The sequence below is a fragment of the Canis aureus genome, chromosome 34, assembly GCF_053574225.1.
Source record: "Canis aureus isolate CA01 chromosome 34, VMU_Caureus_v.1.0, whole genome shotgun sequence".
Classification (NCBI taxonomy): domain Eukaryota; kingdom Metazoa; phylum Chordata; class Mammalia; order Carnivora; family Canidae; genus Canis; species Canis aureus.
Window position 1 is genome coordinate 27,491,840 of NC_135644.1, and position 144,179 is coordinate 27,636,018.

A 144,179-nucleotide genomic window follows, 5' to 3' on the forward strand; every position below is an offset into this window, starting at 1 on the left:
AAAGCCTAGGAAGAAAATAGAAAAAAACTCAAATTCTGCACTTAGATTCCTTCACGAGGGTCTTTTCATTCTCCTCTCACTTTATTTTATTTTATTTATTTATTTTTTTCTCCTCTCACTTTAAAGAAACTGGAGCTGGATATTGTGGGTAATGCTATATACGAGAATGATACTGTTGGAATTCCAATTAGCGAGTCCATCCTCAAAGGTGGGGACCTGGTTTTAGGTCAAAATGTTGGTGAATGAATCTACACCTATCTATTTTAGGTGGAATCTTCAAGTTTTTATGATTACCTGCTTTAACAAACTTTGTAGATGGATCAAATGGATGTCAAATTATCTTAGGTTAAATCTGATATTTTGCACCCTTATTTCACCCCCAGCTTTCCTGACATTGCTGTTTTGTGGATGCTGTTCCCATAGTCTATGAGTCCCCCTCTTTTCATTTCTAATTTTCTCAAATTCAGTGAATTGTTTATAAATTAGTTCAGATGCTACCCTGCCCATCACCCTGTAGATGTGCAAATACACACAGGCGCACACACACTCATTCACACACCCACAGTTTTCCCTTTGGTTTCTCCTTGATTTGAACTCTCCATCCTTTACCCTTCTTTGGTCTTTACACTTTGCGTAGGACCTTTCATCAGCGAACAACAGGTGTCCTGCTATGCAAAGTTGGACACTATTGCAGATGAGTCAAGAAACCAGGAAAGAAACCCTGATCCCTCTCTTTAGCTTCTAAAATTAGCAATTTCAGACCTCTGATGCATGGAGATTGTCCTTAATGAGATACACTCACAGAAAAAGTATGCAAAGGAGATTTCATAAGGGAAGAAGTAGTCTCAGCAGATGATTTTTGCTCCATACCAGAACCCTGCTAGACATGCAAAGAAGGTTGCTCTGGTGTGAAAATTAGACCGTAAGTGCTCCCAATTCGGCCATCCCATCACGAAAGGGATCTTGAAGACAAAAGACTAAAAGGCAGTGACAAAATAGAACTGATTTTTTTTAATAGCACTAATTGTATTCCTCTTTGTTTTTCTGTATGTAACAGTGTACAATATATGGTCATTTCATGTTCTTAAGCCTCTAAAAAATGATACCTTCTTTAAAGGTAGATTTGTTTACTTATTCATTTTCATGTCCCCACAGTACCTAGTATTGTCTGTGCACCCGGGGAGTATTGAGACTGACTTGATTTCTTGTGCCTCAAAACTCTTTTCTCAAATAATGCTGACTGGCAGGCTCACCTGGGCCTCAGATGGGTGCTCAAACCTATTGTTAATCAGAAGGTTTTGAATGGATTGTATCTGAATACTCAGGAGACTTAGAATCTGCCTCAGAATTTGCCCGCCAGTTATGACAAACGAGTGTCTCCCCTTTCTCTGTCATTGACGGTAACAGATGAAGCAGCCCCTGGTAAAAAGACACACTGAAGTTAGAAATGGTATTGCCAGACCAATGCTGAGTTGACGTTCATTGCTTTTAGCAAAATCTTTGGATTTTAGTGTGTGATCGATCATGCTTACAGTATCCATGTTGGTTGGTTTTTACACTTTGAGGGATCATAAAAAAATCCATATGCTTTGGGCAGCCCCGGTGGCGCAGCGGTTTAGCGCCGCCTGCAGCCCAGGGCGTGATCCTGGGGACCGGGGGTCCAGTCCCACGTGGGGCTCCCTGCGTGGAGCCTGCTTCTCCCTCTGCCTGTGTCTCTGCCTCTCTCTCTCTGTGTCTCTATGAATAAATAAAATAGAAAAATAAAATCTTTAAAAAAAATCCATATGCTTTACCTTTGTGTAATTGGAGAGGTTTAATTGTTGCTATTTTAGGGGGAAAATCTAATATACAAAATGATCCAAAAGACATTATTGACATTTTTTTCTTATAAACCAAAAAAATTTAAATGTTGTGTATGTATCACTAAGCACGGGACACACAAAAATTAGCAGTTGTTTTAGAATGCGTTTTATGCCCTTTGGACTTATTTTGGAAACAAGAAAGAATTTAAAATTGTCAGGTTTATAAGAGCAAAATCTCCTGTGAGGTGCCAGAAAAAGGAACATACTTAATGGGAGTCAAGCATGGATTACCAGACTATCCTCAAATGAGAATGTCCGTGAGCATAGCTGCTTGGCAGTGACAAAATAATTTTTATGCTTTTATTAAATCAAATGAAAGATGTTTCCAGTTAACTCCTACTAACATCCTCAGAGATATTGTTAACATTTTAGTGAGCTTTCTTACAGACCTTTGGGCATTTATAAATTAAACTGTACTTAAAAATACTTATAATTTATATGTTAAATTGTAGTTTTTAATATCTAAAACCCATAAACATTTAATGTATTAACATAAACTGAATTTTACCAAATTAATGTTCCACAACTTTATTTTTAAACTTAATCAGATGCGTATTTTCTGAATCTTTGATATATCAACGCATCTCTGCTTTGCTTTCTCAAAAGAATGCTGTATTAGTGGGATATGCTTTAGGATGACAGCCCTTTCTCAAGATGGTAATATTGTTGCTCTTTTGTCTTCTCATTCTGCATGTAAACAATCCAAAGCCAGTTTTTTTTCCTCTTACAAAGTATATTTTTCAATACTTATTCTTGAAATTCTTGGATACTTATTCTTGGAAAACATTCTTGGGAAAATTTTGCCTATAAATCGGACTAAGAAGTAACTGGTGTGTGTGTGTGTGTGTGTGTGTGTGTACTAAACTTGTTTACATTGATCTTTCGATCTGAAAAATTCATCTTTTTTTAAAAGGATTTCATTTATTTATTCATGAGAGACACAGAACAAGGCAGATACATAGGCAGAGGGGAAAGCAGGCTCTCTGCAGGGAGCTTGATGCAGGACTTGAACCCAGAACCTGGAAATCACGACCTGAGCCAAAGGCAGACATCAACCACTGAGCCACCCAGGCACCCCTCATCTTCTTTTTAATCTCACTAATAGTTTACTTTTATTTTTGTTCTTTGATTATTGGCTCTAGCTGTTCTCTATTTCCTCTTGTTCTTGAATTCCCATCACTGGTAGTTTAAAAATCTGAGTATTCTGTTCGCCAAGTCTTTTCTCTTTTTTCCTCCAGATGCCATTGTTTTTCTTCATTTCTGCTTTATTTATGATGGTGTTCCTTCATAAGTGAAGGTCTACCTTCCCTTTTTGTACCTCTACTTATTTTTGTAAAACTCAGAATCAAGTTCTTAATACCAGAACCCTTTAAAATTGAATTAATCGCCTTGAAATGACTAATTACCTTCCTAAAAATTCTCTTCTAATTAGTATATTAACTTGATCTTAGAGTCCCTGGTTCACTGTGCTCACACCTGCACATGCTAATGATTTTCTTATTCCTTGTCTCTGTTATTCAGATATTCAATCACACCCTCCCTCCCCATTCTCTGCATTCCAGCTGAGGTTTAATATTATCCCAAATTTCCTGTCATTGGCCATGAACTCTTACCTGAATCATCTTCCTTTTCCTTATGGTAGCCCCGGGGACTATCAAAATAATGCTGGTCTAATGACAGAATCAAAGAATATTTCTTCTTTTTCTCTTCTCCTGGGAGTTTTTGGAAGATTGGCATGACCTGTTCCTTGAAAGCTTGGTAGTACTCAGCTATAAAGTCATCTAGGTCTGCTATTTACTTCTAGGAAAGACCTTTAAATGTTTATATGACTTTCTTCACTAATTACAGGATTATTCAAGAATCCTGTTTCTTCTTGTGGTGTCTGGATGGCTCAGTCAGTAGAGCAGGTGACCCTGACCTTGGTGTTGTGGGCTCGAGCCCCACATTGGGGGTAGAGATTATTTGAAAATATAAAACCTTAAAAAAAAGAATTTTGTTTCTTCTTGAGGGATTTTTAATAATTTACATACTTCTAGGACTCTGCTTATGTCATGTAAGTTTCCAAACTTTTAGTATAATAGTCTTCATAATATGACTTTATTTTCTTTTTAATCTGTCAAATATTTAGTTATGTTATCTTTAAAAGTCTGAATATTTGTTTGTCTCTTCTCGTTTTCCCCTTTCAATCTTGGATGAAGCTTACCTATTTCAGCAGTCTTTAAAGTATACATTTTGTCTTTGTTGTACTTATACATTTTGTCTTTTATTTTATTAATTTTTGCTTTTTTAAAAATTTTCTCCTTTCTACTACTTTCTTCAAATTTCATCTACTGTAATATTTCTAATTTGTTAGGATAGTTTCAGGTTTTTTATTTTTATTTATTTATTTATTTATTTATTTATTTATTTATTTATTTTAATAATAAATTTATTTTTATTGGTGTTCAATTTGCCAACATACAGAATAACACCCAGTGCTCATCCCGTCAAGTGCCCCCCTCAGTGCCCGTCACCCATTCACCCCCACCCCCCGCCCTCCTTCCCTTCCACCACCCCTAGTTCATTTCCCAGAGTTAGGAGTCTTTAATTTTCAGATTTTTTAAAGTGATTATTTAAAGCTATAGATCTCTTTCTAATCCCTAGTTTGGATGCATCCCACGGGTTTTGACATATATTGGATATATATTATTCTTATTGCTTAGTTCTAAATATCTTTAATTTGCATTATGATTAACTTATTTTGCAAATGAGCTATACAAAATTATGTTTTATATTTCCAAATGCATGGGATGCTTTATTTAAGTTTTGTGTTATTGAATCTTTTAATTCATTACAATGCAGATAATATAGTTTGCATGATACTTAATGTATATGCATAGCTGGCATTTGTTTTTAGCTTGTTACTTGGTTGACTTTTTTGTTGTTGTTCAATGTGCATTTGAGCAGATGTGTATTCTCTAACTTCTGGATGCAGAATTAGGTATAATTCAATTTTTTATATTTGACCATTAAATGGAGACAAATATTTAGAAGTTTTTGACTTTGGGTTAGATTTTTCTATTTCTTGTGTTTTAAAATGTTTTTGCTTTATTTATTTTAAAGTTATTTTATAGATGAATAAGTGTCTAGAATTATTGTATTTTTCTGATTACTGGAAACTTCCATCACTATGTAGAGATGTCATCTCAAATTCTTTTTTGAAATAAAATCAATATTTTTAACATCAAATAACTATTACAGAATTTTTTGTAGCAGTTTTTTATTTGATGTTTGCTTTTCCACAATTTCAACATATTTAGATCTTTATATTTCAGATGTGTCTCTTGTAAACAGAATATAGCTGGATTTTTAAAAGTCCATCTGCAAAAATTCTATCTTTTATTTGGATAATTTATTTGGATTATTTGGTTTATTTTATTTGTTTTGGCTATTCATTTTATGTGTCCTACTAACTTATATTGTACTGTTGACTTGCTTTTTCTCTGCCTTTAAAAATTCTCCTTTTCAAAAAATAAATACAGAAGCACCTGAGTGGCTCAGCCAGCTGAGGGTCTCCCTTTGGCTTGGGTCATGATTCCAGGGTCCAGAATTCAGCCAGAGTGGGGGTCCCTGCTCATCAAGGAGTCTGCTTCTTCCTCTGCCCCACCCCCTGCTCCTGCTCTCTCTCTTCAATCAATCAATCAATCAAATCAATCAATATTTTAAAAATTAATATATAAATAAAAACAAGTAAATAAAATTCTCCTTTTTAAATGAGTGGGTTTTATTTTTGTTTTTTCACTCTACTAGGCTGGATTTGAGGGTATACATTTCTTGTTTGTTCTTTTAGTGGACACACTCGAACTTGTAGCATGTGCACTAAATAGCCTAGTAAGGTCCAAAATTAACAAACACAGTTAACCTTCTCATTTGAAGAAAGGATATTACCCACTAACTGTGATCACTCTTCTCTTGACTTGTATGCTATTGCTTCCAAGCATTTCAATTAGGTCTTCTACAACATACAAATTAAATATAATAACAATGATTCTTTTGTAAACATTTCTTACTTTCATTGTTATTAATTTCTTCCCATTTCTTCTTGTATTTCAGACAGTCCTTCTGAGATTATTTTCTTTCTTTCTAATATTGATTTTTTTAGTGAAAGTCTAATGACAAACTCATTTTTTAATATAAAAAAACCTTATTTCACATTTTTTGAAATGTGCCTCGGTGTTCATTTCTTCTGTTCATCCTGAATGGCATTCATTTCACTTTTCATACCTAAGCCTTCTTCTTTTTCTTCTTTTTAAAGATTTTATATATTCATGAAAGGCACAGAGAGAGAGGCAGAGACACAGGCAGAGTAAGAAGCAGGCTCCCTGTGGGGAGCCCGATGTGGGACTTAATCCTGGGACCCAGGGGTCAGGCCTGGAGCCAAAGGCTGAAGCTCAACCACTGAGCCACCCAGGTATCTCTAAGGCTTCTTATCTATCATCTGATCAGGGATTTTTCAGCCATATCTCTTGAATATCACTTTTCTTTCATTTCCTCTATTCTCCCCACCCCCCCAATATTGAATTAGATGTGTGCTAGAGAATCCCATTCTGTGCTTCTGTGTTTCACGTCTCTTTTGCATATTCCATTTCCTAGTTTCACTTTGTTTTCATCTTGCTTTATTCATCTTCAAAGCTACCTAATTCTTGATAATGTCTTCAGATAGCCCTTTCAGCTGTGCTTATCTCCTACTTAATCCGTCCACTAAATATTTATGTTCAGTGCCTCTATTCTCTAAACGTCCTACTGGATTCTTTTTCAAATTTTCATCACTACTCTTTGTTCCTTTCACATTAAAAGAGAAGTCAATGTTTTATTTTTAAAAAATACCTAGTATACGGCTATTTTATCTTCTGTATCTGATAACTTCAATATCTGAAGGCATTACTGATACAATCTTGTTTCTTGTGACTCTTACTAAGGCTTACTTGTCTTTACAGTGTGGTCTTGATCACTGTAGCTCCTTATTAGGTCCCGTTTCAGAATCCATAATCCCTTTGATTTTGTAAAAGCATTGAACATGATAGCTTAATTGTCTTCTATTTCTTAGTGTACTATTTTATTTGCTTGTCCTTGTTCTTTTGTTCATTTTTAAAGTTTTTTTTTTTTTTTTTTGCAGGATCTGGTTGAGGGTTTCATGTTGGAATCTTTATGTTTATTATTCTTCTTGAATGAAGAATTTGCTGTTAGTGGCACTTAGATTAAAAACTGCATGGAAGGGATGCCTGTGTGACTCAGCGGTTGAGCTTCTGCCTTCGGCTCAGGGCATGATCCTGGCATGGATGGAGTCCCACATCGGGCTCCCCACAGGGAGCCTGTTTCTCCCTCTGCCTGTGTCTCTGCCTCTCTCTCTGTGTGTGTGTGTGTGTGTGTCTCATGAATAAATAAATAAATCTTTAAAAAAAGAAAAAAAAGAGCTGTGTGGAAAAGCACCCATGGCTTGAGCAGGGGCCATGGACAGTTTCAGATCAGAAGTTGTTGCCTTGTTAGTTCTCATCAACTCAACATAGTTTCCTGACCTTGCAGCATGTTTCCTTTCATGGTGAGCAGGTGAACTGGTCCAAGGTCATCTTGGGTTTCAGCAGAGCCTCTTGGCTTACTGTGGTTTTAGAAGTGATCATTCTGGATTTATTTCTGCTCAGTTGCGTTCATTTTTAACTACCAATCTGGTCTTTGTTCTCTTTTTATTCTTTTCTTCCTCATGTTACCCCTAGATGGTTTTTTGAGGTCAAATATCCCAGCCTTAATGTCCGTTTTTCCTATGCTATTTGCACAGTATTGACTTGGACTTTCTTAGGGCTAGTTCCTAAGTCTTTTGTGGACCACCATGCCCTTATTTTTTTCTTCTTTTATATACAATGTTATTGGAAAAGTCTTTAGCAATCCTCTGGCTTACTCTAAGATGTATGAAGTTTATAGTTTACTCCTTTGTTTTAGCCCACATTTTACAGAAATTGGTAGGTTTTGTTGGGAGCACGCTCCCATTACTTTTTTTTCTGTTTGTTTGTTTTATAGCTCTTTTCTGAACTTGTAATGTTCTTCCCTATTTAAAAAGTTTTTGGTACTTTTAATAGATTCCAAGGGAAAATACAGAATAAATATGTTTTTAATCTGCACTATTTTCTTGAAATTCCAAATCAAACAGTTTCAGAAGGATAAGGCTAAATACAAGGCCTGTTTCTTTTTCAATGTAAACCTGTAGGATAGTAGTTTCATGTGGGGTACTCTGAGATGCCATCTAAGGGGGCCAACCTGAACAGCAAAGCAAGAGACAGACTGTACACACTTCTTCCCAGAAAAAAACATTTTTAGGAGAATCTCTTTCCTCCATGTGGGCTTGATCATAAAGAAGTGGCATCTTGTGTACCTGTTTCTACACAAGTCTTACAAATATTGTGGATCACAGAAACAGTATGGGAGCTTTCACTTAGAGGGTCCTCTCTGCATAGAAATTGGACACTAGTTTATGTGGAGAGTGTGGTAGGAGGCACAGGACATAGCATTTCTATTCAAAGAATGTTGTTGAATAGAATTAAAACTTTAGTTGGTATTTATTTTAATGCTTACTTCTAGCATTCCTCAGGCTCTTACCTGTACATTATGTCACATCTGCTTATCTTACTCTGAGAACCAGTTATATTATTCTTATTTTTCGGGAGAAGATTGTGGCTCCTTGAGGTTATATATCTTGCCCAAGGTGCACACACCTAGTAAAATGTGACTTTTTAATTTTTTAAAAGATTATTTATTTGTTTATTTATTCATGAGAGACACACACAGAGATAGAGGCAGAGACACAGGCAGAGGGAGGAGCAGGCTCCATGCAGGGAGCCCGACATGGGACTCGATCTCAGGACTCCAGGATCATGCCCTGGGCTGAAGGCCATGCTAAACTGCTGAGCCACCTGGGCTGCCCCAAAATGTGACTTTAATTGAATTTTACAATGATTAAGAGTTTGGGTTTATAGTCAGATAGCTCTGGAATCAAATCCTGCCACTACTTTTTGCTAGGTTTGAAATGTTGGGCAAGACAACCACGTATCTTTTGTGGGTCTGTTTCCTCAGCTATACCGTGGAGACGATAGCAGCATCTATCTGGAGAGATCTGTGAAAATTAAATGAGATAAATTATATAGTGAGCTTAGCACCATGTCCGGTCCATACTAAGCTTTCAATAACTGCTAGCTACAGAAACAATCAGTACCTCCCATCTATCTCCACGGAAAGAAAAGGCCCATCCCACGGCTGAATTCCTGCAAGCAACCTCACAATCGGTGCTGGGCGAGAGGCTCACCTAGTGCTACTTACAAGAGGAAAAGAAAATCATTTTGCTTATGAATTCACTAAAAATAGGAAGCCCAATATGGAGACTTTCACAGGCTCTTAAGGGAAATGACAGCAACAAATTGTCAGATTCCGTCCCATGTCATCTGGCTCCTTTTGAAGAATTCAATCCCATAAAGTTCAATCCCTCCTGGCCCGGTACCAGGAGGCCGTGCAAGTAGCGATGTTGGGGCAGAGGCTCGCGGCGCCTACCAGTGTTGCCAAATAGTGCAGTGAAGGAGGTGAAAGCTAGGCCTTTGGAATCAGGTGCTGGGATCCTCTAAAAATGGTTTGATCTCGGCTTAGTTTGTTGACTTTAAAATGGATGTCAGACTATTATGTGCCTCCCACATCGTTTGGTGATTACATGAGACTGTTAATAGAAGCTCTCAGTGCAGTGCCTGACCACAAAAAAGATTCAGTAAATGTTAATTATCTTGAAAAACTGCCATACTTTGGTATCTACCTGCCCAAGTGTTTTAAAAAAGTGAAAGTTGGTAATGTTTTTTCATTGGCCTTAGAATTTCTCTTTATTTATGGATGATCCTACTTGAGTTTCTGTAACTTAGATCATTACTTTCCAACTAATAAAATTCACCTTAAATAATTCCACATCTGGTGCTCTTCTCTAGAAGCTCTGATCTCCTTTCTAAAAATACCATCAAGAGAGAAGAAATTGCCTATCTTGTTAGCCTCTTATCTTAACATACTCCCTTTATCCCTAAGCCTGTAAAAAAAAAAAAAAAAAAAAAGAAAAGAAAAAGGCAAGTTTCCCATTAACTTTTATCCTGAGAGTCTAAGGTAACAGGAAGAAGTGTACTTGTGTAAATAAGTGGTTAATTCGTTGCCACTAATAAAATCCCTCAGTATACAGAGCGGGATGCAGTATTTTAAAGAAAAATGAAAATATGGAATTCTTTTAGCTTGCTTATTTTTTGAGTAAATGCAGATTTCCTTTAAATGCAAATTGATGTACTTTTGGTACCTACACTACTGAAAACATTGTGAATTAGATGTCAGTGTGTTTTAGGTATTATATACCATGGGTCAGCGCTTTTAATGTGATGGCTCAGTTACATCTATGAGATTAATTTTTGAATCTTAATTTTTACAATTAAGGACATTAAGGCTCAGAAAGGTGAAGTAAATGGCCCTAGATCATCTGGCTGGTAAATGTTAGGGCATGGATGCAAACATAGCTTACTTTTTTTTATAATTTTATTTATGTATTTATTTATGTATGTATGTATTTATTTATTTATTTATTTATTTATTTATTTATTTATATTGTATATTTTTTTATTGGACCTCAATTTTGCCAACATATAGCATAACACCCAGTGCTCATCCCCTCAAGTGCCCCCCTCAGTGCCCATCACCTAGTCACCCCGTCCCCCCACCCACCTCCCCTTCCACCACCACTTGTTCGTTTCCCAGAGTTAGGAGTCTCTCATGTTCTGTCTCCCTCTCTGATATTTCCCACTCATTTTTTCTCCTTTCCCTTTATTCACTTTCACTACTTTTTATATTCCCCAAATGAATGAGACCATATACTGGTTGTCCTCTGATTAACTTATTTCACTCAGCATAATACCTTCCAGGTCCATCCATGTCGAAGCAAATGGTGCGTATTTGTCATTTCTAATGGCTGAGGAATATCCCACTGTATACATAGACCACAGCTTCTTTATCCATTCAACTTTCGATGGACACCGAGGCTCCTTCCACAGTTTGGCTATTGTGGACATTGCTGCTAGAAACATCGGGGTGCAGGTGTCCCGGCGTTTCATTGCATCTGTATCTTTGGGGTAAATCCCCAGCAGTGCAATTGCTGGGTCGTAGGGCAGGTCTATTTTTAACTCTTTGAGGAACCTCCACACAGTTTTCCAGAGTGGCTGCACCAGGTCACATTCCCACCAAGAGTGCAAGAGGGTTCCCTTTTCTCCGCATCCTCGCCAACATTTGTTGTTTCCTGCCTTGTTAATGTTCCCCATTCTCACTGGTGTGAGGTGGGATCTCATTGTGGTTTTGATTTGTATTTCCCTGATGGCCAGTGATGCGGAGCATGTTCTCATGTGCGTGTTGGCCATGTCTGTGTCTTCCTCTGGGAGATTTCTGTTCATGTCCTTTGCCCATTTCATGATTGGATTGTTTGTTTCTTTGGTGTTGAGTTTAATAAGTTCTTTATAGATCTTGGATACTAGCCCTTTATCTGATAGGTCATTTTCAAATACCTTCTCCCATTCTGTAGGTTGTCTTTTAGTTTTGTTGACTGTTTCCTTTGCTGTGCGAAAGCTTTTTATCTTGATGAAGTCCCAATAATTCATTTTTGCTTTTGTTTCCCTTGCCTTCATAGATGTATCTTGCAAGAAGTTGACGTGGCCAAGTTCAAAAAGGGTGTGGCCTGTGTTCTCCTCTAGGATTTTGATGGATTTTTGTCTCACATTTAGATCTTTCATCCATTTTGAGTTTATCATTGTGTCGAGTGTAAGAGAATGATCTAGTTTCATTCTTTTGCATGCAGCTGTCCAATTTTCCCAGCACCATTTATTGAAGAGACTGTCCTTTTTCCAGTGGGTAGTCTTTCCTGCTTTGCCGGATATTAGTTGACCATAAAGTTCAAGGTCCACTTCTGGGTTCTCTATTCTGTTCCATTGATCTCTGTGTCTGTTTTTGTGCCAGAACCATACTGTCTTGATGATCACAGCTTTGTAGTACAACCTGAAATCCGGGATTGTGATGCCCCCAGCTCTGGTTTTCTTTTTCAATATTCCCTTGGCTATTTGGGTTTTTTTCTGATTCCACACAAATCTTAAGATGATTTGTTCCAACTCTCTGAAGAAAGTCCATGGTATTTTGATAGGGATTGCATTAAATGTGTAAACTGCCCTTGGTAGCAATGACATTTTCACAATATTAATTCTGCCAATCCATGAGCATGGAATATTTTTCCATCTCTTTGTGTCTTCCTCAATTTCTTTCAGAAGTGTTCTGTAGTTTTTAGGGTATAGATCCTTTACCTCTTTGGTTAGGTTTATTCCTAGGTATCTTATGCTTTTGGGTGCAGTTGTAAAGGGGCTTGACTCCTTAATTTCTATTTCTTCAGTCTCATTGTTAGTGTATAGAAATGCCACTGATTTCTGAGCATTGATTTTGTATCCTGCCACGCTACCAAATTGCTGTATGAGTTCTAGCAGTCTTTTGGATTTTCTAGGTACAGTATCATGTCATCTGCGAAGAGGGAGAGTTTGAACTCTTCTTTGCCTTTTATTTCTTTTTGTCGCCTGATTGCTGAGGCTAGGACTTCCAGTACTATGTTGAATAACAGTGATGAGACTGGACATCCCTGTCATGTTCCTGATCGTAGGGGAAAGGCTCCCAGTGTTTCCCCAGTGAGAATGATATTTGCTGTGGGCTTTTCGTAGATGGCTTTTAAGATGCTGAGGAATGTTCCCTCTATCCCTACACTCTGAAGAGTTTTGATCAGGAATGGATGCTGTATTTTGTCAAATGCTTTCTCTGCATCTATTGAGAGGATCATATGGTTCTTATTTTTTCTCTTGCTGATATGATCAATTACATTGATTGCTTTACCAGTGTTGAACCAGCCTTGCATCCCGGGGATAAATCCCACTTGGTCATAGTGAATAATCTTCTTAATGTACTGTTGGATCCTATTGGCTAGTATCTTGTTGAGAATTTTTGCATCTGTGTTCATCAGAGATATTGGTCTATAATTCTCCTTTTTGATGGGGTCCTTGTTTGGTTTCGGAATTAAGGTGATGCTGGCCTCATAGAACGAGTTTGGAAGTACTCCATCCCTTTCTATCTTTCAGAACAGCTTTAGTAGAATCAGTATTGTTTCTTCTTTAAACGTTTGATAGAATTCCCCTGGGAAGCCATCTAGCCCTGGACTTTTGTGTCTCGGGAGGTTTTTGATGACTGCTTCAATTTCCTCCCTGGTTATTGGCCTGTTCAGGCTTTCTATTTCTTCCTGTTCCAGTTTTGGTAGTTTGTGGTTTTCCAGAAATGTGTCCATTTCTTTTAGATTGCCTAATTTATTGGCATATAGCTGCTCTTAATACGTTTTTAAAAATCGTTTGTATTTCCTTGGTATCAGTTGTGATCTCTCCTTTTTCATTCGTGATTTTATTAATTTGAGTCTTTTGTCTTTTGTATTTAATAAGGCTGGTAGGGGTTTATCTATCTTATTCATTCTTTCAAAGAACCAAATCCTGGTTTTGTTGATCTGTTCTACAGTTCTTCTGGTCTCTATTTCATTGAGTTCTGCTCGAATCTTTATTAACTCTCTTCTGCTTGGTGTAGGTTTTATTTGCTGTTTTTTCTCCAGTTCCTTTAGATGTGAGGTTAGCTTGTGTATGTGAGTTTTTCCCAATTTTTTGAGAGATGCTTGTATTGCGATGTATTTCCCTCTTAGGACTGCTTTTACTGTATCCCAAAGATTTTGAATGGTTGTATCTTCATTTTCATTAGTTTCCATGAATCTTTTTAATTCTTTTTTAATTTCCTGGTTGCCTCTTTCATCTTTTAGCAGGATGCTCTTTAACCTCCACGTGTTTGAATTTCTTCCGAATTTCTTCTTGTGACCGAGTTCAAGTTTCAAAGCATTATGGTCTGAAAATATGCAGGGGACAATCCCAATCTTTTGGTATCAGTTGAGATCTGATTTGTGACCCAGTATATGGTCTATTCTGGAGAAAGTTCCATGTGCACTTGAGAAGAATGTGTATTCAGTTGTGTTTGGATGTAAAGTTCTGTAAATATCTGTGAAATCCATCTGGTCCAGTGTATCATTTAAAGCTCTTGTTTCTTTGGTGATGTTGTGCTTAGAAAATTTATCATTTGCAGAAAGCGCCGTGTTGAAGTCTTCCAGTATTAGTGTATGTCTTTGGTTATTAATTGATTGATATGCTTGGCAGCTCCCACATTAAGGGCATAAATATTCATGATTGTTGGGTCCTCTTGTTGGATAGATCCTTTAAGTATGATATAGTGTCCCTCTTCATCTCCTACTACAGTCTTTGGGATAAACTTTAACTTATCTGATATGAGGATGGCTACCCCTGCTTTCTTTTGAGGACCATTTGAATGGTAAATGGTTCTCCAACCTTTCATTTTCAGGCTGGAGGTTTCCTTACGTCTAAAATGAGTCTCTTGTAGACAGCAAATAGATAGGTCTTGCTTTTTTTATCCAGTCTGAAACCCTGCGTCTTTTGATGGGATCATTAAGTCCATTCATGTTCATGGTTACTATTGAAAGATATGAATTTAGTGTCATCATAATACCTATTCAGCCCCCCCCTTTTAAGATTTTATTTATTTATTCATGAGAGACACACACACACACAGAGGCAGAGACACAGGCAGAGGGAAAAGCAGGCTCCATGCAGGGAGCCCAATGTGGGACTCGATCCCAGGTCTCCAGGATTAGGCCCTGGGCTGAAGGTGGCACTAACAGCTGAGCCATCCGGGCTGCCCTTCAGTCCCCTTTTTTTGTGGATTATTTCTTTAGGCTTCCTCTTTCTTTTACAAGGTCCCCCTTAATATTTCTTGCAGAGCTGGTTTGGTGGTCACATATTCTTTCAGTTTCTGCCTATCTTGGAAGCTCTTTATCTTTCCTTCTATTCTGAATGAGAGTCTTGCTGGATAGAGTATTCTTGGCTGCATGTTCTTCTCATTTAGGACCCTGAATATATCCTGCCAGCCCTTTCTGGCCTGCCTGGTCTCTGTGGAGACGTCTTCTGTTAACCTAATACTTCTCCTCGTTTAAGTTAGGGATCTCTTGTCTCTAGCTGCTTTAAGGATTTTCTCTTTATCTTTGGAATTTGCAAGTTTCACTATTAAATGTTGAGGTGCTAAAAAAAATTAATGTTGAGGTGTTGAACGGTTTTTATTGATTTTAGGGGGGGAATCTCTCTATCTCCTGGATCTGAATGCCTGATTTCCTCCCCAAATTAGGGTAGTTCCGAGCTATGGTGTATTCAAATATGCTTTCTGGCCCTCTGGCCCTCTCGGCGCCCTCAGAAACCCCAATTAAATGTAGAGTTTTCCTTCTGAGGCTGTCATTTCCCTTAACTTATCATCATGGTCTTTTAATTGTTTTTCTCTTTTTTCCTCAGCTTCCTTCCTTGCCATCAACTTATCTTCTATGTCATTCACTTTTTCTTCTACCTCATTAACACTCGTCATTAGGACCTCCAGTTTGGATTGCATCTCATTTAATTGATTTTTAATTTTGGCCTTTTTAGATCTAAATTCTGCAGTCAGGAGGTCTCTTGATTCCTTTATGCTCTTTTCCAGAGCCACCAGTAACTTTATAATTGTGCTTCTGAATTGGCTTTCTGACATAGAATTGTAATCCAAATTCTGTAACTGTGCCAGAGAGTACTGTTTCTGATTCTTTCTTTTGTGGTGAGTTCTTTCTAGTCATTTTGCTCAGTGCAGAGGTGGCTGTATTAGCAGGCTGCGTCAAGAATATCAACCACGACCTAAATAAATTTCACCCTGGAGGATTCTGCTAAAGTCAGAGACCAGAAATTGAAGACAAAGATCACGACAAAATAAAAGGACCACTAAAGTGAAAAACAAATTTTAAAACAAAGTAGTAAAAAATAAATGTCCAGGAATCCTAAAGAAGAAGAGAAAAAATAAAGAAAAAGAAAAAAGAAAAAAAAAAAGGAGAAGAAAAAAAGGGGGGTACTGGGAGATGGTGGTGGTAATGAAGTTGTAGTGGAGGAGAATGTTGCCTACCTGAGGGGTGCTAGAGGGTAATCCTCTTGGTTCTGAGTATATTAAAGTTCTGTATGTTAGAAGATGCTCAGTCCCAAATTTATATAAACCAGCAATACTTGTAGAGGCCTCAAAATTGACCCCCAAACATAAAGGAGATAAAAGAGGGGGGCAGAATGGGAATGAGGAATCTCACAGAATGAACCAGCCTGGTGTACCACTTGGTCTGGGTGCTGCTGGTCATGGTTAGAAGGTATTAACTTCCACCATTGTAGAACAAAACGAGGCAGAGAAAACAAAAAACACAAAAGAAAAAAAAACATATCTCTGTATCTTCCAAAATTGAAGGGAATCTAGAAGTGGAAAATATATCTAAGGCCCGTAATTGTAGAAATGTGAAAGTCAAAAAGGAAGAATCTTAAAAATGAAGAGGTGGTAAGATATTGTAGTTAAGGAGGGAAAAGAGAAAAAAATTGGAAATTCACAGTCTGATATAAAAACGAGTTGTACTGGAAAATGGAAGAAAACAAACCAAGGAGGGGTCCCCTCTGGTTCTCTGTACTGTAAATCCCTGGACTTCCCCTGGAGCTTCCCAGTGCTGCTCGCCCCGGACCCGCTCTTCCGCGTCCTTCCCCTGGTCTCGGGGGAGGGGCTGCTGTGCTGACTCCCAGGTGTGTGCACCTGGGGAGATGCCCCCCGGGGTGCCGGGCTCAGTGGGAGCCGCTGACCGGGAGGCCCCTGTTCCCCGGCAGCTGCTCCGTCCCAGGCACAGGTGACACCAGGAGGAGCAGCCCAAGGGGTGGCGGCCCCTCTCCAGCCCAGGGGTCAGCTCCCCAGTGGCCACCGCAGCTCCCAGTCCGCACTGGTCCGGGTGACCCGGGGGCGGGGGCCTTCACCTGCACAGCTCGGGGCGCCGGGCGGGGAGCGTCCTCCCCGTCCTGTGCCCTCCCCCTGCCCCCAGGCAGGAGGGTCCCCCGTCCTGTGTCCCCCCACGTACCCCCGGGAGCCGCAGGAGGGGGGCTGTGCCCGCCGCGCCCTGGGGTCCGGGGCCTGCGCTGCTGGAATCGCTCCCGCCGCGGCCCGAAGGCAGAGGACGCAGCCCCCCGCCCGGAGCCCCCCACCGGCTTCTCCCCGAGGCCCCGGGCGCCCCCCTTTACCGAGCTCCCCGGTGCGGGTGCGCTCCCCCCGGGTGACCCCCCGACAGTGACCCGGGGACTGGAGCCCCCCGCCCCTCCTCCCCCTGGGTCTCCGCGGAGCCCTTTCCCCCGGGAGAATCCGGGGGGAGGTAAGGTCCCTGCGGCTGGGGGCTCCCCTGTCCCCGGGCCCCCCGCCCCCCAGCCGGGCCCCCCCGGGATCTTCCGTACCCCGCCTAGGTCCTGCCTGGTCAGGGGTGCAAGCCCGTGTCCCCCGCCTTCCAGCTGTTCGTTCTTTATTTTATTTTTTTTTTTTTTTAAGATTTTATTTGAGAGAGAGAGAGAGAGGCAGAGACACAGGCAGAGGGAGAAGCAGGCTCCATGCACCGGGAGCCCGACGTGGGATTCGATCCCGGGTCTCCAGGATCGCGCCCTGGGCCAAAGGCAGGCGCCAAACCGCTGCGCCACCCAGGGATCCCCTGTTCTCTCTTTAAATCTCAGGCCGAATTGCTAGGTTTTCAGGATGATTCGAAGGTGATCAGGTCAGGTGGTGGGGACAGGTGACTTGGGGACCCTGCCCCCCCCCCGCCACCTGGCCCCCCCCCACCAGACGCGGCTTTCTTACTAGATACTCTGTGCTTCGTTTGTGCGGAACCATAGGGCTTTCCTGGGAAGGAGCCCAGCTATGGGCATTCCGCTGTAATCTCGTTTAAGCATCTTGCATTTGACAGTTTTTTCCAGACTTTTCTTTTACCACCCCTACATACTAGTTTTTTTTCCTCCCTCAGTGGAAAATATTGCTTCTAGAAGAGCACACCGGTACTAGAAAAAAGAAAAACGTGTTCTCCACGTTTCTGTTAAAAAAAAAAAAAATGTGTCCCTTCCTCCAGGCCCATTATCCAATTTACCTTGGCCACTTTACCATAATAGTTCTAAATAAATACTTATTTAATGAAGTAATACCTCCAATTTTAATTCAACGGCCACTTTGTTTTATTTATTCATGTTGACAAAATATCTTCTGTAACTGCTAAAAAAAAATGAGTTAACAGTGTTCAGAGCCTTGAATCTTCAGATTCCTTCTGCTCTTTATTCGATGGCTAAAAGCAGCTGCAGCTGATCTGTCTCCCAGATGGGATGAACTTATGAAAGTTAGATGTTTACAATTACCTTGAGACTTACCTAAGTAAAGCTTTATAAAATTTTCTACGACCCAAGTCTACTTTCGTGACATTCTTATTGAAATCCCCTCACATCATTTATAAGGCTGAGAAACTAGGTTTGCCAAAATACCAAGACGGAGAAGTTCAAGGAAGAAGCTTTCTATGGGAAGCCTGTGCAATCGTATTTGTACTTCAAGGACTCATCCTGTGATCCGAATTATTCTTCTATCGAGAACAGCAGGTCCTGGTCATTATCCCTGTCACCGCAATACGGATTGCACACTTCTCCTCTTGATCGTTACCGTTTACCTCCACGAATACAAAGCTTTGACAGACGCAATGTCATTATTTCCAACTCTGGTCACAAAGAGTTCAGACCTTTGCGTTGCCTGGCAGCCTGACTCATGTTCCTAGATTAGACAACAAGGAAAGTAAAAACAAAAAACAAAAAACAACAACAACAACAAAAAAAAAAAAAAAAAAAGAGGAGGAGGGTCTAAAATGCAGTGGTTTGCAGCCCTCATTCTCTGTTGCATTTTCCTTTCAGCCTTTCATGAAAGTTGGTTCCTTAGACTCCACTTTCACTAAGAACACTAACATCCTAAAGGATCAGGTTTAGACTTTTTTTCCCCCCACTGAGAAATTCATTAGAGGACTCCTAGATATGCCTGTCTTGAGTAGATTCAGTTTAAAATTTTTCCATTAACAAAGACACTTTAGCTGTCGTGGCCACCTTTTGAACTTGCTTAGTTTAAAACTTCCTCAGTTCAAAAGTACACAGGAGCTGATGATCAGAAATGAATTTTCTTTGTATTCCCCAGGCATGATTCAGGCTTCTCCCCTCTATTTCTTTCATCCTCCTTGCCTTTACATATTTTTTAAACTTTTATTTTGTTTTCTCTTTTCATCATCTACATCTAGGTCGACCAAATTTTATTGAAATTAGGTAATGGGGCTGTGTGCTTAATGCAACATAGTGCAAAAGGTATAGTCTTGTGTAAAATGGAAAGAAAAAATAGAATCATCTGTTACGATATAGGGAAAAAAGTAGAAAATTTAGGCTCTCTAGTCTTCCTACAGTGATCACAGAACCAGCCTATACAATGCAAAGACCAGTATAAAATAAACTGAGGGATAAGGTTCCGAAATTGCTGCCTCCACTCCTCATTTTCCTTCACATGTCACATCAAAAATCCATCGGCTTTGTCTCTATGTCTCCTTAACATGTCCTGAATCTGACCACTTCTCACCATCACCATTTCTCCCCACCCTCCCGTAACAGTGCTCCAAACCATTAGCTTGGTTTTTGATCTGTGCCACTAAATTTTTCAAAAGCTGAAATGATTTCACCAATTCCATTCCTATCTCCCAAATAATCAGACTAACCTCCTAAAAATGTAAATTAGATCTCATTGCTTCATTGCCAACACTCTAATTGCTTCCCATTCAATTTAGATTCGGTATGAACTCCTCATCATAGGGCGTACGCCCATGCCCAATCTGGCTGTTGTCTGCACGCTGACCACATCTCCAACTGCATTCTGATTTCTGTGCTTCAGCAATGCTGGCCTGTCTTCCCCAAATGTGCCATGCCACTGGAATTCCCTGTGCTTTGACTATTTTGTCCCCCAGTGTTCAGGTGGCAGGCTTGTCATCATTCAGCTCCTCACCTCTTTGGGCCCACCATAATCACCCTGTCTAGATAAGTTCCTCATCCTCATCTCTCTTGCTCTTCCTTATTCTGTTACCCACTTTCTTTTCTTTCTAACAGTTAATTCCATGTGGAATTATCTATTGATTTATTTCTTTGTTTACAATCTGCCTTCCTAAAACAGAATCGTGAGTGTATGAGAGCAGATCACTCATTTGTCTTGTTGACTGACTGTAGGACACTCATCCTCAGCCCTGGAAGAAATGCCATAGTCCAGTGTAAATGTTCAATAAATGTTTGTTAAATGAAGAATGTCTAAAGATGATTGTGTATTAAGGAAAAAAAATGCACGGCATCTCCTACTCTGATGTAAATTCTTTATGAGTTAGCCACAATGGGAGATTGGTCTCAGACAAATCTATTGTCATGGACGTAAAGATGTTTAAATAACCCATTCACTTGTCTTTTTAGTAACCAAAAATTAACTGCAGCTTCCCAGCTACTCAGTGAAATGATTCCCAGAGGCTAAATGTGCAGCATATTAAAATAAACATTTCAAAAAAGCCTTAGATGTGTGTATGACAAAAACCACACAGGAAATCTATTTTTAGTAATATCTCATGTGATTCTTAATTATTATCTCTGCTTATGTCAGAGAACAAGAAATGTGTCATGGCAGTCTCTAGGGTATTTCCTCTAGGATTTATTGTCTCAGTTGTAACTCAATTTGGTTTGCAGAGATTAATACGAACTATCAAATAATTGGTGGTTCTACACTTATTAACCATTGAAGGAAATCAGATGGTAAACCGTGACGAAGAGAAAGGTTAAGAATCAAGGCAGAACATGGCCGGCAGTAAGGTCATCACCTTGAAGGATGCCTGATTTTTTGTTGTTGTTGTTCCTTTGAACATTTGAAATGCCCGATTTTCTTCTGAATACCAAATGCTCAATTTTCTCCAGTTGTTTGAAAGAATTTATTTTGCTAACTGGATACTGAAGGAAATAGAATTCCATGATGTGAATCATTTGTGGATTATTGCTTAAGGCATTACAGAAATTTTTGCAACTTAGACAGAATTATCACGCTCATGTTATAAAATTGATTCCCATACCCTGAAAGTTAGGTCATAGTTTCTATTTTTCAAATGAGGGAACCAAATCTCAGAGACATTGAGATCTGCTTAAGTTCAGCAAGAGCCAGGGTGGAACATGTAAAATAGATACTTGTGTCCGTGTGCACTCACATCTTATTCTCATTTCTCTTTTGTCTCACTTGTTAATAAACGGTCTGGGTTAGAAGCTTTTATTAGAAGAAGTAACATTATGTTCAGTTATGTTTTGTATTAAATATGGTACCAGTAATCCATTATTTCTTTAAGACTCAAGATTTAGTTTATCAATATGAAGAAAAAATAACGGGTTAGAGTTATGTCCTAATACAATAGAACATTGGTGTTAGAAGGGACCATACAAGAGATATTATTTAATCTCATACAGAGCAGAAGTACCTTCTAGAGTATTCCTATGGGATGGTGGTATTAGATGGGTCATTCAAGTGTCTGCCATTTATTTACTCTCCTAATAATGTCTCTCATATAGGTTGCAGTGCTTGCTGCCATGTGATCACATCACCCAGCTCATGCTGAGTGGATCATGGCTCTGCGGCGGTCTCAAAGGCAACTGACTGGAGCGCACCATCTGTCAGACAGCGGTAAGAGAAACCTAACAGTGCTGCGCTCTACTGGATGCCAACAGGCCAATCCAATGAGATTGGATTATCTTCTAGGGGGGTTTAAGGCGAGTCAGAGAGAAAATCATCGGAGACACAGATGTCAGAAGACAAATAACAGGGAAACTAGTGAGCAGAAGCCACCAGGCCGCTCCTCCGGCCTCGCAGTGTGGGAAGCCGTGAGAGGGAAAGGCATTAGCTTTTGTGGGTTGTGGGGCAGGTCAGTGCAGTTAGAGTGGCAAAGAGGGAAGCACTGTCCCAAACGTAGTTAAAGACTGAAGTCGTGATGGGGTCAACAGAACAGTTCTTTGAGAAACAAAGGTGCTATTCAATTCTGGAAATCAGTTAATAAACTTTTATTTCTTTTTTAAATGTGACTATGGCATTTCTGGGACTTCCTTTTCCACTACTACTGAATTTTCAGTGTACCCCTATTAAGTGAGGCAACGGGAAAAATACCTCTATTCCTTGGTGACTTCTAAGAGACTATCTAATAAGCCTAATCTTCCATCAGTCCATTTTCCTCTGAGACAGCTTATTGAATCATTATATTATGTGACACTTAAACTTAATCCCATATAACTATAAATTGTTACTCCTAGTTCAGGACTCTAAGAAAGCACCGAGTAAGTCTATACCATTATCCTCATCACAATCTTAGCTATGGGAAGAATGTCACTACCATATCTTAGCAACATCACACCTCCAGTCAAATATTTACATCAATTAACATATTTTCAGATTCCCCAGTAAAGTCATATGATATAGTTTCCAGAATGTTCAACTTCACCATCAATGTCTGTTTTTCCTTTAATTTGTCAACATTCTATTTCAAAATTTCATTTAGGGTCAGATGTATGCCTCAACCTCCCTTAATATAGACAGCATACTCCTATTAATGCAGCCTAAGATTTCATTAACTTTAGCTTTGTCATCATTTTTGGACTTGTGGTAGCTCTTTTCCTGGGCATTTAAAAATACATCCTTGGTCTGAGGCACCTGGGCGGCTCAGTTGGTTAAGCCTCTGCCTTCAGCTCAGGTCATGATCTCAGGATCCTGGGATTCAGCCCCTTATAGGGCTCCTCAGTGGGGAGTCTGCTTCTCTGCCTTTCCCCCTGCTGTCTCTCTCTCAAATAAGTAAATAAAATCCTAAGGAAAAAATACACGGTTGACCTGAATTTTATTCTTATGTAAGTGGACTTAAAATATCTAATATCTGATTTAAATTTATCTGTAGTAAATTTAGTCTTATTGGTTTACCTCTATTGTAGCCTTTGGCTGCCTTTTCCCAAATGCTTCCCGTGGAATGTTCATGTGGTCACAAAGGTAGTAAGAACATAGACACACATACACACATACATTTCCCATCATGTTATAGGTTTGAGAAGATCTGAATTAAAGAGATATTAAAAGGGTTAAAAAGACTGATCTCTGCATGACTTCTCAGGACCTAATCTCTAGAAGACAGAAAAGTATGAGCTGTTTTTCAAGAAAATTATTTGCCATGGAACTCATTTTGTAGAACACTTATGAACATCTGCAGGAACACAAGTATCTGTGATTTCAGGCATGTTATGAATCTTCCAGAATCATGGCCTCCTAATCCAAGAAGTAGAAATAAAATTATTCGTCTCCTAGGTTTAGCTTGATTATTAAAGGTGATATTTTTGACCCCATAGAGAGAGCTCAAGGTTTCCTCTTGTTCTGCTCTCTTTTATTAAAATTTTTAGCTTGCTCTTTACGAATTTTCTTCACGTCATTATACTTAGTCACCTAAATCCACAAGAATGTTGACATTTGTCTTCAATTTTCCAATGGAATTACCAGACTCCTCCATGATCCTTTCTCCATTCTTCACAGTATTCACCTTTACCTAGAGTTATTTTAGTCTTATATTCAAATATTGAGTTGAAATTCTACTTTGTTAGCTAGTTTTGATCAAGTTCAACTCAACAGCCATTTCTTGAGAGTGCTTGCCAAGCATATTGACCTGGCCTTCTTTATCTTGCATCATGAGGCCTGGAGCTGCCCTCCTTTTCTCACTTCCTAGAGTGTAATCACATTAAGTCTCGGGTTTTCAGACTTTCTTTGATTGTCTCAACCCAATCTCTGGATCAGATACACAGCTCTTACTTATTGAGATGAATAGTTTATTGCAATAAAGTAATTATTTCTTGTTTTTCTTGTAAGATTTTATTTATTTATTCATGAGAGAGAGAGAGAGAGAGGCAGAGACACAGGCAGAGGGAGAAGCAGGCTCCATGCCGGGAGCCCGACGTGGGCCTCCATCCCAGGTCTCCAGGATCACACCCTGGGCCGAAGGCAGGCGCTAAACCACTGAGCCACCCAGGGATCCCCTAAAGTAATTATTTCAGTTGAAGACAATCTCAAAGTGATCTTGGCCAACATTTGCAAAGCCTTTTCAGGTTTTATTTTGTTTTGTTTTGTTTTGTTTTGTTTGCCTCTTTCTGCTTTTCCTGTGGTAGAAATTGAAAGAAGGGCTAAAGAAATACATGAAAATGAGGCAGGGATAAGGACCATATTTACAACTTCTCTATTTCGGCGATCCTCTCTTCATATAGAAGTAGCAGTGCTTCCCTGTGTCTCCCCACCCAGGTGTCTGGGGCAGTCCCAGAGAACGTCCCAGCTGCTCGTTCGGCTGTAGTGTGCAGTGACCCAGAGAAGAGTGAGGTGGTCAGGGGGAAGGAAGCCAGGGTGAGGAGAAGCTGTGGCTGCGCCAGCAGGTTTGCTTTAAAATACAACTCACAGTCATTCGAACATTCGAATCCACTTTACTTTCTCATTCCTCCTTCTGGTAATAATTAATCCACAGAAAATGTTATGTTAGGACCTTGTGTACTGGGAGAACTCTTGAAATTACTGAGTCCACCTTTCCTCTCCTTTGGGAATCTGTAGTCCCCAGGCTGAGCACCATTGCTCTGGAGAATTTTATTCGTGCCCATTTCTTGTCAGCCCTTCACTTGCCCAGGGAGTGGATGCAGGTGATCTGGACCCTCTCAAGCGCAGGCAGGAAATCAGTATCCCCACCTTTTCACGCCTCACAGTTTCCTTTGCTGTTTCAGGGCAGACTTGCTTCCTCAATTCTACAGACAGAAGCTATGATAGACACATACCTTCATTCCCATAAATATACATAACTTTAATAAATAACTTGTGTATGTGTGAAGTATGTGGGCAAAATTTAGAGAAGACAGCATTAATCTTTAACACCCTCTTCTACTCCTAATTTCCTTCTTAAAGTGAAGGCTCCTCCTAATTTGTCCTCCCTTTCATTGCAAGACCCCAACCCCACCCCCTCTTGTATCTAATTATAGGACTCTTTCTTCTTGTGTGGTCACACGGAAGTTAATGGGTTAATCAATATGTTTCCTTTTATATCACTTGAAAGTCTTGTAGTCATGTTATCACCCTTCCACTTTCTTTCTGGATGATTCTGGCAAGTCTCTTAATAATTCTGGGCCTCAGTTTTTTCATCTGTAAGATGAGGGCATCTGACTAGAATGACTCTTAGGTGCTGTCCAGTTCTGGGCTAAACTTTCGTTAGTAACCAAGGAGATGGAATTTTCCTAACTTCACAAGTGTGCCATTTATTTCTTGGTAAAAAGAGCATGGGTCTCGGAGTCAGATAGCCTAAGTTTTCAATCTCACTTCTTATTAAATTATGTCACCATATCAGTCAGGGTTTAACCAGGACAATAAAAACCACTGTGGAGGATATAGCAGGTTCCCTGTGACTTAGGACACACTGCTTTCTCCTCAGAGAGAAGTGAAAGTCTGTTCTTACTGGGAACTGAAGAGTGGTGGCGATAAGCTGTTCCAATAAATGATAATAGTGGGCTTTCAGAAAACTGTGGTCCAAACACTTCTAGAACTTCATAGAAACATTCTTGGTATAAGAGATCCTGTTGGGGTGTCTTCTAACAATTGGTTTATTAGAAGAATTCAGGGAAGGGTGGCACAAATGTAGAAGGAGGGCATGTCTCAGAGAGTAAATAGAGTTTTGACCTAAGGATACGGTGAAGGAAAGAAAACACTATTTAGGAACATGAAGAAATATATGTAAGTATAAAATCCATATTCTCCAGGCTGCCTCTGCAATAAACAGGTGCTGACATGCATTCCTGGTCAGAAAATTTGGGAGTCACAGACTTACATATGGAAGTTTTTAGAAGGCAGCCAATTGTTCCAAGTTTTGTTTTTCTCTGGCTGAAATCTTGTCTTCTTTGAGAAAGCCGATAGACTATTTCCCAAGGTTTGGTATACATTTGTGGGAGGAGTGTTGTTCGCAGGCTGCTCATGCTTATTCCATTTCCCAGGGCTGTTGGTCTGTTAGAAATGCTATTAATGGGCTCTGGAGGTAAGACTTTCTTGAACTTGAACAAAAAGAAAGAGTCAAAAGCTATCCCTGGTAGACACACACACACACACACACACACACACACACACACACACAGAGGAAGTAAGTAGAAAAATAGAAAACCAGAACTTGAACAGAAGACGCCTGGGAATCTGAATGATGGACCGTAAGCATTAGCAGGAAGTGGAAGTCCATTTATTTTCTGTTTTCTGCAGAAAGGGGTCAGAGCCTCGTAGCCATCTTTGATTCTAACCACATTTATACGAACTAATAGTGATAGCAGCTTAACAAAGGAGATGTTTCACCCTCAAAAGTGGCCAGAGAGGATACTAAATATCTTTCGAGAGTTGAATTTCTGATTGGACAGATAGGAAGAATAGTTGCTTCTTAGGGCAAATGATAAGCTAATATTGGATGCAAGTCAATTGAAATACTCCTTTTAATATTCTAAGACATTCTTAAGATTGACATTATGAATAACACTATTATGGAGCGGGCTGGTATAATAGAAAGAGAATGGATTTTGTATTCAGACAGACCTGGATTTTAACCTTGCTCTGCCCTTCACAAGTTGCATAACCTTGAGTAACTTACCTAACTTTCCAAGCTCAGGTTTCTTCCTTCATATAAAGCAGCCAGCAAGCCTACCTCCCTGGATTGTGGGGAGGATGACGGCAGAAATTGTTTATGGGCAAAATGGAACTTGGTCTTTCACAAAGTAGTTAAACCAGATTCCTACTTGAGGGCAGATGGAAGACTGGTGGAAAGCTTGTTATCAGCGAGCAGTCAGCCAGCCCAGTGTGCAGAGGATTCAGAAATCTAGGCTCCAATGAACAACCTAGCATGCCAGACAAATGTCAGAATTTTGGATTCTAGCCAATTATGTTATTTTGGCAGTCATCCATGTCACTTTTTTATTAAGGGCCTTGAGACCAAGAGTCAGAAATAAAGGAAAAACAGTACTAGTTGAGAGGATTATATAGGCTTAAAGAAGAAGCTAATCAAATGGAATTGGTGCGAAGCCTGCTAACCTGGCTTCAAGGGCAGAGGATTTTAAATCTACCCCTGGCTGGCCTTTCTCTGCAGCTTTTGGATTTCCTTTTAGATATTCTAATGACAAATAATGCTTCTCATGAATATTTAAATATCTTCTATGATAAGGTTCTGGAAACATTCTGCATTTCTTTTTGGCTTAGGACTTTAAGCAACTTTCTTTGTGATTAGAATATAGAGGAGTTATTTTCCTTTTCCTATTGGTTCTATAGGATTCAGGTATTTCAGACCTTAAAAATGTCAGGAGCCCACAGAGAATATGGGTGTGGATGAGATCCCTGAAGAGTAACATTACAGGTCTCCCCTTATGACTGTTGATAAAGGCTCTCTTTATAAGATATGTGTTGTCATGGGGATGGGGAGCTGGGACTGAATTGGGAAGGAATTAGAGAAGACAGTATAGCATGGTAAAAAGGCTTAGCATACATAAACTATGGAGAAAAGTACACTTCCTTGATCTAGTCTTAGACATCCCACAGACTGCTTGCAGGGTACTGGTGCACATTATAGAATCAACTTACAGCTGAAGATTCTGTGATGGTCCCAACTGGCTTCTTTCGTCTCTAATTTATCTGAGCTGTAACTTCAAACTTGAGAGTGGAAGTTAGGTGTGGAAATGGTCCGGGTAGTTAACATCTGGAGGTACTCTGAGGAGAGCCGAGGGGCACTGATATCTTAAACATAAACTTTCCATAGATGCCTAAATGTCAATTCAAACATTTGCATATTTACTTGGCAACAATTGTGCACTCAGCACTCTGGTGGTTACTGGAGGACCTGCAAAGGAGGCAGGATATTACCCCTAACGTAAGGGAGGGAAAAAAAAATGAGATATCAAATGCAAGTTGTAGTTTTATCATTTATTGATGAGTCCTTTTAAAATTCTGGGTAAGGAGCTTTGAGAATCAGTCTAAGGAACATGTACCAAGCATCAAAGAACTATTTTTTCTTATAATAAGAAATAACTTCATAAGAATAAAACTTCACTGATAATACTAGTATAATACATTAAAAATTTGTACATTGAGTAATAGACTATTTCCTCAGTCTTTTATACACTAATGACTTTTGCCAAAGCTCAATCCATCTGTACTAGTTTTTACTTGTTATTTAAAATGAATCAATTAAAATGTTTAGTTTATTTGAAAAAGAAATGGAAAATTAAAAACAAATATTGCTTGCCATAAATAGAAGATGATGTTAAAAATCAATATAATTAAAACAAAAAATACTGTAATTAAATTGTAGATAAATGCTGTTGCCAGTTGAAGGGGGGAGGCCTGTGACCTAGTCTCTCTCTGTTTAAAAGGGAGATTAACAAGTGCTAGAAATCTGTGAAACCGTGCTAACGCCAAACGGAAATTTTCTTCTTTATATAATTAGAAAGATTAAAGAGAATTGAAATAACTTTCTTACTATGTGACTTAATCGTGCTATTTAGTTCATGTTCAACAGCCAACTAAAACATCACGTCTCACACTTTGGAATTCACTGTCTTGAGGCTCTAAGGTTAAGCTCATGCACACTATTTTATTTACCCATACAAGAACCTTAGGAGATTAGCACTAACAGCATTTTCATTCATTCATTCATTTATCCATTCATTCATTCATTTTTATTTTTAAAAAATATTTTATTTATTTCTTCATGAGAGACAGAGAAGCAGAGGCAGAGGGAGAAGCAGGCTCCCTGCGGAGTAGGGAGCCCAACGCGAGACTCCATCCCAGGACCCCAGGATCATGACCTGAGCCAAAAGCAGACACTTAACTGACTGAACCACCCAGGCGCCCCTAGCATATGCATTTATTAACCCAATTTTAGTGCTGTGGGAGCAAAGGCACAAAGAGGTTAAAAGACCCCTTCTATGTTTAGTCGGTGTTAGACAACATACAAACCCAGATTTTTGAAAAGCAAAGCCCTTTCCATTATAAGATCATTATATTATATCATTATGTTATACATTACACAACTATTATTTCCGGCTCTTTCTAATCTCCTCCCCCCCAAGCTTTATTGAGATATAACTGACTTATAACATTATGTAAGTTTAAGATGTACAGTCCTTTGATTTGATACACTTATATATTGAAAAAATGATTACCACCATTAGCATCAGCTAACATCTGCATCATGTCACATCATTACTTTTGTGTTGTGTGTGGTGGGAATATTTAAGATTTAGTCTCTTAGCAACTTTCAAGGATATGACATAATATTATTAACCATCATCACCATGCTGGACATTAGCTCCCCAGAACTTAATCATCTTATAACTGGAAGTTTGAACTTTTGACCAATATCCCCCTATTTCTCCCATCCCACAGCCCTGGTAACCGTCATTTTGCTCTCTGTTTCTATGAGTTCAGCTTTTAGAAGATTCCATGTATAAGGGATATAATACAGTATTTGCTTTTTTCTCTGACTTATTTCACTGAGTTTTTTGAAGTAAGTGGATAACAATAGAAATTAGCAAATATATTTTTTTTTCTTCAAGAATCAGGAAACTGAGTTTCTTTATTTCAATACCTCAATAATAAGCATTTGATTAACCAGAGAGGTGTTCAGCCTCTGCTAGTGATTTATTTCAGTAGGGATCTAGAGTGGAAATACAAATATGCATTTGTAGAGAGAGAAAAAGATGTAGGGAGAAAGAAGAGCTTTGATGTACACTAGAAAGTGTACTAGACTCTCAGATGACCTCCATTTTGGAACAATGGAAATATGGGAGATTAAACATTAAAAAAATATATAAGGTGACGACAGAGGGGAAAGCAAAGACTCGAAGATCAGATTTGGAAAGAGTCGGGTCCAAGATGTGTTGCAACTTATGATGAAACAAAACAATGATGAAAAGATCTTAGTTGCATTTAGGGCAAGAACAAGATCATCGTAAGAACGGGCTCAGGAATAGAGCAGTGTGTCATAAGTCTGGTACAAAGCCGATGGCTGACATAGCAGAGTAGTACTCTAATTAATATTTTGCTTTGTCTTTTCTGTGAGAGAGACTGACCTCGACACTACACGGGATAGAGCGAGTATTGAAGAATAAAGATAAGGGTGGGATGAAATAGTGTTAAGATAATCCTCCTGCTAAAAATGAGTTCAAATTTTGTGCTATGTGAAAAGCAAGCCCCAGAGAACAATATCCTAGGGTGCAAATGAGGACAGGGCTATATGAAGAGATTTTAAGGACAAAGGGGAAGTGGAAGGTAGGGAAATGCAAATGTAGATTCACATTTTAAAAAGAGAGACAAAAAAAGAATGTATTCAGCCGTTCCAGATTAGTGAACCTTAAATTAATGTTGGGCAAGGCTCCAGGATGAATTATTAAAGAGATGATTCATAAAACCCTAGAAGAGGATTAGCAGAAGTTCACTATGATCGATTCATGACAGAGCTCATCATTTCGTTTTTTAGCGAAAGAAAGAAAGAAAGTGAGAAAACATCGCCTGCCTTCCGAGCATATCTGATATTCCACAGGCGCACTGCAATGTTTCCTAAGTGTCTGGGGAGAGGATGGAGAAGTAGGTATTGGAAGCGGTGGTGGACCCCCCCATGGCACCACGGCCCACATGTGCCGGAACCAGGGATGCTTAACAGACAAGAGTCACCCAAAGACCAGGGTCTCAGTGTTGCTTTCCAGGGTTCACCCATGTTTCGCATTCCTTGCAGGACAGGTCTGCTGCTGATGAATTCACTCAGTGTTTGTCTGACAAAGTCTTTATTTCTCTTTCACTTTTAAAGGATAACGTCACAGGAACGTCGTTCTAGGTGGGTGGCTTTTTGTTTCTTTCAGCAATCTGTTTCATTCTATACTTTTTGCTTGCATGGGCTGTGATGAGGAGCTTGCTGTCACGTTTATTCTTGTTCCTCTCTAGACAAGGTGCCCCCACCCCCCCGCCAGCTTTCTGCATGTTTTCCCCTTCTTCTGTTTGGTTTTCTGCAGTTTGAATATGAGATGATGAGGTGTTTGCTTTGTTTATTTTATCTATCCTGCTTGGTAGTCTCAGATCTGCCTGTATCTGTGGTTTGATGTCTGTCATTAATTTGGAAAATTCTTGGTAGTTTTCCCTTCAAGTATTTCTTCTGCTCCATTCTCTTTCTCCTGATATTTTAATTGCACATATGTTATGACTTTTGAAATTGTTCTGTAGTTCTTAGATGTTGTACCATCTTTTTCGATATTTTTCTCTTTACATTTCAGTTCAGGAAGTCACCATTGACGCATCTTTGAATTTGTTGATTTTTTCCTTAGCTGTCATGGGTCTAATGATGAGCCCATCAAAGGCATTCTTCATTTCTATTACAGGGTTCTTTGCTTTATTTCAAGTATTTCCTTTTGATTCTTGTTTCAAATTTCTATTTTTCTTCTTGCATAGCTCATCTTGCATAGCTTCTTGTGTAGCTCATCATCTTCTTGCATAGCTCAACCTTGCATGTTGTATTAAATTTTCCATTAAAGCGCCTAACATATTAGCCATTGAAATTGTATTATAAAATCCCTTTCTGATTTTCAGTATCATTTCAGTTTCTGTGGCATCTTTGAGTTTGGTTCTGAGGACTGCTTTGTCTCTTCAGACTGTGTTTATTTGTTTCCTTTTTGGTAAGCTTCGTAAACTTTTTTTTGAAAATCAGACAGGTAAATAAGTAATAGGCCTTTCATGTAAGGATTTATGTTAATCTGGCTAGCAGTTAGGCTATGTTTATTTTTTTAATTTTTTTAAAGATTTTATTTATTTATTCATAAGAGATACAGAGAGAAAGAGAGGCAGAGACACAGGCAGAGGGAGAAGCAGGCTCCATGCAGGGAGCCCAATGTGGGACTCAATTCTGGGACTCCAGGATCACGCCCTGGGCTGAAGGCAGGTGCTAAACTGCTGAGCCTCCCAGCCATCCCTGGGCTATCTTTAATGCTCACTAGAGCTTTAGGTACCAGAGGCTTCGGATTCTTTCTTAAATGTGTCTCCTCCTGACTTGGGTTTCCCTATGCACTTTTTTCTTCAGAGACACTTTGTGTCTTGCAACCCCTTCATCTGTAATCCAATATTATTATACCAGAGCCCCATTGCTGTGGTGGGAAGGTGTGTGTGTGGGGGAAACATTTAATAATTTTATGATTAAATCTCAGTCTTTGAGACTGTGCTGTGTCTCTGGGCTGTCACATCCACAACTGATTTTTCAGTGGCCTACCTTTTTAATTTCTCCCCTGGGTGGTACAGAAAGGCTAGATGGGGATGGACTTAGGAGAATGCCTCTCTTAGCTGGAACAAGGCTCAGGAGAAAGTCTTTCCCCCACAAAGGTAGGACTTTGTTATGGAGAAGACCATTGAGTATTTCACAATGATGATTCTTCCCCATTTTCTGGCACAGACAATAAGGAATATTTCTCAGATCTTCAACATGAAGCCTGGCTGGATTTCTGGAGGTAAAGCTTATAAATGTGTGGGGGCACCCCTAAGACTGTGACCCCTAGGAATTTTTCCTCTAATCCTCACTCAGCTTCTAGAAAATTGTCAAAATTACTCTGTAAATGTTCCTACTGGTTATGGTTCAAGTACCTTCTGCTCTAAGTAAACATATCAACTGTGTGTCTCCAGATTACAGGGTAATGTTTTGTCCTGAAACCTCAGTTCTCTGATGGGTACAAGAAAATCATTGAGTTTTAGTTTATTGAGATATTTTAATCATAAGGATGGAAGTGATGACTTCCAACTTCATTACATGTTGAAGCTGATATGGAAGTCCTCAATTCTTCTGTTTAACATTTTAAATTCTTGATCTGAAGATGTAGTGAATATGGTTAGACAGTCCGAGGATAAGTTATACCAAGAGGAAAAATGACTACACGAATGACAGAGTTGTGATATTGACAAGGTGAAACAATGACATGACTCGACCAATGATAATATAGAAGGGATAAAATTAAGTTCCTGTCCTTGGGTTCAAAACGCATTTTTCAAGGATGGGACAAGCGAGCTGTTCCTTAAAAATGACACGAAAAATATGAGGGGCTCTGAGTCATCATTTAGATTACCATAACTCAACAATGAGGATCAGCTTCCAAAATAATTAAAGTGTTGGTTCACTAAAAGTGTTTTGGGTATTAAACAAGAAGAGTCAAACCTCAAATACAGTAGGTAAACCATTTTCTTTATTGAAGGCTGTCAAGAATCTTTAATGTGCTAAGTTCATCATGATTTTGTAAGAGGATAAAGAACTAGTAGCATTTCCCAAATTTATTTGATCTGTTTTTTAACTCTGACATTTAATAGTTGTGAAATATGTAACCTTTGACGATCTTAGTTTTCTTATTTATAGAACAGGAATAATGCTGACTACTTACAGTCATTCTATAACAGCTAAATGAGAATAAAGTTTGAAAACACTTGCCATTGTGTGAGGCACGGAAGAATTTCTGGATTTTAAAACTTTAAAAAAATTTTGTTATTTCTAGACTTTACCTTTAAAAAGATACTTTGGAATGTTTAGCATACAATTTAGTCATTTACCAATCAATAAGACAGTAGTCTAGGAAAAACCCTTGGTTATTAGCCACAAAGACGTCAGGAGGGTCCCAGTGGATAGGGAAGGGTGGTGGTGAGCACTCAGGGAGAGACTTAGAATCATGGCTATTTTTTTTTTTTAATCAATCACAGTGAAACTATTTGAATATTTTAATACACTGTGTCTGTAGCATTGTATATCTTCCCACTATCAGTCCCGTACATGGGCAAATAGGAATATGTTCAGAGAAGAATGTTGAACAGTGTAAAGAAAATCAATATGATGTTACATGAGGAATAGCTAAAGGAACCATAGATGATTATTCCAGAAAAGGGAAGACTTGGGGGACAGGGATGGGCATAAAGATTGTCTTTAAATATCTGAAAGACTGTCATATGGAAGACAGACTGGATCTGTTATGTGTGGCTAGAAAGGGTTTAATCAAGAACAATAACTGTGTGAAAGCTTTAAGACATGAAAGTTCAGCTCCACACAAGGCTGTTTTCAGAACTCAGAGTTGTTCAAAGCATGCTGCCCCCTGTGAAGTGCTGAATTTTTCGTGATTTAGGGATGTTCGAAAAGAAAATAGTTAAATGCTGGAGCAAATGATTTGCCCACTTGTCAACCTGACAAGTCTAAATAGTTAAATGCTAAGATGTTGTAGAGGATATTAAACTATTGAACACTACATGTTATAGATTCAGCTCAAAGTCTCCATCATCCCTGAGCAGCTGGGCAGGAGCCCCAAAAGGCAGAAATAAAATGAAAGCCAGAGAACTACAAAAATTAACTACATAAGCTGCTGGTAAGTTAGTCTACAAATTGAGAACTTCTTCATCCCTGAGCACTACTAACCCAAAGAGAGCCAGATAAAAGCAGTTTTCTATCATAGAGATGTACAGAAAAATTCAAGACCGAGGTCAGCTTATTTTCTTTTTAAGAGATGTGTTTCGATGTTTTAATCTTCCTTAATTTAGTATGTAAACAACATATGTTACTGTATGTAAACAGTAACATAGTTACTGACTAATGCCAGGTAGTTTAATGAACAAGGAAGCAAGAAAGATTCAGAGACATACAGAGAAAAAGATGAGAGAGATCTGGAAAAAAAAGAGAGAAAAGCATATTCTCTTTTATTTGCCTGACTCTGTTGCCTCTCTCATGCCTTAATTTCTGCTTCATGAAATGTCCACTTCTATGAGGTTTGCATTTTTCATTTATAAAAGAAGGAATTTAGGCAAGATGCCTTGTTTATTCATTCAACAAACATTTATGAAGTGCATATTTGGTTGGCAGGCACTGTGTTGGTTCTCTGCGGGTAGTGCAAAACTCCTTGCTCACCCTCAGGTTCTCGCAGCCCATGTCCATTCTGTGACAAAATGTCTGGGGTCGCCAGGCATTGTCTTTGAAGAACCCCTAACTGGAGACTCAGTCTGAAAGGATTCAATCATATCAAATGAATGCCTGGTTGTGAAAGACTGTGACCCTGGAATATTTATATTATATAATATTATATATATAATATATATATAATAATGAAGGGCCCAGGAGATATGGGGCAAACTAGTTTGGTGACCAGTGAGTAGCATAAGTGTACCCTGACTTTCGATCAATCACAGTGGCAGGCCCTTTCTAGAGCATGTGTCCGACACCAGCCCCTGGGCTCTCTGGCTAGGCACGTATGCAGTCTTCACAAAAGGCGTCCGAGGGCAGCTCCTATCATAATCTTAATTTTTCACATCAGCAATTGTGGCTTTCAAGGATTAAACGAGGGATCCCTGGGTGGCGCAGCAGTTCGGCGCCTGCCTTTGGCCCAGGGTGCGATCCTGGAGACCGGGGATCGAGTCCCACATCGGGCTCCCAGTGCATGGAGCCTGCTTCTCCCCCTGCCTATTTCTCTGCCTCTCTCTCTCTCTCTCTCTCTGTGTGTGTGACTATCATAAATAAATAAAAATTAAAAAAAAAAAGAAATCCAGTAAAAAAGGATTAAACGATTTGCCCACGATCTGCTGGTGAGCAGCATACTGAAGGATGGCATTGGGTCTGGCTGGCCAGGATCTGGTCCTAAACATATCAAGCAAGTTGCATCCTGTTGCAGCACATGGTGGTCCTCTGCTGAGGCTCTCTGCTCTGGTAAATCTGACCCAAATATTCACCTCCAAATTAGGGCTGACTCACAGGGTATGTAATACCCTCTTCGAATACGTGAAGATATAGTTGGCCGATGTATATTTTACAGAGAGGATCTGTCCAGTGAGCAGCCGGGAGGTGGATGAGAACAGCCTTCTTTTTGTGTGGCCTTAAGCTCTGTGTTCATTTCATTTTCTGACTTGAATTCTGCTTACAACCAGTGGATGGTGTCTTCTAAATCCTACACTGTAGAAAACCCAACAAATGTTTAGATTCTGAATCCTTGATTTTTAATAAAAACAGATTTAGAAAAGGAGGATGGAAAGTTGGGTCAAGGCTATGTTCAAATGAATTTTACTGTCACGTTCTAATGCTAGAAACCTCTAGGCCAATTAAAGTGTATTTATGTAACATAGACCATGAACCAGGGCAACGCTTGCTCCTGCAGAAATACAGAAATGAATCACAAAAAACTTGCAAGGACCTGATAATATATTAATAAATATCATAGCTATCATAACTCAGCTCTCACTGTATGTCAGGCACTGTAGCAGGTTATCTACCTATATTTTGTCACATAATTTAATCTTTTCAAAAATTCCATGAAGTAGGCATTCTTTGGATGCCCTGAGGTTCTTTCATTAGCTTTTCCATGACAGAAATGAGATTTAAATTAAGGTCTTTCAATTACAACATGAGAATTTTTGGTAGTGAGGTAAAACAATTGTACAAATAATAATGTAAGGAAAGATAATGAGGTATCAATAAAACATAAAGATAAATCATGAAAGAGGCTCAAAGAAAAGCCCAAGCACAAGCCATGGTACAAATGTCATGAAATGCTTTGTAGAGAATATAATGTTTGTGAGGGGCCTTACAACGCGGCTCTGATTTTTGTACCGAGTGAAGAGGATGCGGAGTGATGTGAGGAGGCAGGTGTTCCATATACGGGAAAGAATAAGCCAAGACATGGAAATGGCAACTGGTAATTCAGAATAGCTGTCTGTGCCAAGGGTAGAAAAAAGGGCTGGGCAAATTTTAGTGATCCACCTGAAAAGTAGCTGCAGCCATTATGAGCTTGTGCTTAATATGACAAGTAACGGAGCAATGGGCAAAAGCTGAGTTTACGTGTGTGTGCATGTTTGTGCATGTATGTGTGTATGTGTGTGTGCGTAGGAGATCATGTAAAATAAAGACTTTTTAAAATTCATTTTTTATTGAACATCTACTATCAACCAGGCAACGTACTATGGGACTATTCACACTATCTCGATTTGGAGGTGAGGGCCAAAGGATTGTAGACTGGAGATGGGGAACAGTGATCCACGTGAACAAATCCGAGGGCCCAAATTCACATTACTGTGCTGACCCCACTGAGTGAGTGTGTTGCTCTCCCCAGGCTTGTCTTGAGTTGTTCATCTTCTGAAGTGCATTTTCTGTTTGTCTTCAAATGTTTGGAGGTGAGTAAGTGAATCAATAGAGCTCTAAAAACATTGCTTCCCCTCATCTGAAGGTCAGGAGAACCTACACAGCTGTCCAGTGTTCCTTTCATGGCCTCAACACAAAGACTTTGAAAGAGACGCTAATATATCTGCAGATTTATTTCACTCATTGAGAGTGTGTGAATTTTTCCTGTGTACCCTGAAACAAAGTTTACTGAGCCAAATTATCTAAGAGGCATCTTAGGAGAAATTAAATTTGTTCATGGTCATATCACTTTCACCTTCTTACAAAAAGCAGAGATGACTTTTTTTTTTCTTTAAGAAAAAAATGTGTTTAATTATTTTGTTGCTTTCTCCTCTGAAAAACAACATGTTGCCATCAACTCCTAGTGACATTCAAAATAGTTCAGGAGAGATGCTGCTGATAGTGATATTACTTTCATACAGCTCTGCTTCCCCAGGAGGATCATAAAATGCTTTTGAACTACCAAGCAGTCTATATGCACATACAGGTAAAAATTCTTTTTTTGTGTGTGGTTTTATAGACCCCTGTACACATTCCATTTCTATCCACTGAACACTTATGGACTCGTCGTGAATAGAGAAGCAATTCTTTCCATTAAAATGCATCAACAAAAGTCCCATTGTAAGTAAAACAGGTTATAGCTGCCTGGCTAAAAGCTCTAGAGAACCCAGTCCATTGGGGACACTCCCTTAGGCAGGTAGGATAGTACACTCTTACATTTACTTTGTGGGGCCTCCCTTTCCCTTATCTGTGCGATTGCTTCCCAATACTCTCAAGCATAATTCATCCCTACTGCATGGATTTGTGCAAGAGATAGAGTTATGGGTTGGGATTTACAGAGCCACCCTATTATTTCATAGTTTTTAAGGATCAGTTTCTACCAAGTCAATACACTGAGGTATTTGTAGTGGCCACAGGCTGGGACTCACACACTAATCCCACCCCCAGATCAGAAGGATGAGGTCATGGTGCTCATCCCAGTGTGTGTTATTAGATGGAATGCCACCATTGTTTGCAGTGATCCCCTACAACAGTCCATTTTAAAGGTGCCAATAACTGAAATTTTCCTGGGGACTATGGGAAGCGACAGGCCTGAAAAAGCCACGTTAGACCTAAACTCCATGTATGTGCACAAGTCTCAGAAGCAGGCATGTCTTAGCCTCTACATTTTTTTCTACTGATAAAAAAGAGCCTTTCAGTGATTACTCTACCCAAACGACTACAAGTTTCAGGCAAACCTGTACTGTCAAATGAGAGAGAAGAAAATACAACTTTATTATGAGAAGTTTTTTTTGTTCTGTTACAAGCAGTCCAAGATAGTTGAGATTCAAAACTATGTATCCTACAAATGGCTGGAAAGCTAAACTTTCTTCCAATAGCCAGTCAATGAAAATGAGGCAAAGAAGCAAGAAATTCAGGCTATTAGTTTCCTATTATGGCTGTAACAAACTATCACAAATATAGTGGCTTAAAATGGTACAAATTTATTATTTTTCCATTCTAGAGGCTGAAGTCTAAAATCAAGGTGTCGATAAGGCTGAATTTCATTTAGAGGTGTCGTGAGAGAACTGTTTCCTTGCCTTTCCAGCTTTTCTGGGGGTGTTCCTTAGCTTATGATTCTTTCTAAGTATCACTCCAACCTCTTGCTGTCTTGCCACATCTTCTCCTACTCCCTTTGACCTTCTTGCCTCTCTTTTATCAAGACTCTTGTGATTATTACAGTGGATTTGATCTGATAATCCAGGACGACCTCTCTATCTCAAGTTCCTTATTTTAATGTCTGCCAAGTTCCTTTGTACTAGGTAAGGTACCAATCCACACGTTATGGGAATTAGGACTTAGACATCTTTAGGGTGGTCATCATTCAGCCTACTATACTCAGCTGAGATATGGGACCCAGAAAAAGAGTGAGCCCTGAGGTTCCCTTAAGTACCTCCTCACCTCCTAATACTCACCTTAATTGTGATAGAGAAAGGTAACCTGTGACTTGTTTAAATGCTTGGATCCAAAGAAGTAGGAAACCAACTCTGGACTTTCTAGTTAAATGACCTGTTAGGTTCACAGAGTTTAAGATTCTTTAAATTGAGTTCCTATCATCTGCAACCCAAACAGGCCTGATTCCTACACTTACTTGCCCAAGGTTACAAAGCAGCAAAGCTAGGGTTCCACGTTGCGTCTTCTGATTGTTTGAGTCCAACTCTTGACCACTATCGAGGTCACTGATGATAATGCCCATTTGTCCTTTATTTGAGGGTTCTTCTTAATTTTTGGTTGGTGCTCTCCTCTCCATCCCCAACCCTTCCCTGTGTGGCCATAAGGGATTTACGTTGTGGTTCCTTTCTTTTAGGGTTACACTCTTCTCTAATCCTCAACAAACATCCAACCTGTTTCTCCCAGCATTTTGTCTTAAAAGGTGTACAGTGACTCACTGGGACTCCAGGCCCCAGAATCGAGGACCACAAAGAGATGCACCTTTACCAGGGTATAAGAAAGGCTTCATCTTTACAGAGATGAGGGACAACCCCAACCCCAACCCTGACTTACCTTCAAGATTGGAATGCATGCTTCTTGTGAGATATAGTTGAATTTCAAATTCTATTATGCCAAATTCTTCAAACTCACATGCCACCCACAGACTTCACTACTGGCTTTCTGGAAAAACAACAACAACAACAACAACAACAACAACAACAACAACAACAACAAAATCTCCTTTATACTTTAAAACTTTGAATTGCCAAAATGGCAGCTATTGTTTTATATCAAGAGTAAACACAAGGTACTAAGATGGTATCAGATAATCAACTTTATCTAACTTCTACTAGGTGGCAGGCAATTATTTTTTGAAGTGAAATACAGAGATACCAATAGAACTTATGATGTTATATTTTATATTTCTGTTCACTTTAGCTGGGTTATCCCTTTAATTTGGGATGCTAATCCCTTAAGTGAAGCAATTCAGATTATCCTATGAACTTCAGGATTGCACATTCTCTTGAGGCATCACCTATTCCTTATAGAAGTTTCTATGGCTTATTGGTAGGATTTTGAGCTAAAAATTTGCATGTGGTACCACCCTGGCTCAGAGAGATGCTGAAAGTCCATGATGCTGTTGTTATTTGTCAACCTGACAAGTTTAAACAACATTTTCCAAAATCTCCTTTCTTGTTTCTAGGAAAAGAAATTGGGCTAAAAAAGACATTCTTTTGTGAGATTTGTGTGACATAAGTGAAGCAGCAACTATATTGTAACAACACACTCTTATTAACCTATTGGTTTACCTATTGCATAGTAGCACTGAGCCTGCAAGTGCCCCACCTTCCCCTGGATCTTCTTTCAGCTTCTTGGATTCCTAGGCCATGGCAAGGGGACCACCTTTTCCTACGGGAAACTGAGGTCAGAGGCAGTGAGAACTGACCTGGATTTCAGTTTGTCCTGTGTGTTCTAACTTGTTTTTGTTTTTTACATCCATCTTCCTTTCCCAAATTCTTGCCCTTTAGGCTTCAAGCTCAAGCACTAGACTCAACCACAAACCTACAGAGACCCCTTAAGCAGCACTCACAATTGTGTAAAGTCAAAACCCTTCAGATAAGTATATAGGTCACAATAGATCAATCTACTGACCTCTTAGTACCTCTACTTCTTTGTTTAAACCCTGATTGTTAGAATACCCCTTTTCCAGCCATACAAATCTGTTTGTATAAGAATTGGCTCCAAGCTGTCAGGATCAAAAGCTGATCTTTCAAATTCACATCTTGTTTTCATTCAGTGATCATTGGCTATCTCTTAGGTAGAGCATTGACTTATGGCTTGGCTCTTACATATTATTAAAGGTCAAGATTTTATGACTTTTCCCAAATCTTATTTCTGGAACTTAGCCTTAACATTTATCATTTGATATTTGACAAATGGAATGTGGATATTTATGTACTTTTATTTTGATACTTTACATTCCCAGGTGATGATCCTTTCATTATTATCATATTTTCATATTTTGTTATAGATGTGATAACGGTTACATTTATACGAGGTCTTTTATCATAAGCATAATAACTAGGAAAAAGACAACAAACAATCCGCTAAATCATCTAAAAATGTCATATTTCATGCAGTGGTGATTATGCAATAGTACTTAAATTAAGGATCATCAGTGCACATTCTAGCATACTGTACAAGTTATAGATTGTTACTGAGGGGGAAAAATGTTGCTGCCACCCCAATATATGCTTTTGGAATAGTGACTATTTTAAGCTGGTTATTTTTAAGGAACTGCAGAAAAAAAGAGAAGCTTTGAGAAACAAGTAGAAATTACCATGTTGTAAGAGATATTCAGGGACCCCTGGGTGGCTCAGCTGGTGTGTCTTTCTCGGAAGGGCCTTACTATGGCCTCAGGCCCTCTGCTGCCCTCTCCTGGCTACAGCTACTTCTGCTGCCAAGGAGGTTAATTCATCAGGCGGGATGGAGTCCACTGGGACCTCTAGCCCAAGGCAACGACAACAGCTAGGCCAGGGATGACACTAGGTTTCATCTATACTGCACATTCTCATCAGTAGGTTTACTAGCTGTGCGACCTTGAACAAGTTCCTTAATCTCTCTGTGCTTCATTTTTCTATTGTGTAAAATGGGATGATAATAGCACCGACCTTGATCAAATGTTTTATTATTCATGAAGCAATTTAAACTGCCTGGTAAGGTGCCTGGGTGGCTCAGTAGGCTAAGTGTCTGCCTTTGGCTCAGGTCATGATCCCAGGGCCCTGGGGTTGAGTCCCGCATCAGGCTACCTGCTCAGCAGGGCGTCTGCTTCTCTCTCTCCCTCTGCCTCTCCACCCTGCTTAGGTGCTCTCTCACTCTCAGATAAAATAAATGAACAGTGCCCAGCATATAGTAAGTGCTATACAAATATTAAAGAAGTTTAAAAAAAATAAATGAAGGGTAGCAGATTTTGTTACCTCAAAATATGCCTCTTTGGCATAAGGATTATTTTGAGCTGATTAGTTTTGAAAAATAGCAGACACTGAAGAAGCTCTGAAAACAGAGTAGAAGTTTCTCTTATACAGGGGAAACTGATGTTTAGGAAGAAAATTTTAACTTGTGTGTGTCTTTCTCTCTGTACCAGAAGAAAAATGACTCTGAATCACAGAAGAATCTTACCAACGGAAAAGACATGCACTTAAATCTGCCTAACAACTTTACCCTTGTTTACTATGTTTTTCCTGGTAACTCTTTGTCACTGCTTCCCTCTACCCCCAACACATACCTTTTCTTCTTTTGTCTTTAGCTGAAGATGATATTTAAATTGGTAGTTTGGGCCATTTCAAGAGTTTACTGAGTTACCCTGGGTATCTCCCTTGTAAACATGAAGTACATGTGTTAATAAACTTCTGTTCCTTTTTCTCTTGTTAATCTATCTTTTATTGCAGGGTTCTCCACCAAGGACTCAGAAGAGTAGAAGCACAATTATTTTTCCTCTCCTACACAAACAGTGTGTTGCGTAGGGAAGAGCTGGTGATGACAAGAGAGAACATTTTAGGGTCTTTTAAAGATGTCTTCCAAGGACATGGGAAAAGGGAATGAGGGCAGAGTGCCAGGCAGTTTCACACCTACTAAAGATCCTGAGGAGCTCAGCCTTACATGCAGTTTTATTTTATTTATTTTTAAAGATTTTATTTATTTATTCATGAGAGACACACAGAGAGAGGCAGAGACACAGGCAGAGGGAGAAATAGGCTCCATGCAGGGAGCCTGATGCGGGACTCAATCCCAGGACTCCGGGATCACGCCCTGAGCCAAAGGCAGACGTTCAACCACTGAGCCACCCAGGCGTCCCCTTACATGCAATTTTAAAGGTCAAATTTATAATTATTTGCCAACATCTATTCTTCTCCCCTTTACAAATGACCTGTAGCATGTTCTTTTGGGAGTAATATTTATTCATTTATTCTATAATATAAATTTAATAAAAATAATATGTATATTTACTGAGCACCTACCTCATTCAAAGCAAATGGTTCAAGCTGGAGACACATTTAGACAGGCTAAGCAGGTCTCTGCCTAGATAAATCTTAGATTTTGGTTGGTGAAAGAGACATTATATGGATAATTGTGCACTCAGTTTTTTAATCACAATTAAAAAAGAGTACTCTGAAGGACAAACATAATGTGAAACAGGATTCCCATCCTAATCTGGTGGGTCAGGGAAAGTGCCATTGAAGACATGATATTTCATCTGAAGAGCTGATAATTTAATGGAGCTGGATAGGAAGGGGTTTTTGCCTTGAGGAGAAGAAAAACATTCCACACAGAGGCAGCAGCATGGGCAAAAGGTTCTGGAATCATTTTGCACTATATGAGATCCAAAAAAGAAAAATAATTAATGTCTTCCTTTAAAAAATAAAAGATTGGTGAGTCTTCAGAATTAAGATGGTGGCATAGTAGGGGGACCCTGGGCTTGCCTCATCCCTCAAACCCACAGCTAGATCAACATCAAATCATTCGAAACAACTAGGAAATGGATCTGAAGAGTAAGATAACAAGTGGCACAATTGGAGGGAAAAAACATGGCAGATATGAAGTTTGGACACATGAATTGGGGAAGACAAAAGCTGCAGTGCCCCGGAAGGGAGAGACCCCTTTTTGGGGAAAGAAGTCAGGGAGGTAGGGAGGGAGTGGGAGAGAAAGCACTGAGTAGATATTGTGGCGTGAGGATCCCCTGGGTCACACTGGGAGAGATCACTCCTCTTCTTGGAATACATTTGGAAGAGCACATATTGCCTCTCCAAGGAAAAAAGGCCAGCTGGGAGCCACTGAGCAGCCGTTCAGCAGCAGGGGACACAGGTACACACAGAGGGCAGAAAATCTGGTGCTTTTTGCTGAATCATAGATTCCAGGCACCTACACAGCCCTGCGACTGCATTTCTGGGACAGGATGGTGCCAGTGCAGTGTTGTAAGGCTCTCTTCTGGAGAGGAGAGTGGGTCCTTGCCTTGCGGGTCCTATAAGATTTGGAGTTTTGAATACCAGCTACCTGCCAGAGATAAAATACAGAACTGCCCACAGCTGGGCAGACAGGTAGAGGGCAAGGATCTGACCAAACCCCGGGAAATTGTTCAATTATCTGTGAGGGCCTCCTGAACAGTAGTGGCCATGGGTTCCCCATTCCCCTCCCTGGGGACAAGATGGCAGGACGATGCCATCTTCCACCACCACCACCCCTCCCTCCTCAACACCCAGTCAACCAGCACTGTAGAACTCCAGAGAGAAACAAGCACATCCACTGGAGGATAGAGTCACTTACACAAAACCCCATTCCCATGCACTGGGCAGGGGTTTCTTTACTAGGACAGGTCTGACTGTAAACCAACCCAGCCAGCCTAGCTCTCAGAAGACCAACTCCTGACATGTACCAACACTACTGATCATAGAGTGCTCCACAGTGTGTTAACTTTACTTCTGGTAGAAATAGGACCATGCTTTCTTTTTGAAAAATTTTTCAACTTTTATTTTTATTTTATTTATTTTTTCCTTGGAATCAGATTTATAGTTTTTTGTTCATTTTTTGGTTTTTTTCCTTTTCTCCTTTTTTGGATCAAGCTTCTTTTTTTCTTTCTTTCTTTTTCTTTCTCCTTTTTCTCCCTTCTTTCTCTCTATTCTTTGGAATCAGGCCTATAGTTGTTTGTTTGTTTGCTTGCTTGCTTGCTTTTTTATTCCTTTTCCTTTTCTCTTCTCTTGGATCAGGTCTTTTTTTCTTTTTCTTTTTTTTTTTTAAACCACGCTTATCTTAACAAACAATTCAAAGCACATCTAGTTCAGGTCCAAACACTCCCCATGGTAAGCAAAGAGGACTCTGCAGAGAACTGACCTGTGGGAAAGAATAGTTAAAACACAGCAGAGTGCACACAGCACCGGAGAGGAGTTACCTTAAACTGTCACCTATAAAAAAAGGGGCCATAAACAAGCAGACTGCTGCTAAGCAGGTGCTGCTGGGAAAGCTGGCCCTTGACAATAATAAGATCTTAAAATGGCATCTGCCTTTATTTTATAGTACAATTGGAAAGATGGTTAAAAGTAATAAACCCAGCTGATATGTTTTATGAGTTGGTAGTTAGCAGTGTTTACTGTGGAGGAAGATTTTGGAGAAGATACTGTCTGCCGGCCGCCCCCACCCCCACCCCGCACCCCAAATACCCGCCTCCCTCCTCAGCAACGAGATTCCCAAGCAGCTGGAAGGTGGAGGGTCCTCTGTACAGAAGCAGGCAGCAGCCCACCCATCATTCCTCACTCTCCTCCCTGCACTGGCATTTCAAAGAAACCAGAGTGATTTGGAGAAACACTCTGAAACACCAGAACCAGTGTCTCAGAAACACCAGAAACACTTCCTGAAGCACCAGGCTCTGGAAAGTGTAGGACCCCTTATTTATACAGTATAACTCTCAGGGGAAAGAAACATAACATGCTTTCATAACACACAAAAGATAGAAACCTAGATATAATGAAAAGATGAAGGAATTCTCTCCAAAAGAAAGATCAAGAAGAAATCACAGCCAGGTATTTGCTCAACCCAGATATAAGCAATATATCTGAATAAGAATTTAAAACAATAGTCATAAGAATACTAACTGGGCTTGAAAGAAGCATAGAAGCCACCAGAGAAACCCTGGCTGCAGAGATAAAAGACCTAAAAAATAATAAGGCCAAAATAAAAAATGCTATAACTGCGATGCAAAGCTGACTGGATATAATCATGACAAAGACGGAAGAAGCAGAGGATTGAATAGGTGATACAGAAGATAAAATTATGAAAAACAATGAAGCTGAAAAGAAGAGGGAAAGGAAGCTATTAAAGTATTAAATCATGAATATATATATATATATATATATATATGTATATATATATATATTCAGTGATTCCACAAAGTGGAATATATATATATTCAGTGATTCCACAAAGTGGAATAATATTTATATCATAGGAGTCTCAGAAGAAGAAAAGTGGGAAAAAGGGGCAGAAAGTTTATTTGAATAAATTATAGCTTAGAATTTTCCTAATCTGGGGAAGGAAACAGGCATTGAAGTCCAAGGGGCACAGAGGACTCCCCTCAGAGTCAACAAAAACAGGTCAACACCAAGATATATTATAGTGAAACTTGCAAAATACAAAGAAAAAGGAGGAATTCTGAAAGAAGCTAGGGACAAAAAGTTCTTAACCTACAAGGGTAGACTCATAAGGTTAGCAGCAGACCTAACCACAGAAACTTATCAGGCCAGAAGATATTGGCACAATATATTCAACGTGCTAAATGGCAAAAATGTGCAGCCAAGAATACTTTATTTAGCAAGGAAGACATTCAGAATAGAAGGAGAGAGAAAGAATTTCAAAAGCAAGAAAAGCTAAAGGCTTTAGTTTAAAAACTTTAGCTTATGGGCACTAATCCATTTTTGCAAGAAACAATAAAAGGGATTATGAGTGGGAAAAAGAGACCAAAAACAATAAAGACTAGGAAGGAACAGACACAGTCTATAGAAACAGTGACTTTACAGGTAATAAACTGGCATTAAATTCATATCTATCAATAATTACTCTGAGTATAAATGTACTAAGTGCTCCAATAGAAAGACATAGGATATCAGAATGGATTAGGAAAAAAAAAAAAAAAACATCAATATGCTGGTTTAAAGAGACATATTTTAGACACAAAGACACCTCCAGATTGAAAGTGAGGGGGTGGAGAACCATCTATCATACTAATGGACATCAAAGAAAGCTGGAATAGACATCCCTATATCAGACAAATTGGATTCTAAGCCAAAGTCTGTAATAAGAAATGAAGATAGGCACTATATGATAATAAAGTGGTCTGCCCAAAAAGAATATGCAACAATTGTAAATATTTATGACCCCAAATTGGGAGCATCCAAATATATAAATCTATTAATAACACGCTTTAAGAAACTGCTTGATAATAATATAATAATAGTAGGGTCTTTAACACCCCATTCATAGCAATGGATAGATCATCTTAGCAGAAGATAATAAATAAGGAAACAATCGTTTTTAATGACATCCTGGACCAGAAAGACTTAACAGATATATTCTGAGCATTTCATCCTAAAGCAGCAGAATACACATTCTTTTCGAGTGCACATGGAACATCCTCCAGAATAGATCACATCCTGGCTCACAAATCAGACTTCAACCAGTACAAAAAGATGGAGGTCCTACCATGCATATTTCCAGACCACAATGCTTGAAGTCAACCACAAGAAAAAAATTGGAAAGACCACAAATATATGGAAGTTAAAGAACATCCTACTAAAGAATGAATGGGTTAACCCAGAAATTACAGAAGAAATTAAAAAAAAAATACAAGGGAGCAAATGAAAATGAAAAAACAATAGTCTAAAACCTTTAGACACAGCAAAGGTAGTGTAAAGAGGGAAGTATATAGTAACAGAAGCCTTCCTCAAAAAGCAAAAAGTGTCCAACGACACAAACTAGCCTTACATTTAAAGGAGTTGGAAAAAGAACAGCAAATAAAGCCTAAAACCAGCAGAAGAAGGGAAATAATTAAAATCGGAAAAGAAATAAATGAAACAGAAATGTAAAAAACAACAACACTAGAACAGATCAACAAAAATAGGAGCTGGTTCTCTGAAAGAATTAGCAAAACTGATGACCCCCTGGCCAGACTTATCAAAAAGAAAAGAGAAAGGACCCAAATAAATAAAGTCTCAAATGAAAGAGGAGAGATTACAATCAACACCACAGAAATAGAAACAATTACAAGAGACTATTATGAGCAATTGTATGCCAACAAATTGGGCAATCTGGAAGAAATGGATGCATTCCTAGAAACATATAAACTACCAAAACTGAAACAGGAAGAAATAGAAAATTTGAACAGACCCATCACCAGCAAAGAAATGGAATCAGTATTCAAAAATCTTCCAACAGACAAACAAGAGTCCGAGGGCTGGATGGCTTCCCAGGGGGAATTCTACTAAACATCTAAAGAAGATTTAATACCTATTCTTATGAAGCTGTTCCAAGAAATAGAAATGGAAGGAAAATTTCCAAATTCATTCTGTGATGCCAGTATTACCTTGAGCCCCAAACCAGAGAAACACTCTACTAAAAAGGAGAACTACAGACCAATATCCCTGATGAACATGGATGCAAACAAATTCTCAACAAAATACTGGCTGATCAAATCCAACAGTACATTAAAAGGATTATTCACCATGATCAAGTGGGATTTATTTCTCGGCTCCCGGGGTGGTTTGATATCTGCAAATCAATCAGGGTGATACAGCACATCAATAAAAGAAAGGTTAAGACCCATATGATCCTCTCAATAGATGTAGAAAAAGCATTCACAAAATTGAATATCCTTTCTTGGTAAAAACCCTCAAGAAAATAGGGAAGAAGAATCACACTTCAACATCATAAAGGCTGTAAATGAAAGACCCACAAATAATGTCATCCTCAATGGGGAAAAATTGAAACTTTTCCCCTAAGAAAGAGGACAGAGATGTCCACTCTCTTCACTGTTGTTCAGCATAGTATTGGCAATCCTAGTCTCAGCAATCAGGCAAGAAGAAATGAAAAACATCCAAATCAGCAAGGAGAGGTCAAACTTTCACTGTTTGCAGACAGCATGATACTCTATATAGAAAACTGGAAAGGCCTCCCCCACCCCCAAAAAGAATTGCTAGAATTGATACATGAATTCAGTAAAGTCACAACATATAAAATCAAAGCACAGAAATCTGGTGCATTTCTATACACCATTAATGAAGCAACAGAAAGAGAAATCAAGGAATCAGTTCCACTTACAATTGCACCAAAACCATAAGATACCTAGGAATAAACCTAACCAAAGAGGTAAAAGGTCTGTACGTTGATAACTATAGAATAGTGATGAAAGAAATTGAAGATGACACAAAGAAATGGAAAAATGTTCCATGCTCATGGATTGGAAGAACAAATATTGTTGAAATGTCTATACTACCTAGAGCAATCTATACATTCAATGCAGTCCAGATTAAAAAAAACAAAACAGCATTTTTCACAGAACAAGAACAAATAATCCTAAAATTTGTATGGAACCAGAAAAGACCCTGAATAGCCTAATACTGAAAAACAAAAACAAAGCTGGAGGCATCACAACCCCAGACTTCAAACTGTATTACAAAGCTGTAATCATCACGACAGTGTGGTCCTGGCACAAAAACAGACACAAAGATCAATGGAACAGAATAGAAAACCCAGAAATGGACCCACAACTATATGGTCAACTGATCTGTAACAAAGCAGGAAAGAATATCCAATGGAAAAAAGATAGTTTCTTCAACAAATGGGAAAACTGGACAGCCGCATGCAGAAGAATGAAACTGGACAGCTTTCCTCCACAACATATAAAAATAAATTCAAAATGGATGAAAGACCGAAATGTAAGACAGGAAACTATCAAAGTCCAAGAGGAGAAAACAGGCAACAACTTCTTTGACCTCATCTGCAGCAATTTCTAGATACTTCTCCAGAGGCAAGGGAAACAAAAGCAAAAATGAACTATTGGGGCTTCATCAAGATAAAAAGCTTCTGCACAGTGAAGAAAACAATCAACAAAACTAAAAGGCAATAGATGAAATGGGAGAAAATATTTGCAAACGACATATCTGTTAAAGGGCTAGTACCCAAAATCTATAAAGAACATATCAAACTCAACTCCCCCAAAATAATCCAGTTAAGAAATGCACAGAAGACATGAATAGATATTTTTTCCAAAGAAGACATTCAAATGGCTAATAAACATATAAGAAAATAGTCAACCTCAGTCATCATCAGGGAAATGCAAATCAAAACCACAATGAGATATCACTTCACACCTGTCAGAATGGCTAAAATTAACAACTAAGGAAACAAAAAAGGCTGATGAGGATGCAGAGAAAGGGGAACCCATTTGCACTGTTGGTGGGAACACAAACTGGTGCAGCAACCCTGGAGAACAGTATGGAGGAGGTTCCTCAAAAAGTTACAAATAGAACTACCCTACAACCCAGTAATTGCACTACTAGGTATTTATCCAAAGGAAACAAAAACGTTGATTCAAAGGGGCACTTGCACCCTGATGCTTATAGTAGCACTATCAATAGTAGCCAAATTATGGAAAGAGCACATGTGTCCATAGATCATGTATTGTGTCATATATAAAAATCATGTATTGTATTATATTTATATATAATGGAATATTAATAGTCAGTGACCAAAAATAATGACATCTTGCCATTTGTAACAACATGGGTATGTTGTTTTATGCATATTTTCTCTTAGTTTTATGCTAAGCAAAATAAGTCAGTCAGAGAAAGATAATACTATATGATTTCACTCATATGTGGAATTTAAGAAATAGAATATAGTAGAAGAGATGGAAAAATAAAATAAGATAAACACAGAGAGGCAAACCATAAGAGCTTTAACTATATAAGACAAATTGAGGGTTACTGGAGGGGAGGAGTGTGGGGGGAAGAGCTAAATGGGTGATGGGCATTAAGAAGGGCACCTGAGATGAGCATTGGGTGTTACATGTAGGTGATGAATCACTAAATTCTACTCCTGAAACTAATATTACACTATATGTTTAGTACCTTGAATTTAAGTAAGAAAAAAACTGACCTCTTAATTCAGTGGTCACTATGATATTCTGAGAAATTAATACAGCAATTATTATTATTTTTAAAAGCACTTGGCTACATTAAACTAACCCCTTTCTGTTTCCGTTTGTCAGAGCATTTCATATGGTTTTAATCTAGATTTATCTAGATTGGATCTAGATGACTAATCCCTAGAAAATGCTAATCTACATTACAAAGAATCATACATCTTTTAATTATAGTCTGTTCTCAAACTGACACTTATTTTTTCAGTTGTATTCGATGCTATTGCCCTACCTGGCTCCTTTAGGTCTTGAAGGATTTTTTTTTCCAATTTTTAAATTACTGGAGTACAATGAGTCAAATTGTCATATGGAAAAGAATGTAATTTTTTTTTTTAAAGAATCTAAACTTTAAGGAAGCTTGTTTTCATGTTGTTTCTAACAGAAAGCCAGTTAGTGAATCATTCACTGCCATGAAAAATTTTTTGTATATCATGTTTGTGAATGTGCATGCATTTGAATTCACATTTTCAATGTCACAAGGAAAATATCATGTGACTTTTAAATGTATTTCATCGAAACTTAATGAGTTTTCATTGTGTCATAAAACAAATTCTTAAATTAAAAAAACAAAAATAAAAAAATAAAAGGGAAAAAAAATAAAAGGGAAAGGTTGGTAAGTTGCACATGTTTTCCATGATTACCTGTTTTTTCCCAAGGGCAGACTGTGTTGGTGCTATATAACTTTATAGGCATCATGCAACATCAATAGGGAATATTGAAAATAAATCTGATTGGACAAAGGGGAAAGTTCATGGAGGAAGTGATATTAGGGCTTCAAAGGATGATTTGGACTTCAATAAACATAAATAAATTAGAGAATAAGAAGCTACAGACCAGATGAGTTATTCTAAAATGAAAAGTTTTGGTATTAGCAAGATGGAAGCATTTTTGTTGTTGTTGTTGAATTTTTCCTTAGGTCTTTTCTCTGGGCTTCTGAAAATACACCGTGGAATCTGCTGCCAGAACCACTTACAATAAAGTTGTCCTATTTACAGGTTTTTTGATACGCTGTTTATTCTTTAATGAATAAGAAACGATGCCATTATCCCTTACAAAATAGCTGGGGTTTTACTTGAACAAAATCCGTTTGGAAGCGTTAAGCTGGTTACACAGAACTAATATGCCTCAAGGTGGTCATTCTCTCTGGATTAAAGCTGTGGAACAATTGTGTCTCCTGTTACAAGGAAAATGACAAAGGGCCATTATGAAAATGGACAAAAATCTCTGTTCCCAGAGGGGGACTGACAAGCTGAAAGTCCCCCTCGCCTTGCCAACACAAAAGCCTGATTGCCTCAGATTGTTTGTTTATGTAAATCAAAAGGCTGCCATTAATTCAACCAATGGAGCTGCCCAGTGACAAAGAAGGTGGTGATTGGCTGGGTGCTTTGCTCCTGGCAAATCTGACAAATCCTATTGCTTTTGTTGTAAGCTCTATCTGGACACCTTTGGGAAAAGCAGCTTGTTATTATGTACTGAAGTAGATACTTTGTATTCTTAGAGTAGGAGTTGGAACAGTAGAACCTGAAGGGGTAAGAACATACTTATCAAGGATCTTTTTGCTCAGTTTCCCCAAAGCTGTCTCCGCGTCTTCGGACTCAACTGTACAGCATGACAGATGTTCCAGGGACACTCAGCCAGGCGGAGTGCAATGGGGATACACCACCTGAGAATGGTCAACAACCCATCACTAAAACAAATGAGGGAGCCAGTGATGTGGCTGGTACCCGACCATACTACAGGGTAGAGCCCCATCTTGAAGACCTACCCACAGAGGGAAATCAGGAGAAAAGTGAGAAATTACAAGGGAACACGCTAGTCAACTGGTCCACCGATGAGAAGATTCTAAAAGGTAAAATATTTTCCTTCTCTTTGATTTGCTTAATTTAATTTGTAAACTCATGTGTGATTCTTTTGATAAACTGTTATGACAGGAATGTGCTGTCCATCCTCTCACCTCTGTCTGTCCCTGGCCAAATGTGGCCTCTTATTCTAAGGGGCTGGATAGCTAAGGACCAAACCTCTGCCTCAGGTCAAATCCAGGCTTATTTATTTGATAGATTTATGACCCTGGACAACTTCCCGAGTTTCCTAAAGCCTTAGCTTTCTCAGTTAGCAGGAGATGGAAATATTGGTGCTGACATTTGTAGGGTTGTCATGAGGATTACTAAGTGTTTCTTAAATGTTAACTACTATTGATGATGATGATGATGATGATGATGATGAACAGCCCCATTATTATTTAAGCAAAGGGAATTCAGCATTTCAGGTTTTCCTTCTGAAATATATCTAAATGTATCTGAATTCATGGTTCTATATCTTATATAGATGGAAAAAGAGATATTATACTTATGTTTATAAATGGGAACCAATGAAGAAATGAGTTGGGAGCATGAAATAGTTGATTTTAGTGATCACAATTGCAAATCAAATAGATCTACCTAGCTGGAATCTAAATTGATAATTTATTTAAACTCAAACTGCTTAAATATTACAGTGTCAATCTTGTGGGTTTTCCCCCCCAGAAAAACCAGAAGAGAATCTCTTTATTGTTCATAAGGCTATCACCGATCTTTCTCTCCAAGAAACAAGTATTGATGAAATGACATTCAGAGAAGGTAAGAGGAACTTCCATTTTGTACACAGACACTGTCTGACTGAATACGGATGGCAGTTTTTACATGGGATGTTGTGTGAGCGTGATGTTGAAAAAGCAATCCAGGCAATGCCTTCAAAAGCTTAAAGCTGCTATAGGCAGATAAGGGAGTCGTCCTGATTATCTGTAGGTTTCACCTTAAAATGTATTCCAGAAGCATCAAGCCTGAGACTGCATGGATTGGTATAACTGATTGGCAAGCCTTGACATGACAATATGATATCAGCCTCTTAATGAGTTAGGCCACTAAATCAATCCATTTGTAAAATTTGTTTAGCATCTTTAAATCTGTGTCAGGCATTTGTGAAATGTGAATGTTTCAAAAATGGGTTTATCCTAAAAGCTGACCATTTACGTACATTTTAAAATAATATTAAACATTTATTTGACCTATAGAAAAATTCTAGGCCTCTGATGTAAGCAGAAAATGGTTACCTAATTCTTGTTAAAGAAATCTCCCAGATCATGAAGCTAATTTTAATTCTGTTCTTTTAGAAAATGAGGGAATAAAAGGAACATTGATTTTTAAGTGACTTATATTTTAAATAAACTCAAGAGATTAAGAAACACAAGATCTTTTAGATTTCACTTCTAAGAAGTTATCTATGTTGAAGCAATTTCCAAATCAAGTGCAGGATAAACACGTATTAATTAATCACTCATTTCCTCTTTTGCAACCATAAACATCTTATCTCAAAATTGAAGTCGGTTCATTAGACCTGAGCAATTTAGCTTAGTTAGGACCTTAATAGGCAAAATATGGAAGGGATTATTTTTTAAAAAAGTATTAGAACATCACATAAAATAGTAGATGCCAAGGGAGACAGAGATGTGAATGGCAGTTTCTTGGGTTTGTCCACTGTGCCTGGACACCTCTAAGACTACCTGCTGTCCCTACGTAGTGATAGAACAGCCATTATTGTAGTAATGTCATAAGGAACAACCATTATTAAGCTTTTACATTATCACAGGTAATTTATAAAACTTAAGCCTTAAGTCCCATGAAATGAACTGAATAACTGCTTTGCCCTAGTCTTTCTGTTTCCAATGTAGCAAGTTCTCAGAGACAGAGATCTCCAAGTCCATCTAGAGACTCTTTCAAATTCTTTTTTTAGGATTTATTTATTTGAGAGAGAGACAGAGAGAGAGAGAGAGAGCAGGAGGAAGGGCAGGTAGAGGGAGAGGGAGTCTCAAGCAAACTCTGGGCTGGATGCAGAGCCTGCCTGGGGCTCCACCTCATGACCCGGAGATCACAACCTGAGCTGAAACCAAAAGTCAGACACTTCACCAACTGAGTCACCTAGGCACCCTGAGACCCTTTCAAATTTCCAATCAGCAAGTCCACTGGAGACACCAGTTTGCTAGGATCTTTCATTTTTATCAGAGAATGAAAGCAGTCTGGATTTTCTAAGTAGATGGTGTCAGGGTGAATTTTTCCCTGAATGAATCCTTTTGTGTTTGGTGGAACATATGTTTTTCCTGTAAGACACATGTTGGTGTCTTCTGTTTTCACAATGACAAACAGCTATAAAGTCTCCAAAGAGAATACTCCTGGGTTGAAAAATAGCAAGATGCTAAAAATATTGAGGGAAAGCTATAATTTAAATTCAAGATGTAATTTTATGCATGACAACTCCATGCCTGAGTCATGATGTGAGCAAAAAGATCAGCTTCTTTGGTTCTTGTGGAAAAATAAGAATAAAAGAAAGCTTATAATTATGGAAAATATTCTAACATACATTTATTTATAATGTAAAGAACATTAACCGGGTACCAACAAGCAGATAGGAACTGGTACAACTAGCTAGGAATAATAGTCCATCCTTGCCTCTATCTCTTTTTCTAAGTTTACAATCTGATTCCTGTAGCTGGGAAAACAAAAAAAAAAAATGAAAAGAGAATGAAAAATCTTGACTGGAAATGGACTTGTGGATACTTTCAGTGAAAGTAGAAAACTGGTGGGGAAAGACAAAGAGGAACATGGCCTCTCATTTTATTTAAAGACTCTTACGGTGTTGAAAAGGAATAGTGACAAAGGATACAATCTAGACAATATTTTGGAGTCACGCATAGACTAAAGCTTCCCACAGAAGTCTCTTTAGAGGCGAAAGCCCAGAGAACAACCTCACTCTGATTAATTCTTTTTAGCATGCTCAATAAATATTGTTAAGGATATGCTGATGTGATCTATTTGAAAAGTAAAATTTGAAATGAATTAAGCCTTGTAAAAGTCACCACATGGTGTCAAACAACTTGAGTTAATTAGTTGTTATTAGGGGTATGTCTAATGTGACAGCTAATCTAGCCCTATATAGCAGTGACCTCAGCATGATTTTTAAAGGTTGGCTCAATGACAAGTCTTAGACTACATTGTCGGTGCTTTGGCGGGCTTGGTGTCACAGTTAGCCCAGCGTATGACACCTGGCTTCCACCCATGGCTTCCAGCTCCTCTTTCTGTAACTGGTACTTTAGCACAACTCTGAGAAGCTTGGTGGCAAAACCTTGGTGGCAAAAACTGACTGTGTTACTCTGAGCATGCCCAGATGTGGGAAGTCATTGTTTTAACTACTAGAAGAAAGCCTTTTTTCTCCTGTGAGATATTTTAAAATTTTTTCTTGGGGAATGTGTGTGTGTGTGTGTGTGTGTAAGAGATAGGTCCAAATATATTTTATTTTCTATGTTCACATTTCCAGTCACCACAGGTTAGACAGGATTTTTAAAAGTCTGCCTAAGGAATACCAGTTTCACTAAGATACAATAGTCTACAACAATGACAAAAAAATTGCATGGTCAAATGAGGTTGAGGCGTCAACTTCTTTGAGGTTTACAATATTCATTGGCATTTTATTTTATTTTATTTTTTAAAAGATTTTATTTATTTATTCATGAGAGACACAGAGAGAGAGAGAGGCAGAGACCTAGGCAGAGGGAGAAGCAGGCTCCATGCAGGGAGCCTGACGTGGGACTCGATCCCGGATCTCCAGGATCATGCCCTGGGCTGAAGGCGGCACTAAACTGCTGAGCAACTGGGGCTGCCCTCATTGGCATTTTAAAGAGTTGGGTAAATTCTGAAGCTTACTTAACTGTGTTTAGTGCAGTATTTTACAAACTAATTTGATAGTACAAATCCATTTTATTGTGTAGACGGAACATATTATTAACCCACAGAGTAATAGCCTATAAATCATGTGTGGGAAAATGATTGTCCAGAAAAATAATTAAAAAATAAGAGTTGGGTATCTCAATTACCAATTTGATTTTGCTACAGGCCACCAATGGGAGAAGATTCCTCTGAGTATCAGTAACCAGGAAATAAGTAGAAAAAAAGAAAGGATTGCTGAACAACCTCTAGAAGAGAAAGAAGAAGAGGATGGGAAGAACAAAGCTGACCAGGCAACTGAAATTGAATGGTTGGGATTTCGGAAACCTAGCCAGGTTGAGGTGTTCCATTCCAAACATAAGGAGGAGCAAGAGGTTTGGGATGAAGAAATTAATGATGATGATGACGATTGCAATGATGATGAAGATGAAGTTCGAGTGATAGAATTTAAGAAAAAAAATGAAGAGGGTTCTCAATTAAAAGAGGAAGGTGATGCAAATGAGGACTCCCCACTGAGCAGCCCCAATTCCCAGCCTGTGACACCTGAGGAGCAGCCAACCTTTGGGAAGAAGGGTGATATCTCTAGAAATGCTTATTCAAGATACAATACAATATCCTATCGAAAAATCAGGAAGGGGAACACGAAGCAAAGAATTGATGAATTCGAGTCTATGATGCACTTATAAACTAAATGGAACTGAGAAATTCTCCTGCCCACTAAAGCAAAAGCTAATTCTATTTTCCCGAAATGCGTCTTTGCAGGTCTTATTTGAGTTGTCCCCTTTAAAGACGTGAAAGCTTAATCTCTGTTTCACTGCAGAATAATATGGAAATAATCCTAGACAAAATTCAGTCTGGTAATCAAAAAGCTCTAGATTCATTCGTGGGCATTTGCTTTTTAAAATTTCACTAATACAGCCTTGTGTGATAAGCACTAAACAGCAAACAGCAAGCACCCCTGGAGAATCTGGCATGATTTAGCTTTAAAAGTCGCAACACTGGGAAATACAGTCATTAAATGAAAGAGGACTATTAGAAGTGACCTGTATTTCTTCTGGTGTCTTTCTTCTTGTACACTGAGGGTGCTAAAAGTCTGGTATTAAACCTCTCTTTCTTTTAAACATGTTTTTATAGACCTTGGCAATAAGCTGTCCAAAATGCTTTGCCTTTCCTATTATCTTCAGAAAAAGATTTTAAGTGGTTTTCCTTGGCATGTACAGAGTGAAAAGTCTGTATAGGCCTCCTTCCTAGGTGTTACCATTCACTGAATTTTCTCACTAGAGGGGCTGAGCAATTGTCAGGAAAATTCTGTTGACTAATTGTTGGCTTTATGTGCTCAAGATGAATAAAATCCATTGTGAGGTTGATACAGGGAGGGGCTAGAAGATTGGTGGGCAATAGACTAAAGAGTCAGATAGTTTATTTCTGTGACTGAAAATATAAACCTCGTCTAGCACAGTTAAAGTCATTAAAAGCAAAAATGACAGCTTTAGCACAATTTTAAGAAAATATCCCTATTACCACCCTTTCTCTTATTAACAGTATCTCAGAATAATTTTGTTTCCTTAGAAGCCCAAGACGACTCTAGTCATAACTATACTAGTTACTATGAAAATGGAAATAATTATCTTAGGATATTTTCAAAGTAGAGAGTGAGCATGTATTTTTAGTAAGAAAGCTCTGATAGTGGTTGAGAATATATAATTTACTGGACCTCAGCCCAAATCAAGATGCTTAAAATTGTGCCTGTGGAGCTTCACTCAAGCCAGTATGTCAAATAATCTATTGAATATTTATGAAAGGGAGAGTCTATATTTATATTCTTAGATAGTTTCATAATTTTTCATTTCAGGCTTCCATATATATCACCCTGAACTTTCTGTCACCACCAATAAGGATATTTTTGGCTCTGCAAATAAAAAGACAATTCCTTATTGTCTGAATGTAATACAGTCTTCATTGTACTATTCAACCCTTTGTTTATTTCTTTTTTCATTTTGTGAAAAAAACCCGGGTTAGGCCTTCTTAGATTATTGCTTATTTATGTGTAACAAATCCCACACATTCTAATAGAAAGTTCTTCAGTTCCTCCTGGTCATATAATATATTTCCATGGTATCATATACTATTATTTACTGTTTACAAGACTCAATTTTGAATTCAAGATTAAAGCACTCCTTTTATTCTTTCAAACAGATATTTTGCAACTTGATCCTATAAAAGGTCTGTCACTCTTCATCTGCGGAACCTATAGATTTCATTCTTGATCATGCAAGTTTTCAGAATAAAGCTAGGGAAATCAGGTGTCTACTGATAAATTTAGGTAAAAGATTGGTGCATTATGACAATTTCCTATTTATTTAAATCCTCTAAATCATTTCACCTGGACAGCCTATTTTCTTTTCTGGATTACTGATGACCCCTACGATTTTCTACCTAACTTCAAAACACGGTGTTGTGTTACCTGTCATGGAACAGTTGGCCTGCCATCAGCAGTGCCTGCATTTTTAATTGTTCCAGCAGAAGCACTGAATTCCTGTGGAGGTTGAGTGACTGGGTGGTCTGTGGCCACAGTCTGCCATGTCATATGGCCAAGCAACTGGCTCTAATGGGGATCCAACACATAGTAACCCCGGCCTTGTCAGTTTTGTGGCTCTTACCATATAGTTAACCAACCATGAAAGATTTTGTCAACCATGACTTTTTTGGGGTATGTTCAATGAGTCAATGCCTAGTGCTTAGGGGATGAGGCAGTGTAGCTACAGAAGAGCACTGAAACTACTCTTTGACATTAATTCCCATTGCCCTGGGCTGCCATCTTACACTAAGGCCACAGAGTTAAGTGATCATAAGTAACACGATGAGGTTAGGTGACTGATTTTTTGTAACCTAGGAAAGGCAAGGGAATGGTTCTAATTTCATGAGGGATATTTAACATATTAGACCCTCCTATAGGACAAGTTAGAACACAAATTGGTAACCATACTGGAAGATTTGCTGCTTTTACGATTCCAGGGTCGGGGTAGAAGAAAGGCTCTGGTACCTGGTAGGAGGGAGAATTGATTTATTGTGAGAATGTTGATATTTCTTACATGACTTTTAATTTTTCTTGGTTTTGGGGTGAACAGGAATTAATAAAAGCTCTATTTCTTTGTCAATATAAAATTTACCTTTCATATAATGCTACATTTGAAGACATGGAATATGTCAGAATCTATCTATCATCTGTCTACAATTTAAATAAAGAACTGCTATGTCTGACTTGCTCTCAATAAAGGTTTGTGTCCTTGTTTTTGGTGTCTAGAATTTATTCTCTTTCACTGCACTTTAAAATTTAGGAAGAACCCTTGCCTATCAGCAGCTATTAAAGACCATTAGTAAATGTGGCTTCAGAAATCAAGAGAACACCTTATTTAAATTCAAAAAGGCATTATTTATTTCAAAAAGGTCTTTTTTTTTTTTTTTTTTTTTTTTAAAAATTTTTTTTATTTATTTATGATAGTCACAGAGAGAGAGAGAGAGGCAGAGACACAGGCAGAGGGAGAAGCAGGCTCCATGCACCGGGAGCCCGACGTGGGATTCGATCCCGGGTCTCCAGGATCGCGCCCTGGGCCAAAGGCCCGCGCCAAACCGCTGCGCCACCCAGGGATCCCCTCAAAAAGGTCTTAAAATGATTATGTACACCATTGCAAAAAAAAGATTTCTGGCAGGTAGATATGTAATGTTCATGAAAAATTTGTAATATTTTTATAGGAACTGAGCTCTTGTTTTAGATACATCTTAACTCCAACAACTTGATAAAAATATATATGTCTTTATAGCCATTTAAACCATGGTGACACTTTTATAATAATTGTTTCTGCATATTTACATGGGGTAGTACTTCTGGCGCATTTTCAAATGAAGAACGGACATTTAAGTTTTTCAGAGTGATAGGAAAAACATTTAAAATAAGTAATAATAGAGAATTATGGAAAAAGATGAAGCACCAGAGTATCATAAAGAAGAAATATGTTTGACCACATGTAAAAGGCAACTACTTTTAAAGGCTTAACTTTCATTGCTCTATAAAAACAAGAAGGCTATAAAAAGTAATGTCAAAAGTTATAGCAAACATTTGCCAATATTAAAATATCAGACAGTAACATAGTAAATATGAATACCAAAATGTGTATACAGCTCATGAGGAACACGAGTGACTAAGCCATACAATCCACATAAACACAGCGACACGGGTAGTGATCAACAGCAGAAATGACCCAACAGATACATGGCAAACTACAAAACCAAAGGACAATACCTAGTAATTAACTGCCAGTGTGGGAGAATTTTGGAGATGAATTTGGAAAGTAATCTGAATTTTTAGTTAGCAACTTAAAATTACATATTTGAGTCCTTCTTTACAATAACTTAAGTTGGGAGAGGCAGAAAAATTGGGTACTTCAAAATGTTCAAATTAACTCCAAATCCCTTTAAATTCCATAGTTCCAATCTTGTTCTCCCATCAACAGAAGTTTTTAGGTAATTAATAAGAAAACTCACTAATTTGACCTTTGCCTTCTCTTCTTTTTCTGTCCGTTTCTTACAGCTAATTTGTATAAAACTAGCAACATTTGAGCAGTTGTTTGAAGGAAGAGAATTAAGGCATGTGCATAATCCTAAGTGAATAACAAATATCTTGATAATTTAGAGCTTGCATACTCCCTTCAAGTATGGAAAACAACACCCAGAGTGAAAGTCCATTGGAGATACTTTTGTCCAGAAGGTCAGATGTAGACAAAGCTGTGCACTTAAAAGAATTAAAAATATCCAAAAGCATTTCATAGTTTTCTTTATACTTGTATGTAGAAACTCTTGGTCTTATTCTCTCCTGCTTCAAAGCATAAAATATAGACTCACATATATAATTATATATACAGACATAATATATGAATATATACACACATTTATCTATATGAATATATATGTATATATACATATATATTTACGAAGATCAATTTGCTTTTGGTCAAGTAAAGATAGTTTAGGCTTTCAAAAAATTAGGTTTGTATCTATATAAACAATTTATTTTATATAGGTATTTTTGACTAATATCCTTGAACTAGCAAATACTAATCAATCAGCAATAAAATAGCCTGTTTTAAAAGAAATTATTTGTTACTTATTGTTGGCAACTATCATCATTAGAACCTCGCTGTATTAGAAGTTGTATTTGCTGAAAAATGAGAACTTTCCTGTATGTTTTTGCAAAGCAATGGTTCACATAAGCTTGCAAAGAAACCCTAATTGGAATGGTAACTACTAGTTGACCCATTAGGTTGAAAACAGAGGCACTGAATCTGCTTATTGTGATGGGATTTTTTTCCTTCCTTTTAGGTACAGGCATCACCAACACCTGAAATACCATCCATTAAACCTCATCAGGAGTATTTAACACTTTACATTGCTTACTCAAACTTGTCCGTGGAATGGCTGTTTATGAAAAATAAATATTTTGTACATTAACTTTGGTTGGTTTCCTTTTCTCACTTCGTCATGTGGCTCATAGCAATTTTTGAATAACCTACACAAAAGTTGTTGGGAAAGCACCATGGTGACAATCTACAAAATTAAGTAAAAGGAGTTTTAGTTTGTATTTTAAATTAAAGGAGTCTTCAATGTTTTACTTCCCAACTCTGTTCAAGTTGGGCAATCTGTTGGCTTTGATTAACGGTTGGGGGCAGAAAGAGTTGGCAGTATCATTTATAGAGAAGCAATTTCTCTATGTCTGCTTCTCCTTCTCATATTTGTTATAGGAAATGGAAAAGAATATGTCCTGCAAGAAGTCAAGGAGATAGACCATTGCAAAACCTGTGGGGATAGCTAACCTTAAGCCTACATTTCAGTTGGTTAGCAGAAAGGGTGTAGCTTCTATAGCCTATCTATCTATAAAGCAGCCAAGGAAGACCAAAGACATTTGACTTCATAATGAAGGGATTTCAACTGAGCCCACCTGAGTTGATGGCCCTACTTAAAGGGAAAAAAAAAAAACCCCGACAATTCATAGCAGCATGTTGTCTTTAAAGAGACTCGTTTTTTTCTTTTTTTTTTTCCCAGCTAGATAGAATGGAAACTAGATTTTAATCTCTTGCTGGTGGAATGCTCTTAGACAGTTCCTCTCAGCCATCCTCCTTGTCTGCATAATGGAAAGAGTAAGAACCTAACTCACTGAGTTGGGCACAATGGTGAGATGGGGCACTGTCAGCACCTAGCACACGGTGAGTACTCTAAGAGAATCAATTCTCATCTGTTTCCCTTTATTCACTATAAATTCTTGTTTTTATCCCAGATATTGGGATCCTTATCTGAGGCATCATTTATTTTCTGTGTTTGAACATAGAAGTTATAGAGTTGTTAAATAAAGATGGTAACTCTCTGGCCAGCCTCAACCCCACTCTTTTGCGTGAGAGCCCCTTGAAAATCATCCTAAGATGTTCATAAATTCAAGGTTGACTGGAGAAATTGAATTCTTATGCACTCTAACTGGTATCTTTGCCCCTCCACAATCTGTAAGGTAATACTATAAGGAAGGTTTTTTTGTTTTTGTTTTTGTTTTTGTTTTTTGTCTAAGAGAATATTTCCAAATTAGCTGTGGAGAAACAATCCATTGTGATTATGGCAAATGGTGGTTTTTGGCCCTGTGAATGACAGCTGATTGAATGTCAGCAAGCAGAACTGAGCAAATTTGATGCTGGTGATAAAACATGGTTGTACCAACAACAGCTGTGTCATCCTTCAGGGAGAAGCTCTGGGTAACAGTTGAAAAAGGGAAAGGAACTGTGCAAACCAGAAGGTTCAGAAGGTCTCAGATGCTCTGGTAAGTTAGTTTTTGATTGCATGGATCCTGCATAATATTATCAAAACTATGCTTGTGTTTAAGGTAACAAGATATACAGACACTTGTCTAAGAAAAAGCAATGACTCAAGGCAATCCAGGCAAAACTCTGAGGTCTCCCATAACACAGCCTCCTACTGAAGAATTTAGGGCTGAATAGGACCCTGAATGTGTCACACTCAGGGATTTCTCACTAGAAGTACCAGAGAGATAGAGTAGCATTTACACCTTTATTACAGCTTCTGAAAACAAAATTTAGAGGATAATGCTTAAAAAATGTTGGTAGAAGATTTCACAATTAGCCAATACTCTTAAGTTTAGGCCTGTAAGATTTCTAATTAGTGATTTGTTCCTCACATCTTAGGGTAATGGAGCAAATACATGGTAAAAGCTGTTTTTAAAATTCTTCCCAAGAACAAACATACCATGTATGAAAACAATCCTTTGCTACATTGACAAGATAGATTCCAAGAGAGCTTCATATTATATCAAGGTGAAGTCAGGAAGACCATAAACAGACTGTAGAAGGTCTTGGTGAAAAACATTCAAATTTCTTTCATTGGTATGCCCAAAGGTACGTGTAGCCAAACCATAACTCATCTTTTTCTGAACAGACTTGATGTGTTTTGTGGAAACTGTTTTTGAATAAAAAGAGTCTTCAGACTGGGGGCAAAAAAACCTTTCAACATTTTTGCAGTTACACAAAGAATTGCATGAGGCACTCAGCACATTCAGTTTGGTCAGCAATTCAGTTAATCCTTTGGCAACTGACTTGTGTTTTATCCCCCATATGGCTCTGTTTTGAAAAGAATTATCTCATTTTCTAGTCATTCTCTTATCTCATCTGCAATGTCAATTATCTGAATAAAACATCTTAAGTATGATGCAAATAGGCAGAGCTGTTTCCCCTTCTGAGTCATAGTTATAGCTCTGCTTTTGTGTAATTAATTGGGAGATAAAATTAAATTTTAAATAGGAAGTCAAAACTAAAGATGCCCACTTTTACCATCAGCTCAACTGAACAAAGCTTTGTTTTTTTATATTAACAAGCGTATAGCATGGCTCCAGAGACCCAATCCCAGCAAGGTTTATGTAACTCCTTTTTAAGAATGCTGTGGAGCGGATTTGTTTAGGCTGGAGTCCTGGGGCAGTGTAATGAGCCCTGTCTCTGGAGATCCAAATTCTAATCTTCATCTCTCACTATCTGGAGTGGGACTCTTAGGCAGGTAATGTGTTTTCTGGGCATGAATTTTCTTATCAAAAATCAATACAAAGGATATTTGGATTTCTAGAATCTCTTGTGATATGCCTAAGTATTGTCATACCTAAGATTAGGAACTCAATTTGGATGGAAGAAATATTGGACTCTTTCTCATGGACTCTTCCTCAAATTCATCAGTGTTACCATTAGGTCCACATCTATGGCCTTATCCCCCACCTCCACCCCATAGAGGTACGAGATTCCTTTTCTTTTCTGGTCAAGCCTAGGTCAATTTTTTCTTAACTGTCTTCCAGAGGGTTGTTTACCTCATTTTCTTCCCCTTTCATCATATTTACTTCATTTTATTTCTGCTTTGGAATCTTTTAGAGCTATTTTTAGTATGCTTCATCCCTGTGAATGCTGTTACATCTAAAGTAGTATTTTATATAAATCTTTAATTTTTTTCAGTGGTTCATTTCTGCTTTGTTTTACATTGCAGCGTGTTCAACAATTAAGTGTATTTTTGGTGACTACAGCGCACTGTGACCCAGCCCCTTTTTCTTTGTCTTTTTTTCTTTCTTTTTAAATATCTACCTAAGTCTAGGAAGTTACTAGTATGATTGTTTCTTTAAAGTGTAGTTTTAAAGGCACAGAATGAATTGAAACAATGTCCATATCTAGAACTGAATAAGCATTTGACTTCCTCACTTAAAAGTTTTTCCACTGACTCAGATTGCGAAAAACCAAAAACAAAAAACCATTATGTAGTCATCCAGATCAAAGTTCTATCATTGAGGAATATGATACTCTTTCATACTGTTAGGTGAACATGTGTGTAGCTGGGAGGGACTTCACCAAGATGACAGCTGTGTGTTTCTGAGGTCTTTTCATCATAGGAACTCAAGTAACTTTTTTAATTTAAAAAAAAAAGCAAATAAAAGAATAGGTTCCCATTGATTATACCTACTTGTGGGCCAAAAGAGCTGGTTATTATCAAACTCAATCATGAATATCACTGTACTTTCTCAAATGCTTTTAGCTTCATTTCCCGTTACCTGTTTGATTGCATGGGGGAAGCTTGCAGGCTGAGGTCCTTCCAGCACAGGCAGGAAGCAGGCAATTCATAAGGCCACAAAGAACTGAAGAAGGACTCTAATTCAACGTTAGGTTGTTTCCCTGAGCTCACTTTTGGTTTCTCAAATATTGTGGGTTTTTAAATCTCCTGTTCAAAGCTATTAATTTTGAAAATGTAAACTACCACGGAGAAATACAGTCCCCACATCCACTGTCATTTTCACAGTGTCTAATGGGTTTAGTAGATTAAAATATTAGTTATTCTTTAGTCTTCATAATATTTCTCAAATTTCCACTTTTGGTGTTGCTTCATTGGATCACAAGCAGCAACTTTCAAGGTCTTCTGAGAAACATTTCCTTCTAAGCATAGCAACTGATGATAATTTCCAAAAACAATGTGATTCACCTGGAAAGAAAGGGGATCTGGGAATGAGCCACAGAATGAATCTGACAACCAAAGTATAAAGAAATAAAAACTAATTTTAAAAAGATAATTATATTTTTGATTCCTTAGAAATTCTTCTGAACTAGATTAACAAACATGAACTTTGGACTAATAAATTTGTCTCCATCTCAATCTAACTTCTTACTTATTCAAGCTACAAGGCTTTTTAAGACTTTTACGACTTCCTCAGGAAGGAAACAAAAAATTTATTTTCTGATGATAGGTCTGATAACTGTATTATTTAAAGGAAATAATTCCATATGGCATTTACTATATTTGATGGATGATGGCTTTCTAATTGATGGTGATCATGAAAAAATAACCATCACAAAAAGTGAGTTAGTTCGTTTTTTATATTTCAAAGTGCTAGAAATGATGTATTTATTTATAAGCTACCCACCACAATCTCCAAAAGTACATAATGCCTGATGTCCAGAAAATCCAGATGTAATTATAAAAAAGTCAAAGGTATTTCAGAGGAGTTCTGTTACTGGTTAATATTTACTGAATATCTTAGAACTAATAGATAACCAACTTAGAACTTATTTATGGCTTTACAATTTTTTTCACCTATTAATTCTTTCAATTTTCCATGATTATGACAAAGATAATCTTAATTATATGTATATTGTTTTGGAATATTTTTAAAAAAATATACCAAACAGTGGTGACTTTGTTATAGTTTATTTTAAAGATGTTCCTATAAAAACATGGTCATCCTTGTAGGACTTTGGAAATATGATGCTTGAGTATGCTAAAGATTTTGTAAAGGAGTTGGCCTTGAACAAAATCATCCTAGATTATCTACAGTGTTCTGTGAGTGGATTGTAAAGAGGTGACTGGATAACTTGTTCCCAAACTAGACGCTTGATGAGGGGAACAGTGGTAGAGGGTCATTCCAGTACCTAGAAACGATTTTCTTTTAGGTGTCTATAATCCACAGCATTTGGGGTGGGCTGGCCTGGAGCATATTCTAAATGCAGGTTAGAAATGTATAATTTTAACAATTCATTGGTATTCAGGGTCAAACTCACTATTACCCTATTTCCTTCTATGAAGCTCTCAACTCCTAATGCTAAAGGGAGAGACATGTTCCTGCTATTTAGTCTTATTCTCCATTTTATTTTTAAATACTTAACATGCTTTGGAGGACTCCGGAGGCTTAGTAAGAAAATTACCAAAATACTGAAAAAAAGAAGACTATTGTCATGATACTCATCTCCATGGAAAGAGATGTATGGATAAAGGAACTTAAGGGAGAAGGCGGGATCCCTGGGTGGTGCAGCGGTTTAGCGCCTGCCTTTGGCCCAGGGCGCGATCCTGGAGACCCGGGATCGAATCCCACATCGGGCTCCTGGTGCATGGAGCCTGCTTCTCCCTCTGCCTATGTCTCTGCCTCTCTCTCTCTCTGTGTGACTATCATAAAAAAAAAAAAAAAAAAGGCAGAAGGCAGCGATGTGACATGCTACGAAGTCACAGGCATAGACAGCGTTGGAAAACATCTAATTTTTGCCATCTTAATTCAATTACCTTATTTACAAATTGGCTTACCATTTAGAGGGACTGAAATTAAACCTATATAAAAATCAGCTAACGAAGGCTTAAGTTCTCAGTGGGGCCAACCCAGTTTGTAAATAAGACCTGTGTGATTTAAGGGCTGCGCGTTCCTAAGTATCTTCTCACTAGTGATAATTTTTTTCCTGGTAACAGATTCACTTCTGGAGATGAAAAATGTGTTCTCATTCCCATCCTTTCTCACCCCTGGTCCCACCTCCAGCTTTTTTAGGCATAGGATTAAGGAAGCAGAAGGTAGTATTTGATAGATGTTTATGGATTTTTCCAACACTATGCAACATAAAATTAGTAACTTGTACACTAGTAATTCCTATTTTTTTCTAAATAACTCTATAATAGTTTTTATCACTAAAGAGAAAAAAATGTCCAGAAGGAACTAAAATATAACAGAGATGATTGAAAGGGAGGAAGATTGGGAAATGTATTGCTCAGGCCCTGATTTTGACCCGAGTAGGAAGAAAAATGTTGTGAAGGGAGCATGGTTGTCACTTACTGCAACATCAAAAGAAATGGAGGCACTCCAGGGGGAAAAAAGTGCTTACTTTCGGGACAACCCTGAGGAAAATGATAGTCTTCATTTACCCAGTGCATTTTGTGGATTTGGTGACTACTTGCTAGTGAGATAATAGAAAATTTAAGATCAGTCTGAAAAAATTGTTGCCCCTCCAAGATCTCACACCAAAGCTTATGACTTTGTATCTTGTAAAAATAAAATTGTGGGAGCCTATCAGGATTTTGATATTTATCATTTTGGGAGTGAATAGGATATAGCAGGGTGGTCTGGTAAATATTAACAGCTAAACTCCTGGATTAGTAGCATGAGTTTCTGTAAATATTCCCATCATGGCTGGTTTCAAGCTACCAGTGTGATGTCACCAAATGTGATGTTGGTAAGTTCCAGCAGCAACCATCAGCTCCTATAAGCTGGTAGGAACTGCCTTCAATACCTGTTGAGAGGCCAGGTCTCTGGGAATCAGGGGCTGGGGGTGCAATGATGAGAAAAAGTCTCCCTTTATGGAAAGGAGACAGAATGCTGAAAAGCAGATTCGTACTAAAGTGCAAAGCTCGTAGGAAACAAACTGCTTCTTGCTTTCCCCATATACTCTCCCTACAGGCTTCTCTGGTAATCAGTGAGAACCAGTTCTAGCCTGTAAGCATTATTTTTGGCATTGTTAGTTGACTGAAGCAAATGACTTACAGAAACAAAGATGCTGATAGAAATATAACCAAAAAACCTGGTGACTTAGGTTTAAAATCACAGATCTGAAATAAATTTTTTAAAAGGAAAAAAGGACTTGACAATTTACAAAAACACCCGTTTATCTCTCTGTATGAACTTTTTTTTTCTGTATGAACTTTTACACTGCCTCTATTGTCCCAAACACATTTAAAGCTTCTGATTGAGGGCGCAGACAATGAGAATTTCATGTCCCATTTAATCAGAAGTTAGATTTGCGATAAAGGAGAGTTACAAATATTTTGCTTACCAGTTCTGGGTGAAAGACTGACGCTGATTTATGTAGCCATTTTAGCCCTTTGTTTCTGTTATCGCAAGGGTGCAGCCTCAGGGCCCCAGTATCAGGGATGGGAGCTAAGCACCACTCTTCATGTTTAATAAGTCTTAGCCAGGTGTAATTAAATTGTTGAAGCTGTCAGGAAATGAACAAGGAAAAGGTCACTTCACACAGCATGTACAGGTAGGGGTTTTGCCAAACATTTGGGTTAGCAATGGTGACGGATATAGGCACTTTGATCAAATGTTTTGTACCCAAATCCTAGTATTAGCACTTTTAGTTCTGACACATGGGCATATGACTACCATATCTCATTTCATTTTTATCATTTTTAAGTTGGATAGCAATACGGTGTATCTCAGAGAGTTGAGGGAATGACTGGTAAGTGTTCCACACACAGCAAGCCCTCAATAAATGTGAGTTGCAATAATAAGAATTATTTAGGGGACACCTGAGTGGCTCAGTGGTTAAGCATTTCCCTTTGGCTCAGGGCATGATCCTGGAATCGTGGGATTGAGTCCCACATCGGGCTTTCTGCATGGAGCCTGCTTCTCCCTCTGCCCATGTCTCTGCCTCTCTCTCTCTCTCTCTCTGTGTCTCATGAATAAATAAATAAAATCTTAAAAAAATGAAATAAAAATAAAAACTATTTAGTACAGTTAGTATATATCTGGAAGTGGAGGTCATTTCAGGCGTTCGGAACCCCAGACAAGCCTGGTGCTTAAGTAGGGGAACATTCAAATCATTTCATAGCCTTTAGGGCTATGAGATCCAGGTCACAGTCCTAAATTACTTTGGTGGAAATTATTATGCTTCTTTGTTTAAGCCTATCTAGATAACTGGACTCCTAGAGGCTTTGCAGGAAAGGTTAAAAATCTTTCTTAAGGCTAAAAAACGTTTCCATTATAAGAAAGGTTAAAAATCTTTCTTCTGATAGCAGAAAGAATCATCAGGTTCTGCTCTCTTAGCGTCCATAAGCATTCAATAAGAACCACTCTTGGAGAAGTTCCGTTTTGGGGAGTTGCCAATATCTAAAATAAATTCCGATTCAGGTAATGGAACCATGTTTTCAATTTTTCTAAGTACTTTTTCCAGTTATTTACAACCTAGTACTATCTTCCTGGTCAATTTATTCTAAGTCTGTGGGTCTGCAGGAAGTTTTTTGTTTTGCACCAATGCGAACATTAAAAATACAAACACACACACACACACACACACACAAGACTGCTGGTAAAATCTATCTAAATGCTTTTACCTAGGGAATCCTTTGTAATGTAACTGAGATGTAATTTAGGTTATCAAGTCAGTCCTTGGGTGAGACCTCTCCGCTCAAAGGGTAGTCCCTGGACCAACACCAGCATCACCTGGGGGCTAGTTGGAACTGCTGAACCTCAGCTCCACCATGAACCTATTGAATCAGAAATCTGTATTGTAACAAACTTTCCAGGTGATTTGTGTGCCCATTAAAATTTGAGAAGATGGGTCTTACGTCATAATACAGAGAAGTTATGTGGCTACTAAGAGAAGCTAGACATTACCTTTAAAATAGACATCTCAACTGGTTGAAAAATTAATAGCTTGGGGGACTTTTTAGGTAAGGTGAAGGATAAGGCTTGGTGGTTCAATCATAGGACTTTATTCCTTTCGAGCCTTTTTTGGATGAAAGTTATAAAATGGCTTGGTGTTAAGCTTCATTAATCTGCCAAAATAAGTTAACTTCCTCCAAGTTCCTTTACTTTTTACTATTCAAACGAACTGCAAGCTTAAAAGGAGCAACAGGATAAGAAGGGAGATGGAAAGTAGGGGCTGCATATTCATACCTCCACCTCCCAGCATCCCCTTGAGAGCCTCACTGGTTATCCAGACCACAACTGGGGTCTTCGGATAAAACAGTGGTTAATCAGCACAGAAAATCACTAGAAGAATGAGTCTTGAAGGATGGAATGAAATAATATTTTACTTTCATGTAATTTGCATTACTTGTGGTTTTATTTTATAACTTATGACTATTTCCTCACATATTTATTAATATGTGAGTTGTATCTTTCAAATGATTATTGACACTTTTCTCTTCCCTCTCTGCCTTTCTTTCCTAATTAAGAAAGAGCTCCCTCAGCCTCAAGTTTACAATCCATAGCTGAATTATAGCAACAGAAGAACAAAAATGTCTTTTCAGCTTTGAATTAGAGGTAGAGAGGGGATGTGCTCAGAAATATAGGCAATATCTCCCAGTCAAAGCAAACAGGTAAGTCTGGGGAGCCTAGAATCTTATAACAAAATAATTTCTCTACCAAAGATTGATCTACAATTTTAGGAAGTTGAGGTCTACTCATGGATTGATGTTTCTGTGAGTTTTATTTAGCATCCAAAACGGTAATATCCACACAGAATGAGAATGGGTGGGGAACATATGCTGAAGAGAGTGGTACCATCACTCTGAGCTCACCTCCAGCACTGCTGAGTCTCCCCTGTTCTCTCTGGCCTTCCTTACACCCCTAACCCTTGTGTTCTGAGTCTGTCAGAGATTTGCTGAAGGGTTTTCCACCATGGATCACGGATTATGTAATTTGCATTACTCCCTCAACATGTAGGAGAGAGGGGAGGAGGGGGCTGAATCAGAATAAAATTGCTCCCTTAGATTATTTAAAAATATGCTCTGCCTGTATTTCCTTTATTTTATCTTTAGATGTAATTTTTTATTTTTCACTTTTTTTTTGTCTTTCTTATTGTAACAGTGAACATTTGTGGAGCACTAAGTGTTAAATATTGTTCTACATGCTTCATCTGTATTACATAATTTGATCCTAAAACCTGATTTTGGGGTAGGTACTGTTATAACTGGTATTTACCTAAAGGTTAAAGGATTGGCAAAGTTAACACACTTTTGAAAGTGATGAAGCCAGAACTGGGTCCCTGGTGGGTTGACTTCAGTACTCACATTTTTTCTCCCTTGGTCACCATCTTTACATTCAGTGGCAGCAGGCCCTCTTATCACCAACCTTATGATCATGCAGAAATTTATAAGTTGATTATTGTTTGTACAGCAAAAATAAATTTCTCAAGTGAGCGGTAAATGTGCCATACTCTGCACTTCTCAGGTACACCTGCATCATCTATCAACTGCGCCCATGATGAGAGAGAAAACCCAGCCCGGCGTACCTCGCTGCTCCCATCGCAGTCTTCCAAAGTGGCTGTGGTGTTTTCAATGGAAATGCATTTGCCCAAGGCCACGTTAATAAGCTAGGAAACAAAATATAAAATATGCATTAAGGGAAAACATACTTTAAAGTAGAACAAGACATTCAGAAAACACAGACTATAAAACTCTAATAAGGTTAAAAGATAGTTAAGTTGATAGCTTAGCATTACTTAGCACTGTACGATTTTATTGGTTGCTATCTCTAACAGAGACATAATGTAATCTTGCTAAAGTACAGCTTCAATCTGTCAATTTAGGCCTATGATTCAGCCACAGAGCCAACAAACAGAAGCTTTTAATTAACCCTTGCCTGGAATGCTGAATAGGGAATGAGCGAAAGGTAGCATGAAAAGTAGTTATTTTCTTGTCTCACGTTTTCCTGATGCATACTTTAAAAGTCAATGCACAGACTTGCAATTTAATCAAACCAACAGTTATGGGCTCTGTTCCCTGGCTGACCCCTTCAAGCGATTTCAGTGCCTAGGCACTGAATCATAGATAAATTGAGTCCTTCAAAGAACAGCAGATTCCGGCTGATTCCCTGTCAGAATCTTCCTAATGACTCAGGCAAGCTACAATTCATTATAGGAAAGTCATGAAAGCTAATACAGAGCCAACCTTAAAGGCACTATCTGGCAGGTCCCCAGGTTTTTAATGGATTTGCAGGGTCAAATATGGAGGCAGCTTTCTATAAGTCACCATTTAATGCAGAAAAATGTTGATTCCCTTGCCCCCTTTGACATCTTGGGCAAGGCTAACGAGATGGTGAGTTAATAGTGCAATTTAGACTTCTTAGATTTCTAGAAGAGCTGCGTAGAGTCAAGTCTACCCTCAGGAAAGCCTTCCAAGCTGGGATGTGGTAAAGTCTTTGTTGGCAGGGACACTATTTGTGCTCCTTCCTGTTCCATGGTGCCTAACACAGAGCTCTAACTCTGGGATGGTATATGATGCAGCTGCGTGGCTCAGAGCTGTAAGCCTTCATAACAGGGTGCTCAGTGGGTTGGTCCTCACTTTTACATGCGTAGCTTAGCTTGCAAGAAAGTAAGGGGCATCTTCAGGGACCAGAAAAATGCAGGAAACGAAACAAAATCAGACAATACAAAGCCCTTTAGCAAGTGGAAAAATTGCAACTACTTGTAGGCAAGGGACCAACATTGATTGTAAGGACAAGAGAAAAAATGTGGGTATGGATAAGCCAGAGAGTTGGAACGGCAGGCAGTCTTCTGTATAAAGATGGACAACTAAAGAATTAGACCCTCAATAGAATGGTGTCCTGGGAAAAACAACTTACCCAGTAGCACAGGGAGACAACAAGGAAGCTAGAGTCTCCCTTGGGAATCTGACCTTTACATGGACCTTCATTTGGGTTTGAGATGCAAGGTTACAGTACCTGCATTGGATAGGAACTGAGACCGACATAAAAATAGCACCAGGTTGTTGGTGCCTGGGTGGCTCAGGTGGTTAAACCTCTGCCTTTGGCTCAGGACATGTCTCAGGGTCCTGGGATCCGGCCCCCTGTGGGGCTCCTTGCTCAGTGGAAAGTCCTTCTCCCTCTCCCTCTGCCCTTCCCCTGCCCCCCAGCTCATGCTCTCTCTCCCTCTCTCTCCTTCAAATAAATAAATAAAATCTTAAAAAAACAAAACAAAACAAAACCAAAACTAGTACCAGGGTGATTACTTCTGGGGTGGCTGGCATGTAAAACTACTCTAGAAGGACAGAATTTCCATCAGAAATCTTTAGGCAGCCCCGGTGGCCCAGCGGTTTGGTGCCACCTTCAGCCCAGGGCATGATCCTGGGGTCCAGGGATCAAGGCCCACGTCGGGCTCCCTGTATGGAGCCTGCTTCTCCCTCTGCCTGTGTCTCTGCCTCGCTCTCTCTCTCTGCGCCTCTCATGAATAAATAAAATAAAATCTTTAAAAAAAAAAAAAGAAATCTTCAAAGAAAGCTCTGTTCACAATGTAAAGTGACAAATATGGGAAGAGACGACCACCGCTAGTAAATGGAGCAGTCAGGACGCACAGAACAAATCAACTTCAGAGATTTAATAGACATGCATGAAAGCAGGATAATCCTGGAGATTAAAGAAAGGAAATGTGCTCCAATTGTTCTCTGGATTTTAACAGAGATAAATATAAATTTCTGTGTTTGTGGACTACTCAGAAAATATTCTATCTTCCCACGGGCTTGGAAAACTCTGGCCTCAATACAGCTGAACAGGTTGTACTGCTCCAGAACCTCACAGAACCTCCAGGACGTTAATGTTTAGCTCTCCTCTACACGAGGGAATGCAGTGGGAGTGTTTGCCAAATACATTTGGCCCTGGGATCCTATTTCTGGCAGCACAGTGTATGGGAACCCCTGGTTTAACTGTTTGCTTTGTGTTTATTTTGTACAGTCCCTTCTGCCAAGCATAGAAAAGCATGAGATGGAAGGAGAACATTTTTCTTTCCCTTGCTTCCCACTCCCCTGCTTTCTCTAAGATTTGTTTCCCTTCCTTCCAGTCAGAAATTTCTGGGGGCTTCTGGGTGGCTCAGTTGACCTGGCTTAGGCCCAGGTCATGATCTCAGGGTCCTGGGATCCAGCCCCGCATTAGGATCCCTGCTCAGCGGGGCGCCTGCTTCTCCCTCTGCCTGCTGCTCCCCCTGCCTGTGCTCTCTCTCTCAAATAAAATCTTTAAAATAAAATTTCTGGAAAAACTGCTTTTCTTCACACAGAACTGATTTATGAAGTCCTAAACAGTTGTTATTCTTTATCTCATTATGAACGGTTTTAAAAATTGATTTGTAAGGAATTGTATTTATGCCTTTATTGTAAATGATTTCAATCTTTAAAAAAAATCAGGCAGTATATAAGTTTTAAATTATCCATTTTGAATTATTTCACTTTCCAATTTAGGAGGTGGAGTTCCACCAGTTTATCACAGAACTGCAGAACATTGAGCTATAGGCTGTTTGCTAAGCATAAAATGCAATATAAAGACTAATTATTAGTGCAGTTGTTTCATTCTTTAAATATTTTTGGTTCAATATGATACGATATGTTCTTATAAAAAGAAAAGAAAACAAAAACCTTACACTGGATTTAAATTCCTAAATAGGTTGAAAGAAAGGAAAATGAGGAGCAACTAACAAAATGTTGTAGTTTATTTTCTCGGGACTTTTCAAAATTGTCTGTCTAAAATAATGGTCTAGTTAATCTTAGTCTGAAGTGTCTGAAAACGATCTTTTTTTTTTTTTTTTAAATGGTAATAATGCTCCCTACTGGTTATTTCAGAAGAGAGCAAACAGCATCTTTGGTTATAATTTATCTAAGGAAGGCAACAAATAGAATTTTAAAAAATAATTTAAAAATCTTTTTTTGCATTTTAATATATTCTAGTTCAGTCATCAGCAGAAGGCTGTTACAGGACAGCGCTACAAAAATTTCATGGGAACTCATACAAATTAGCCTCACAGAGGATACAAAAGGTAGGTTTTTAGTTCCCTCTGGTGGTTAGAGTTCAGTAATGCTCTTGCTGACATTTGTTAGGGCAGGAAAAAAAATTACTATGGTGAGAATTTCTTTTCTTACTCAGGGGTTAGAATTAAAAAAAAAAAGTGAGTTCGTTCTATAGACACATTATCTGAACAGTGCATAAATCCAGGGTGTTCTTCCTAATGAGTTACCTAGAACAAGATACCAGGTTGAAACACCAGAAATAGCTGCTACTTATTTCGACCTATAAAAAACAACAATTTTATACAACATTATGTTATATACAAACAGGTCACTTATACTAATTTTTCAGTTGAATTTTTGTGTTTCATCTCTTTTACACTCTTCCAGAATCTCCCCTATACTATTAGGGAGAAAGGCTCTACTAAGTCCTTGTCATCAGGAAATTTCCTAGGCAGACAGTGATTGGTTCATACAATTCATTTTCTAGGGAGAACTGAACAAACATGGCCTCAAATGGCAGGCTTACTGAGGTCAAGTCTGAGAATCTCTTTCATGAAGAAAAAGGAAACTGAAAGAAAATGAAATAATGCCAGGAATATTTATAAATAAAAAATAAATGAGAAAACAATAAAAGATATTAAAAATATTCATGACTAGGGAAGCACTCTAGGTCAAGGCTTGACTAATCCCTTCTAAACCCATTCTAAGGTAAATATCTTCATGACTTGCCATCCTCTTCAAATGAAGCCTGTCTCCTAGAATGGGTTTGAAATGACTTTTAACCAAGTTCTCTGCTTTCTTGCTTTAGTTCTTAGCTTTCTACTCTGTCCAACCTGTTGAGCTTGGTTTCATCCCTTTTGGTACATTATATTGTGCCTCGAATTTCCTCTGTCATTGTCTGATGCTTTCTTTTATTTTTAACCCATGTTTGAGATCTGTAAAAATCTAATTAAATCATGTTATCTCATTGCTTAATGTTACTCAATAACTTCCTGTTACATCAGTAGAGGGAAGGGAGGGAAGAAAGAAAAAAAGAAAGAAGAAAGAAAGAAGAAAGAAAGAAAGAAAGAAAGAAAGAAAGAAAGAAAGAAGAGAAAGAAAGAAAGAAAGAAAGAAAGAAAGAAAGAAAGGAAGGAAGGAAGGAAAGAGGGGAGGGAGGAAGGGAGGAAGGGAGGAAGGGAGGAAGGGAGGAAGGGAGGAAGGAAGGAAGGACGGACGATCGATCCTGACTCTGCCCACAAGGACCTATGTGACATGACTCTTCCTCCCTCCTCCTCCTCATCTGGTGTCATTCTTCTCTCCTTCACACCCTAACAATATTCATCTTCTTGAGTGCCTGGACGGTCCTCTATCTCAGAGTTTTTGCACAAAGGGAGTCCTCTGCCTAAGACTCTCTCCTTTAGAGCTTGGGTGACACTTGTCTTTCAGATCTAGGCTTCAGTATCGTCTCAGAGTTGAATACTCTAGCTTAGAAGGATTCATCACCTGTGACCGCTTCCCAAGTGAGAGCTATCCTATTTTTTTACTTAAATGTTACATAGTTGTATATTGTTTTCTCCACTCAACTTTAAGCTCCATAAATAGGAATCAAGTCTGCTTTATACAGCACCCTATAATCCAGTTCTGAAATGCTGTCTGGTTTATTGATACCAGTAGGTATTTGATGAAGTCATCAATGAACATGGCTGCCTAAAAGGCTCCCTCAAGTCCACCTGTATCTAACTCTTAACCATGCTCGGTGCCATCTGCACTCATACTTGGTATTTACATATAATGTAATCTTTCATTCTTTTCCACATATTTTCAAGAGTTTTACAAATTTATTTATATGGAGTCAGGATTTAAAGTGCTGCTTGAACTTACCACACCATTAGCCCTCACAATGGGGGCCTTCAAATCAGGAAAAACATTCTCCAAGTACCATTTGAAACTTTTGCACTTTAGTTTCTTTCGAAGTTCCCGTTGTTCAGTGAGGTTTCCGACATCCAACCCTTGGTCTATGAGGTGGTCCCCATGGCCATAGAATAGCTCCTTGTACTCATCAAGCCAGACCTCAGCAACCCGCACCAGGTTCCGCTCTACTGTCTTCATCCGGTCTTTGGGGAAGGAGTATGGATTGTCATTTCTGAATATGTGGCCCACTCGGGAGCAGGGAATGATCTCAATTTCACCACCACACATCCACACCTGGAACAGTTTGATAAAAAACAGTAATTATCAAATGATGTACACAAATCACGGGCAGTTAACACTGACAAGGAACCACCTGGTGACCACTGCCTCCTCCCCCCAGTTTGAAGTAGTACTCTCAACTTCTCAAATCTTTATCAATAGTTTCAAATTGAACTCAACAGGTTTATTTAGTTTTTTACATGGCTGTGGACCATGTTAGGATTTGTAAAATATATTTTTTTCTTCCTTACTCTGCAGTGTACATGTTTTTATTTTATAAAGAAATTCTCACTGACTCCCAAAGTATAAAATATGAACTCCTGTTTCAGTTGGATCAGGGAAAGGAGTATATATTTCCATTTTTTCAACTTTCCCTTCTCACATCTTGGGATGATCCGTATGATTTATGGAATACAAACTGAAAATGAGCTCAAAGTAATACTCCTGTTACTATATACTACCCCACTCCTCAAGAAAGCAGTTGTCTTTTGGATTCTCTTCACTCTGACTGCTGCCAGGGTTTTCTTAGCTGTTGATCAATAACTATAAATACCCAGAACTGTCTGAGATGACCAAAGTTGCTGCACCATTGCCTGTTGATGGCCTGCTCTAAAGGTACTATTCTTACTTCTGTTACTTGTGCTGTCTACGGTGACCCATTACTGAATGATTTCATTACTTCTGATATACTAGAAAAACGTTCCTGGAGATATTTTGTATGAAGTATGAATCCCACAGCACTTATACAGGATAGTGGACAATTATTTCCCCTATAGCCACATGTAGAAACAGTGTCATAAAATTTTAGGGAATTCTAATAAATTTTATGAGAGCTATTGATTCTTCCAAATTTAATCTGGGATATTAAAACATTAATCCAGAGGCCCTAAAATTTCTGTGAAATTTGCTCCCGGAGGCAGTCCCATATCTGATTATATTAGTAAAATGAAACCAAATGATAAACTCTTAACTGTAGAGAGAATTTGAGGACCACTTGGTAATACCTTGAATGAGAGCTCCATATTTTCTCCACCCCAGACATCAAGTCCAGGGTCATATGTTCCAAGTTCAAAAAAGTAATTTTTATCAATAGAAAATAATCCACCTGCCATGACGGGGCACCTACAAAAAGAAATGTTTATTTTTTTAAACTTTCATGTCATGGGAATTCAACTTTCAGAGTGGGTCCCCTGTGCAGTTGTGATGGAGTTAAGAGACATTTCAAAATAGCTATCATGTGTGGGGAGGTCTTGGAAAGGGGTCATAAATAGCACTGAAGTCATCAGTCCCCTGGTTCATGGTGGCAGAGCTTGATTAGGGTCAGTAAAGGAGGGGCCTGGAAGTAGGATTCTTATTTGCCCTTTACTCTCTGACACAAACTCTCCAGATATATTATTTTTAAACTCGTATTTAATAGTGCTACGGGAGTACCAGGCACTGTGTAAATATTATAAACAGCTCAGACTTTACAAAAATCCTGTGGGTATGTACCATTAAGAAACTGAAACACAGAAATGGTTAGAAACTTTCCCAAAGTCACAGATTAGTATGATATCCATCAGGGGTTCAGTTGAGGTGGTCCAATTTCACTCGAGGATCTCTCACTCCCCTAGAGGCCTCAACTATAGACAGACTTTAGGACAGCTTATTATGTGGTAAACATTTTGTAAAGCATGATATGTAATCAGATTTAATTATTAGATAACAGAAGTAGCTCCTTCTATTAGTCTTAATGGGAAAATGAGGAAACAGATCCAAAGAGGTTAAGTAACTTTCTAAAGCTCACATCATTAGGAAGTAATGGAGTTGAGATTTATTTATATATTTATATTTATTAAAAGACTATTTATTTATTCATGAGAGACACAGAAAGAGAGGCAGAGACACAGGCAGAGAGAGAAGCAAGCTCCCTACAGGGAGTCCTCAGAATCTCAGGATTCTGAAATCAGGACTTGAACCTAAGGCAGACATTCAACCACTAAGCCACCAGCCAACCATAGAGTTGAGATCTAAATCCAAAGAGTCTGACCCCAGAGCCTCCATGACTGTTATAGAGTATGGGGGATAGGAACTACACTTGCATCAGCAGCTAGCCAAGACAATCAGCAGCTATACTTGAGTCACTTTCCATGGTGGTTACCATTGAGCCAGGCGAAAGAGGTTTGTGTGGAGAGCCTGTCTTGTGTTTAGGGTATAAAGCAATCTCAAGGGTAGCTAACTCCTGCCCCACACCTACTTCCCTTCTCCCACCATTTAAACACATATGCCGTCTGAATGCCAAATGTCTTTTCTAGTCCATCCAGATGCAGTCTGGAATGTCATGCGGAATATAATCTAAACTCAATCATTGCACTGACCCTCCAAATGGGAGTCTGAAAAGAAGACAAAGAGGTTCTCCAGGTGTGGGATCAGAGCAAGCGTGTTAAATTCAGGCAGATACCGGTTTGAATTCCAATTTGTTATTTTACAAGCTGTATATCCCTGGGTAGATTAACTCTTTTAGGCTCAATTTCCTCATCTCTACTATCGGAATATTATACCACCTCTCTCCTAGGGTTACAGAGAGGGTTAAATGCATAGTGCTAAATAAATGATAGCATTCCTACCTGACTTGCTAGGAATATCAATTCTGGAGCCACCACACCTAGCAAGCGATAAGGCGTGCTTTATTGAGGGTTAAGTTCTGAGAAAATGCTACAGTGCATAGTCTGGGCTGGGGCTTTCTCTTAGCACTTGTCTGCTCAAGTTCTCTCTCCCACTGGGAAGGCTTTGGGACTCCTGTTGCTCTGCCTGAGGCTGGCTGTGTGCTTGTCCTGCAGGTCTAGACTGGGAGAAGTGTTCAGAAGCCCCCACCTTGGCTTTAGGTCTAAGCTGTGTTCTTCAATTCAGCTTCTCCAGCAATATATCCCCACTTTTAATTCGTATCCGCCTTCTGTGTCTATTTCTCAGTTCATTCATAGAATTTGGCACCCCTCCCATGGAAGGGGTAGGATTAGAATTGAAAAGAAAATCCTAACAGTAGCTATTATTACAATATTTTTATTACTATTATTTACTCTTCTAATTTTTACTCATGTTGGCTTTAACGTTATGTGTGTTTATATAACATTTATGCAGCATATTCAATTAGTTTCTATTTCTTAGGTTGTAAATCCCAGAGAGCAGGAATAGTATTAGTGAATTTCTCTGGGTTTGGGGCTGAATAAAGTGCAATTAACCATTTAAAAATGAGTTTTGGTAGTGGAAAAGTAATATCTTAGGAAAACTTTGCTTGCTTTTGATCATCTATTGGTTAAAGCTATAATTCTTGATGGTCTACAGAATGACAGGAAATATCTGATTTGTGGAATTGCTTCCTACAGCTTTATCAAAAGATCCACGATTGCTCTCTAATCTTGAATTTCATACACTTACCTTATTATATCTGTTTCTTTAATTCTGTTTTTTGCAACAACGTCTGGAGGAATTGTTCTCCAACCAAAGTTCATGGGCCACACAAAGATGCCTCTTTGAAAGTTGTCCACTGTCATGTAACTAATCCAGGACAAAAACAAAAGTGCTACCTGAGATGATCATTCACAGATACTTAATCAACCCGATATCATGTCTTGTTCAAATAAATGACATAAAGTGTTTATACAAATGTTTGTAGATTATCACAAACTTTTTTTTTATCACAAACTTTTTAATGACATTTCAAGCAACTTTATGAGTACAACTTGCATTAGTGACTAATTGGCTGGATTGCTAGTTTTTAACTTATACTTTTCTTTTAATAATGTTCTGACAGTTTTTGAGGGAAAAAAAAAACAATTTAGGACCATATGTATATTTCCCATAAAAAGATGAGCTAATCTTAAGGAAGATAAATATTTTCTGGGTTTAGGCACAGCTGAATAGAAAGAGGAAAGAACTGGATAATGAGTGTTATGATTTATTGGTATTAAGAGTTAAGAATTTTGATGATCAAATAAACTATTTGATTGACCTCTGATCCCAAGATATCTATTATATGTTTTCATTTATTTAAATGGATAAACTGTGGATTTCTTAGATTTGCAAAAATCTGCATATAGGAATATGACCAGTATTTTCTAATGCTGTTAAAGACTCACTTATAAGTATCTTGTAGAATATGACAGTATTACCTCATATCCTTATCATTGATGACTTCAATTACTGGACAGGCTACTTTCTTTCTACTTAAATAAACTCTTTCCAGAAGAGGTTCCAACCAACCAACGTTACATTCCACGTGAGAATCTAAGAATGTCAACACATCACCTAGAGAGCCAGAAAAAAAAAAATTATTTGAAAATGCTATATATATACTGAGTGTGTGTGCTTCATGGTCAAAGGTCTTGGGAATTGTTCCAGAAGGATGATTATAAGGGCAGTAGTCTTCTCATTGAGTTCCTGGTCCCTATAATTTCATTTTATAATGAAATAAAATCAATTTTGTTTCTAGAAGTCCTGTGGGGCAAGCATCATCTTTGTTTGTGGAAAGACTGATAAGCGATATAGGATGAATGGATAGCCAAGACGTTAAAGGGAATCTGTAGTAGTAAAGGTGGCTGCCCTGTCTCCTCAAGGAGAGTGCATCTCATTGACCTGGGGTGGGGCTGTGTGGGCCAGGCAGTTTGATATTCCAAGACAGTCTTGGGAATGATGAAGATGAGAAATCATTCTGTATAACGGGGGGTGGGAGGGGACAAATAAAAGAGGAAGAATCAGCAAGCCTAAAAGGTAGTGTAAAAAAGATTCCTGGGATGGATGAGGGAGAATAGGGAATAGTTTAATGAATAAAGATCTTTAGTTTTGCAAGATGAGAAGCATTCTGGAGATTGGTTGAACAACTGTGTGAACATACTTCAGAGTACTGGACTGTGTACTGAAGAAATAATTAAGATGGTAAATTTTATGTTGTGTATTTTACCACAATAAAAATAAAAGATCTGCAAGAGAAAAAGAAACTTGGAGGCCAAAAAATATTTATTAAAAATTATTTTTTCTGTTAGTTTCTGGAAGTAACACTTTCTTCCCAATAAAAATCTCAGTAGGTTCTACATTGTTCCAAATGATTTTATACAAATGGAGTGTGTGTGTGTGTGTGTGTGTGTGTGTGCTTGTAAGATTAATAATAACCCAAGGAATCTGGGTTATGGCCAAAATCCTATTGGGCCCAACCATAGGCAAATTGCAAAGGCTTTCCCTGACAGGTCGTCATGGCGGAAGGCTGCCCTTTCACACCAGACATGGTCGGCAGCCAGTGTACCACAGCCTCTGAAGGGAGTTGCAGGCAAGAGCTCAGCCCCCCTCCCCCCGCCGCCAGTGGACATGCTCTCAGCATAGCTTCATTCCTAGCTCAGGTTCCTCCATTCGGAGGCCTCCTCCAGGCCAAGACCTCGGTCTCACCTTATGGGAAGTGGGTAGGTCTCCAAGACATTTTCCTCACCATAGCTCTCACCTGTAAACCAGGAGGAGCCTTTTGTTCTGGGCTCCTTAGGCAGTGAGATGATCCTCACATCTGCCCAATCCACTAGCCCATTTCTCAACAAGGAAAAATGGAACAATCAGGGAGTCAGCACTTTCTTCTATTTCAATTCTTACTTATTTTTCTTACTCATATTATTAGAGGAAATGATTAAAGACTTGAACGTTACTTTCATTTTGGCTTATTGTCTGAATCGACCACTCTGACAATGGGTTTCTCCCCTCAGCTCTTGACAAACCTGTAACATCAATTACCTTCTATTGAGTGCTTACTCTGTGCCAGACACTGTTCTAAGCATTCTGTGTGGTTGTCTTGTTCAACCCACACAACAAACCTGAAGTATAAGTCTGAGTTTTATTCCCATATAAGAGAAACAAAGAACTTAAGCAACTTTTTCAAGTTGGTCCAGCTAAGTGGCAGCCTGATAGTAGAAAACGCAGTTTATTCCATTGCCTTAAAAAAAAAAAAAAGAATAAAAAGAAAAGAAAAAAAAAAAAGGAAAGAAGAAATGGTTAGAAAGAGGCAAGGCTTTGAGAATGGGAAGGCTTAGAGTAAAAGCAGAAGACAGCAGGAGTCAAAGGACAAGGTAAAGTTATGTACCTGGGTGACAGATCATTATCCACTAGAAACTGAACTTCCTCTTAATTAATGGTTCAGTATATTATTGATTCAACAATCGACAATGGAACTTTTGCATGAGAGTGAAGAAACTGACCTTAGCCAACGTCTTGGTGAGGAATGTTCTTGTGAAGTCTCTAGGCAGAACCAGGCTGTGCTAGACTGAAGCCCCATCACTCACTTATTCCCAACTCTTGGAAAACAGTGGTTACAATTCCTGATCATGCTAGTGAAGTCCTATTTTCAGAGATTATGGCTTGTTTGATAATGAAAGGTCATTACCTCCAAAAGGTGTCCTTTTGCCCAGCCTGCTCCCTGTGTGGTAAGATTCACAGGGATTATGTGGGTGTGTAGGATACATAAGCATGGCCTGCTAAGGTCCCACTTGGCTAGTGAATAGCATGTGCAGAAGACAACCTCCTTTTTCTCACTACTTCCACTGCTGGTCCATTCAACCAAAGAGCAATCTCTACTGGACCACCTCTCCATATCCCTAGAGTAAGCTTATAGGGTCAAAGGGGCCTCAGTTGACTTTCTCAATCCCTGGTGGCATCAGGATGGATGCCCTGATCCTATATTCACTTCCTACCTGGACCAGATCCCCATACAGATTTTCATTCACTTGTTGCCAGGACCCAAAGGAAGCAGCTTCTGCCCAAAACATAGACCGGAATTTTATACTGTTTTATTTTGGGTGAGAAGAGAATCCTCCCATGCATGAATGTCATTGCTCTACTTTCAGATACTTTAATTTAAAATAAGATCTCAGGAACTAGACCAGGATGCTGTTTATGTAGCTGACTCCTGTTAGGACTTCTACTTGTAATGGGTATAGTCTGTGGACATTTCAAAAACTGTTCCTAACCCCAAGAGTCATGGTGAAATGAACATAGGATCGAAGCCACACAGCTTTGCTTTCCTGAGCCACACTGGATAAATGACTTAACCTCTCTAGGATTTACCTTACAAGGATATTTCTAAGATCTACCTAATACCTAAATTCCTTATAAATGGCTGGTGTTGTTACTGTTTTTCAATGAGTGTTTAAGCTAGATCTCAGAATAATCCTATCTCGATGGCTACCTGACAGGCTTTCCTAAGAGTAGGTCCCAGCAATGCTGGATAGTTTGTAGATGGGTTTGATTGTAATTTATTTATTTATTGACTTTTTGACCAGCCCAAAGATGCTCCATGTGCCAAAAAGCTTTGGCTCCTTGTTGAGTACAGACCTGATTTATATTTAGCCAACCAGCTTGGGATATTGGTGCCAGCACCAATTAGTGTTGGTGTGTTGTGTTTAGGGTTCCTTAAGGGATGTGGACTGGCTGGCCATTGAATTTTACATAGTAATTTATAAGTGATGTTCAGGAAACCACCTGTTTTACCTGCAACAGAAACAAGTTGTAGACATTTACAGAAGGACTATCGTTTTTCAGGAAACTTCAGAGTTGTCCAGGAGTTAGATGTCATTTTAGTCCACGTACTTGAAGTTAGCCAACTGATTCTTTGGAATACTCACAGCAATGCCACATATTTTGCTAAATGTCCTTTCTATAAAGGAAATAAGAATCTGATCTCTACTCTGACTCTCTAGAGTGTACCATTGAACCTGCCCGACTGCAGACTCCTCTTGGGAGGGAAATAACTTGCTCTTTTGTTCAATACTAGCATGACATCCGGGTGGTCGGTTTGTTCACTTTGTACCTCAATTACTGCATCTCCTTTTACTTCTGTTGGCTTCATATAGGACACTTTCCCTAGAGATCCATTGATTGTGGCCTTCCCTTGGAATTTTTAAATCCCACTTGACCTATCTCTTCATTCTCAGGAAACAACTGATTGGCCTCGATCTTTTTGCCTGAATCATATCCAGATGAAAAACCTATTATACCCTGGAAACTGAATATGTAGTGAACTTTGTTAGTAGTCAAGGAGTCACTGTTTTGCCCTTATTATTTTGTATTACATACTTTCAGAGAGTCTAATAATATCCTGGAACCAAAATGAAGCCACTTCACCAATTTCTGCAGGTCCTTGGATCTTTGATCTCATCCTTGCCTGTGGCTTCCCGTCCCTTTTCCCTGAATCCTAAAGGGTAAATCTTTAGGAAACCATAGGTGTCAAGGCCTGTCAGATTCTGAATTCAGATTCTTGTCTTTCGTCTCTTTGTTTGGCAGAGGCAATCTAAAGAAAATGTCTGCTCTGCTATCTTTGCTGATCTCTGAAAACAGAGACTTCTCAGGCCCAGAATGTCTCCTGCCTTGCTCTACTTGTGATGCAGGAGACCTGGAGAACTAACAGGCTGGCCAGCCGCCCCCTTAGGACCGTAGCTGAATGGTCCTTGAATGATTTCCTCAGCAAAAGCTGGTACAGGCTTCTGAATCCCTTTGAGCTTCCCACAAGAGTCAGGTGCACTTCAGGGCCTCTGGATGTACCCTTAGATAAGGCTGTTACTAACCCCAACAGAACACACTTTTCAGCTTCTTTCCAAATTCAGGCAACTGGCTTTCCACTAATGCTGCTCAAAGTGTGGGTCCTAGACCCAGCCATCAGATATAGGAACAGAAATTGAAAATGAGGGACGCCTAGGTGACTCAGTGGTTGAGCATCTGCTTTTGGCTCAGGTTGTGATCCCAGGGTCCTGGGATTGAGTCCTGCATCAGGCTCCCTGCATGGAGCCTGCTTCTCCCTCTGCCCATGTCTCTGACTCTCTCTCTGTGACTTTCATGAGTAAATAAATAAAATCTTTAAAAAAGAGAACTTGAAAATGAATGCTTTAAAACTCTAGCAGTTTGCTGGAGTAATTTATTAATTTGTTCTCTATTTTATATATGTGTATGCATATGACATATATGTAATTTTTTTTTTTTTAAGATTTTATTGATGTGGGACATGATCCCAGGACCCCGGGATCACACCCTGAGCCAAAGGCAGATGATCAACCACTGAGCCACTCAGGTGTCCTATATATCATTATTTATGTTATCTGTATCTTATCTATGTTATATATATGTGTGTATATATATATATAAACACATACATATATATACATACACACATATACATGTATATTACACATAATAAAATTATGCACATTGTATGTATATACCTACAATATAGATGTATGCATATATAATTGTGTATATATCTATATTTTTTCCCATTTCTTTCTTAGGTAGTTTATCTTTATTATAATTTACAAAAAGGGTAGGTCCACAAAATTTGGAAAATGGGAAAAAGAAAGTTCTTCTATGATAGTTTGAGAAGCAACTCAAGCAATTAAGATGCACCTAACTGGCCTTTCCAGACTAAAGTTGTGACCCTTAGCAAGTCATTACAACAATGTAGTGGGATTGGCCAGGATCTAAAAAAACAAATAAAAATAAAGCATTAGAATCTACTGCATATATTATTTCATTAGATGTCCACTGTAGTTATGTGTGTATCATATGTATACACTGGGTTATGATGTAAAATTTATTTCTTAAATGGGTCATGGTCAAAATAGTTTGAGAGTTACCAAACTAAAACTGAGCTAATGTGCTCAAGGTGTTAATGACTGACTGAGAGCCAAATTTACATTTTTACATTTGGATTTTCTAAATTCAAAGAGTTTATTTTATGGCTGTGTAACCGCAAGTACTTGAGCAGGCCAATTAGGCAACTTTTTGAGCAAGTTCATTGCACTTAGTCTCAAGAGGCCTCCCGTGTTGTCTAACAGTTTAGACTATTCTGGAGATCATCACCAGCATGCTTTGTGCTCCATGCAAGCAGAGAGAAGTTTTTTTATAAGCAGTACATTTTTGGTTCTGCACTTGTCAGCTTTCTCTGCATGGATGTCTCATTTTCATCTTAAATTTACATGGACAAAATCGGAACTCAACTGTAATCCCAAATCTGTTCTTCTGGTTATGGCCCCACCGCCCACCAAGTTGCTCAGATGCCAATTCTAGGGGTTTTTTTGTTTTGGTTTTTGAGGTGGTTTTTTTTTTTTTTTGGACTCCTCTCATAATTACTCTCTTCATATCCTATCTGATGACAAGTACTGTGCTCTCCATGTCCACAATATATTCTTACTCTGACCCCTTCCTCCATCTGCCCTAGTACTTCCCTGGTACTTGGACAACTCTAATAGCCTCCTTTTTTTTTTTTTTAAAGAGATTTATTTATTTATTTGAGAGAGAGAGAGTGTGTATGAGTAGGGGGAGTACAGAGGAAGAGAGAATCTTCAAACAGACTCCCTGCTGAGTACAGAGCCAGCCTCGGGGCTCAATCCCATGAACCTGAGATCATGACCTAAACCAAAACCAGGAGTTGGATGCTATTAACTGAGCCCCGCAGGTGGCCCTTTGATAAACTCCTAATTGGCCTGCCCATTTCCTCTCATCTCTCTAATACCCATTCTCTACAAGGCAGCCAGAATGAGCTTTGAATTAAGTTAGACAATTTTATTCTCCTCTTTCACGTACTTCATTGGTTTCATATTATACCAAAAATAATGCCTGCACTCCTTGAATGACTCATAAGACTTTACAAAAGCCTTCCTTTGCCTTGGCCCCCAGAAGAATCTCATACCACTGTCTCCATGGTCAGACCCATCAGCCAACTTCTTTCCTTAACTTTAATATACAGAACATATTTCTGCATCAGGACCTTGCACTTATTGTTCCACTTGCCTGGGAATGTTCTTCATCTAGATCTTAATCCTAAACTTGCCTACTTGGACTGTTTCCAAAGTAGTACTTTGGTATCATTTGTGTGTAATTACTTCCCAAAAGAAATCAAACATGGATTTTTACTTAATGTTCCAAATGCAGGGATCCCTGGGTGGCGCAGCGGTTTAGCGCCTGCCTTTGGCCCAGGGCGCGATCCTGGAGACCCAGGATCAAATCCCACGTCAGGCTCCCGGTGCATGGAGCCTGCTTCTCCCTCTGCCTGTGTCTCTGCCTCTCTCTCTCTCACTGTGTGCCTATCATAAATAAATAAAAATTAAAAAAAAATGCTAAAAAAAAAAAAAAGTTCCAAATGCAGTCTATTATTAAGAATCTTAGCTATCACCACAATGTCAATTTTGGTGTAATGTGTGAAAATTTTAAATTTGTATTACAGGCTAAAGAAATTTGGTATCAAACCAATGGGATAAGAAAAGTTTGGAATTTTGGGTCTGGTTATAAGGATATGAACTTACGTGAGCAGATAATTTACCATAAGACAATACTTAAATTCAAGCTGGTAGAGATCTGCAATGCCATGGCTCATAGGGAAGAATGGTGGCTAAATGTCTAGGGGCAGTAAAGTGTAGCAGATAAGAGTGAAGATTCAGAACCAAGGTTTCTGGGTTCCAATCCTTCTGTGTAGCACTTATTTGCTGAGAGAACTCGGGCAAGCCATAACCTCACAGTGCCTCCATATTTTCATCTGGAAAATGAGGAGAATTATTGTACCTAACTCCTAGAGTTATTGTGAGGATTAAATCAATTACTGTAGACAGTATTTAGAATGGAACCTGGTACATAAGTAAGTTCAGCAATTATGGGGTACAGGTCCTTCCACAGAAAGGTGTAAAAATAAACCAATATGTTTGACGTTATTCTTAGAGTTCTCATGGACAGAAAAGATTTGTATCCCCCCATTCACTCACCAAAACCCACACACTAAAAAGAGGTGAAGAAAAGAAAGTATATTGCTTTTTGGGAAGAGAGAAGAGCAGACATACCCATAGGTCAAGGAAGAGACAAGTAAACCATTCTAAGTCCTCAAATACTGATGGGATTCAGGTCAAAAAAAGGCATAGGTTTGAAAGGGCTCCAAGTAGTCAAATTTAGAAATATTTGAGTGAAAAAAGAAAGAAAGAAAGAAAGAGATGAAGGAGAGATGGAAGGAAGGAAGTTAATAATAGACACATTGAATTTTTTAGGGCATAAATCCGTAGTGATGGGGGCATAAGAAGGGAAGAGGAAGGAGGGAGAAGAAGGGAGGAAGAAAAAGAAGAGGGAGGGAAGGACAGAGAGATAGTTCTCAATGGAATAACTGATTCAAGCAAAGATCATTAATGGTGCAAAACCAGTGGGTAAAATGTAAGGAAAATAGAGTATTTATATGGATCAAAGTATCACATCACAAATTAATTCTTACTCCCAAAAGAAAAATCTGGGTGTCAACATTCTAACCAAATGCTCAAAATTACTATCACCCACAGTGGGACAACTGGACATCATGTGTCACTTGATTTGAAGCCATAAACATTATGTAATTCCTACCACCTATGTAGGAGAATACTATACACTACTCACGCCGGAAACATTTATTCTGTGTGTAACATGAGGAAACAATGAGAAAATTTCAGAATGTGGTCACATGTACAAAATAAATAACCCATACTCTAAAAAACCAAACCAGTCAATGGTAATAGTGTGTTGTCTACTTTAGATTGAGGAACTAAGGAGACTAAACAACCAAATGCAGTGCATGGAACTTAATTAGATCTCAAATTTCAACAGAGAGAAGCGGCTATTAGAAACATTTTAAGAGCAATGAGGAAGTCTGAAAAGAGCATAAACCGGATGATATTTAAATATGAAAGTGTGCTAATCTAAGAGAATGTCTGTATTTTGTAGAGATGTCTACTAAGGTACACAGAGTTGTTGTGTCATCATGTCTGTAAGTTCAAAAGTTGAGGACAAAAGTGTGTACATTTAAACATCTGTGTATGTGTGTGATGATATTTTGCAAAAAGTTAAAAATTGGTGGAATGATGATGGCTCTGTGGGTGTTCACTTCAGTATTATTTCAAATTTATTATATGTATTTGAAAACGAATGAAAACAAAAATATAACTAAAACAAAAACTGAGCAGCTTCTTACCTGTTGCATTCTGTGCTCCCGCCAGCCTGGCTCTTATTAAGCCATGTCTCTCTTTGAGGCGAAGAATCCGAACTTTTGGAAACTGAGACATGTATTTATCCAAATCATCTTTTAGGTAGTCTATATCAGAATAAGAATAGATGAGGAAACACTTTAAGTAACTAGATCTGGGTAATACTAACAGTGACTCCTCAACATCAAATTCCAAAAACTATGATATTTACTGTAGTCACTAAATTTTATTCCTTGGGCCATGATTTTATTTTCTGGTATATTTTCTTGGATGGATTTTTGTCTGTATTCAATACTCCAAAGTATCTGTTTCTCAAGTTCCAAATCCTTCTTTTCAGTGTTGCCAAGTGACACAGAGGAGGGATCAGCTTTTCTGAGTATTTATCAGGACAGGGGCAAATATACCTCAAAATAAATATTTTATGGGTTATATTTACATGACTTGCAGTCATTTCTATGTGTAATTAAGATATTGTCAGGTATATCAGATAGGAATGGCTCCCAGAAGTACTTCTGCTGCTCACTTTCCTACTGATTTGGGTTTTTTTTTTTTTTTTTTTTTTTCTTAAAAAGGGCTCTGAAGACGATATAAGCTTCAGGTCCCTCCAAAGGGTCTTTCAAGTCCCTAGATCTCCCATGCATAAAAAGATTATTAGGGCAGCCTGGGTGGCTCAGCGGTTTAGTGCTGCCTTCAGCCCAGGGTGTGATTCTGGAGACCCCGGATCAAGTTCCTCGTCGGGCTCCCTGCCTGGAGCCTGCTTCTCCCTTGGCTTGTATCTCTGCCCCCCCCACCTTTCTCTCCCTGCCTGTATGTGTGTCTTTCATGTATAAATAATCAAATCTTTAAAAAAATTAAAATAAAAAGATTATTATTTGCTAGGTGCCTGGATACTATTTCTATTTATGCTTTCAAGGCCACTTCTTGGAGCACATGGTCTAAGAGAAGTGAAGAATCTTCCACCTTTGCACTCTGTGGAATCCTCATCTCTCTAGTTCTATTGGCAATTTGTCTTCTCAACACTTAACACATAATGTGCTTTGCTCTTAAAGAAGAAACCGTTGGCCTTCTATTTCTGCTTATTGGATTTTATAAAATGGTTGAACATCTTCTGGTCTCTGGAACTTCAGAGTGCTCCATTGCTCCAAGAAGCTATGGTTAGAAAATCATTTCTGCATGGCAGAGAGAGGACAGCTGAAGGGAAGTCTGAGACAGCTGACTGAAGATACAGCTCACTTTCTACATCCTGTAGATACTTGCTTTTATGCCTCTAAAGGGCCACGTGAAACAATGATTTGACATTTTTGCCATCCACCCAACCTGCTATTGACTCACATCAAACTTTAATTTTCCAGGCGTGGTTTCCTTACCTTTGGTACTGAAGTCATCCACCAGCAGAATCTCCTTGATGAGGTGCGGAGGAGAGCGATTAAGGACACTGTGAACAGACCTCAGGAGAGTAGACCACACTTCATCCACAAAGCACATGATGACACTGGTGGTTGGGAGGTTATTGTGAACGAGCTGCTCTGCACACCTGGGCCGGGACACAAGCAGGACATAGTGATGTGCTAAAAAGAGCCACGAGATGGTTTTAAAAATCACTGAGTGCAATTGTATGTATATACACATATCCTCACATGCTCTATCTGTCCATGTGTCATCTGTTTATCCACCCACCCATCCATCCATCATCTACTACATATATCAGCGCTGATTTTATCATGTATTTTTCTTGAGGAAAGGGTATAAGCAACATAAACAAGCAGAGAAAAAAATGGCCAGTAAGAGTAGCTGCTATAAAAGGACTAGCGATGCAAGGCATGAGAAGTTCCTGTAGCAGACAGGGCATAAGCTTTGCAGATGGTTAGACACTATTTTGAATCTCACCACAATATTTTTCAGATCTTTATCCATTGATACCATACTTAATCTCTCTGTGTCTCCAGTTCTTCATCTTTAAAAGTAGGTAAAGGTTCTTATTTAACAAAGCTTTACAGCCTAGTGAGAATGCACATAAAATGTCTAGCACAGCTCCTGGCATAGGAATTCACCAAATGGTAGTTATTGCTATCTTAATTAGACCATTTGCCACAAGAGAACTCTCTGACTTATTTAACGTTACCAGGTAGTTTATGATTGCCCTTGCAACTAGCCTCCTGCCAAGTGCCAAAGGAAATATTCTTTCTCCCACTCTACATGTGAGTGTATTTATGGATATATGTGGAGATGTATAATTAAACTCTTCATCTTCCCTATCTATTTAGGGGTTACTTGCTGGGACTCTCTGTGCTACAGAGTAACCACAGTTGAAATAATTTTTCAGGCATAGAGAGGAGGATAAGGCTACAGTGGGAGTTGGTATTCAGGTGGGTTGGAATTGGTCTTGGTTTTTTTCCATGCCCTGCAATATGTACTGCCTCACTGCTGGCATCCTTCCATCCCCTGTCTGTGTTACTTTTCATAGGAGGAGGCCCAGTGTAACTTCACAAAGACTATTTGCCATCCTTCCTACATAGCTACTGTTAGTAATGTCATAATTAAATTACAGTGATCATAAATAAATATTATAGGCACTCTGTATTATTTCAGTTTAAGCCAACAACATCTCTTCCCCTTTGAAGGATGAATAATTCAAATCATGGCAAGGCTAGTTCAGGATTACACTGTTGGTAAATGGCAGAGTTGGTTGGGACTCAAACTCTGGTCCAGTCTGGCTCCAGAAATAGCCATGCAGGAAGCCTTAAGTTCTCAAGAATAAAAGAATCTGGCAGCATATGTAGCATTTTGTGGGAGCAGGCACTTGTGCTAGACAATATAGCTACACTTCACTTAGTCTGTAAAAAAAGAAATAGATAAGAGCCAAACCCATAGCAAAACCACACTTCCATACGTTCACCATTTACCAACAGCACTTAATAAATTACTACTGTGTAGTAACAACTGCTGGGGATCCACATTATTACCCTCTTCTCTATCATAATAGAGCACACTGAAAACTGGAGAAGTTAGACGACTTATTCAACATGATTCACCCAGAAAGGGTATGTCTGGAAATATGAACAAACAGTTGGCATTCCATTGCACTAGGCTGATTTTTCTGCACTGAAAGCATGGGTTTTGGAATCAGATATATATGTGGTCAAATACCAGATTCCCTAACTACTGGCTTAGGTAAGGTGTGTAACTTCTTTGAACCTCAGTTTGCCAGAGATTAAGAGCCTCCTAGCAGAGATTAAGAATCAGTTTATTGTAAGATTAGATGCAAATATTTTCTAAAACTCACCTACTATATATCTGAGACACAAGCAGATACTTAAGAAAAGGTAGGCAAACCCAGCTGTAATTTCAATGGTTCCCTGAAGTGGGTGGTTATGATAGCAACCTGCAAAGCCTTATGAAAATATACATATCCAATTACCGGCCCCAGAAAATCAATTCAGCAATTCTGAATAGACCCTGAGAATCTGTGTCTTAAAAAACGAACAACAGAAATAAAACTCTACAAACAAAAAGACAACCCACAAGTTGTTATTAGGCCAGTTTGGGAACTTGAGCTCTAAGACAAAATGGATTTAATTATTTTTACCGTTGGTGGATAATCCTAAAAAAATAAATAGATAAATTGGGGGCTGACAGGAACATGTCCTGATGTAAAATCAAAATGACACATTTTCCTGTTAACGTTAACTAGCAGGCAGCCTAAACTAATCTGATTCTACAGTAGAGATTCATGTTTAGAAACATAAATCGGCATTTGTAAATAATATGAGATATCCCTGACTTCACTAGGGTCTGTATTAGTTTCCTGTGGCTACTATAACAAATTACAAAAACCAAACAAATAAAACCCAGAAAAACTGCTTATCAGTTTCTTCTTCAATTTATTTATTTTTTCTCACATTTTACTATGAACAGAAAGGAAATACCAGGCCACACCTTTACCAGTCGGCTTGAAATTCTCTTCAGCTACCTAAGTTGATGGCTTGCAAGTTCTGCTTTCCATACAGCTGTCAGACATAATTTCGTCAAGGTTTCTGCCACTATCTTGGAGGATCATTTTCCCTCCAATTCCCACTAATGTGTTCTGCATTTCCTTCTGAGCCCTCACAATGCTCCTATTTTTACCAACATTCTGTTCAAGACGACATATATCTGCTTAAAGAGGACAGAAGCTTTCTTTTCTGTACTTCTCACTTTCTTCTAAGCCCTTACCTGTAGCATCTTTAACATGCATGTTTCTACCAACAGTTTCTTCAGGGCAACTTAGGCTTTGCCAATCATGCTTCTCAAAATTCTCCCAGATTTTATCTATTATTCAGTTCTTTGAATATTACTTGGATAATACCGGCACATTGTTAGGTATTTGTTACAGCAGCAACCCACTCCTTGAAACCAAAATTATATTAGTTTTCTGCAGCTACCATAACAAATTTTATGGCTTAAAACAACAGAAACATTCTTTCTCAGTTCTGGAGGCCATAGCATTAATTTATTGATTTTATTTCTTTTCTGCTGCATCCAGAATCTCCTGCTTCGTACAATGTGCCACAAGCTTCTAGCACAGTTGCACATAACTAATATTTGATAAATATGTATTAAATGGGTAGATAAAAAATGGAAATGGAATGAAGCTTAATCAAAAGATTAATGGTGGAAGAAGAGATATTTTTCTTTCAGATAGAAAGAAAAAAGGTGATAATATATACAGATGAGTTTGTGCACAGAGAAGTTGAAATAATTTGTAGCTCATATTGGAGGAAAGTTTGTTTGTTAATGTGATAGGCTGGGGCTTTGAGAAGAATAGATAATATCCGGAACGGACACATGGGTAATGGGAGAGGGAACTGGCCAACTACACATAAAAGGATTTCTGAGGGGCGCTAAGTACTTCACTGAATTTGGAGATCTCAAAATTTTAGTCAAAGTACCAGTGTGATTTGCTCTACCAGGATCTGCCAGCTTGGGCAAAGGGGGAGATAAAAGCAGATTGGTAAATTAATCCAAGTCTAGGGGTTGTTAGTACAAACAAAAGGGAAAGAAAAATGGTAGAGGATTTTAAAGATACTGGTATAAAATGGGTAAAGGTTCCATCGTGGGCTGTATGTGGGAGAGAGAAAGTAAAACTAAGAGGAGTTTAATAGCCTGATGAAGACATCAGTGACTTCCTATGACTTCCTCATCTCTAACTTTATAACATAAGTGGATGGAAAATGCACACTTTATGCTCAAATATTCCTTACACTATTTGGTGCTGAGAAAAATAAACCAATTCTAAAAAGGAAGGGTCAGCCCCTCAAATTCTGCCTGAGTCACCTGAACCAACAAGCCTTGCTGTGAAGTCCTGGGAATTACTTTATTGTTAAAATTTGGTCGACTTTCGAAAATCTAGTTACAAACAAGAATGCACTGGAGAGTCAACCAAGCGGGCTAATGCAGATGAATCTTCTTATATAATAATAAATGAGTAGGTTTTTGGTCTCTTTTAGAGGTAAGTTCCAAGCTCCGCCAAATAGCTGAGCATCCACCCTCCCCATCCTGTCGTGCCTTAGTTGTACCTACCTTATGGGTAGGGTCACAAAGGATTCCACTAGATGCCAGTGTCCCAAGAAATAAGCAGCACCTGTGCCACTTATTGGCAGACATGGATTTCAGATGCATTTAAATAATCCATTGAAGACAACTCTGTGGCAGGTTATATCATACGGGTCACACTGGAAAAAGGGGCAGCATTGAAGGATGGGGAAGAGGGGCACAGAAGGAGGTGAGAGAGGCTTGAAATATGAAGTTGCAGAGCGTGCCTTGCTCTGGGTGGCTGAGATGTCAGGCCACTGTGACATTTATATGTATCTAGTTTCCTGAACAGCTAAGCAGGTTAGACATGTTTCCAGGTGTCTAGAAGAACTAGCAAGCTTGCTTTGTTGGAAGGCGACATGCATCAGACCAGAAAGGCTTTCCACGTTCACTTTTGCACCCTTCTTACGTACTGACAGTCATCTAATTACTACAGGTTGTAAAAATTTTTTCAAGTTATCCTCCACTGACCCAACTAAAAGCAAATTTCCTTTTTTCCAATTTGCCTATGGGAAACCCTGCTTTCTGCTGGATGGAGGGGAGGAGTTGCAGCTCAAATAAAGTCTCATTTAAATGCAAGCTATTTCAGGGTTTGTAATCTTTTTTGAGGTTAAGAAATCATATTTTTATTCTATATGCTCATCCATTCCATAAGTTAGGTGGTTAGAGTCCACAGACTCCACGCTATACCTAAAAATGAAACCCGTTCTGTTTTGTTTGGGGGAAAGCCTGGACTGACATGACAGCCAATCCAAGTACTAAACACAAACGGGGACTGTCTTGAGGTCCACTGTCCGGCACACGGTTGATGCCACTGCCATGGAACAGCTTTCTGGACTTCCTCTAGACTTGAGAAAGATGACAAGGGACTGAGTTTTGATTCCTGTCTGACACTTAGTGTCTGAGTGACCATGAGTAACCGTGCACACCTTGCAGTTTTACTTTTAGGGTCAAGATTACAATGCCTTCATCGCAGAATGTCTGTGAAGATTTGACATGATAACGGGCATAAAAATACCGCATAAGTTCCATAGTAAAAACCCATGTGAGGACCTGCGGTCATCCACAATGCAAGCACAGACGTTTAGACTGGGCGGACTGACCTTTCCTCAGGCAACCCTTTAATTCAGATCTATCGAGGGCTCATCATTTACCAAGAGACTTAGGGAGTGATGCATTTCGCCTTTTTGGCTCGTGTGTGCTGAATGCTCAGCCACCCACCTGATTTGAATGTCGTCTAATCCAGTAAAGAAGGGTTCAAATCATAAGATATGGGGAATGATAACATTCTCTCATTTTTATGAATTTTTCATTTTATTCCAAAACCATCAAAATGTACTATGTGGATCAAGTCTCAGTTTTCTCAGGTGTGAACAGAAGGTCGAGGAGACTATTTCTCAACCTCGATTTGCAATTCAACGAGTGCTTGGAGGTGAGCCTTCAGGGGCCTACCCTCCCCAAGCTCTGCTATCTTCGGGAGGATCAGAAGGGGAATCAAGAATCCAGTGCCGGAGCTCCGTCCAGAATTGTATTCTTTTCTCCAAGACTTTCAATATATTGGGGCTTCTTTGCCTTTCCCTGATTAACAGGGCACAGTTGTACAAAAAGTTTACTTTTATGTTTTGCTCTTTCTAGGGTAGACAACCCTGAGTCACACTCACCCCCTCTATCCCAAGGGCTCAGCCAGCGGAGGCTGGGGGTCCTGAGGTCACCCTATAGCCATCAAAGCTCCCGGGCCCAGGATCAACATTCCCCACTTGACCAGCTGCCTATTTTGAGTAGGCAGGTGTCAGAGCGAAGTCAGGATGAAAGGGAAAAGAGCAGGGGTGGTGTAATGTGGCCGAAGTGGTTCTGGGCTGGTGATAGGGCACCTGGGGGGTAGCTCTGACCTGGAGCAAGTCACTTCCCTTCTCGGATTTCTCTGTAGTGTAAGGACTGGATTAGATGGACATGGACGCCTCATCTAGTACTAACGTTCGTGTTGTCTACGCAGCTTGAGCCTGGTTCACCCATGAGTGCTTCCCTCCGGATCATGAGACCTTTGAGAAAAGGTGAATTATTTTTTTTTTCCCTATGGCTTTACACCTTTCCACATTCCCTCACTGGTCCTCAGAAGAGGCACGACCAGGTCCTGAGGGGTCCGGGTTCTGCTGACTCTCCCGGGCCTGGTCCCCCCCACCCCATGTCGGATTTCCTTCAGTTTCTTAGTGGATCAATTTTGTTTTTACCCTTTCTCCCTACTTCTCTGACTCCCTACCCATCAGGTCCAGGCCTTCTCTCAGAGCAGGGCTGGGGTCCCCCTTCCCTGCCCCGGGGGTACCCTGTGCTCCCACAGGACACCCTGCTGATCTGGCCCTGCAGCCAGGGCCCTGGCCCTGGCACCACACCCGGCTGGGGGCTCGGCCTGGCTCCCCCGGAGCTGCGGGGTCGGCATTTCAGGCTCCCCTCTGCTCAGCGCCGCATAGGAAACCACGGCCCAGGCACCCCGTCGAGTGCAAAACTAATGCCTTCCGCAGACCGCTGGCCCCTGGGCAAGGAAGAGAGAGAGGTTTTAATTTCTGGCGAAGTTGAATGCCTGTGAGGGAGCAGAGGGGAAGGAAGGAGGAGCCGCAGCCTGGGCAGAGGGGCCTGGAATGAGGAGTCGGGAACCTTCCTTGGAATCCGCAGCTCGGCTTCGGCCTGCGGGGACAGCGGACGGGTCACTTGCTCTTCCGAGCCTGGCTGCAAACCAGAGAGCGACAGCGGGTCCCTCATGCTGCTGCCGCGAGGACGGGTTCGAGCAGGAGCTCGTGCAGGAGCTCGTGCACACCCGACACTACACACGCACGCACTTGGGGTTCCTGGGGTGCACACGGGCCCGCCGGCCAGGCCTCCTGCGCCGGGGCCCACGAGGGGGGCGGGGGGGGCACCCGGAGGGACCGGCCCGCGTGGGCGACGAGCAACAGGAGGCCGAGGGGCACGGGGCGCTGCGGCCCCCCATCCCCGGGCTCCGAAGGCGGAGCTCCCTACCCGCTCCCTCGCGCACGTCCACACCAGCACCAGCATTTCGCGGCGGGGCCAGCGGAGGAGATGACTTAGTTTGGAATAATGTAGACTTTTTTTAAACATAGAGGGGACTCTCAAAGCTCCTTTCATTTTGAAAGCAAACAACAAAACACAGCTTCCCACACTGTTCTTTATCTGCAATTTTCTGACCCTCGAGCAAACCCTGTTTCCCTTCTTGAGAAGCGCAGCTCCCGGGGGGTGGCCCGGGCCGGCCCGCAGGTAGTTACTGTGGGGGCCAAGGGACCCGGGGCAACCCTGCAGCAAGGGTTTGATCAAATTGCGGGCGGTTAAATGAGCACAGGGATTAGATGAGCAAACGAGAAGCAAACATAGGTTTTCGATTCCTCCGTTTACTCACTCCTCTGTCCCAGAGACATTTCTAGGTCTTCGGGGGCATTCACGAGAAAAAGTCACTGACCTGCTTTAACATTTCTCAGTTTTACATTAAGCAGACCCTGTTTAATTGTTTTCTCCCCTTTGAGTTAGTAGCAGAAATGTGCTTTATGTCCTCTGATCATCTTCCTCCTCGTTACTCTCGAGTGATGGGGAGAGTGCGGTCAACTAACCTATTGGAAGGCTCTGTGTCATCTTTTGGCCACATATAACCTTTGTTCCGCTACGGGCTAGCCTGTGCCTTCTTTTTTATTTTATTTTTTATTTATTTATTTATTCAGGAGAAACAGAGAGAGAGAGAGAGAGACACAGAGAGAGAGGCAGAGACACAGACAGAGGGAGGAGCAGGCTCCACACAGGGAGCCCGACGGGGGACTCGATCCCGGTCTCCAGGATCAGGCCCTGGGCTGAATGCGGCGCTAAACCACTGAGCCACCGGGGCTGCCCTAGCCTGTACCTTCTAAACAAATTTTGCTTTTTATTTCCTGCTCGCCGATGTGACTTTTCAGTGAAAAAGCACACTGTGCTCTAACACACACAGACGCACAAATGTGCATGCACACGCGCACACACACACACGCACACACAGATGATTCAGAAGCACCAGAAAGAACCTTTTTAGGTCATCCTGTCAGATATTTCTTTCCTGCTCCCGTTCCGTTTCCCAGGGAGCTAGCTCCTCTAGGTCAGTTTTAGATAAATCTCCCTCTTCACTGTTAGTCACAAAAGCCATCTCATTTCATCAATTGAAATACCCGTCCTGTGTCAAAATAATTTGAACTTCATTTAACTTTCAAGTTTCTCTTTTCTCCCAGCCGGATAAACTTTCAGGAGCCTGAACTTCAGAAAGATACGTGGTCAGTTTATTTTTTCTCTCCTGACTCCTCCTCCTCCTCCTCTAGTAATTTACTAGTTATGGTTTTTGACCTCAGTAGGATTGGGAGGGGTGGAGGGGGTGGAAATGAAGGTCCTACAAAGTTTTTTCTTTCCCCTCGGTAATTTAGACTGGTTTGTGGCAAATGCACGGTGCTCTCCTTTGCTTTTCATATGTGCCAGAAGAAAACTCTCTGTGTAGGAAGGAATCAAATTATTGGTTGACAGCCCCAGCTCTGGGCCAAGAGAGTAAAGATCGGTTTTCATTGCTTTAGAGAGGCTCTTGCCAGAGTTCTGTAGGAAAAGCCAAGCATTAAATTAAGCAGTCGAGTAGCCTCACGACGACGCAGCAGTGGTGGAACAGCATGCTGTAACTCTCATTGTACTTTAAAAACTAAATGCTGGCAGTGAAAAATTTTTTGAGTCATTTTTCTCTAAAACAGATTCCAGAAGTGCACTCTTAAAATAAGTTCATTTTTGGAGTTTCATCTTCCCTAGATAGCTGCAGGCCAGGAGACGGACTCCCTTCCGTAGCACGCCCTGGCCCTGCATTTTCCATAGCTAGGACCATGGTTTAGCAAACTCTGTGTATATTGATGGATTATTGCTGGCTGCAGCAGAGTTCGATAAGTAAGAGCAAGAAGTGTAAGGATTAGCTTTTTATAAAGAAAAGAGATTAAATATGGAACTTCAAAATGACTATAAAAATTTGTATTTGAAGCATATTTTAGAGGCAAAACTGTATTTCACTTACTGACATCCAACATTGTTATAAATAAAATGAGATTTTTCCTCCCTTGAAAGTCAAAACATGAAAATGAAAAACTAAGCAACAAAACAATGAACTAAAGAATAAGTATGAATCAATGAACAGATCACAGTGTTAGGGTGTATTTACCCTACACGAGATACCATTCTACTGTATATATTCAAAATGAAAAATAAGGAAGTCATTACTAATTTATAAAAAGACTTACTGCATGCCATATTTGAATAGCTACCTCTCGTTTACTGTTTTAAAATAGTATCGATTTTCAAAATGCATGTCTGAGAAACATACCTTTTAAGGCCATATTGCTTAGTGCAACGGGGGGCAAACAATGAAAAGAGTTTCCTGAGAAGCTGATACTGAGGACACAAAACAGATTCGTGAGGCGCTGGTGAAGGAAGAGCACACGACGGGGAGTGTTTCAGTAGCCGTGAGCACATTAAAGGTTGTTGGAATTGAGAGGTCACGGTTGAATCATGGTCCCGGAGGAGATAAGCTGCAGCTGGATTTTGAGTAATGCCAGGCCAGTACGTGTGGGAGAAAAGGGTGAGGATTCTGCAGGGCAGGATGGTGGGGCCAGTGGGAAGGCACCAGTTAAGAGGAACATCAGTGGATGGTACCAAACATGATGTACAGGAACGGGTAATGAGATTCTTTCTTTCTTTTTTTTTTTTTTTTATTTATTTACTCATGAGAGACACAGAGAGAGAGAGGCAGAGACACAGGCAGAGGGAGAAGTAGGCTCCCTGTAGGGAGCCTGGTGCGGGACTAGATCCCAGGACCCTGGGATCACCCCCTGAGCCGAAGGCAGATGCTCCACTGCTGAGGCACCCCGGCGTCCCAATGAGATACTTTCTTAATGCAAAGGGGCCACAGTAGAGAGAATATCATATGCAGAAAGCTCCAGCTACGCTGCTAGGGACAGAGACTTAGGGTGGCATTGCAAAGGAGAGTGAGAATAAGGATGACAGCCAGGGGTCCTTGTGCTTTTGGCAGAGGCCACGATTGCACCTCCAGAAGTTAGAAATGGTTCTCTGGGGCTCAGGAGAAAAGGAGGGAAGAGCAGTTTCAGAAAAAAGTGTTTGATTTTGGAACCAGGGCAGGTGAAAGGGTCTTGGGCCTGATGCCCGGAGCCCCTCCTTCTCAGGGCCAACCTCGTCCTAGTGTTACCGGTTAAATCATTCCTAAGAAGATCAACTGGTAACTAGTTAAGATCTTTACTCACAGGAATTGAATTTAAATAAACATACTAGCACATCTATGGTTTTTGTCTTTTTGGGGGTTCAATGTATATTCAATAAGCAGTTGCCATATGCCAGTTACTGCGCTAATCATTCCATAGTGGAGCATTTTTGGGAAATGTAACTAGCAGTGAGGGAGATAGCCCCAGAACTCTCAAAATTTAAGGGCTTTCGTGGGCTGCTGCTGTAGCTAATTTTAAGGCAAGCCCTCCTGTCCGCCTCTGTTCTTATAGATCTCTCGGTCTCTCCCCGTCTCTCTCTCTCACATGTTCTGTTATTATATTCTATGATAATCTCCCCCTCGTGCTGACTCTTAAACCTTATTGTGTGCATTCTTGAAGGCATTTCATTTACTTTTTGTGCAAGGCTGAAAATAAATAAAATCAAAGTAAGGAAACTTCAAATTGTGCCAACCTGATGAATCAAATGTTTTTCATTTGTCTTTTCTCCCAACCTTTACCCATATGAATACATAATTTGCATGTATTTAGAGTCAGAGGGTTTGGGGAAAAGAAAAGAAAATTAATTTACCCCCTCTCAAGGAAGAGTGGCGCACAGGGCTGTACATGCTTCAGCGGGGCCTGTGCATAGGATCCCTGGTGGCCACAGTGTCACCTCCATCCTGGTGGCGTGGAGCATCAGGGAGGCAGCTTGCCGAGAGCGCCTATGTTTAGCCAAGGTGGGTTGTGTGATAAGAGGGAGGGGGCCTGGCCACATGCTGTCTGACTCATTCTCTCAAGCACACGTGTCACTTTCTCCTCAGTCGGGACAGCCTCCTTCAGAAGACAGAGCCTGACTGTGCCGTTCCTGCCACCTTCATCTTCCACAGACCAATTTTCAGAAGCTAGTAGGCCCTGGGCAGCGTCGAGCCTTCCAGAACTCGCATCATTATTCTGGCGGCTGGCCCTCACACGTCGCCCTTTGTGGGCCCTGGAACCGCGGCCCGTGCTCCTGGGCAGTGGCTGACTGTTCCCCGGGCTCCTGAGCAGTGGGCCAGGCCACCGGAGGCAGCAGGAATGAAGCTCCGTGACCCCCGCTTCGTTCTCTGGCATTTCGTGTGCAAAGCTGGCAGATTTCTGTGTGCACACGTAAATATAGGTGTGACATGTGATGTGCAGGATTTCAATCGGAGCTGGTCCAATGTAACTTTTAGGGTCCCTCTGACGGGCAATCAGCCAGAGATAAAGAGCACAGCACAATTCTGAGCATGGATTTCAGTAACGCCTTTACGTTCACTGCTCTAGGACCACCGACACTATCACTTCCCAGGGCCTCAGTTTCATCATCTTAATGTTGGGCATATTTGTGTTCTCCCGGGTTATGAGTTTTATCAGGGTAAGGGACATGAGTGGCACGGTGCTTAGCTGGTAGCCGCCTGCCGATGACGGAGAGAGCTGAAAACGGCTTCCCTTAGCTGACATCGCAGTGAAGAGGCTCCTGTCACTAACAGGACAGGCACATCTGCATCTGCCTTCCACCCGGTGACGCTGACCACACAGACCACAAACAAGAGTTTGCCACAGAGGCCAGACAAGGCCATTGGCCTGCACCCCACAGGTGCTAAGTTCAAATCTTGACATTACCTAATTCCAACTTCTAGGCAAATATTGTTTGGCTCAGGAATTGAATATCAGGGCATGCGGGGAACTGTATTATCTAATAACTAATAACTAATAACTAATAACTAATAACTAATGGATAGTAAACATATGGCTGCAAGGTACCCTCTCTTATGAGTGGGCCAAAAAGAACCAGGAACCAAACTACGTTAGAATCAGATGAGATATTTGTGATTTGAGCCACCTCCTGGTCATGTGGTCACAGGAGTTTGGTTCATTGATGAACTGGTTCACGAAAGGCTCACTGAGCACCTTCAGAGGAGACAGCTAGGAAAGTGATACAGTTTCTGAGTGCCCTCATCTAGTAATTCGAACCCCTAATATCTGCTGGCTCCCTTCCGGGGCTCTTACGAGGTTCGTGTGATGTGTAAGCAGGCTCTTTGTAAACGGTGAAGTTCTAAACATACAAGTGGTGACTTACGTCCTCTCATACATCCCGTCGGTGTCGCAGTTTAGGAATTGATTGACTTGTACCAACATTATTTTTCCTCTATGACTGAACTCCTGAAATGTCTACCATCCCCCCTACAAAGGGTATTAAATTTTAGGGACTGGAGTCCTTTCTTCACTTGCCATTATGGTGATCACTCATCATACGCTACCATTCCGGGGAGGCCTAGAAGGCACCTGCTCTGTGCTCATTTCCCAAATAGATCCCTGCCAAACTCGCTAATGATGTAAAGTCCCGAAATTGAGAATTCGCTTCATTGCCACTATTTTAATGGGATGGCATGTTAAGCTCCGCCATTTATATATACCTCATTAGGAATGAAGCCCGCCTAATAATTTTAATAGGTTTTCAGTAGAGGAAAGGAATGGAACCTGAGCTAGTAGGGGTGAGAGCCCAAGTGTCGGGGAAGTGAGGTGCAGGGGGAACACGGCGGGTATGCGAGGTCGCAAGTTTTCTCCGTGGACTACCTGGACGTGTGCAGCGAGTGGTGTTGCTCTAGTTGTCCAGGTGACCAACAATCACGCAACGTTATCTAGACACGAATCTTCTCCTCTACATAAAGGCCCAAGTACTGCAGGTGGAGGAAAGAGAAGAGGAACGGATCTTACCCAGCAGGTCTTGTATCTTCAATGGCTCTGTCCACGGGGATCAAGTCGCTGAGGTAGACGTTGAAGTTTCCCTCTTTCCACCTTCTTTCTGCCTCCTTCTCCTTCCCACGGGGAACGACCACGGGCCGTCCAAACTGGCCCGGGGCTTCGGGGTCCCTGGGAGAAAGTGTGGCGTCGATCCCCGACACCCGGCGCACGGCGGGCTGTGCAGGTGACGGCGCTCCTCGGCGACCTGGGCGGAGGCCTGCAGGGGGCGCTCCTGCGCGCGGGGGCTCGGCCGGGGCGGGGGCGGCGGCGGCGGCCTGGCTTCCCTTTCTGGAGGTGGCTTTGTCCCCCAGGGCAGCGGGGGGCTCGGCCTCGGTTTCCGCCTCTGTTCCAGGCACCTGCCTGGGCTCCGGCCTTGGCTGCTCCTCCTTGCTCACGATCACAACGTGGCCTGCGGAGGAACCGGGCGCCCCCCCGGCAGCCGCTGTGGCCGCGCCCCCCGCCGGCCCCGCTCCCCGCCCGGGTTCCCCGGCTGGCCGCCCCCGGGGGCCTCCCGAACTGGCCCCGGGCTGGGAAACGGCGAGGGTCTCGCCGGCTCCGCCTCGGTTCGCGGCTAGGTCTCGGCTCGGAGGCCCCGTTGCGTCGAGGGCGCCGGCTCCCCGGGGCTCGGGCACCGCTGGGCTGCCGGGCCGCGCGCCCCCCCCGGGGCCGCCGCCCTCCCCCGGGGCTCGCCCGGCCGCCGGCGCCCGCGGGCCAGCGCGGAGCCCGGGAGCCGTCGGGGCCTCGGCGGGTGCGCCCACGGGGCCCGCGCGCGCAGAGGTCGCGGCCGCTCGGCCTCCGGGCGCGGCTGCGGGGGGGGCGCGCGGAGCCCCGCGAGCTGTGCCCCGAGCCGTGCCCGGAGCCGTGCCCCGAGCCGTGCCCCGGGCCGTGCCCCCCGCGGCCGCGGGCCCGAGGTCCCGCTGGGCGGTGCGCGGCCCGGCGCGAGCCCCCGCCCGGGGCTGCAGAGGCGCAGGGGGCCGCCGAGCGGCGACCCGGCCTCCCGCGCGGCGCGTCCTCCCGTCCGTCGGGGCCGCGGCCGGGGCGGCGTCAGCCCGCAGCGCGGTGCCCGCCGCCCCCCGAGGGCGCTCCCGGGGCCCCGGATCCCGCCCGCGCGGCCTCGCCGGGGGCCTCCCGCCCTCCCCGCCGCCGTGCGGGGGCGCCGCCTGGGCCGGGCCGGGCCGCGCCTGGAATCCGACCGGCTCCCTGCGGACGCCGCGCGCCTGGAGCAGCCGGGAGCCGGCGTCGCTGAAGGACAGGCGCAGCGCTGCCATGTCGAAGAGCAGCCAGAGGACGGACGCCGCGAACACGAACGCCAGGGCCCGCCCGCTGCCTCGGAAGAACTTGCGCAGCCTGTTCATGGTGCAGGGGCGCCGCCCGCCGCTCCGCTCCCCGCGCCCGCCGGCCCGGCCCCGCGCCCGCCGGCCGCCCCGTCGCCCCGCAGCTCGCCGCGGGCTGGGGGCGCTGCTGCGACGGCCGGGCCGCGGCTGCCTGCGTGGCGCCTGGCGGCGGAGGGAGACCCGGGCCGGCCCCGCGGGCGCCCGCGACACCGGCTGACCCCGCCCCCGCCCCCGCCCCGCGGCTCCCTGGCGCCCCGCGCGGCCGCCCTCGGGGCCCGGGAAGGGGGGGCCGCCTCCGCCCCGTCACCCCGCAGCTCAGGGTCGCCCCGCGCGGCCGCCCTCGGGGTCCGGGAAGGGCCCCCGCCTCCGCCCAGTCGCCCCCGTGACCCCCGCGGCCCCGGGTCGCCTGGCGCCCCCCCCCCCCGCGCGCTCCGTGGGGCCCGCACCTGCTGTGCTACGCGAGACTGTGCGTGTCTGGGCAGCTGGAGGGAAGGGAGCTTGCGGGCTGAGCCCCCGCCCCGAGCCCCCCGAGCCGCCCCCAGCCCGCCCCCCGCCTGCGCCGACCGCGGCCGCCGCGCGCCCGGGATGCGCCCGTCCACGGCCTGCCCACCCGGCCTGCCCACGGGCCGCGGAGCCCCACGCCAGCCGTGGGCGTTGGTTATTCAGAAGTTTTCCTCCAGCGGCAATCAAAAGGCTGCTTGAGATGTCAGTGGTTTTTCCAGGTGACTCCATCTCTTTTCATCATTAGAGTCACTGGATAGAAACTTAATTTGTCATATTGCTGCAAAAGCTCCTAAAGGCTTACTCTCAGCTTGGGTCGGTATCTTGTCGCGGATCAGTGGCAGACACTTTGTCCCAGGGGTTGGGCCAGACTTGCAGAGGCACGGAGACCGGCCAGCAGTGGTCCCCACACAGACGGCGCGTCAGGATCACCCCAAAGAAGTACACGCCCCCCCCCCCGCCCAGTTTTCAGTGACAGACGGGGGTGGGGGCAGCCACCGCAGTTGGTCTGCTGTCCTACTTTTAAGAAGCTCCCAGGTCTTTATGATGCACAGCCAAAGCTGAGAAACGCTGATCTGGAATAAAATGCCTCTTATTTTTTTAAAAAAATATTTTATTTATTTATTTGATAGAGAGAGAGCACAAGCAGGGGGAGTGGCAGAGGGAGAGCAGGTGCCTGACCCGAGGCCCCCAGGCTCCATCCTGGGACCGGGATCATGACCTGAGCAGAAGGCAGATGCTTAACTGACTGAGCCAGCCAGGCGTCCCCTTTTTTGTTTGTTTGTTTGCTTTTAAACACTGTTCATAACTTTTGTGAAATTCCCTCCCAGACAGAGTACAACTGAATCAAAACCTGCATTTGAACATCACCTGTTATAAACTTTGTCCATAAAGTTTGAGAAGCACTTCCCAGGAGCTCTGTTCTCCGAGGAACTTCCAGTGACCTGTGGATGGCAATGCCACTTACTACTCTAGTGTTAGGAGGGGCCTAGCGTCTCTGCTGTCGGGTAAATTTAGGCTCCCAAAGACTTCGGAAGGAAAGAGGGAATAATTCTGAATTCTCTGCACTTATGCATTTCCTTTGGTAGCATTTGGCCTTTAAATTTGCACCTCGCCCCAAAGGGGAAAAACCACATAATTGCAGCAATGGCAACATGTTTCTTGAATCCCTGGTTCACCTTCTTATTCAGTGCCAGCTCACTCCAATTTGGAATGTCCACATGGATGACAGCATTGGTAGCCCTCTGTGATTCATCCACTTTTCTAATATTTGTTATGTTTCATGGCTCCGGTCCTGTGTTAGGGGTTGAGGGATATTGAATAAAAGGGCATAGTCCTTATCTTTGAGATCTCACACTCTGTTGGCAGACACAGACAGGTAGGCACATTTACAGGACATGGTAAGTAATACAAGAGAATAATATATTGGATTCTACAGGGACCTAGCTTAGTTTCGAGATGCAGGAATAATTTTTGAAGAAACTATCCTTTGACTTGCAGGGTGAATGAGAACATAATTATTTCTGCTCATATTATGGTGTGAGAAAAGAAACATTAGTTGGATGGTGAAAGGCAGATAAATAAGCAAAACCAGAGAAGTGTAGAGAGACTATAGTACTCAAGGGGAAGCAGAAATGTCTGAGAACAATATGATTGCGATAACAGGCTTTGCCATAATGGTCATGAGTGTGTGTGTATGTGGGGGGGGGGGGGTTGCACCCGATATGTCCCCCCCATTAGTAAAGTAAAAAGACTTAATAATGTCTTTCCATTGAGTATCTCACTCAATCTCCAAACAACTCAAAAGGGAAGATAAAATGCTTAGAGGGGTGAAACAACTTACAGTGGAAAAAGAGGATTTAGATTTCAAATATATGACTGTGTGATTGATGCTACAGTCCATGAACTTAAATGCCGTAAGGTACTGCTTCTCTAGCTGTATAATCTTGTAAGCTAGTTAATTTTGTGTGTTTACTCTGTGATTAAAAAAAGAAAGTAACTTCTGCCTTGTAGGTGAATATAAGGATTAGAGAAAAAATTTTAAAGTTCTTGTTATGTTGAACGATAATCGCTGCCTCTAATACCGATACTGATATTTTGTATGATAGGAGTGTGGGGTGCGTGTGGGAGACAGCATACCAGCTCTTCTCGAAAAACAAATAAGGTGACTGATGACTAACATGATTTTGGCAACAGGGCAAGAAGGATATTTGAGTATTTTATTATTGGTTTGCTATTTCTAATTCCTTTACTTTGGATCCAATCAATGAACAGTTGTTCACTGAGAACTCACTATAAGCCCAAAACATTGAAGTAGGTAACATTGTTTCCTCCCCTCATGACTTTAAAACTATTGAATAGGAGAACACCTTCCTCATAAAACGTAGCACAACTACTTGGGATCCAAGTTCCAAAATAAAGTGAAATTGTTTTTCATATCATGAATATGTGGTTTACATTATGATATTGCTTTAAAAATGAAAATAGGCTGCTTTGAAATATTTTACTATCCAAGATTTAGGTCTTGTCCAACCACATCCCCACCCCAATGGCAGCTGGAATGACTCAAACTCCTGTTAGAAAAGTCAACACTTATCACATCCTTACTAATCTTGACAGCTTTAAAACACCACTTGAAAAATATCCCGAGTCTGCTATATGTATTTGATCTGAGAATAATGATTTCTTTCTGTCTGTCTGTCTCTCTGGTCTGTCCGTACAAATCAAAACATAAGGCATTTGCAACAGGAGGGAAAGTTGTTAAGAAAATAAAAGGAGAGCCTCGGCTTATCTACCAAGGTAAAGTTATTTATTAACCCTGGCTTAGTATTAAGTTCTAGCTGATGTAGAATACAGAATATGAGGAGTATATGAGAAAGGAGAGAAACAGCCTAGTTCCTTGCAACAGAAGGAGTGGATTGATAGGCTTGGTCTAAAGTACTGACTGGACTGTTAACAGACATGATCATGGATATGTTACACGTGAAAGAGCTCCTCTAAAGGCCTCTTAGGACCACTTGCCCATTTTCCGCCCCGGTTTCTATAAGAATCTGTAGGAATGACAAAAGTTAGTTGTAAGTTTCATTATAGACCCGATGTTATGGATCTTCAGGAACTCAGCAATAATTTCTGGTGGCCCTCAGTAGCTATACATATCTCCTCTTTTTTCCTCTCCTCTCTAGACACATGATACTACACCAATGACACAGTGTGGATAAAAATAAATAGAAAACAAGGAAATTATACACTTAATAAAACTGTATATACACTTAATATAAGGTAATATATACATTATCCAACAGATGAACTTTCATATAGGTAAATAGTGTTGTTTTTTACTTTACTTGTATTAATTTCCATGTTACCACCAGAAAACTAAATATATAGGTGGGCTGACTAATTACTTCTGGCTGTTATTCCAAATGGTAGGTTTAGCTGGTCAAAGGATCCTGGGGTCCTAGGATAGAGCCTCCCTGCTCAGCGGCAGCCTGCTTCTCCTTCTCTTTCTGCTGTTTTCCCTGCTTGCACACTCTTTCTTTCTCTCTGTGTCAAATAGGATAAATAAATAAAATCTTCTAAAAAGAAAAAAGAAAAGAGTTTGAGAATTCCTCAAAAAACTTAACAATAGAATTACTCTATGACCCAGTAATTCCACTACTGGGTGTTTACCCAAATAAAACAAAAATGCTGATTTAGAAAGATATATGCACTTTTATGTTTACTATAGCATCATTTACAATAGCCAAAATATAGAAGCAAACCCGAATGTCCATTGATAGGTGAATGGATAAAGATAATGTCACACACACACACACGAATATTACACAGCCATAAAAAGGAAAATCTTGCCATTTGCAACACATGGATGGTTTTAGAGAGTATAATGCTAAGTGAAACACCAGTGAGAGAAGGACAAATACCACGTGATCTCACTCACATGTGGAATTTAAGAAACAAAATGAATGAACAAAGAAAAAAAAGACTTATTTTTTTTCTTTCAACATTTATTTACATTCAAGTTAGTTCACATATAGTGTTGTATTAGTTTCAGGGGTAGAGTTTAGTGTCTTATCAGTTTCATATGACACCCAGTGCCCTCCAGTACGTTAAGTGCCCTCCTAATGCCCATCACCCAATTGTCTCATCCCCCCACCTATCTTTCCATCCAGCAACTTTCAGTTTGTTCCCTATAGTTAGCTGTCTCTAATGATTTGCCTCTCTCTCTGTCTTTATCTTATTTTTCAGAAGATTCTTAAATACAGAGAATAAATTGGTGGTTGCCAGAGGGAAGGTGGGTAGGGGATGAGTAAAAGATAAAGAGATTAAGAGTACAGTTATCTTGATGAGCACTGAGAAATGTACAGAATTGTTAAATGATTATATTGTATACCTGAAACTAATATAATATCGTATATTAATTTTACATGAATAGTATGTGTGAATATATATAACTCTGTGTGTGTATGTGTGTGTGTGTGTGTGTGTATAACAAATATTTATTAAGTACCTACCGTGTGCTACATTCTGGGAAAACAAAGAAACTGAAACTCATAGTTTAGTGTATTATTCTCAATTTTTTTGTACATCATAAAGCTCATGGGGAAGGATTGTTAAAATATAGATTCCCATGTTCTACTCTCAGAGATTTTACGGTCAGATGAAGGATTTGGGATCTAGATTTTTAATTAGATTATTGGATGATTCTGATGCAGATGAACCAAGAACCATACTTTGATTCTCAATGGTTCAATGGCAGAGGCAAATATATTAATATTAAGTTTAAAAAGTGAAACAAGCAGCTGATTGATTAGGGTGGTTGAGAAGGCTTCTGGTGGTGATGATTGTAATGAAAAATAGAAGAAAGGCAGGCGGGGACAAGAGGCCCCACCCTAAGAGGAAAGCCCCCATAAGAGGATTTTCCACCACCCTGGATGGAGCCCTTCACCCTTTCCCGAGTGATAGGTAGTTGACAAAAATCTGATAGGGTAACAGGCACATGGAGAGTTAATTGGATTAAGAAAGCCTGCCAACAACCCCATAAAACCCCCTAGACTTAGAAACTCAGGACCTTCTCAGGTCCCTTCCCTTTTCAAGAGCTTTGTACTATCGGTCAATAAACTACTTTGCTGCCCAACACTCTTCATCTGGTCTACCTCTTCATTCTTAAAAAGCAGCATGACCAAGAACCATGGACACCAAAGAAAACGAAATCCCACATCGATTGTATGTGAAATCACCTTATGGATAGAGAGGGATTCCAGACCCAGACTCAGAGTGGAGATTGTGCCAGGGACCCTTCCCAAGAGTGATGAAGGCTTAGAAGTGTATGAAGAGGGTGCAAGGGAGGATGGGTGGGAGGGGTGGGGGACCAGAACTCAAGGCTTAGGAGTGTTTGGTAATCAATTATAATTTCTCAGTCTGTGAGACAAGGAATATGGAGTAAACCCAGGGCATATAGAATGAACTCAAATCACCTGAGTGACTGGCTGAATATTATATTTTTGTCCAGTGGTTCCCCAACTTTAGCAGGAACCAGAATCACCCAGAAGACTAGCAGCTCTACTCTCAGAGATTCCAATTGAGTGGGTTTGCAATGAGTTCCAGAATTTACTTGTAATTTATAACAAATTCTCTAATAAGGCTCATTGTGCTAGTCAGGTGACCACACTTTGAGAAACATTGGCTTTTTTTCTGAGAATGAGGAGTGTAGAGAAATAGGTATGTGGAGGATGATGATGACTTTGACTGGTATGTTGAGTTTCAAATGCAAATGGATATTTGGTTAGAGACGCTCTTGAAAGAAAGAAAGAAAAAAGAAACAAAGAAAGAAAGAAGAGAGAGAGAGAGAGAAAGAAAGAAAGAAAGAAAGAAAGAAAGAAAGAGAAGAAAGAAAGAAAGGCTTGGATTTTAGGAAAGAAGACAGGGCTCAAGGCCTCTGTGGAATCATAAGCATGTATGTAATATTATATGCATAAGGTTACTCTACAATGGCAGAAACATGAAAATGGCTGGGAAACTCGTATAAAGAAGGTTGAAGAAATGTATAATATAAAAGAATGAGAAAGAATAGAGAGCAGGAAGGCTGGACAAGAATAATGTCAGGAGATCCCAAAGAGGAGAGAAGAGAGAATGGAAGACAGTCAACAGAGTCAGAGGCTTCTTAGAAGTTAAGCCAAATGTATTCCAAAAATAGTCCCTTAGATTTGCCAGTTAACAGTTCTTCAGTGGCCTTCAGTGAGTCTGCTTTTATTGAGGTGAAATCCATATAACAAAATTATTTTAAAGTGAACAATTCAGTGCTACTTAATATATTTACAGGGTTGTACAAGCACCACCTCTATCTAGCTCCAAAAATGTTCATCATCCCCAAAGGACGCCCCATCTTATTAAGCAGTCCATGGCAAACCCACTTTACTTTCCGTGTCTACCTCTTCTGGATATTTCATGTAAATGGAATCATACAACATGTGACCTTTTCACAATGTTCTGGGCACTAAGAATACAAGAGTGACTAAACCAGAGAAGGTTCCATCGTCCTATAGTTCACACTCTAGTTGGAGATACACAAGTAAAAAACCTGGCAAAAGGTACAATTTTAGGTATTGATGCATGCTAGAGAGAGAAATAAAAAGGATACAGAGAGATGAATAAGGATATAAACCAGGTATACTTCTTTAAAGAGATAATATCTAAGCAGAGACCTGAACCAAGTGAGGGAGTGACCCATAATACATCCAGGAGAAGAGATTTGAGGTGAAGAAAGCAGAAAGAGCCAAGACTTGAAATTTTTTTTTTTTAATTTTTTGGAAGAAGTTTAATCAAAGGCAGCCAGAGGCATGTAAATGAATTTGAGTACATTTACAATATTAAATTTATCATGGACATGCAAAATAAAAAAAAAAGACTTGTAAATAAATGCAATATGACTGATAATGATTTCGTTAATTGATCTCCAAACAAACTTTTAACTTAAGGCACTTTTATTTTGCCAACAAAGAACAATGAACATTAAGGTAAAACTGTCTACCATAAAATGACAAGCCTGGGGTGTGGGGAATGGGTAGAAGTGGGAGCGTAACAATTGTAATATTGTAGAATTTTTTGACTCCAAAGAACCAATTTTTACCCCCTTAAGGGCAATACAACTTTACTGAGAAAAGAATGCACCCACTGAACTGTAATGCCTCTCACAAACACATAACTCATGGTAAAATTCCTTGTAAACAAATCTTATAAATACATACATACATACATATATACATGTATGTATACATATTCGCTTAATAAATATAATTTACTTAATATTTACATATTAAGTAAATATATATGTATACATAAATATGTATATAAATATGTATGTATACATAAATATGTATGTATTTATTACATATTAAGTAAATATGTATACATACATATTTACTTTTTTCTTGTAAATAATGCCTTTTTTTTTAGGATTTTATTTATTTATTTGAGAGAGAGACAGAGAGAGAGAAAGAGCCCAAGCAGGGACTGAGTAGGGAGCCTGATGTGGGAGTTGATCCCAGGACTCTGGGATTAGGATTTGAGCCGAAAGCAAATGCTTAACCAACTGAGCCTCCCAGGTGTCCCTAAGTAATGTTTTTTAAATAAACACTTTTATTGTAAAATTTTCTTACAAATAAGAGAATAAAAAGGATAAGTCAATGACTTGATGAGACTGCCTTTTGATTTGAAGATAGAGAAGACCTGAATGTTTTTCAAGAATAAGGCAGAAAGATGGTAAGACTGAAGATAGAGAGTAGATAAACCCTTATCAGATAAAAGGGAAGGCCTAGAGGAGACAGAAAATAGGCTTAAGAACCCAGGTGGATTATTCAATTCATTAGAAAAGACTGGAGGCGTGTTTCATTTTGAAATTGTACCTGTTCCAGGGCGGATAAGGATGAGTAGATATGGGAGCAAGGGAAGTTGAGGGATTTTGTGCCCAAAGGCTTCAGATTGTGTGAAATAAATACAAGGCAGACATGACAAGTTGGGAGCCAATGAGAAGGGAGTCAACTTGGTAAAAGGTGGGAGTCATTTGTTATGAAGAGAGAGAAATGCAGCTAACTCAGAACAAGGGTAAGAATTATTAGACAACTTTGAGAGTCCCACTGACATTTAAACCAATGTCTCTAATCCAGGGGAAAACATTCTGAGTGACAGTAGAACAGAGTAGGGATCTGGACAGTCACATAGCATTCATGACGCAAACTGACAGATGGTGATGGGGAAGCAGAAACAGGATCTCCTTTCTTTCTTATGAAAGATAGACAAATTTTTAAAGATTATTTATTTATTTATTCATGAAAGACACAGAGAGGCAGAGACACAGGCAGAGAGAGAGGCAGGCTCCATGCAGGGAACCCGACGTGGGACTCGATCCCAGGACCCTGGGCTGAAGGCGATGCTAACCCGCTGAGCCACTGGGGCTGCCCCTCTTTCTTCTTTTCTTTGTAGTCTCTTTGCCAGGCTTCTAGCCCATCAGCAGGGCTTGAACTCACAACCTTGAGGTCAAGACGTGAGCTGAGGTCAAGGGTTAGAGGCTTACCGGCCCCTCCCCAACCCAGTGGTGATTTTTGACCAGCTTGGTGGGAAGCCAGATGTCACAGAACACTTCTTATCTTTCATAGGAAGTGGAATGGTTGGGTCTTAAGGCATTCATAAAATCTGTACAGGTTAGAATAGGAGGTAGGTGCTAGGGTTGCTGTTTGCTTTTTGGGTGGAAGGAGACATAATGACAACAGGTGTGCAGGAGATTTAGCCTTTGAAAATATATCACTAATGATATAAACATTCTTCTGTCACTTTTGGCAGAAACTGGATTAATCTTCAGCTGCTCTTTGACACCACTCACTTAAAAGTTTCAGTGACTCATATGCAGAGCTTCAGTAAAGAGAGCAAAGATGTGGGCAAGTCTTTTTTGGCCAGAGCAAAATTGCCAGGTGAAAGGAAATGAGCGCTTGGTACCCAATCCTTGCCCTGACCCCCAGGGAGCTCCACATGCCCAGCTTGGGCCACCTGTGGGATTCCAGGTGCCTACACAAATACTGCTCTCAGGACATATCCGGACACTTCTTTCTTTTCCCATCCTTCCTATTCTGGAAACTTCCTGTTCTGTGACCTTCATTTTAGCAAAGAGAAGAGGAGTAGAAAAAGAAATGTCATGGGAAGAGCAGATAGCAGGAGCTAGGAAGGGCATTCGAGGGCACTTTTCCTGTGCTGTGAAAAAGTGGGATGAAATTAAAGCCTTTCAAATACAGCAAGATGCTGTTTCTTCTTTTCCCCCACTCTCCCCCCACCAACTCAACTTCTGCCCCCAGGAGAAAGATCAAAATAACTTTCTGTGGGATGAAATGCTGACAATGACTTTGGATCCAATTACGTTATCATAACCTGGAAACAACCCTTTCATTTGAGGCTTGCTGAAATAGTGAACTGTGAAACTCAAATCCCAATGTGAGAAATGAAAGAGATTTGAACTCAGGGCTCTTTGGACATTTCCCTCAACATCAAAGCAGATTTTTTAAATCTGAAAAGCAGGATAGCAAAGGGACAGGGATATACTATCTGAAAAATGGTGGAAACAATATCTCATTGGAAATGAAGCCAAGAAAGGAAAAGACAAATAGGTTCAGATTAATGTGAGGCTTGTAATTTATCACAGGATCTGAATTTTGTTTACATTATCACATTTCAGAGTTACTTGGCCCTTCTTATGGTCTAAGTGTTTTCTTCACCTCTGGAAGATGAGAATGAATTAATTACTCAAGGCTGAACACACAGGAGATAGGCGTATGCAAGTACCCATTCACGGTTGAATTAGGAGAGGTAAAGACAGCTCTAAGCACCTCCCACCACCACCAATTTCAAGGGGGAGGAAATATGTCTGGAATTAGGTGAATTCTCCCCCACGTACTGTGGATGGACCGGAGCCATGCAAAGAAGGAATGCTTGAGAAGGAAAGATGAACAACATGTAGATTTTACATGTGTGCACACCTATGTGTCCATACATTTCCCTGCAAACACGCAAACTCCACATGCAGTTTATGTTTGTGTGCACATATTCAGAGTTACATGCATATGCATGTATCGAATTTACAGAGCACACCCAAACAAATACACACCAGATGTGCCAATTTGGAGCTCTGTAAGAAAAAAAAAATACTATTGAGAAAGAAATGAAACAAGACTTCGAAAGACATTGATCATACTACCAGCTATTCTGGTTTGTGGAGGACATCTCATATGTTTTGCATATGTTTATTTTGGGTAAAAGAAAACTCAGGGGCAACATTACAACTACTTCAAAATTTGGGAGCAATATCATGTGGAAGAAGAATGCGGCTTATTCCATATGGTTTCAGCGGGTAGAAATGAGGCTGAGGCGTAGCAGATTTCTATTCTGAGTGAGAAAGACTTTCTAACAATTAGTACCATACAAAAGAGACATAGATTCTTTCTAAAAGTAGATAATGATCTGCCTTGCTCTTGGAAATGACATGTGGCAGAGGCTGCATGGCCATCTGTCACAAAAGTTGTCGGGGGCACTCTTCCATTTGGTGGGCGTTGGGACTGCAGTCATTTGCTAGGCCATCCCCATTCTGAAATTCAATGCTTTTTGAAAATATATAAACATATTTTGAGGCAAGTCAAGTCAGAGAATGGTTTTGGCTTTATGACTGCTTTTATCTTGTTCAATGACTTGTGAGCCTCTCCCTCCTATCTCAGTAGATCCCACAGATTAGCAGTATTCTTTCCTTCTATTTGATTTCTCTTCTCCGCCTTGCATTTTTTATTTTCTGTTCTTTTTTCCCTTGTATTTCCCTCATCCTGCTTGGGCCCTCTAGACGTGAGGGATGGAGTAAAGGCAGTGTTTGTTGAGAAAGTAAAATGAGGAAGAAAGATGCTTAGCTCAACTTTTATTTTCACTTCAAATTCTGCCTATGTATGAGTACGTGAGTATGTGTATGTGTACGTGTGTGTGTGTAAATCCTCAGTGAGCTGTGCCATTGCTTGGGGAATAAGGCTCACAGTGTTTTTAACCTAGACTATTTCTCTCCCAAGTGGATGTTTGGAAGAGCTGGGGGTTAAAAACCACTTTTAATCATCATAATGCCTGGCGTGATGACTAGCATTTAATGGGAGAAGGGAAGGAATGCTCAGGGTCTTAAAATGGGTGGGGACAGTCTGTCTCATCTAATCACGTATTCTGCTTCCAACAGTGAGGATAGAGTCTCATTCACCCCGTAGGCAAAGACTTTGGAGAGAGATTATCATTTTTTGGTTTTGTGATCTTGGACAAGTACTTTAACTTTTCTGAGCTTTCATTTTTGCCATCTGTACTATGGAGGGTAATAAGGCTGTTGTGAAGAGGCAATGGATTAACAAGTCCCCTGGTCAGAGGAACACAGACAAAGAAAATACACTCAACAAAGGTCAGCAATGATTTTTATTTTTCCGAAATGGCCAGGAATGGGCTATTTGGACTCATTTTACACGTTGAGTATATGTGAGGTTCTACATGCTTTAATCAGTTTTCAGGGAAGTAGAACATAATGAACCAGTACGTAAGAAAGTGAGGCCTATGGACCCTTCAAGTTGTGAAGTGGCTGGAACACCACCATGGATACAGATGCACTAAGCATCTGCAAGATAAAATTAGTCTCTCTTTTCCTTCTTGCACATATGCAAAACATCCCTAACCATTTCCCTAACGCACACATACACACACAGTTGTAATTAATAAAATGTGAATTCATTTAAAGTCCTAGGGGTTTTGTCACTAGATATTTGCTCCGTAAGTGGAAACAAAATTACATTTACAACATATCAGGACAACAGAATTTTTAAAAAGGTTTTTCTTTAATTCTTATGCTTGAACAGGTTGTGATTCATACCACAGACCATTTTTAATCCTACACTGATAATGAAGATTATTTTCTTTTTAAAGAATGACTCAGAAGGCATTTCAAGATTTGTCATATCCCAAGGTCATAATCATGGACTTTAATGATAATTCTGTCATAAACCAGTTCTAGGAGGCACATTTAATTAAGCAGAATCTGCTAGAACATTGTACTGACATAGAAATTCCTTTTAGAAAAAAAAAATCCCTGGCATTAGCTTGTTTACTTTTAATTTTTAATTTATTTTATGCAAACAGAGTCAAGATTCTTCATAATACTATGTATTTGGGTACAATGAACAATATTTCCAATTGATGTTAGCCCTATTTATTTAAGTAAATTCTCTTTCCCATTTTGAGTGGCTATTTGGGGGGAAACACAGGTATATATGACAATATGTGGTCTGAATCATATTATTCCTCTATGAGATGACTATTATATTTTTCTATAAATATATATTGAGAAATGTTAAACTTTTCCCTGCCTTTCCTGGATGCATTTGCTGATCTACCTGTGACACATGTGGCCTGCATGTGTGGATGCCACAAATTCTGTGGAAAGAATAGAGACATTTTATAATATATTAAAATATATATATACCTATTCACTTTTCACTATTGGTTATGTGGATTAAATGACTTCTTACAAGTCAAGGGTTAGAAAAGCACAGACAAGACATTCAACAAGTTTTAGCTACAATTTTGGTATTTCTGAAATGGTTGGAATGAGCTATTTGGATTCCTTTTACATGTTGACCATATGAGAATTTCTGTATGCCTTAACCAGTTTTCAGAGAGCTGGAACATGATGAATCGGCACTCAAAACATTTCATGGAGAGGATGGAAATATTGTATAATTATTAAAATAGGAGTACTCTATGTACCACTCTGTTCCAAGATCTTGATGGTAAGGGCAGCTGTGAATGTTGGGGACAGGAAATTTATGGGAGCTCTATGTACTTTCTGCTCAGTTGTGCTGTAGAAATAAACCTGCCCTAAAAACTAAGGTCTATTGGGGTGCCTGCCTGGCTCAGTCAGTAGAGCATGTGCTGTTGATCTTAGGGTCATGAGTTCAAGCCGCCATGTTGATTGGGCATAGAGTTTTCTGGAAAAAAATAAAGTCTGTTAAATGCTCAAAACAGACTACTGGGATTAAGATTGACATAGAAAAAAAAAAAGAAAAAAAAGAGAAAAAAAAACAAAAAAAAAACAAAACAAACAAAAAAAAAAGATTGACATAGAAAATAATAATAATAATAATAATAATAATAATAATAATAGAATAATTTAGGGTTTATAAAACCAAAACTTCAAATTATTTCTTTTCTTTCATAATATACCTCCAACCATGATTTGGGTATCATTTGCTTTGTTTTCTTTCATCTTTACTATTCTGTTTGTCAGTGCTTTTGTGCCTTAAGGGTCTAGTTGCGTAAAAAAAACAAAACATTGAATAAAGAACCACATGTACAAAATTCTCTTAGAGAGGGGCATCTGGGTGGCTCAGTGGTTGAGCATCTGCCTTTGGCTCAGGTAGTGATCTCTGGGTTCTGGGATTGAGTCCCACATCAGGATCCCTGCCAGGAGCCTGCATCTCCCTCTGCCCATGTCTCTGCGTCTTTCTAGGTCTCTCATGAATAAATAAATAAAATCTTAAAAAAAAAAAAATTCTTTAAAAAAAAATCTTTTAGGGAGAAAGCCTGATATAGTAAAGTGCAGATAGATTTTGAGGTCACTGGATCTTGAATTTATATCTCAGCTGTGTTGTTTTCTTATGATGGGGTTTAGCCACACCAGAACCCTCATGTGCAAGCTATGGATTTTGATGTTTATTTGTTAGAGCTCTAGTGAAAATTGGATACAAGCAGAGTAAAAACAACTGGCCTTGTATTTGGCACGTAGTAGATGCTTATTACATGCTAGGGTAAGAATTAATGGCAGTTGCCATTTTTTAATTTAACTTCTTGTATTTAAATTCAGTTAGTTAACATATAGGGTATCATTAGTCTTAATTCATCTGTTGCATATAACACCCAGTGCTCATTATATCACGTGCCCTCTTTAATGCCCGTCACCCAGTACCCCAATCCCCTTACCCATCTTCCTTCCAGCAGCTCTCAGTTTGTTTCATATAGTTAAGAGGCTGTTATGGTTTGTTTCCCTCTCTGATTTTGTCTTATTTTATTTTTCCCTCCCTTCTACTATGTTTCTCTGTTTTGTTTCTTAAATTCCACATATGAGTGAAACCATATGATAATTGTCTTTCTCTGATTGACTTATTTTGCTCAACATAATACTCTCCTGTTCTATGCACATTGATATAAATGGTAAGGTTCCATCCTTTTTGATGGCTGAGTAATATTTCATTATCTATCTATCTATCTCTCACATCTTCTTTATCCATTGTATTGATGGACATCTCAGCTTTTTACATAGTTGGGTTATTGTGGGCATTGCTGCTATAAACATTGGAGGGCAGCTGCCCCTTTAGAGCATAAAGTTTGTATCCTTTAGGTAAATACCTAGTAGTGCAATTGCTGGGTTGTAGGGTAGCTTTATTTGAAACTTTTTGAAGAACTTCTATACTATTTTTCCAGAGTGGCTGTACCAGCTTGCATTCCCACCAACAGTATAAGAGGGTTCCCCTTTCTCCACATCATCACCAAAATTTGTTAATTTTAGCCATTCTGACTGCTGTGAGGTAGGTATCTCATGGTTTTGATTTATATTTCTCTGATGCCGAGTGATATTGAACACTTTTTTCATGTGTCTGTTGGATATTTGTATGTTTTCTGTGGAGAAATGTCTGTTCATGTCTTCTGCCCATTTCTTGACTGGATTATTTGTTCAGAACCTTTGGGATGCTGCAAAGGTGGTCCTAAGAGGGAAGTATACAGCAATACAGGCCTTTCTCAAGAAACAGGAAAAGTCTCAAATACTCAAGCTAACCTTACACTTAAAGGAAGTGGAAAAAGAATAGCAAATAAAGCCTCAACCAAGCATGAGAAGATAAATGATAAAGGTTAGAGCAGAAATTAAGAAGTAGAAGCCAAAAGACCAGAACAGGTCAATGAAACTAGGAGCTGGTTCTTTGAAAGAATTAATAAGATTGATAAACCTCTAGCCAGACTTAACAAAAAGAAAAGAGAAAGGATCCAAATAAATAATCACAAATGAAAGAGGAGAGATTACAACCAACACTGAAGAAATACAAACAATTATAAGAACACATTATGAGCACTATATGCCAACAAATTAGGCAATCTGGAAGAAATGGATGCATTCCTAGAAACATATAAGCTACCAAAACTGAAACAGAAAGAAATAGAAATCCTGAGCAGACCCATAACCAGCAAAGAAATTGAAGCAGTTATCAAAAAACTCCTAACAAAAAAGAGTCCAGGGCCAGATGACTTCCCAGGTGGATGCTATCAAATATTTAAAGAATAATTAATACTTGTTCTTTTGAAGCTATTTCTATTTTTTGGAAGGAAAACTTCCGTACTTGTTCTATGAGGCCAACATTACATTGATCCCCAAACCAGCCAAACACTCCACCAAAAAAAAGAGATTTACAGACCAATATCCCTGATGAATGTGGATGCCAAAATCCTCACCAAGATACTAGCCAATAAGATCCAACAATACATTAAAAAGATTATTCACCATGACCAAGTGGGATTTACTCCTGGGCTGCAAGGGTGGTTCAACATTCACAAATCAATCAATGTGATACATCACATTAATAAAAGAAAGGACAAGAACCGTATGATCCTCTCAATTGATGCAGGAAAAGCATTTAGCAAAATGTAACATCCTTTCTTGATTAAAACCCTCCAGAGTGTAGGGATAGAGGAAACATATCTCAATATCATAAAAGCCATCTACAAAAAGCCCAAAGCGAATATCATTCTCAATGGGGGAAAACTGAGAGCTTTTCACTTAAGGTAGGGATCATGACAGGGATGTCCACTCTGACCACTGTTGTTCAACATAGTACTAGTCCTATCTTCAGCAATCAGACAACAAAAAGAAATTTTAAAAAATCCAAATTAGCAAGGAGGAAGTCAAACTCTCCCTCTTTGCAGATGAAATGCTACTTTATGTGGAACACTCAAAAGACTCCACCCCAAAATTGCTAGATCTCATAAAGGAATTCAGCTAAGTTTCAGAATATAAAATCAATGCACAAAAATCAGTTGCATTTCTATACACTAACAGTGAGAAAGAAGTAAGAGAAATTAAGGAATGGATCCTATTTATAATTTTACTCAAAACCATAAGATACCCAGGAATAAACCTAACCAAAGAGGCAAAGGATTTGTACTCAGAAAACTACAGAACACTTATGAAAGAAATTAAGGAAGACATGAAATGGAAAAACATTCCATACTCACAGATCTGAAGAACAAATATTGTTAAAATGTCTATGCTACCAAGAGCAATCTACACATTCAATGCAATCCCTATCAAAATTTTAATGACATTTTTCACAGAGCTGGAACAAATAATCCTAAAATTTGTATGATAACAGAAAAGACACTGAATAGCTAAAGGAATGTTGAAAAAGAAAACTAAAGCTGGAGGCATCACAATTCCAGACTTTCAGCTGTATTACAAGCCTGTAATCATCAAGACAGTGTGGTACTGGCACAAAAACAAACACATAGATCAAGGGAACAGAATAGAGAACCCAGAAATGGACCCACAGCTATATAGTCAACTAATCTTTGACAAAGCAGGAAAGAACACCCACTGGAAAAGGGACAGTCTCTTCAACAAATGATGTTGGGAAAATTGGACAGCCACATGCAGAAAAATGAAACTGGACCATTTCCTCACACCATACACAAAGATAAACTCAACATGGGTGGAATATCTAAATGTGCGACAGGAACCATCAAAATCCTAGAGGAGAACACAGGCAGCAACCTCTTCAATCTTAACCACAGCAACTTCTTGTTAGACACATCTCCAAAGGAAAGGGAAACAAAGGCAAAAATGAACTATTGGGACTTCATCAAAATAAAAAGCTCTTTCACAGCAAAGGAAACAGTCAACAAAACCAAAAGACAACTGACCGAATGGGAGAAGATATTTGCAAATGACACATCAAGGGAAGGGCTAATATCCAAGATTTATAAAGAGCTTATCAAACTCAACACCCAAAAACCAAATAATCCAATCAAGAAATGGGCAGAAGACATGAACAGACATTTCTCCAACTGGTAGTGACCAACGGCTGTTGATATACAAATGGCTTAACAGACATACGAAAAAGAAGGCAGTTGGTATTATTATCTTTATGTTAAAATTTTTGATAAATGAGTATTATTAAAGTATTATCACCTGTCTTCAATTATGACACTATGGGGTAGTGCCTGTAGCAGCAATAACAACAACAAAAAGATTGGAGATTGGCCCAATAATTTGCTGTTTTGTCAGCAGGCAGAAAGCCCATAGGTCCCAGAACATAATGGCCACAGACTTAGGGACAAGATACATAAATACTACTCTATGTGTCTAAAATGTGTATATGATGAACCTACATCTACACATCATAATCTCTCAAAGATCATTGTCATTGTTTGCATTACTGTTCATTCTTGAGGTTTTACATTCTGTGGGTTTGGACAGGTGTAAAAAGACAAGTATCCATCACCGTAGAATCATACAGAGTCATGATACCACAATATCATATTTTCACTGCCCTAAAACCTCTATGCTCCACCTATTTATCCTTCCTTCCATGTACCCCCTGATAATTATTGATTTTTTTACTGTCTCCATAGTTTTCCCTTTTCCAGAAAGTCAAATATAGTTGAAATATACCATATGCAGCATTTTCAGATAGGCTTCTTTCACTTAGCAATATGGATTCAAGCTTCCTCCATGTCTTTTTATGGTTTGATAGCTGACATTTTTTTAGTGCTGAATAATGTTCCATTGACTGGATGTATCACAATTTATTATCTATTCACCTACTGAAGAATATCTTAGTTGCTTCCAAGTTTTGGCAATTATGAATAAAGCTACTGTAAACATCTGTGTGCAGGTTCTTGTGTAAGTATAAATCATTTTCAAATTTTTCCTTAAAAACATAAGGCTGTTGAATTAAATAAAAAATGGGGAGAAAGAAATACCTTTACTACAAAAGATCCTTGTTTACTACAAAAGATCATTGTTTACTACAAAAGATCAAAAGTTGAAACTGAAGACAGACTTCCATGGGTGGAGTGGTATCACAGTAGGCTGACTTGGGAGATACTCTGAGCAGAGGGGGCTTTGGCCTTTTCTTAAATCACTCAACCCAGGGAGATCACTGATTTTGCTACACTGAAGAATTTCCTTGCTAAAATTCAGTGGGTTCTCATTCTTTTCAATTTCAGAGTTTGCTATAAATTTTAGTGATCAACTTAAAAGAATTACAAAAGCCACAATTGCACTAGACAAATCATCAATACCTACTGCAGTCTGGCAAGATTCTGATCTACTTTGGACAGCAACTATAATCATCGAACTCTGGACTTTCTCGCTAATCAAGCCGTTTTTCTTATCAGATGCAACATTTACTGTCTTGACCATGATTTCATATATCATCATCAGGCAAGTTCCTGGAGGAAGTGCCATTGCATGATTTTGGCAAGCACCACTATTTTATTCTTTGAAAATGGTGCCCTTGCAGTTGTGTAATACTTTTGCGTGGTATGTAAGCACATAATATTTATCTGCTTTCAGCTTGATTGTTACTCCATTTTTCCTTAACCTGTGCTTTTCACTATCTATTCATACATCCTGTTCAGCTCAATTTTCTGACAAACCGCAATAACATTGTCCGTAATAAGTAAAATAAAATGAGATCTTCTTGTTCTTGACTTAAGGCTAGTCTCAGCACTGAGTTCTAAGGTGTTGAGTGGAGTGGGTAGAAAGTGCCATGATTATTTGTTCTTTGATACTTTGCCCTGAGTACATGCTTCCACTTGCAGCAAAAATAAATTTTAAATGTAGATTAAAAATTACCCATAATACTTTTAAAAGTTTTTTGAGCACAGTAGCCCACCTTGCAGTCAGACAATTTGTACATAGACATTTATATGGACAATGTATCAGCATAACCCCCAAAGATCACAAATCCGTCAAATAGACTTGGTTTCTTTTTTGTTGTTTTCCTTATGTTATATGAGATTTTGGGTCATCACTTTTTAATTTTCTTTTAATCATTAGCTGGAGGAGCTTTCTAGTCATACAGAGTATTTGTCTTGTTCTGCTTTTGTTACTACTTTGAAGACTATTTCACTAACCTGAGAAGCTTCTCATCCTTGAGCGTTGAACTAGAGCTTTTCATGCTACTTTAAAATTGGAGTATGATGGACTTAACCAATCAATTTATCCATACAGAGAAGACTGTTTTCTCAAGAGAGGAAATGTTGTTCAAATAGACAGGAATATATGTTGTATTTGTAAAGAAACTGAGTCTATAGTGCTTGCAGTGGGAATGTTTGGCCAGGCTAATAGAAATATTTTTCAGAGTTGAGGCCAAGAGCACAAAATTTAAAAGCATAGAGGGTATCTTGGGGGTTCCTTATGAGAAACTATGAATGATCAGCTATCCAACTGAGTCTTATCAAATAACAGACATCATTTTCTCAAAAACTTCCTCCACCTCTTTCAAACATCGTAATTTTTTAAATTTATTTTTTAAAGATTTTATTTATTTATTCATGAGAGATACAGAGAGAGAGAGAGGGGCAGAGACACAGGCAGAGGGAGAAGCAGGCTCCCTGCAGGGAGCCCAACGTGGGACTTGATCCTGGGACTCTAGGATCACACCCTGGGCGAAGGTGGAGCTAAATCGCTAAGCCACCGGGGCTGCCCAAACATCATAATTTTTTTTAATGAAAAAGACAAATTGCTATTGGAAATTTAATTTACTTTATAACTGGAAGAAATATATGTTTATTTCCTTTTAAAGAGAGTTTCTTATTTCATTTTAGTATAGAAATAGCTATCTTCTTTAATGTCAGGATATTCGAGATACTGTATTGAATCCAGTTTTAAGCCTCTAGTCTCTGTGCATTCCCCCACTCAAGAAGAGAAGAATTTTATATCAGGAGACCATTTCATGATCCTCAAGTAATTGGAGACTCTTCCTTCCTTTCTATCTTTTCTTATTTGTTCATCCACAGTATCCATGATAATTGGAAAGAAATGCAATTGCCATTATATTTAAGATGATCTGGTCGCATAAGCAAAAAAAAAATTAGAGGCATCTGTTGGTAAATTATTAGAATTTGTAAGTTAATTTTGCAAGATTGCTGTGTAAGAGGCCAACTGAAAAAATGTCAGTTTCATTCATCTATATGACATGCTATCAGAGTTGAAATAAACTTCAAAGATAAATGTTAGCTAACTCACCTAGCCAACTGCAAAATTTTAGACAGACTCAGAAGTGGAATTAGTTTTAATCCAACTGAAATTGCAAAAAAAGATTTTATCCCAAATGGCTTTAAAATCCTCTAAAGTTTTTTTTTTTTTTTTTTAAAAACAGTCCTTTTGCAGTAGAATCCTATAAGTGTGTGGCATTGTGAGTTATTTGAAGAATAACTTTAAGTGAAAGAAGTTATTTGAAGCGGGAGCCTATTTTTCTTTTACCTGGGCATATTAATACCTGCACCACTTCCTCCAAGATGGCAGTGGACAGCCAAGCCTCATGCTGGAGAAGCCATCACCAATAGTTAAATGGGGTTTAGTTCTGTCACACGTCCTCCCTGCCTCTTCCCAGGTGTCGGTATCTCCTCGTGAGCAAGCTCTCTCTTTCCAAGCCCTCCCTGCGGTGATCCCAAATGTTGTTTGTCAGCTGGGTGTATTTCAACCCACTAAAATAATCCTTGCCAATGGGATTCGTGCTATGAACTCCAACCCCCTCTGTCTAGTGACATATGCAGGTTGTTTTCAATCTGCGTCATGAAGATCTGTAGGCAGATGTAGGTGGTACCTAACACATGCAAGAATTTTTTTTTTTTGTATTTTTCTTGTATCCTTTGGACACAATGGTAGAAAAGTAATCATTCCTTAGTTATAAAGGATTCAGAGAGAGAGTTGGCTCCTGGGGCTATCCTCTGAACCTCACCTGTGTGATATATCCTGCTTGATCTTTGGAGAGGAAAGAAACCACACCAGCCCTACATCCTGCAGTTCATTTTTATCCCAGTCATGCTTCACTGTGTTTCTACAGCTGGGCCACACTCACCTACCACACTGGCAAGCAGGGCAGAAAGACAAGACATGCCTGAATAGAATCTGGACCTATAATCACAGCATTTACTTTCCACTCTTATGTAAATTTAAAGATGTGGTTGACATTATTTGCCTGTAACATTGCAACATTTTTAAAGTGGCTCCTGGGACTCAGAAAATATAAGCATGTTTTAATTGACTAGCAATCCTCTGTAGGTTTAGTAGACAGATGAAGAATAGGACAGAAGAAAATGAGAATATGATTACAATTTAAAATTTTCTTTAAAAAAATATCTTCTTTTACCAGGAAGAATAGGAAACTCCCTACATTTAGGGTTTGGAAAGATCCTCTGTTCAGTTAAATCTTGAAGAAAAACAAAAAACTCCAAATGTGTAACCTATGTCATTCCCTCTTTTTTCCCCAAAATGTTGAATCTAAGGTGAATTTCATAATCTGGACACTTTTTCTGATATTCTGGGTACTATTTCAAAAGATCATTACAGTAGTTCAAATAAGCTTAAAAAACCGAACACAAGAAGATGCAGCTTGCTATATCTAAACAAGATCATTTTAGAAATCAAAATTGTGACATTTGAAAATTGGATCTAAACTTAGCAGAATTGTGCCTAGAAAAGAAACAGTAGATTTTGAATGTATTGGAAGACATGTGGTTCATAATGGAAGATTTCACCACATGATCAAATCACTTGTTTAAGTTTAAAATCTCTCCCCTTCTTTTAAATAATGTACGTTTTGATCTCTATCTTCCTGTTTTCAGGTTTGGAGCTGAATACAATTCTCGCTTCAGAAGCATTGTTTTTAATTTTTGCTTAAAAATATCAGATTTGGATTGTCTTTTCATGTATTCAGTGGGTTTGCTGTGTTAAATCAGATGGTTATTTTTAGAAAGGAGAGAAGGATTCATATTTAGTATTTCGATTGATCCTGGCATAAATCCCAAGCTTTCCGCTCTGTGTCAGTGGAGAAGTGAGGGTGGCCACTTCTGCTGTGCCCTTGCCTTTTAGTTGCGATAGCCCACCAATTTGAGGGTATTGCCAAGTTTACCACACTGTTCTCTAGAAACCCTCCTCTGTATCTGTTTTCAACTATCTTAGATATTACTTGAAATATCTCTATTTGTTAACAGTAAACCAAGGCCCCACTTCATTATGTTAAAAATGACTTAGGGCTTTCATACTCAGATTTCTCTCTTTCGTTTCACTGTACAGCCTTCAGAACCATATCAGGCACAGAATATTGATAGTACAAAATGTGCCAGAATGCTCCAACACATGATTTTTGGTGTTATTTTAAGCATAAACCTGTTTCTGCAGCATAGTCCATTATGGATTTTTTAAGACTTATATTTTAGAATTAATTATGATCTAACATCTGAAATTCATGCTAAATATACTAAATTCCTAAACTCCTTTGGCAAATGGTCATCTGGCCCTTGACCAGAACACAGGATGGTTTGGCCAGGTCAGGATCATAGGGAATGGCTGGCTCTGTCCCGAGCCTGCCTGGTTCTGTGACACAGCAATGACGCTGCCTGAGCTCCTTTACTTCCTGAGCGAGGGGACTTCACTTAGCCACTGCTGATGGGGTTCCTCAGCCCAGGAGGTGGCCGTCTTGGACAGAATCCCACGGACTTGCTTTGAACCCACCTACTTTATGTAGTGATCATTTGGCCTACAGAGACTTAGGCTTTCTAAGCACATCAACTGCTGAAAAAGACCGGTTGATCTCATAGCTGAACTGTCTCCTCTTACAAGCCACCCAGATCCTTGCATTCAAAATTTTCCAAGCATGAAACAGATTCTAATCTCTGTTCATTGATGTTTTCGGTCTCTATGGGACACTTTGCAAACTCTCCAATCACCTCATCACTTCACTCACTTCTGGTTCCCTAAAATCTTCTTAATTTAGCAAATATTTAGCTGGAAAATGAAATGTCTGTCTGAATTTCAGGCACTCCAATCGTTTTTTGCTCAAGAGTGGGAAGCAGTTCCTTTCTCTTCCTTACATGTTGGGGAAAGGAAATGAATGACGCAGTGCTCTCTATTTGATGGTCCATCTCAAATGCCCTTTCCAATTTATTTCTACTCTATAGAAGCAGGAAGTTGCTCATTGTGAGTGATAAAGTCGTTACATCGTTTCTGCCATTTAAAATCTAGCGTAGGTATATTTCAGATTGTTTTTTGGGAGGTGAATATACTTCTTGCCTAAGATTTTCATTATGGGAGTTTCAGCAGATTTTCTACAACAATAGGAAAAATTCCCTCAATGTTCTGTTGCATTCCCTTATAGAGTAGTCAGCTGGTTGGCAATTTCCATGGTTTTGAAAAGAGCTAAATCTTCTTATTAAGCAATTACTATTTTTTTTTACATGTTTCTAACTAAATTTCTGCAAACTCAATACCGTGAAGTGCTTGAAATACATGTTAAAAGAAACCATGGAGCCATAGCAAGCAATTTCTTTCTACCAGAAATTACCCATGGAGTCAAAAGCCAGAAGAACATCCAAGCTCACTGGAAAAGCTGAAACTCAAATATCAGAAGCAGAAAGAAAGTTGAGAGTCACAGATCCAGAAGACTGGGGCTTAGTAAAGGTGAACTGAGGGAATTGATGGGGAATAAGTAAGAGGAGGCTAATGAGGAAAGCTGCTAACCTTTGTGGATATTTAAAGTTTGTGTTAACGGCTTGTGGTATGTGCATGTATTTGAATTGACTTGGTTTAAAGAGCTGGAGCTGACCATAATAGAAATGAATACACTTTTTGTTATTTAAGTGGATTTTTCAGTTGGAAACCCAAGATGCCTATGACAATGAAACTTCAAGGCTCCTTACATATCTTTAAGGCTAGTAGGCTATATATTAAGCTCCTGGCAAGTTCTTATTTCTTACTTATGGTTACTTAAGCCAATCTATTTTAAACATATGATGCTATCTGGGAAAACAACAATAATATATACAATATCGTGACCTTTGAGTCCAGAAGGCAGATTTTAGTCCACAATCTGAAACCAAATTATAAACAAGGGAATAAATGAAAAAACCCTCTAAATGATAAATGATAGTTCAGAACTTTTTCCAGAAAAGAGTTTGGCACATTTTCAAAATCTATACAATTGTGTATAAACAGAGAGCAGATGAAAAATGGTAACACAATGACAACCATGAGAAATAACAGCTGATTTCGAAGAAGGCTAGAGGACTCCTTGTGTAAAGGAGAAGCTGATTAGAGACAATTTACCCAGAACAAGGCACCTTACATGTCTCCTGAGTTCCTAGGTTCAGTAAATCATAATCAAAATGATAACCCTAAAATTATCATTACAGAAGTTTAAATATTTTCTTTAAAAAGGTGGTTTTTAAAGAGTTTTATTGTTAAAAGGATTTGCTTCTAAAATCCATGCTAAATAGTTGATCTTCTTGATAATGCTAGGCATATTAGATTTTGCTACTATTTTGTATCCAGATGATACATTTGAATCTTTGAAGGCTTGGTTGGGAAATAACTGGCAGATTGCTAATGAGGAAAGTCATTAATTTGGAATGCCTGTCTCACCAACACAAAGAAATATGACTGCTAAGGGGCTGTGTTTGGAATGGTGGTAAAGGGAAGAGGTAGGGTCTGAGGCCTTTACTCATTGCAAGCCTGCATCGTTCGATATTGATCTATGAAATCTTTAAAACCCGATTTCTCATTGCCAATCAATGAGTGGTACTTGCTGAGTTTTGCAGTGTGGGTCTCCATTTTTATCCACTGCCCAGGTTACAGAGGTCAGGATTAAGAGGTAGTTTAGGAAAGAGGAATGGAGCCAGAATGAATTTAGGCCTCAGTTATGTCTAGAGGATCAGCTAATTTGGGGGTCTTTTATCATGACTGCTGGTGCTGCCTGTATTCTGCTCCTCACCACAAGAGGCTCCTTCATAAGACTGAATCGTGAGAGCAGTAGAATCAATATTTTCATCTTATTTTTGACTTGGTTGCAAGAGAGTTCACAGCTAAACTTGGTGTTGAAATATGGCAGCCACTTTTTGCCACATTAAAAAAAATTACAACTATTTCAGGTTGTACCATATTGCTTATTTTTTTCCCTTTTATTGTGGTGGTCTTAATGGGTTGCTTCTATGTCTTCTAATATGTGTTTTTTATAGTAAATTTTGATGGAAAATTAACGTGAAGGATTCCATAGGCTTCTTGTAATAGAAAGAAGCGTTAAAAAGGGAGAAAAATTCCAAAAGAGAAAGGAAAGAAAAAAAGGTGGAATATTTCAAACAATAGAGCGATAGGGATGGTGAACAACAATGTTAAGAAATGGCAAATGAAACGTAAAAGCTCTCCTATGTGTTGAATAAATATTGAAGGCACCTGAGCTATCCCCTTTGAAACACAAATTGCCCTAGGTCATAATAATCAATCCATGAGATGCATTGTGGCTTGTCTGTGGTGATATTGCCTTGAACTGGGCACACTTCTTCTCTCACTTATTCTTCTTTGACATGATCCCTAGTGAAATGCAGATTATTTGGGTTTTGACTTTGGGTGTGATATTTTCATAATATATAATCATGAAATATTTTCTCCTTCCTCCTTCCCTCCCTTCCTTCTTTCCTTTCTTTCCTTTTACACAAGGGAGAGAATTTGTCTTTCTCCCATGCACAGATTCCTTCACTGGGGCATGGTATATAATTTTAGTTCTGTTATTTAGAAATTACAGGATTGTGATTGGTATGTCTTGCTTTTGGCATAGTAGGCACAAGACATCAGAGTGAATGTTTCTTAGGATGAAATGCAAAATATAAATGGATTTTTTTATTTTAAAGAATTAAATTAATATGGACACAACTGATGAAGTATTTCAGTGAACCCTAGACTGAGGTGAGATTATTCTCCTAGGAAATGAAAGGGTAGTGCTCGTCAGTTCCACTGCCTCTTCAGTTTAGAGGATTTTCACCTGATTATTTTAATTAAGCAAGCAACTTTAAAATAACATATATTTACGTAATAAAAGTGCTCAAATTTAAAGGAAGCCAGACTACCTTTATTAGCATTTTGAGCTTAATCTTTCTAGTATGGTTCCAAATTTCTTATCATCATTCTTCCAAGAATCAAGTTCCTATTTTTGAACTATTTCTATTCTTCTTCTCTGAGTTCTTTAAATTCTTTCTATATACCAACTGTGAAATAGCAGTAGTTTCCATAATAATTGCTAAGTTTTATATAAATAGGCAAAACGTAGGAAATACAAGACTACTTAGCACCACATTATAGTCCTTCGACACTTATTCCAAACTTAACTATATCCATGTACTTGTTTATCTCTATAAATGATAATATCAAGCAAAATCAAAAAAGTAACTTTTCGTAAGATGTATGTATAAGTGTTCTTAGTAGGTTGGTTAAGTTTGGGGCAGGGAAGGACAAACATAATCTGCAAGCTAAGTGAAGAGCAGGGAAGGAGTAATGAACAACTGATGAACTGTGTACAGACAATACTAGTTATGTCCCTAGTCAAGTAGCTATATAACTTAATGGTCATACTTCGACTTTTATGATATTAACCAAAAATTCTTTAAACATTAATCTTCTCATGAGTTAATATGTCCTTTTTATGTCTGTTATGTAAACATGTCCTTCTTGTAAACAGACATTTGAGAAGTCTACTTAATTGGTCCTTTAGTTATATCCAGTCTTGTTGTGCCTGAGTCATAGGGTGAGCGTAGCTTAGCATAGAATGGGAATAATTCTATAAATATATCCATGTTATGATTCATTAAGATTCCAAACTGTCTTTTTACTTAGTTCATTTGGAAACTTGCTATATATTTTTATCATTATGATTTCAGATATATTTTCTTGTTCATATCATTCACTAAAAATTGATAAAAAATATCTTGAAAATTTCAGGCTTTGGTGTAAGATCCAACATTGGAGGAGAAATGGGTAAAGTCATCTACACTTTGCGGCTTTGTAAAAATGTCTTGTACAGGATATGATATCCAGGGTTTTTTCACTCTTTAACAGTATTTTAATTTTGGGTATGGAACAGAAGGTGTTGGTCACCATCAAGAAGAGTGCAGTTTTGAGTACATGAGTATGGGTGTATATTTGAGAGTAGTAGCTAAATATAGGGCTGCTTAGTATCGATGAGGTGAACTTTCAGCATTTATTGTGTGTTTCGTGAAAACATACTAAAGACATGTTAATATATTTTTCTTAATTTTTTCCTGAATTGCTATGAAAATAAACCCCAAATCTTTGGCAAACTCAAATGATATTTTGTTTTTTTTTATTTGTACAAATGTTACTAGAGCTGTCAAGCTATTGTAAAAGATAAAATTAGCTTGATAAGGCTTATTTTTTCCAAACCATTAATGTTTTGTTTCTCAATGCACTGTTTTATTCAGGTATTTACAAAGTAATCTCATTTAAAAAATTATAATCCTAAAATAAATGTGCACTTGTGCATGTACCATTCTTTGAATATAGGACAAATCTTGGGTAATAGTAGAGTTTGCCTTTTTGTGCCTTCCACAATGATTGAAAGTAATTCTTAAAAAAAAAAAAAAAGTGAACTTCACAATGTAAATGAAAATAAAATCAAAGCTTAGTAATTTGTGCAGAGGTTGTGTTTCATCAATATGTGTCTCATACAGGCAGACAGTATGTAAAAATAGAAGGCATATCTGACCAAGAATTTAAAATTACAAATTATACATAATCTGTGTTTTAAATTAATTAGATAATTAATTGAGAAGCATGAGTTAAGGAGAAAACTAGTTGATGATGTACAAAATTTGATAATCAGAGTCATTTTTCTATAATTGTTAAATATAATTTATCTCATAATGTTATCCTTTTGTAAATTGTTACAACATTGTATGATATACGTAGCTTATTAACAGTTTCATTAATTGCTATTAGAAGAACGAAGCTATGAAAGCTGGTGCACATAGGAACAAATGTTGAGGCAGATGGTTGAAATTAGTGAAATGTGATCAGTTGCTGAACTAGTTTACTTAATTAGCTTTCTACATCAGAATAGTGGAAATAAATTTGTAATATTGTCTTCAAAAAATTGAAATTCGGAGGACCATTATCATATATCATAGTTTTAAAAATAACAAGACAAACAGCAAAGAATTGTGGGCACTGACCCATGACCATGAATTTGTTCTGTACTGAGCCGGCTGAACAGTGTAGAATGAGTGGGAAATTTTCCCATTAGGGAATACCAATTGCACTGACATCTTTCCACTGCCTGTTAACAGGGAAAACAGAGGGAGAAGAGCAAATGGAAGTTGGCCACTGCCCACAAAATTTCCCTGATGCTGTTACTTCTTCTTCTTCTTTTTTTTTTTTAAGATTTCATTTATTTATTCATGGGACACAGAGAGAGGCAGAGACACAGGCAGAGGGAGAAGCAGGCTCCCTGCAAGAGCCCAACATGGGACTCGATCCCAGGACCCCAGGATCATGACCTGAGCTGAAGGCAGGTGCTCAACTACTGAGCCACCCCGGTGCCCTGATGCTGTTACTTCTTAATGAATAATTCTTAGAGAATCTGAAATAGATTTTTGGAATAAAAATCTTATAAAACAAATTCATCTTTCATGAGATTCCAGAAAATTCTAAGGCTTTGAAATTGTAATAATTTTCATGCTCAGGTCATTCTTGGCTATATAGCTGGGGATGGGATGGAAGAATAATTTTTTTTAGGTACTTAGATTTGGTTAATTCTTATAGATTTGAATTTGGCAGCAGCACCCATAACATGGACAATAAACAGTTGAAGATGGTGTGGAGTGAACATGTTGGATGGAAACATGGTTCATTTATTGGAGAAAATATGATCTGAATTATTTAAGGGAATTCTCCAAATGTGATGGGAATATTATGTGGTTTATACCTGCTGAGATTTATGCAATTTTGAAACAATTTATTATCCCTTCCCACAGGAATGTTTTCCTGTGTTTTCTTTTAAGCACTTTCTTTTTTCATGTGTTTGCTCATATGAACCTGAATAACTATAAACATATCTGATCCACTAATGGCACAGTTCCCTTTACCCCATTAGGATACAAAGTATGTTTCTTTCTGCTAGTTTTAGTTTATAAATTGTTTGATTTACAAACTACAGAGCTGCTGATATTAACGCTTTGGCCTTTGTCATCTTCCCTGCCTTTATTACCACCCATGGACTCAGGAAAAGAAGTAGGGGTAAGATTATTTTATTTATAATACATTACAGGCACTGTGCCAAGAACCTTTGAATTTTTTAAGGTTCTAGAGAATATTTGCATCCTAAACTTTAAAAACTTATTTTTATAATATGAAACCAACATTGAAACTGATAAGTTTTTACCCATTTAAAACATGTAATTAAAAAAAGAAGGTAATCAATTGCTATTTTACTAAGCTCTTCAACAGTAAGATATAAATAATATTTATTGTGGGAAGTGAGTTCATTTTTGTGTTTGTAATGAGGAAAATTTTAACATAAAATGTAGTCAATATGACAAACTACCTTCTTATTTCCATGCTTTTTTTCAACAGAGAGAACAAGGTGCATCTTTACTATGGGTTGAACGCCATCACATTTTAGCCATTAATTCTAATACTCTTCAGAAAGGACAAGAAGATGTTAAGCATGATGCTAGCTTATTAAAATTTAGGAATAAAATTTAGGAAGCCTAGAATGATTATGTAAAGAATAAAGAAGCTTAATTTAAGCTTATAAATGATGACAAATAACAAGACAAAGTTATTACAAATATTCTGCACGTGAAAAATCTAGAGATAAAAGTATAGTTTTATCTCTCTTTTTTTCTTTACTTCCCTGCTCCCATATGTTCACCTACTTTCTTTCTTAAATTCCATATATGACTGAAATCATATATTTGTCTTTGTCTGACTGACTTATTTTGCTTAGCATAATACAAAGCTCTAGCTCCATCCATGTCATTGCAAATGGCAAGATTTCATTCTTTTTCATGGCTGAGTAATGCTCCACATTTTCTTTATCCATTCATCAGTAATGGACATTTTGTGCTCTTTCCATAGTTTGGCTACTGTTGATAATGCTGCTGTAAACATCGAGGTGCCTGTACCCCTTTGAATTAGCATGTTTGCATCCTTTGGGTCAATGCTTAGTAGTGCAATTGCTGGGTGATGTAGGTTCTATTTTTAACTTTTTAGGGAAACTCCATAATTTTTTCCAGAGTATATGCATCAGTTTGCCTTCCCACCAACAGTGGAAGAGGGTTCCCTTTTTTCTCTATCCTTGGCAACACCTGTTGTTTCTGGTGGTGTTAATTTCACCCATTCTGACAAGTGTGAGGTAGTATCTCATTGTGGTTTTGAATTGTATTTCCGTGATGACATGATGTTGAACATCTTTTCATGTGTCTGTTAGCCACCTGGATGCAAATTGACCTTCTTATTGTGGGTGGGTCTCATCCAATCATGAAGGCTGGAATAGAATAATAATCTGAGTAAGAAAAAATTCTTCCTTTCTGCCTGTCTTTGTGCTAGAACATTGGTTTCTCTGCCTTCAGATTTGAACTTGGACTGAAACTTCTACCATTGGTTCTCTGAATTCTCAGACCTTCAGACTCAAACTAAAAAGATACTTTCAGCTCTCCTGGATCTGGACTTCTTCACTTTTATAATTATGTGAGCTATTTCATTATAATAAATTTTTTTATACATACACATACACAGCCTATCGGTTCTGGTTCTATGGAGAACTCTGACCTATGTAAACTAAAAATTTAATAAATTCCTAAAAATAAAATATGGGCCAATATGACAGTTTAGAACCCTTGGAAACCTTAGGCAAAGGAAAGTCTGCAAGTATTCACCAATGCTTATTCAGGCACTAGCTGGGTACTCATGAATAGGATTGGAGGCATAGTAGGACACCTGGGAAACTCTTCAGCAGTGCAGGCATGTGGATGGTGAATGGCTACTACAGAGGAAAAGGTGCAAATATCTGGTCCTATTCTGAATACTTTTCTTACCTAAATAAATCAAAAAGTGCTTGCCACTGGGTGAAGGGTAGATAACTCTTTATAGCCTCACCCCGAAACCAGACAAAGTTTGGTTGTGATTGGGGGTAGAAGGAATGAAAAAAGTTGTTTGCCAATAGGAAGTGGAATAGGAAACTTATTTGAGCCCAAGATCTTGATAACATCAGAGTTCTGCTACAGGATAGGACCATGAAATTCAATTTTGCACAAGACACTCAACTGGGACAGGGGAGATTTTGGCTGCCATTATAGCAGGTGAAGGAATACTGAAAAAGCTAGAACAAGATATAGAATAAGGCATCCACGTTAGCCTTACACTTAGTAAGACACTAAAGCAGATAGCTTATCTCTGGGGGAGGGTAAAGATTCTGGAGAGAGATCTCCTCTGTGGCACAGGCATGCAGAGTTTGTTGAAAGATCAGGATGGAGCACAAATACTGATAAAAAAAAAAATCCTCCAGAACTCTAGATCTCACACTAAGCACAAGATAGTAACAGTCAACCACTGGAGGAGTTTGAAGCTTATGGTGAACAAAAGTAATTAGAGCAATAACCAAATGCAACTGAGGTTAACCTTCTTAGATTTACCCAACTTTCACACTAATGAACTGACAGAAGAAGAAATGTACCCATTTCCTGTTTTAAATTCGCTGTTATTCTTTTATATACAACACCTGCATCTGATCAAATATCATATAATATACAAAAAAGCAGCAGCAGAACAATAACCAATTATTGATATAAACAACAATAGATAAACAGTCAACAGACCCAAACCAAGATATGACCCTGATTGAGAAATATGAAGTACTTTGAAATAATGATGTTAAATATGTTAAAGTGTATAGAAGAAAGGAGGAACACATGCATGAACAGGTGGGAAATTTCAACAGGCATATGGAGATTTAAAAAATGTAATGAGAATGGTGGAAATGAAAAATATGCTAAAAAGAAGAAACTTTCAATTGATGGGCTTAGCAGAAGTCTGGATGTAGCAGTGGAAAAAATTGGTGAATTTAAAATTGGACCAATAGAAATTATCTGAACTAAAACAAAAGAGAACAAACTAAAAAGAAGAAAAAATAATAACAGAATAGGGTATTTAATAACAACAGGATAATATAAAATATTTAAAACACATATATGAATATAGTTTCATGAGAAGATAGAGACTATACCACAGAATTAACATTCAAAGAGATAAAGACCAATTGTTTTCTAAAATAAATGAAAGACCACAAACAGGTCAAAGATGCTAGAAACTCTAAAGCACAACAAGTTAAAAGAAAAAACACACTTAGGCACATGATAGCCAAATTTCTTAATACCAAATATGAAAAAAAAATCTTAAAAGCATCTGGATTGGGGAGGGAAAAATATTACATACAGAAAACCAAAGATTAGAATGGCAGTAGGCTTCTTATCAGAGACTAAACAAGGCAGATGATAATGGACAAGTATCTTTAAAGTGCTGAAAAGAAAAAAAAAAAAGCTTTAACTCATGATTTTGAAGCAAGCAAAAATGGTTTTAAACAATGAAAATAAAACATAGGACTTGTTCACCAAAGCAAACAAAAGACAAAAAAATTCATCAACAATAAATTTGCACCATAAGAAATGTTAAAGGAAGAATTTCAGGTAGAAGAAGTATGATACAAGATGGATATTTGGATCTATGAGATTGAATAATGGTGTGAATGAAAAAGGTGAGAATATAAAACATTTTTTTCTGTTTTTAAAACACTTTAAAAGGGTAATTGAGTTTCTAAAGTGAAAATAGTAACACTATATTGTGGTCTTTATGGCATAAGAGTAAAAAATACAACAACAAAGGCAAGGAATTAGTGGGAGGAGATAATATTTCTTGGTTCTTAAAACATACTGAAATGATATATTTTAGGAAAACATGTGGCGAGGAGTTAAAGATGTTTATTGTAAATCCTACAGAAAGCCACTAAAAAGTGAAACAAAAAGCTATAACTAATAGGGCAATGGTGGAGTATAATTGAGTCAGATAAATACTCATTTAATCCAAAAGAAGGCAGAAAAAAAGAAAACAAGGAATATATTGCACATTTAGAAAGCAAATAGTAAAAATGTAGATTTGGGGCCTGGGTGCCACAGTCATTTAAGTGTCTGACTGTTAGTTTCGGCTTGTGATCTCAGGGTCCTGGGATCCAGCCCTGTGTCAGGCTCTGTGCTCAGCATGGAGTCTGCCTGAGATTCTTTCTCCCCTGCTCTTCCCCCTTGACTTGCTCTCTTTTTATCTCTCTCTAAAATAAATAAATAAATTTTAGAAAAGGAAAAAGAAGGAAAAGGTAGATTTAAATAAACTCTATTGATAATTATATTAAATGTAAGTGGTACAAACGTGTCATTTAAAAGCCAGATATTATTGGGGCTCCTAAGTGGTTCAATCTGACTCTTGGTTACAGCTCAGGTCATGATGTCAGCATCATGAGATCAAGCTCTGCATTGGGCTCTGTGCTGAGTGTGGAGTCTGCTAAAGATTCTCTCAATTCCTCTCCATCTGCCTTTGCCCCCCACTTGCTCTTTCTCTCTCTCTCTCTCTCTCTCAAAAAAAAAAAAGGAATAAATAGATAAATAAAAACTAAATACTATTAGACCGGATTAACAAGAGCAATATTCACCCATGATCTGTCTGCAAAAATTCCACTTTAAAATAAGGATATAGATAGATTCAAAATTAAGTGATGGAAAAAGATATATAAGCACTAGTCAAATAAAGTTGAAGTAGTTATATTAGCATTAGACAATATGGACTTTAGAATGAGAAACATTACAAGAGATATAAAGGGACATTACATAGTGATAAAGTAATAATTTAATCCAGGAACTTTAACAATCCTAAATATGTATTCTTTAAAATTAAAGCTTCAAAATGTATGACAAAAAATGATAAAACTGAAAGAATAGAGACATCCACAATTACAATTGAATATTTCAATATTTCTCTGTTTATAAATGGCTCACAGAGAAAAAAAAATCGGGGTCAGCCCAGGTGGCTCAGCGGTTTAACGCTGCCTTTGGCCCAGGGTGTGATCCTGGAGACCCAGGATCGAGTCCCATGTGGGGCTCCCTGAATCGAGCCTGCTTCTCGTTCTGTCTGTGTCTCTACCTCTCTCTCTCTCTCTCTGTGTCTCTCATGGATAAATAAAATCTTAAAAAAAATCAGTAAGAAGACTTGGACAGTGCTATTAAACATCTTTATCACACTGACATTTATAGATTATTTCAACAAACAATAGTAAAATATACATCTTTTTTAAATGCATATGGAACATTAATGAAGAATATTTTCTGAACCATTCAAAATGCCACAGTGATAAAGAAATAAAACCATATAATTTATGATGTTTAGACCAAAATAAATTAAATTATAATTTAGTAGCAGAAAAATACTTGGAAAATCCCTAAATATTTGGAAATTAAACAATATACTTCCAAATATCCCATAGGTCAAAAAATAAATTACAGATATATTAGAAAATCCTTTGACTTGAATGATAATAAAAATATGATGTATTAAATTTGGGAAGATGCACCCAAAGAGTTGCTGCATTGCAAATATATAGCATCAAATGCTTATATTAGAAAAAAAAGACAATGATTTGTTTTTTTGGATACAACACTAAAAGGATAAGCAACAGAACAAAAAATTATCAAGTGGGACTATATCAAACTAAAAATCTTCTGCACTGCAAAAAGAACAATCAACAAAATGAAAAGTCAAACTATATAGTGAAGGAAATATTTGCAAACAAAAAAAATATTTTTGTTAAGGGGCTATATCCAAAATATAAAAAGAGTCCAACAACTCAACAGCAGAAAACCCAAACAATGTGAATAAAAAATAGACAGAACTAAACAGACATGTTTTCCAAAGAAGACATCAAAATAGGTTGTACATGAAAAGGTGCTCAACATCATGAACCATTAGAAATATGCAAATCAAAGCCACAATCTACTAGAATGGCTATTATCGAAAAGACAAGAGATAACATATGCTGGCAAGGACATGGAGAAAAGGGAACCCTTGTGCACTGGTGATAGAAATGTAAGTCGGTATATCTAGTGTGAAAAACAGTATGGAGTTTCCTCAAAAAATTAGAGATACAGCTACCATATGACCCAGCAATCACATTTTTGAGACTATACCTAGGGAAGATGAATCATTATTTTGAAGAGAGATCTGTATATCTATGTTTATTGTGGCATTCTTTATAATAGCCAAGACATGAAAATGGCCTAGTGTCCTCTGATGGGCAATAAAGAAAATGAAGGGTGGGAATAATAAGGAAATGTTGGCCAAAGGATACAAAGGATATTTCTGGGAATAGAATGTACACTATGGTGACTATAGTTATCAATATAATGTTGTATATTTGAGAGTTGTTAAGAGTAGAGCTTTGATGTTCTCACAATAATAACAAAATATTAATAATATGAGGTAAAGGATGTGTCAATGTACCTTATTATGGTATTCATATTGTATATGTGTATCAAACCATCACACTATGTACCTTAAAGTTACAAAATGTTATATTCAATTATATTTCAATAAGGCTGGGTCTAAAAAAGAGAAGACAAGGAAAGAGGGGGCTAAATCCAATAATCTAAGCTTCCAGTTAAGACTCGATAAAAACAAAAGAAAATTAAACATAAAGGAAAGAAGGAAGGAAATATAAAAGTAATGACAAATCAATGAAATAGAAAAAATAAAGCTAATAATGGAAATGAACCCCAAAGCTGGCTCTTTGAAAAGATTAATAAAATGAGAGTGTATTACCCAGACTAAAGAAAAAGAAGAGGATATGGAAATTACAGATATCAGGAATGAAAAAGCTTACATTACTACCGACCCTAAAAGGACATTTAAAAAGAAAATAACGAAATATTATGAGCAGTTTTATGGTATTAATTTGACAACTTAGATACAGGAAAAAAAATTCTTAGAAGATAGAAACTGCCAAATGTCATGCAAGAAGGAATATATAATCTGAATGGTGCTGTATTTATTAAAACCATTGAATTTATAGTGTTTGTAGTTAAAAATCTTTTAACAAAGAAACTTCCAAGACTGCTCGACTTCACTGGTAAATTCTACTAAACATTTTAGTAAAGAAATTATAGCAACATTTTACAAATCCTTCCAGAAAAATAAGAGAATCATCTTCTAAACTCATTTTATCAAGTCAATATTACCTTCATATCTTGATACAAAAATTATAGAAAGACACTACAAGATAAGAAATTACAAACCAATATATCTCATAATTATAGACAGAAAAATCATTAACAAAATATTAGTAAATCAAATCTAGCAATATAGAAAAATAATAGAACATAATTGCCATCTTGGATTAATCCCAGGTTGAGGTTGCCTA

At 39.2% G+C, this 144,179-nt stretch overlaps 2 protein-coding genes across 2 annotated transcripts; one reads left to right on the forward strand and one right to left on the reverse strand.

The window, feature by feature from the left end:
• Nucleotides 1-52,268: 52,268 nt before the first annotated feature.
• ERMN (ermin) lies at nt 52,269-59,941 on the forward strand. Its single transcript, XM_077883437.1, has 3 exons — nt 52,269-52,745; nt 53,419-53,511; nt 56,818-59,941. Exons 1-3 carry the CDS (start codon nt 52,505-52,507, stop codon nt 57,333-57,335), a joined length of 852 nt encoding a protein of 283 aa, XP_077739563.1. The 5' UTR covers nt 52,269-52,504; the 3' UTR covers nt 57,336-59,941.
• Nucleotides 59,942-60,368: 427 nt separating this feature from the next.
• On the reverse strand, nt 60,369-107,102 carry GALNT5 (polypeptide N-acetylgalactosaminyltransferase 5). The gene is made up of 10 exons (XM_077883299.1): nt 105,701-107,102; nt 92,498-92,664; nt 91,118-91,237; nt 82,290-82,425; nt 81,556-81,675; nt 79,146-79,263; nt 77,833-78,156; nt 72,492-72,572; nt 69,306-69,467; nt 60,369-66,204 (listed from the first exon to the last, which is right to left on the reverse strand). Exons 1-10 carry the CDS (start codon nt 107,080-107,082, stop codon nt 66,064-66,066), a joined length of 2,751 nt encoding a protein of 916 aa, XP_077739425.1. The 5' UTR covers nt 107,083-107,102; the 3' UTR covers nt 60,369-66,063.
• Nucleotides 107,103-144,179: the final 37,077 nt, after the last annotated feature.

Coding starts and splice junctions, on each gene's coding strand:
- ERMN (XM_077883437.1), top strand. CDS start 52,505: ATGACAGATGTTCCAGGGACACTCAGCCAGGCGGAGTGCAATGGGGAT. Junction 52,746..53,418: donor CGATGAGAAGATTCTAAAAG/GTAAAATATTTT, acceptor TTTCCCCCCCAG/AAAAACCAGAAGAGAATCTC. Junction 53,512..56,817: donor TGAAATGACATTCAGAGAAG/GTAAGAGGAACT, acceptor ATTTTGCTACAG/GCCACCAATGGGAGAAGATT.
- GALNT5 (XM_077883299.1), bottom strand. CDS start 107,082: ATGAACAGGCTGCGCAAGTTCTTCCGAGGCAGCGGGCGGGCCCTGGCG. Junction 72,573..77,832: donor TTGTGAGGGCTAATGGTGTG/GTAAGTTCAAGC, acceptor TTTGTTTCCTAG/CTTATTAACGTGGCCTTGGG. Junction 69,468..72,491: donor ACTGCGATGGGAGCAGCGAG/GTACGCCGGGCT, acceptor ATTTCCTGACAG/CTTCAACAATTTAATTACAC.